Below are 121,896 nucleotides of genomic sequence, written 5' to 3' on the forward strand. Positions count from 1 at the left end.
CCCTTCCTTATTTCTTTTTATGCTGTTCCAAGCTGAGATGAGGAGTTGCTGATCACTGTTTTGTGTAAGTGCCCTTCAACTGAAAATTCGCTTTAGATGCCTGCATTGGGATACATAAAGAAATGTGATCCTTAATAATATATTATCATATTTTTGCAATGTGTTAAGCACTGTACTTTACATGACCATTTAATTTAATGTTCTCCACAACCCTGTGGGGAAAGTACTATTACTATCTTTCCTATTTTACAAATGGGAAAACCAAGTCTCAGAGAGATGAAAAGAGTTGTCCAAGGTTACACAACTGTTAGTGGTAACACTGAGACTGGAATTCATATATGTTGGTCTCCATTGCCTACTCTCTAAGTACCTTTTAACCATAACAATTTTTTTGTTGTTGGGGGTGGGGTACCAGGGATTGAACTCAGTGGCACTTGACCACTGAGCCACATCCCCATCCCTATTTTGTATTTTATTTAGAGACAGGTTCTCAGAGTTGGCTTAGTGCCTCGCTTTTGCTGAGGCTGACTTTGAACTCATGATCCTCCTGCCTCAGCCTCCTGAGCACCTGGGGTTACTTACAGGTGTGTGCCACCTCGCCTGGCACCATAACATATGGAGAGAAAGAAAAAAAAAATACCCAAATCCTGCCTCAGTCAAACTGAAACATTATTCTCTTCTAAATGTTTTTAGCAGCCATGGGAATGCTTACTCCCTTTAAGTGAGCACCTTCTGTGAGGAGTGTGGTTAGCTGACCATTTCCAACAGGAGCATCTTCAGAAGCCACCCATGTTATCATCAAGAGCTTGCTCTCATTGGGACATTCCCATCAATGACTGTGCCTGCAGGGGAGCTAGAACCAGGCCATTCCTGTCCAGTGTGGGGCTCCTTCAATGGGCTATCTGTTTGCTGGGACTCCCCACAGGCATGGCTAAGATGTTCTCAGAACTGCACAAAGCTGAGGTTCTTTGTAGCCAGTTCTCCTTCTTCCCACTCAACCTGCACATGGCTCAGAGCTTCGTCCCACCTACTCCTGCACCCTCCTCCTTTATTCCTTACAACCATCTCCCCTAATTTACATTTTGTCATATGCTTTTTTTGGAGGGGTGGGGAATGGGGTTTGAACTCAGAGGCACTCAGCCACTGAGCCGCATCCCTAGCCCTATTTTGTATTTTATTTAAGACAGGGTTTCACTGGGTTTCTTATCACCTTGCTTTTGCTGAGGCTGGCCATCCTCCTGCCTCTGCCTCCCAAGCTGCTGAGATTACCGGCAAGTGCCACTGCGCACCGCTGTCATATGCTTCTTAAAGGTCTCACTCTACCTTTCCCCAAAGATGTTCTCATCTTTGTGGTTCTCCTATGAATCCTCTTTAAAGTTTCTGTATCTCTTTGTTTTAGGATGGGGATATAATGCTGTAGTCTGACCAGAACTGAGCAGCAATGAAACTAGTTAGGGTATCTTTATATTCATGCATGACCTCTGGTGAAGTCCTCAACAGATCAGTTGAGCATGTACACACTCAGTTGTAAAATATTCATTTGTCAGTTTGACTGTACAGTTAATCTTCACTTATTATACCTGCTCCCTTCCCCTGGACATGAAATGCTGTTTAATAAGTTTATATTTTTATCAATACCTAGCATTCTGCTGCACACAGGTTGAGCCTTTATTATTGTATTTTGCTGAATTTAAAGCTCAATAATTGTAATCCATGCCATTTTAACATGACATTCTGAAGGTAAAAATACACCATTACTAAATGATGACATGCCACCTATTATGAGATGTATTCTGATTTCAGACGTAAATGTGAGAAACAATGGTGTACTAGATAGACTTGTCTCTTCAGATCTCTCTACCCCTCCCCTTCCACAATGCTTTGGACCACTAAGCATTGCATCCATGAGATTCCCTTGTCTCTGGCTTCTGATCACGTCCAGTCCATGAAAAGTGGAAACAAAAGATTGAAGAGTAGTTGGAGAGAGAAGTCAAAGTATTTCTTTTTTCTCTTGGATTCATTCCAGTAGGCCAGGAATTGACAACAGTTGCATTTATGTACCTAAGACTATAGTTTCTGTTAAGCAAACTTTTCCTGCAGCTCCAGCTCGCTCTCCCCGCAGCCCCATCCCCATCTCATTCCCTCTCTCTCTGCTCTGGAAATCACTCCTACCTCACCCCTTTAGACTTAGGGATGAACATAGCTTCCACTTATTGCTAATCCCGGAGTGTCATCATTCCTTGTTAGCCCTTGTATTTGTTTCCTAGAGCTGCCATAACAAAGCATCACATCAGCATGGCTTAAGCTAACACAAATTTACTCTCTCACAGTTCTGGAGGTTAGAAATCTGAAATCAAGGTGCCGACAAGGTCATGCTCATTCGAAATGAAGACCCTAGGGAAAAATCCTTCTGGTCTCTTCTAGTTTCTGGTGGTTGCTGGCAATTCTTTGTATGTTCATAATTTCAGTCTCTGCCTCTGTCTTCACTTGACCTTCCTCCCCCTGCATCTGTCTCTTCTCCTCTTCTTATAAGGACACCAATCAAAATGGATTCAAGGATCACCTTACTCTACTATGACCTCATCTTAACCAATTACATCTACAAAGACCCTGTTTCAATACAAGGTCACACTCTGAAGTTTTTGGAAGGACAGTCCCCTTACTCTACACTTTTATAAATAGTTCCTTCATTAACTTCTTCAGATATCCCTTAATGTGTTATATATTTCCTATACGGACAATGATGATATGATGTATACCTAGGTATTATTAAACACAGTATTTGTTTTTTGTTTTGGTACTGGGGATTAAACTCAGGAGTGTTTTACCATTGAGGCATATTCCCAGTTCTTTTTATTTTGAAATAGGCTCTTGCTAAGTTGCTGAGGGCTTTGCGAAATTGCCAAGGCTGGTCTAAGAACTTGCAATTCTCTAACCTCAGCCTCCCAAGTAACTGGGATTGCAGGTGAACACCACCATACCCAGAATGGCATTGTTTTTGACTAATAGAAACTGCACTAGAATCTAGAATCTTGCACTAGTTATGGTAAAGGGAAATCTCAGAATATAGGAGCTTAAATAAGAAATACAGTTGATTTCCATTATTTGTGATAGGGACATTCTATAGAGTCAGTGTGAACACTCAATTAGCAAATACTGAACCATTGCTCCTAGAGAATATATAGGATTAGGTTTCTGTAAGCCTCTGGTCAAAACATTTTCATCAACCATATGATACATTATTTATGTATGTTTCTGTCTGTAAAGACACTTATTTGATATACACAGTTGATTCATTAACATTGAAACTCCTGGACAATAGCACTATAAACAGTTTCCAAGAGTGCCTGAAAGAAGCTTATCAATACATGTATGGCACATTACAGCCTTCTTAGATTTAGGAAAGCTAGACAGCGTTTCAGCACTATGCTTGGGGGCTATTTTAAACTGCAAAATAACTAACAAAGGGCACAAAAATGCAAAAAAAAAATGGCGTGGATAATATCATGTAAAGGAGATATATTTAGAGTATGAGAACTGAACCAAGCTGGGTTTGGCAGTGCATGTCTGTAATCTGAGCAGTTCGGGCGGCTGAGGCAGGAGGATGGTGAGTTCAAAGCCAGCCTCACCAACTTAGTAAGGTCCTAAACAACTTAGTGAGACCCTATCTCAACATAAAATATAAAAAACAGGGTGGGGATGTGACTCAGTGGTTGAATGCCCCTGAGTTCAATCCCTGGAATCTAAAAAATATTTTTAAAAGAACTGAACCAAGGAGGCACTGTGAAGTCTTGTTGGATCTCAGCTGGAAACAAGCATGTCGAATGACTCAAATTTTTCACCATTCTCTGCCTGCCCATGTCCACAAATGATTGCAGAAGCACGGCAATAATTTTGAAGTTACAAATGAATTGTTAAGGTTGCTAACGAACTGAAATTTACATGCGTACAAAGGTGCTTTTAATTTAAAAATTAGGGAGGCAAGCGATGATGGAAACAGAAGTTGAAATGAGATGATTGCTGACTTTGAAGATGGGAGAAGGCTGTGGTCTAAGGAATGTGCACAGCCTCTAAAAGCTGGAAAGGGCAAGGAAATTGGTTCCCTCTAGAGCTTCCATTGTTTATTTTCATTGAGGTTGGTCTGACTGCCTTTTGCTTCCAGCTTGACCTTTTCAGGGTTTCTTGTTTTCACCTTGAACTTTGTTTTGACTATCAAGATGGGAGGTTTAACCCTAGAATTTTCTTTCAGTCAGCAGAAGGTGGAAAATTAAGACACATCTTTCAGGTAACAGTATACTCAGGCAATGAGATGTGGTGGAAAATTAGCATTTTATGAACCTAATAATATTCCCATACAGATTTGCTTTCTGGGTGGAAAATGTATGACAGACTGTCAGCATACCAAGCACATTGTGACATTTCCCATGAGTGCAAAGTGAATTTATAGTCGAATTGGACCCGTTTCTTAGATACCTTAGCAGTTAAGGTAAAATTGAAAGAAAAAAATCAATGGAAACAATATCCATAAGAAAGGGAAATATACTTATGTGTAATAACAAAGAATTGATTCTTTGTGGCAAAGGGCAGGGTCAGATAAGTTTATTATTGTTATGGGTTGAATTGTGTCCCCTCAAAATTTAATTAGAGTCCTAATCCTCAGTACCTCAGGATGACCCTATATGGAAATAAGGTTGTAGTAGATGTGATTATTTAATATGAGGTCATTCTGGAGTGAGATGAACCTCTAATCCAATAGAACTTGGGTCTTTATAAAAAAGGGAAACTTACTGCTCTACTCAGGAGATTAGAGAAACATTTGGACCCAGGAGTCCAGACCAGTCAGAGCAACATAGTGAGACCACCTGTCTTAATTTAAAAGTGAGAGGGGAATTTGAAGACAGACACAGGGAAAATTTTATAGATAGAAGCCAAAGAATGCCAAACAGATTTATCACAACTGTCAGAAGGAAGCAACCCTTGCAGACACCTCAATCTCAGACTTGTGGTTTCCAGGATTATAAGACAATAAATTTTTGTTGTTTAAGCTACCCAGTTTGTGATTGTTTCAACAGCCCTAGAAACTAATAAAAATATGATTTAAGGAAGTATAAGAATAGAATAAAACCTTGTGGGAGTGCATAGGTGATTTTGATTTTGCAGTTATTTCCTATCTTACTTAATATTATGTTCAAATGAAAAATAATAAGAGGCTTATGTTCAACATGCTCTTTAGAAAGATCTCCAAACTTGGTGATCATGTAAAAAAGTAAATTATGACTTCATTTATGCAAAAAGAATAAACCAACATATATATAAATGTAAATACATACATACAATTAAATAGAGCAAAGTATGAAGATTTGCGTAGCCCCTAAGTTAAGAATCTTAGTCATAGACCACTGAGAAGTGGTCTGAATATCTATTATATCCAAAGGTTTTATAAACAAACTAACTGATGATTTATACCAGGTTGCAGCAGTTATTGGTAACTTCTATGTAGTGGAGGGGGCATGGGGAACAATGAGAAGATACAGAAGGATTTTTACATTTTACTCTTTTATACTCATGTATTTTAAAAAAATGTTTAATGAAAATGTTTTTAAGGGACTTTCTTTCCTCTCTCTCTCTCTCTCTCTCTCTCTCTCACACACACACACACACACACACACACACACACACACCAGGGATTGAACTCAAGGGCACCTAACCACTGAGACACATCCCCGGCCCTTTTTATTTTTTATTTTGAGACAGGGTCTCACTAGGTTGCTTATAGCTGAGGCTGGCTTCAAGCCTACAATCCTCCTGCCTCAACTTCCTGAGCTGCTGGGATTACAGGCATGAACTACAATGCCCAGTTTCATGGGAATTTCAATTATACAATATTATGGGTGGGGGGGCAATATAGCAATATTTTTCAAAATCCTAAATGCGTATATCCTTTAACCCATGAATTGTATGCATCTTGCAGATACACTAGCATGTGTGCACAATAAAATAATTCCTAACCAGCCTTCCCAGATCATCGGACCTACACTCATCTTTCATTTTCCTAATCTCTTACATGTAGAAACGTAATTTCTTTTTTTGTTGTTTTATAATTATAAGTTTTATGGTATAATCTTAAATTCAAATGTATTAAAGATGGGTACTATATCAGGATATTCCTGCCCCTTTCCTTGGTACTAAGCATTATTCATTGTGTATGTGTGTGTTTGTGTGTTGTGATACTGGTGATTGAACACAGGACTTCATGCAAGCTAAGCACACATTCTCCCACTGAGCTACATTCCTAACCCCTTTATTTATCATTTAATTAATTGATTTTTAAATTTACAATTCTCTAAAAGAAGAAGAATTATTATTTGTTGGGTACATTTTATGGATCAAGTATTTGTGGTACTGGGCAATAACTAATGTAGAACATAGTTTATTCTTCATGATAATGCTGCAAGTTGGCTACTATTCTCATTTAACAAGAGAATAGAGTAAAATGGACATATTAACCAACTCTCTCAAAGTAACCTAGAGTAAGTGGTAGGCAGAATTAGTATTCAGACCAGTTCTGTCTGACTCCAATACTGGTGTTTGCCCACCTCACAGGAGCTGCACTAGAAGGAGGCAATTAAGATAAGGCTCTAGCCTTGGATGTAAAGTGTTAAAGGGATACAAAAAAAAAAAAAGAGTAATCAAGATAAATGCTATTTTAATATAATATTTTAAAAAATCAGAATTAATGCAAAGCAATCCACATCAAACAAAATACTAAATTTTCAAATAAAGATAGGATCATTATTACTGGTTTTCCTTTTACTAAGGTAAAATGTAGTTTTAATGTAATTTCCAAAGGTGCCAGTCTTTAATTGAAATTATGAGTCTTTGGATGAAATGTTTTAGTAGGATGAATAAGTTGGTGGTGTATAGGGCAAGCAAAAGAGTGAACCAAGGAAACTTGAAGGTTGAAGAGATTCTGCCTAGCCAAGATGAGTTCAGGCTGGGGATGAAGCTCATTAGTGAAGAGCTTGCCTAGCATGTGTGAGGACTGTGTTTGGTGCCCAACAACAACAACAACAACCATACACACACACACACACACACACGGGGAAAAAACAAAACAAAACAAGGAGTTCAGAAAGGCAAACCGGGTTTGGAGTACATAAATGTACACAGTTCCCCCTGTGCTAAGTAACTTGGAAAATAGAACCAAAACAAAATGATCCAATGTCTGTGATAAGTTCCCTCCCTCCCATAGACTAAGCTGCAAGTCCCTTGTTACTTGATGCCCCTGATGATCCCAGCACTGACAGTAAACCTGGGTGTACCCTGGCAACTCTCCCTTTTTTCTAATGGCACCTGAAGCAGAAAATATTCATGTTTCCCCAGTTCATCTCCTTGTTATTTTAGAGATTTTTTGATCCTGTTGATTACCAACTGCAGGATCCTTCTAGCTAATCTTCCAAATGCTTCTAGATGCTCCAGATGTGGAAGCCTTCTCTATTTCCCTGACCATTCAACTGCCTTCCTCTGAATCTTTGTGACGTCCATGATCTTCTTGGGTTATAGCATGATATTCTAATTTTATTATCTGTATGCAAAACTACATTTAGGATTCTAGAATGATAACAGTGTACTTCAGGAACCTCAGATTTAACCCAGTCCTACTCCCTAAATGCACAGTCTTGAAGACTCTGGGACTTAGCTGTGGTCACTCAGGAAGTTGATGGTAAGATATGTCAATTTTCTTCCCACTGCAAGCAGCTGGCTCCTGTCAGTCCTTCTTTGTTCCCACGACAGAGTCATAGCACATCTCTTCTTAAAGAGCAAAGGAGCACAGGGAGTAGCAGTTGGTGTTCTTAGGCCTACAGAGTTTTCCGAGAGAAAAGTTCATCAGATTGTGAAAGGGCCCACAGGAATTAGCAGTTGGAGAGGTGAATCCCAATTCTAGTCATGGTACTAGGCAATGCAGTTTCATTTTCAATACCCTTTTCTGAGGACACTTGCTTTTTTCTAGGCTTTTTTGAGAAAGCATATGTTGGCCCATATTTTGGGGAAGTGGTCTCTAGGTCCCCAAGTTTCCCTTTTTTGGCCATAATGAATTTTATCTAAAGGTCAATGTTAGTCAGAATGTGACCTCATAAGCTTAACCTGAAAGTATGTTCAATCTGAATGTTTTGAGAATTGTGTGAATACAAGGATGTATAGAATAGGTATAAAATATTTTACATTTCCTGGAGGCAGGTCAAAGAGGGAAAACATCAGGATGAAATTGTTACATTTACTACTCTTTTAAAGGGGGAGGGGTGAAAAGAACTGGCCAGAAAAAAGGTAAAAGCTTCACATTGAGGGGTGACTTAAATGTCTAGGGATCTCAGGCCAGTAATGTAAACTAATAAAGTTGATTACCTAAAGAGAGCCAGTCAACAATCAATTGTTTCCCTGTGAGAAGGTAAATCCAGTGTTGTCAGATCTGATTTTTCAAGACACCAGAAATCTGGATTTTCATATGAAACTGTCTAATTTTTAAAAGTCGACAACTAATCTAAATTGGAAGAAAGAGGGAAGGAAGGAAAGTGAGAAGGAATCTTAAACATGATTCGAGAACTTAATTCAAGTTGTGCTTGGGAGTAGATCAAATACAGCAGAATTTCCATTGCCTTGCTGGTTCTTTAAGTCTAATCAGACAGTTTTTTATTGTGCACCTAACAAGTGCAAAGTCAATCATTATATCACATTAAAACTGAAATGCATTTGCAGTTAATTACATGAAAGAGAATGGTCAAAGTGAGATCTTCACATTTTAACGGTTTTTATTTTATTTATTTTGGGTGCTGGGGTTCGAACCCAGGGCTTTGTGCTTACAAGGCAAGCACTCTACCAACTGAGCTATCTCCCCAGCCCCTTAACTGTTTTTAAAAGAATGATCAATGTAAAGAGACTTGTTGGTTTGCTTTAAAAAGACCTACTAGAGCATTCAACTTCTACATTTCTGAATTTAGATGGTTAATAAGAAAGTTTCAGAGCATTAGGCAATACTCAGTTAAAAAGGAACACTTCTAAAAGAATTGAAAGGCAATCATGGCGAAAATCTTTCCTGGGAGTCAGTTTTGACCTATCCCCATAGAAGTGGTCTGTGATGCCAAGCTACACCAAAGTTCATAACGATTCAGAAAGGGGGGAACATTCTGTCTTATTGTCAGCTAAATAGATAAGAAGACACTGAACAATTCCGCCTGGCTTAGGTTATCCATTGGTCATGATTACATTTTTGTATAAATTGTTAATGTACATTGTATCCTGCTTCTGATAAGGGAGTCACATCACTTTAATCACTATTTCCCTCTTATTCTCAACCTATCTGTACCTCTCCCCAGCCTACGGTTTTTGCATATTTAATGCATGCCTATTTCTGTTTCCACTATTACTCCTTTTAGTCAAAATTGAGACGCTGCAAAATTTTTCAACTTTTCAAAAAACAAACAAAAGAAGTTTTTCTGCTGCTTCAGAGATTCTCCATATTCCTACACTTCAGCCCTAGCTCCCCGCCCTCCCCTCCCCATTCCAGAATCCGGATCCTCCACACCTCTCTCCCGGTACCCCTTGGTCTAAGATGCTCCTAGCTTCCCTGCCCCAACCGCGCTGACATCCTCTTCCCTCACACCTGTCCCCATGTCCCTTCCCAATCCGCAGCCTCAGCCGTTCCAGAAATTCACAAAGAAGTTGCAGAGGGAGTGCCACTTCTCAGCGCAGTAGGTCTCCGTGAGCTCTGCGTTCTGGTCCAGCCCGTCGGAGCCGGGCCCGGTCCCCATGGGCCGCTCCTCCAAGGGACCCGAGGCCGCCTTCCTCTTGCCGGCTCTGGTCTTCCTTTCAGAGGACTTTTCCTTGGGCGGCGAGTTCGGGGAAGGCGCCACCGCAGCGCCTGGGTCGGGCGCGGACTGCCGGGGCGTCCCCCGACTCCTGGCCCTTAGCCTGGGCTCCCGGGGGAAGCCGGTGGCAGTGGGGCCGGCCGGGAGGGACGCTCCGGGCACCAAGCGCAGCTCGGCCCCGAGGCCCTTCTTGCCAGCGCACAGGCGGGGCTGGAGCGGCGCAGGGTCCTGGCAGGGCCGCCGTTTCTTGCGAAGCCCGCCCAGCACCTGCTTCCAGTAGTGCGAGCGGCGAGCCCCGTAGGCGGCGCAGCGCTCCGGCTCCCCTCGGTAGGCACACTGGTGGCGCGCCCCGTCCGGGCCCTGGCAGCGCAGCGCCAATTCGCTTCCCGCCGCGGCCCCTGGGGTAGGCAGCAAGAGCTGCCAGCTGCACGCGTGCTGCTCCGGGCTCATGAAGCGACCAGAAGAGCTGCCCGTGGGGCCAGAGGCGGGTTTCGCCACGTTGCCAGCCACCCCCTTGTCCCTCCGGGCAGCCGCGTGGAGGCAACAGCTCAACAGCAGCAGCGAGAGAGACCCTTGTAGTCTCGAAGGACTCATGGCTCGCGGTGTCCACACTGCACTCTTCTCGGACCCCTGAGTACTTCAGTGGAGGTGAGGCGAGGCGAGGAGCATCCCGGGATCTGTGGACAGAGGCAGAGACCGCTACCGACTGAGCCCGTGCAGCAAGCCCAGGCACATGCACCTGTGAACTCCCTTCCCCAGAATTTCTAAAAATTGATTCCCCCAGTTGCGAGGGGCCCCCCTCTGAAAAGCTTTCCTGGGAGGAAACAGTTTACTGTCTAATCATTTTGAAAACCATTTGTGCCTTGAGATTTTTCTTCCCCATGTAAATATGATAGCAAAATGATGACTGATAATTTCCACCTTCACCCCCTCCGTTTTCCACCCTCCAAAAAATCATCAACAAAATCATTTCAGATTAGTCCTTGGAAACATGATCTTTTACTGCACTTTCAACTTACCGAGTTCTGGGAGAGGTGGCAGAGCCTAATTAGGGTAGAGGGAATGACTGCATAGAAGATGAGTCTGTTTTAACCGGTTCCCTATGAATGAACGTGTTATCAATGAGACAGAAGACGCCTCCCCTGCTATGCTCCTCCCAGTCAGACTTCTCTCACACTGAATTTTCCAAAACACACACACACACACACACACACACACACACACACACACACGTTCTGTATGACAGAGGGGCCCAGTGATGTGAAAAACGTATCTTACATTTTGCTTCCACTTTAAAAAATAACCATGAAATGTTTTCTTTTTTCTAAAGAGATTCATCATTTATAAGAAAATAGTGTATTGGAACCCAAGTGCATGAGAGCATGCAACATGTTAACAAATTAGAGTGGAGTCTTTTTGGAATATCTTACTTGGATGTTTCACTATTTTATCATTAACCTAATGCAGGTGGTGGTTAAAAAAAAAGAAAACTTGAAAATTTTAACAATTTTTTTCCATTTAGTCATCCAAAAAATAAAAGTTAAACTCAAAGATGTTTTAAGCTTTAAATAAAATAAAATGGAAGTCAATATTCTAAACGGAACATTATTTATACCATTACGCTATTTTCATACCATTCTGAGTCCTTTATTTTCACCTATCATTTTAGTGTTTCTTATAACTCAATCTTAACAAATCTTATTACTAATAAAATTATAATATCATAGTTTATTAGCATAATATGGTGTCTATCTGTTTACCCAGGGGTGGGCATTTGGGTTTTTGATTATTTTTAGATATTATGAATCAGTTATAAATGTCTTTCAAAAACTAAAGAGTTTTAAAGAAATTATTTGCATTATAGTTGAAAGGTAATATCAATTCAAAGGGTTTAACATTTAAGAATTAATGTGTTCTTAGAGCCTGGCAAAGTGGTACATGCCTGTACTCCCATTGACTGGTGGAGGACGAGGCTGAGGCAGGAGAAGGGTCAAGTTCAAGGCCAACCAAAGGGCTGGGGATGTGGCTCAATGGCAAAATGCCTCTGGGTTCAATTCCCAGTACTACTACTACTACTACTTTAATAATAATAAAAGGCTATTTATTTATTTATTTTGGTACCAGGAATTGAATCTAGGGGCACTCAACCACTGAGCAACATCCCCACATCCCTGGACCTTTTTATTTTATTTTATTTCTTAAATTTTGAGACAGAATCTCACCAAGTTGCTGAAGAAGGCTTTGAATTTGCAATCCTCCTGCCTCAACCTCACGAGCTGCTGGGATTACAGGTGTGTACCACTCTTCCCAACTAAACAAAGGTATTGTTTTAAACTTCAGTGTATTCCATCATATTTTAAAACATTTTCTCAGTAATAAATATGATTTTTTAAATTTCAAAAGTTTTTATTAAGGACTGGGGATGTAGCTCAGTAGGAGAGCACTTGCCTAAAACACACAAGATTCTGGGTTTTACTGATCCCTGGCACCACAATTTTAAAAAAAGAAAAAAAGACTTGTGCCTCTGAAAGTAATTGTTTTACACGATTTTTTTCTAAAATAGTATTTTTTATTACTGAACTCTCATTGGTATTGTATTTGAACAATTGTAACTTAATTACTACTATAAAAACCAAAATACTTAGCATTGGAAGAATGTATTTAAATATATAGTGGTATACATACTAAATATATAGTAACATATATTGACCCAAGGAAAAAGATGTTCACTACTCTGGTGAGTTGATAAAAATTAAATAACTTACTCAAGTTCACATATCATTGGGTGATAATGTCACAAGACATCTGCCTTTCAGTGGTCAGTGATCTTTACATCACAGCTTTGTATTTCATTACAACTAATTTCAAAGCTAGTTACAGCTTAATTACACCAGTTCAATTTATAATGGAAACCAACTTTTACCTATGAAGTTAAGAAATGGTCACAAATGTTTCATAATTAACAGTGAATTATTAATAATTTTCACAAATGGAAACAAAACCTTTCCTTTGCAGAAAAGCATATTTGTATGGGTAGAGCACTGAAGAGTAGATTTTTTTCCCCTGTAGTTTTGTTATTATCACCTACAGAACATATTTAGAATTGTTTTTCAGCTAGAGAGTGACATCTTGTGGCATTATGCACTAATTACAATGAAAAAGTTTACTATCTAAAGTCATAATTACTGAGATTCCAGAGATCTTGCTTTGTTGTCAGAAACATTGCTTCTGGAGGAAAAACTAAGGGCACACATATGTGCTATCTCATATCAGAAAAGGAAAACTAACTTTAAAAAATTATGGTAAAAGAAACAAAATTCACCAGTTGGGCCATTTTAAAGTGTACCACACTGGGTTTTGCTTGTTTTGTTTCCAGTACTAGGGATTGAACCTAGGGGTGCTTTACTACTGAACCATATCCCAGCCCTTTTTATTTATTTTTATTTTTAATTTAATTTAATTTTTTTTGCAGTGCTGGGGATTGAATCCAGGGCCTTGTGCATGCAAGGCAAGCACTCTACCAACAGAGCTATATCCCCAGCCCACTATTTTTTATTTTGAGACAGGTTTTCACTGAAGTTGTGGAGGCTCCTGCCTCAGCTTTCCAAGTGGCTGAGATTACAGGTGAGTGCCACCACTCCTGGCAACATCCAAACTGTTGTGCTATCATCATCAACATTCATCTCCAAAATCTTTTTCATTTTCCAAAATGGAAAATCTGTATCCATCAAACAATGACTCCCTATTCCTGTCTCCATCCTGTGGAAACCATCATTCTATTTCTTGTTTCTATGAATTTGTCCACTTTAGGTATTCTATAAAAAATAAAACCATATAGTATTTGTCTTTTTGTGACTGACTTATTTCTCCAAGATGATGTCATCCAGATTCATCTATACTGTCACTTGTCACTCGATTTCTTTCCTTTTTAAGATTGAGTCACATTGCATTGTGTTTATATATCACATCTTCTTTATTCATTCATCCACTGATAGACACTTGGATTACTTCTACTTTTGGGCTAGTAGGAAGAATGCTTTTATGACCAGTGGTGTACAAATATCTATTCAAGTTCCTGCTTTCAATTATTTTGGGCGTACGCTCAAATGGAATAGAATTACTGGGTCACATGATAATTTTATTTGTAATTTTTTGAAGAATGGCTCTACTATTTTTCTATACTATATAGATACAGATATAGTATATCTTTGCTAACACTTGTTTATTATTGTGTGTTCCTCTATAATATCCACTCTGTACATGTGAAGTAGTATCTTTGTGGTTTTTTGTTTTGTTTTGTTTGCGGTGCTGGGGACTGAACCCAGAGCCTTGTGCTTGCAAGGCAAACCACTCTACCAACTGAGCTATCTCCCCAGCCCATCTTTGTGATTTTGATGTGCATTTTGCTGACGATTAGTGATGTTGATCATCTTTCCATGTGCTTATTGGCCATTTGTTTATCTTCTTTGAAAAAAATCTATTCGAGTCCTTTGCTCATTTTAAGATTGTGTTGATTTTTTGTTGGTTGAGTGGTTGGAGATCTTTATATATTCTGTATAATTAACCTCCTATCAGATGTATGACTTGCAAATATTTTCTCCCATTTTGTGGATTGCCTTTTCACTATGTTAATAGTATCCTGTGATGCACTAAAGTTTTTAACTTTGTATAGGCCAAGTAAAATTTCTTTTTCAAATATCATGTGAGGTAAGAAAAGATGAAATATATATCTTAATGATTTTAAAAATCTTGTTTGCATCAATGATCCAACAGGCCTGTTTGGATTCCTACCATATACTACCTAATGGTTTATAATGGGGTGAAATTTCTTAATAATTTCAGTGATTGTCTGGTTCTATGAATCTCATAAAAGAAAAATCTTAGCCATAAAAATAGTCTTTGCAAGTTGGGTGCGGTGGCACACACCTGTAATCCCAGGGGTTTGGGAGACAGACAGGAGGATCATGAGTTCAATGCCAGCCTCAGCAAGGGTGAGGTGCTAAGCAACTCAGTGAGAACTTGTCTCTAAAGAAAATACAAAAAATAGGGCTGGGGATGTGGTTCAGTGGTCGAATGCCCCTCTGTTCAATCCCCAGTAGCCCCCCTCCCAAAAAAATAGTCTTTGCAAGGGCTGGGGAGATAGCTCAGCTGGTAGAGTGCTTACCTTGCAAGCACAAGGTCCTGAGTTCGATTCCCGGTACCGCAAAAAAAAAAAAAAAAAAAAAAAAAAAATAGTCTTTGCAGCCCCTTGTGCTCAGATAAGATGAACTGCAGCACCCAACCTAACAAACTTCTATGGTAGATGGAATGGTGAGTGTTCCTGGCTTTCGGTTTCTTAAGACTTCAAGTCATTCTTCCTGAATATAAAATGAGCTTTGCATAGTTTAATAATTGAGTTTTGTTTCATGTATGCTAGCCTAATCTCCCAAATTATATACTGGAAGGTTTTTCAAGACAGGATTATTTTTAAGACTTGTTTGTACCTAATAAAGTGCTCAAGACAAAAAAGTAATTGTTTGAACTTTCATGCACGCTAGTAGGAGTATTAAACAGCACAATCACTTTGGAATATTGTTTGATATTTTCTTATAAAGTTAAAAACACACTTATTCTATGATCCAGGTTTTCTACTCCTAGGTATTTACTGAAAGTTAATAAAAGGATACAATCACAAAAGACAAATACAAGAATGTTCATTGCATATTATTCATAATAGCCCCAAACTGGAAACCATCCAATGATCCATCAACAAGAGAATAAACAAATTATGGTACAATCTGTTTATTCCTCAGCAATGAAAAGGACGTGACTACCACAACATGCAACAATGTGGATTAATCTCATAACTGTAATATTGAATAAATGCAGAGACACAAAGAACCATATTGTATGATTCATGTATATGTTCTGGAATTAACAAAACTAATCCATGGTTGGAAAAAAAATCAGACTGCGACAGCCTCTGGGGAATGAGTGAAGGATATATTGCCCAGGAAGGGATATAAAAAACTTTCTAGGATTTTGGTTACATTCCATATCTTGGTAGAGATTTGGGTTACACTTAGGATTTGTGTATTTTAGCAGGTGCAGTGGCACATCTATAATCTCAGCAACCTGGGAGGTTGAGGCAGGAAGATCACAAATTAGAGCTAACCTCAGCAATTTAGCAAGAAGTTAAGCAACTTAGGGAGATCCTGTCTCAAAATAAAAAATAAAAAAGGGCCGGGGTGTAACTCTGTGGTAAAGTACCCCTGGGTTCAAGCTCCAATACCCCCCCCAAAATTATTATTATTATTATTCTGTATTTTATTGTATGTAAATTTTATCTAAAAATAACATTAAACAATTATTAAACCCAAGTTAATGATAACCATGCTAAGTGTTTAGGGGTGAGATTGACTGATGTTTGAAACTTATTCTGAAATAAAAATATGGATCATGTTAATATACAGAAATTAGTAATGGAAAATTGCATGATAAAGCAAATATGACAAAATACTAATCACAGAATCTAGGTAATTAGTTTGTGTGTGTGTTCACTGCATATTTTTTTCTATTTCCCATTTTTCTGAAATGTTTCATAATTAACACTGGAAGAAACCAAAATGAACAGAGTAAAAATGGTGTATGCACTACTCAGAACTAACCTATATTAATATCTCATCTTATTTGTGTTTCAAGATTTTTTAAGGAAAAAAATTATAGTGCTTGTATCTCTATTACCCTTTTCAAATCCAAATTCCTTCTCTACTATACTGTCATCTAGGGGTCACAAGTGTGTTATAATAAGATTGGGGTGAATTCTTTCAATCCACTTGTAAGAATACTTATTTATGCACACATATATAAAGTTAATATCAAGTATAGTCATTGTAGTTTTATGGATGTTAATTAAAAATTGAAAAAAAACTAAATATCAATTCATATAGAAATAGATAAATTGTGGATTTTCATATAATGAAATAAATCTTGGAAACATAATATTAATTAATTTAAAATAAGTTTATAAAATGATACTCTTGTTTATGAATATACATGTATATACCAAACTGATATAAAAATAAAGACAGGAAGCATATACACAAACTTCGTAACAGTTATTTCTAGGAAAGTAGGGAGGGGGTATGGTATTGAAGAGGAGTAAACACTGACCTCAGTTACATTTTAATTTCTTGAAAATTTATCTGAAGCAAATTTAGTAGAATATTAACATTTAAATATCCTGCATCTTGGTTTTTTGTTTTGTTTTGTTTTGTTAGTTTTTGTACTGGGAATTGAATTGAGAACCTTGCACATGAGTGATCTACCACTTAACTACATCTCCAAACCTTTTTATTTTTTTGAGACAGGGTCTCGCCAAGTTGGTGAGGCTGGCCTCAAACTTTGGATCTTCCTCCTCAGGCTTCCAAGTGGCTGAGATTACAGGTGTGTGCCACCACGCCCAACCCAGAGGCACTTTACCACTGAACCACATCCCCAACCATTTTTATGTTTTATTTTGAGACAGGGTATTGCCAAGTTGAACAGGGCTTCGCTAAATTGCCGAGGTTGGCTTTGAACTCATGATCCTCCTGCTTCAGCCTCCCAAGTGTCTGGGATTACAGGTATGTGCTGCCACACCCAGCTTGCATATTGCTTTTTAAACTCAAGTTATAGTTTTGTGTTTTGTCCACAAATTTATTCATTTCACTACTGTTAGGATCTCATTATGAGGTATATAACATTTAATTTATCCATTCCTCTATGGGTGGGCATTTAGATTATGTCCAGGTTTTCTAAATGGTAAACAGTGCTACACTAACTATTCTCTTTTTTTTTTTTTTTGAGTTTTTTATCTTTTTATTTTTACAGACTGCATTTTGATTCATTGTACACAAATGGACAATTTTTCGTTTCTATGGTTGTGTACAATGTAGATTCATACCATTTGTGTAATCATACATGTACATAGGCTACTGATGTCTATTTCATTCCACTAACTACTCTTTAGAGATCAATATTCTGTACAAGAGTATGTCCCTACTGCAGTTTTCTTTAAACTGGGGTACATATACCCCCTGGGGATACCCAAAATGATTCAAGAGGTGTATGATCTAAATGTTTCTTTTCTTGTGCATGTGGTTTTTGTTTGATTTTGTTTTTGAGGCACTGGGAATGGAAACCTCTATCACTGAGCTGCACCCAACTCGTCTTGGGTGGTTTTTAGACTATATCCCTGTGGCCAATGGTCAGTTTAGTGATGGATGTGACTCAATTCTGCATATATTTAGAAGTTTGCTCTCAGTTTTTGGTAAAGTTCTTCTCTGCTCTTAAGAGATGACAGAAAGTCATGTCTTTCTCCCCTTTCCCTTGTGTGTTCTCCTTTTGCAATATATAAGTTGTACAGTTTGGTGTGTTCAGGTTTACCTATTTTTTTTTTCCTCAGTGGTAAATATTCTGTGCATTAAGAAATCCTCTCCTACTGTGGGGTCAAAATATTCTTCAATATGTCTCCTAATACTTTCAGAGTTCTGCTTTTCATTTTGGGATATTTAATCCATCTGAGATTTATTTTGGCATGTGGGATGAAGTAAGCATTTGATTTGTTCATTTATATGGAGAGCCAGTTGTCCCATATTCTTTATTTAATATATTTTTTTCTTTCACCATTGATTTTGAAAGCTATTTTTTTGGTGGTAAAACTAATAATTAATACTTATTTAGCACTTAGTATTTCCTAAGTGTATCATGTATTGATTCATTTAATCCTTACCACTATATCAATTCATGATTTATTATTTACAATTCTGAGGCTGAAAAGAATCTGAAAACCACATTTAAACAAAAATTTTGTTTGGTGGCAAAACCTGACCTGAACTGGCATGCAGCTGTCTATATTGTCTTTTATGGTGTTGGTATGGTTATTACCAAATTTGCCACAGAACTATACATCTGTTTAATTACAGAGTGTTGCCCTCAAAGTTATTGGGGTGTGGCATCATATGAAATATATTCATTGGATTACTTTTCAAAAGGAAAGAATTCGTAATTCTGAAAATCTTCTGGCAGTGTTTTCAGATAAAGATTGTGAACAAACATTATTATTGCCATTCTATAGCTGAGATAATTAAGATATAGAAGTTAAGTCAATTGCTCAAGGTTATACTGTTAAAAAAAATAATCAGTGCTGAGCTGTAGTCCAGTTGCAGAGCACTTGCCTAGCATGAGTTTGATCCCTAGCACCACCTACACAAAATCGATGGAGTTATAATATTTTGTTAGTGCTTTTCATGGCAATTGTTTGGTTAAGTGTTTTATGTACATTATCTCATTTAATCCCTACCACCCAACCCTATGAATACTATTATTTTCCTCATATCCCAGGAAAAGGAACTGAAGCTTATTGAGATTATATAACTCCCCTGGACAGCTGTTAAATGTGGTTAGAAAGGATTTAGAAATAAACACATCCAAAGTCAATATATTTGATTACTCAAGCATCCTTACAAATCTATACATCTTTCCTCTCTTCAAAGTGCCATCTAGACTATATATCTAATTACCAATTTGACACTAAAGAATGAGATTTTTAAAATGTAAATCAGATCATTTTAATCTCTTACTTGAAATCCTCCTTTCTACTGCCTCTAGCATAAAATCCAAATTCCTTACAATAGGCCCTTTCTACCTCTCCCATCTCATCTTCCAACAAAGCAGACTTCTCAGGCCTTTGTACTAGGTGTGTCCCCTACCCAGAAGCTTTCTCAGATCTTCACACAGCTATCTCTTGTCTGTTAGGCCTCAACATGAATTCCTCAGTTTTCCCAAAGTACTTGAGAATAGGCCTATGTTGCCTTTTCTATTTCAGCATTCTGTTTAACATAGCGCCTAAACATGTTTTTGTGTTTATCTGTTTACTTTCTTTTTCCTTTCATTAGAGTTGTAGTTCAGTCAGGCGCAGTGGTGTAGGCCTGTAATTCCAGCGATTTGGGAGGCTGAGGCAGGAGGATTACAAGACCAAACAGCATTTAGCATTACCCTGTTTCAAAATAAAACTTGAAAAAAAGGCTGGGGATGTGGCTCAGTGGTTAAGTGACCTTGGGCTCAATGCCTGGTACCAAAAAAAAAAGAGAAGAATTGTAGTTCAACCAGAGTGGGCACCTTCTCTGTTTTAAGCTCATCTGAGGCCCCACTTTCTCAAATAGTAGATTTTTAATTCTGGCTGATTAAATGAATGTTGTACACAATCAGTTAATAGTATCTACTTATTAATCTGAGTGATGGGAGTTAAGTTGAGGAGGCCGATGAAACCAATGAGAAAATGTGACCATATAACAGCTTAATCAGATGTTGTCAGATAGTATAAACAGTGCCTAGCAGGGTGTCTCACACAGAGGTGCCAAATAAATATTAGTTGAATAAATGAACAATAAGTATTATCACTAGCTTTGATCTTGGACAAATTACTTAAGCTTTCAGAGTTTAGGTCCCCACCTGTAAAGAGATTAAAACTTACTTTACAGTGCTGGTCCGCAAATCATGACATAATTCAAGCTGAATGCCCAGCAGGTACTTAAGTTAGTTTCTTTCTCCATATGTAACTGCTTTACGGTTTACAAAGTTCTTGCAAGCTTTCCAAGATACATGACCTCATTTTATTTCCACAGCTTACTATAGTGCTTCTCATTAGCCTCATTTTACAGATGAAAAACACTCAAGGATTGAAACATAGCCTCTTCAGGCAATGTTTTATAAGCAGAGGAGTGAAATGATAAGTGTTTTTGAAGATCAATCTGTTAGTGACCTCTAAAATGGGTTTGAAGAAAATGGAGAGATATTACTATGTCTACGCAAAAAAAGTTTAACTTGATAAGGACCTGAGCTAGGTGACAGGATAGTGTATAAAAAGGTATTTTTTTGTTGTTGTTAAAAAAAAAATACTAATAAACTTAAAATGATCGAAGAGCAAACAAGAGAAGCACTTTTTTCAAAAAATGGGCATCTTCGAATCTGGTTAATTGAGAAAATGTACCAACAACAATCAAAACAGAAAAGAATTTAAAAAATCAAACTTGGTAAAATCGTGGGCAAGATCTTCCTTTCCACACCTATGCAGAATTTCTGTAAAATAATGGCACGCGCTTGAGCTGTTTTCAGTGTTGCTGTAGATCTTTTTCTTTTTGAATTTATTCATTTATTCATTCATTCATTCATACGAGGAATTAAAACCAGGGGCGCTTAAACTCTGAGTCACATTCCCAGTCCTTTTTATATTTTGAGGCAGGGTCTCGCTAAGTTGCAGAGGTTGGCATACTAAATTGCTGGAATTAAGGGCATGCGCCACTGCGTCTGGGAAGTTGCAGATCTTTTTTGATTTCATCCTTCCCACTGGTACCGCCACCTGGACCACAGTGCCTCAAGCTTTTTCTTTGTACCAGGTAAGGTGGAGGATCAGGATGGAATGCAATTAGAAACCAAAATCTTGAATTTTCAGAAATTTGGCTACATTGTCCTTTTTCATTCTCTGGAAAATCAGGGCCCCGTATTTCACGTCTCTGCCTAGTTTCAAGACCAGAGGTCTGCTCCAGATCAGCACACGCAGCTTCGTTTTTAAGTGCCGCGGGCAGGCCGGGACTCCGAAGTTCCTTTCACTCCCCAGCAGAGCGCAGCCCCTCGCGGTGAGCTGATGTCACTTCCGGCGCGCTGACGCTCAGTCCGGCGTGCCGACGCCTGCGTCAGCAAAGAGCGGGGCTGGGGGCACCGGGTTTGAAGTCGTGCGGGTCGGAGGACTGCCGCCTCCGCCGCTGTCTCAGATCCCTGCTCCCGGTTGCGGCAGGGACGACCTCCGGTAGGTGGCGAGGCAGATGCCCGAGGGCCCGCTCCGGGACGCCCCGCACCGCACCGGCCGCTCCCCTCGCCTCCGCGGCCTGGGCCTGCGCCGCTCTGCTCTCTGGAAACTAGCGCCTCAGCGGCGCCGCGAGTAGCTCGCGGGGAGCTCCGAACCGCCGGCGCTCGGCCATGGCGGTCTCCAGGTGGGTCTCGCTCCTGACGTGTGAGTGGGAAGAGGGGTCAGGCGAGGCACCGGCTGCTCCTGGCGCCGCAGCTCCTAGAGAGGAGCGGTTCTCATTGTCACTGGACTCCAGCGCCTTCTTCCTTAGACTTCGGAGTTCGCCCCTCGGTCGGAGGGGACTCGGGCTCGGGTTACTCCTAGTAAATCGCTTCTTTTTCTTGTTAAATAGACCCTCCGGCACTTTAGAGCTGGGTTTTTTCCCCTTCTTTTTTCCCCTTCTTTTTTCTTTCCTCACCGTATTTCTTTTCTCTGGTTTCTCTTCCCTCTTTCACTTCTAGGAGGGTAAGTCTTATCTTAGCATTCTAAGTCTGATCCCTAACCTCCATTTCATGGCAAAACTTGGTAGGAACTGTCGAAGGAGGAGAGATTTGAATTTCCTATTATCGAAGAGACCTTCTGATTATGCTAGTTTTAAAAACACTTATAGCGTTAGGCATATGTTCTTTTCTGAGGCATTTTTTCCCTACCTTAAAGTATAAAAATCCTTTTGTTCAGCAGTAAACATTCTGTCGTCAGCGTTGTAATCTTATTATATTAGCCCCATCTTTCAAGAGGTATCAAAAATCTTAAATTATTGTAAAACATTGCCCAATGACTGGAAAGCTTAAGAAAACTAAAGCAAGAACAAGGCATTTGTTCAGGTATAGGAGGAAAGTTTTCTCCTAAATGACAAAATGGTTGAAAAACTAAGAGTTTTTATGATTATTTGTTATGATTATTATTTTAATGATACTGGGAATTGAATCCAAGGGCACTTTATTTTGAGACAGGGTGTGCTAAGTGAGGCCACCATGCCTGCTTTTTTGAGAGATTTGATTTTGGTGGCCCTAAAGGGAGTAAGTATAGTCTCTTGATGAGAGCAGGTAGAAAGAATCATCACGTTCTTTAGAGTTGGGTTCTTTTTCCACATAAGCTGAAGGAAAAAATGATGAAAATAAATAGTTTTCATTCATTTTTCATAATTAATTAAACACATTCTTAGAGCATCTTACATGCTAAAATGTTATTTGTTGTGCAAGGGTAAGAATAACCCCACACCTCTCAGATTCCCTAGACAACTGATGAAATGGTGTATAGGAGAAGCCTGTGGGAGTCAGGTGAAAAGGGTTGCTAAGTACTGGTAGTATGGAGCATCTAAGTTTTATTTCATAGATTAATTAATCCGTTCAATGTGAGAAAATTCTTTTCTCTCTTTTTTGGTACTGGGTATTGAATCCAGGGGCACTTTACCACTGAGCGTCATCCCCAGTCCTTATTAATTTTTGTTTTATGACAGGGTGTCACTAAATTGTTGAGACTCGCCTCAAATTTTGACCCTCTTCCCTCAATCTCCAGAGTTGCTGGGATTAATGTGAAGAAATTCTTGTTTTGTGATGTGGAAAACTGCTCTAATGGAATACAAGTAATATTTTTAGTTTTTTTGCAAGTATAAAAAGGAATTTCTTCTAATATGTTGCCTCCCATATAAATACATAAATATATATATTAGAAACACATTGATTTATAAACTTAAAATGTTTATTAGGTGTTACAGTGTTTAAGGGAATGAATACTTGGTTTCTTAGAGCAGACTGTATATTTTCCACAATATTTGATGTAGCCTTTTAGCGACAAAATGATAGTGTTTTATCAAAAGAGCCTTATCTGCTTTAGTCACACTAATCTATTTTTGTAAGGTTAGGTCACTCAATATTTCTGAATGAATGAGTGGGCTTTGAAGGCTACTCTGCCTTTGGTTCTGGCTCTTGGGTTTCAAAGAGTAGTTTGTTGTTCTTGTTGTTGTCTTTGTTTTTTTGGTGTACTTATTCGCTTTACCAAAATTATTTTTAAAAAACCTGTCATATTTTTATGAGAGAACTACTTCTCTGCTTCGTTTAATAATATAAATTAAAGCAAAGTATTTTTGAAATACTGTGTTTTGGTGGTATTGCCTGTTCTTTTTTAATATGTGGATTCACTTTGAATGACAAACTTTGGTTTCAAGCTGGTCTTCTTCATGCACTAAACATATTTCTGTGCTAACTAAGCTTCCTTTCTTTCCTGTTGATGTATGCTTTTCAAAATATGGACTGTTTTAATACTCTTTTATGTAAAAAAAAGTGGAAGATAGTTCAAGAGATAAAAATCACATGCCAGAATCAAATCTAAAATATTTTTGTTCTGTTTATATCAATGTGTATAACTGAAGATAAACTGCACAATATTTTTAGGACCTTGCAGATATTTCTACAGGAAATAGTAAATTGGTACTGTCATTCCCTGAATTGCCAGGTCAAGAAATCTGGGGATAATCTTTGATTTTTCTCTCCTTCCCTCTATCTGCATCTGGCCAGTTACCAATTCCAGTTTTCCTTTTCTAATTCTCTCATTATCTCTACTCCAAGACATCTGCAAACAATAGAAGCTTCTCTCCTCTACCTGCCTCTTCATGCTATCTTACTGTAGTTTATCCTTCACTTCAGCCATATTATTTGCTAATATGCAAATTTTAACATGGTTATTTTTCTGCTTAAAACTTGTTAGTTTTTTGTTGCCTTAGGACAAAGTCCAGATTCCCAAACAGATATCATTCCTCAGCTCAAGTCTGACTAATTCCAACCATAGTTTTTTGGTCTAAGCCTATGTCACTTTGTTCAGGAAGCCTCTGCATGTTTTGCTTCACCTTTGCTGTCTGCAACACTGTATACTCCTGTCCTTTGTATTATTTAATCATACTTTGTAATTGTTTAATTGTTCTCTCCCTTCCTGACTTAACATAAACTCAGAGAAAAGAATGTGTCTTTGATCTTTGTGTCCCCAGCTTCTAGGAGATGATACCTACATTATTTTTTCCTTTTCTTTTCCTTGGCCCCTCTCTGCCCTTTCTGCTGGGGATCGAACTCAGGTGCACTCTACCAATGAACTAAATTCCCAGCTCTTTTTATTTTTTTGTTCTGAGACAGGGTCTCCCTAAATTGCTCAGACTGGCCTCCAACTTGTGATTCTCCTGCCTCTGCCTCCCGAATAGTTGGAACTGTAGTTGTGTTCCTCCACACCTGAGTCCTCTTTCTTTTTTGAGAAGGAGTCTTGTTATATTGTCTGGGCTGCTTTAACTCTTGGGCTCAAGGGATTCTCCTGACTCAGTCACCTGCAACTGGGATTGCACGCAGGCAGACACTTAGTACCTAGCTTAATATTTTTTAAAGGTTGATTTTGTGGTGTTGAGGATTGAGCCCAGGGATTCCTGAGTACTAGGTAAGTGCTCGACAACTGAACCACACTCCCAACCCTGGATATATTAAAAAACAAAAAACAGTTAGTGATTTTGCTTCTTGCTTTAATACCTTCTATGATTTTACCATAACTTATTCATAGTAGAATATTTCCTGTGTTTTTCAGTGAGTGTTTCCATGTTTAACTAGTTTTCCTCACAAAGAAAAATAATGCAGTATAGCTTTGAATATTGGCCAGGATTATAATTTCTTAAAAAATCATCAGAATAACTTTTTGAAGTTTAGAATACAGTTAAGTTCTGTGATAGCATAGGCTTTTGTAATGTAAACTGTATGTAATGTAACCCTGTATTTTGTCTGATCAAAAATTTTAGTTCCTACTTAATAGTACTGTGGAGGCTTGATGTTACTGTACTTTGAATTGTTAAGAATGTGTCAAATTATGAAATGTATGAACAATTCTTGATCTTTGAATGAGATATATCTTGCAAAAATAACTGTGACTCTAAAATTGTAAATACAATCATAACTGAATTTTCTATAAAATTCCGTGTGATGTCACTGAAAGATGTATGACTCCTTTAGACTCTTAAAAAAGAGATGGCATACTCTGGGGTTTGGTGGTGCATGCCTATAATCCCAGCTACTCAAGAGGAAGGCTGAGAGCAAGAGAATTGCAAGTTAAAGGTCAGCTTTGGCAATTTAGGAAAGCCCTGTCTTAGAATTTAAAGGGTGGAGAGTGGGGGAAGGTAGGGATGTAGTTCAGTGATAGAAAGAGCATTTGCCTACCCTGGGTTTAATCTCCAGTACCACTACCAAGAAGGAAGGAGGGAGGAAGAGAGATTGAGATTGCATACAAGTATAGAGTAGACAACCTTGCCTTTGAAATGTAGATGCTGTTAAGTCATTTAAGTTCATACTCTAACTGTATGACTTGTGCCCACAAAACCAACTTTCGGGGAAAAAATTAGTATATGTTCTAGGCTTTCGCTGTTGTTCACAGACAATTTAAGTCTTAACTCTTAAATCTTTTAATACCTTTGTTTTGTGAGGCTTTCTCCCAGTATTTTCTTTACATGGCATTAAACAGCTAACAGTAAAGGCAACCCTAGAGGGATTGTTAGTTTATTCATTGGTGTTGAATTTTTAACTGTAGGATTCCAAAGCTTAAAGTAGATTTTTTTTCCAAAATATTGCTTTATATCTTTGCCAACTTATGCTGTAATTGTTTGAATTGACTGTTGTACAACAGTTTTGAGCCAGTAGTTTTTCCTTGATCATATAGAGAAAATTTCAAAAATAACAGTTTTTTGCTCAATGATCATGATTTAAAAAATGTCTAAAAAAAATTTTTTTTCTTTTTTTGTACTGGGGATTGAACCCAGAGGTGCTTAACCACTGAACCACTTCCCCCACCCCTTTTTATATTTTATTTAGAGACAGGATCTCATTACGTTACTGAAGCTGACTTTGAACTCTCAACAATCCCCTTGCCTCAGCCTCCAGAGGGGAGTGCACCCAGCTTGACTTGACTGTTTTCTAGCAGTACCTTAGGTTTGTGACATGTATCTGTGCACCTGAAAATGATACAGTTCATAAAGGATTCAGGGGAAAAAAACAACAAAAAGCATGCCAGAAGTCACACCCTCTTACTTAAAGAAACAAGTTGCTACATATGAGCAGAACTTTGGTCAGTTTTGTTAATCCTCACTTTGCATTGCTGATACTTCAGAGAAACATTGTTTCAATAGTCCTATTCTGCCAAGTAAAAGGAAGTTTCTTGATGTGGAGGAAGTTCAGTGAACCCTTTCTAAGGACAGGGGAAATGCTAATGTAGAACAAAACCTCTTCATTTCCTGTAGGAGAGTACACAGGTGTGCTAGTCCTACTTCTCCCTTACTGCTAATATCAGTCCATTATGTGATTGACAGGAGTTAGTATTGTAAGTCATAATTTAACAAATATCTCATTATAAAAAATTAGAGGCAAAAAAGCCCCCCCCCAAAAAAAAGTACCAGGTACATTGTACAAACTTTTCCATTTTATCTTCTGTGGTTAATTCCTTCCTGTTTCTTTATATGAAATACTTGTATGAAGTTTGTTGACTTGTTTTGCAGTGCAATGGATCAGACCCAGAACCTTACACATGCCTAGGCATGTGCTTTGCCACTGAGCTACACCCCCAACCCTGTTTTTGTTTTTAATTTTGGTAACATATAACAAAATTTACTATTTTAGTCATTTTAAAATGTATAATTTGGGGACTGGGTTTGTGACTCAGTGGGAGAGCGCTTGCCTAGCATGTGTGAAGTATTGGGTTTGATTTGTAGCACCACATATAAATAAATGAATTAAATAAAAGTCTATCAACATCTAAAAAATATTCTTAAAATGTATAATTTCATATCATGTTCAAATTACAGATATTTCTGCTAAAGAACCTAGAAGAGAGTTGTTTTATTCCCTCCTGGTCCTGGGTATTGAACCTAGGGCATTATGCATGCCAGGCAAGTGTTCTACCACTGAACTCTATCCCCAGACCTATTTTTATCTTTTAGATAAAGTCTTGCAAAGGCATGTTGGATCAGGAATGAAGTGTATTAAAAAAGTCCCAAAGGAAATAGCATAGCGTGGGTGTCCTTTTTCACCATTCATCATTCATTTAACTAGTATTTACTGAGTGCTTTCTGTGTTTTAGGTACTAGAGGTAAAACAGAGAAGAAAAGTAGTCTGTTCTCATGGAATTTATGTTTTGGGTTGAGGGATGTACCTGGCCCTTCCACCTGACTTTAGTGTGGTTTTGTATCTTTGTAGTAATTAGTGTTCTTCGTAGTATCTTTTTTTTTTTTGGGTGCTAGGGATCGAACCCAGGGCCTTGTGCCTGCAAGGCAAGCACTCTACTGAGTGAGCTATTTCCCCAGCCCCTCTTCGTAGTATCTTAAATCTACTTTCTTGTTTGGAAAACATAATATCACATTATAGTGTGAACTAGTATTCATACCAAATATTTATTCTTTTTCCTTCTTAAGTAACACACAGTCTTTACATCTGTTGTTACCTCTGTCTCTTCCATTTGTCTGAGCTTCAGAGCTTAAAAAACGACTTTCTTTTTCCTGTTAGAAACGTCTTTAAGAGAAATTTTAAGCAAAAGTAGTATTTTGGTAAGTACTGTGTTCCCTCAGTCAGCCCTCCTCATAACTTCCCTTCTCTCTCGACATCTTAGCTTCCTTCAGACCTCGTCCTCACCAAGAAACCTGTCTGCCTTCCAATATAATTCTGATCCTCCCACACTAGTTAACAGCCTTTTCCACTGTGGCCTGGCCTGGTACTTACTCTGTTTGCCTCAGTTGGCTACCCTGGGGTAACAGGTCAGACTACCCTCTTGTCAAATTCTTGTCTGTTCATTCCTTTGTGTTTCCTTTTGTGTGTTGTCTGATTTGCTGTCCTGGAAAGAGGAATGGAGAACTCCCAAAGTCAAGAAAACCAAAGGAGTTTCTTGTGTCCCCATTCCTCTGTTCTGGGAGTCTACCACCAAAGCAAGTTTGGCTACCACCAGAGTGGAAGAGGTAAGGATAAACAGGCCTGGGGTTGAAGGACAGAGTAAGCTGATTTTCTATCCTCAGGACAAATGAATGGTGAGGGAACAGAGATGACATGACATGGCATTGGAATAAAAGGCACTGCAGAATGGAGAGGCAAGAGGAACTGAGGAGCTATGGAGTAGGATCAGCATTAGGTTAGAGAAAAGATGAAGGTCTTTGGGCAGAAGTGTGGTTCTAAATGAAGCTGAGTGACAGAGGCTAAAGGAAAGGTCAGGAAGAATGGAAATTTTGGGCTTTTTGAGCTTTCTGTGACTGGAGCAGGCATGACTGCCTTGTTGAGAATGCTGAAGTACTGCTGTGCTGATATTTTCACTTATTGAAACATTACCTTAGCATCACTTAGTTATTTTTATAACTTGTTTTTATGTAATAGCTATTAAAGATGTTTCTTAAAGGAAGCATAAATTTCCTTAATATGGTACATAAACTTGCTTGCAAGGAACTTGAACATTTCCTTATTTGTAATTAACATAATAAATACTTGAATACTATACAAAGTATTCTGGGGGACAAAAAGAATCATTGAAGGAAGTAGAGCCTAATAAGAAGCGTAAGGCATCCTGTCATGAATCAACATAAGAGATGCTACATATAAAAAGCATACTAAATACCTAAATAACTGTTAAAGATGAAAATTTATGTAAATTTCTGAAAAGAAAACAATGTCTGTTGTATAGTAGTCAAGTAGTGAAGGATTTTAGCTGAATCTTGATGGAAGGGAACTGGTTGACAAATTGAACGAAGAAAAGACATTCTAAGTAGAGAAAGCAGTATAAATAAAACCATGGAAACCAAAATGATCCATATTCAGATAATACTTTTTTGTTTTGGATTACTATCTGGTAGCTAAGGGTGAGCCATTTAAAGCTTTAGAATAAAGTTGTGATTTGAACAAATGGTGCTTTAGGAAGTTAGACTGGCAATGGGATCACATTTAGTGTGAAGTTATGCTTACTAGGCAGTTGGAAGTATGGAATTGGATCTCCCAGATGGGCTAGTGCAGTGATACAAACAAAACTATATAGTTTTAAAAAAGCAACCAAGGATTAAATTTGGAGGAATGCTAAGAATATGAAGACCAAGGAAAGAAGGGTTTGGAGAAGAACAGAGTAATTTGAAAACTTAGGAAGGAAAGTATTTTACAAATGAGGTACTTCCTGGTGTCACATGTCATTGAAGAGTGAAGCAAAATTGAATTTGAGAGAAAACCATTGTATTTGGCATTTAAGAGTTCATTGGTGACATTTAGGTGTAGTATTTCAGTACTATGGAAAGAAACTTGATTTGTAAGGATTAAATTGTGTAAAATGAGAAATGAAAGAAGTGTTTTAAGACACTTGTTCAAGATGTTTGGCAGTAAAAGGAAAGTGTTCTAGAGGGAAGTCTGGCAATTTCTTTTTCTCATTAGAGTTCTCAGCAAAGTGGACTACAGAAGGGTGTGAATTAATGAAGCAGTGATTTGAGATACTAGATAAAGGATAATTGAAAATAGAAGGAGGACAATATTAAGATAAAAGTTGGACAGTAATATCTAAACCTTGAAAAGGAGTGAGACTGTCTTCAATCTAAAGTAGGATAAATATAAAGACTAATTTTTAAAAGTAAGGGGAAAGAACTTGAGATAATTTGTGTTTCATAGTGTATGATCTCCTTTTTAAAAAACAGAGAATGGCTAATTGGTGGGTTGAAGAAAGTTGTAATGACTTAGGAAAGCTTTGAGAATTGGCTTTCTTTTTGCATATGGGTTTATAAATGGGTTAACATTGTGCTTTCCTTAAAGTTTATTTTGCAGCCAGTATTGCTTTTGGTCACCACAAGTGGAAGGTATACCACAGAAAAGGGACTGGGAAGTTTTTGACATTTTGCCACAGGTAGCCTAACAAACTGGCATCAGATAAGTCATAAGTAGGACAAACATAGAGGAAACAAAAACACCCTATAAGGTTGTAAAACTTGAAAATGTGGGTGCATATCTACTTATACACTTGAAAATAAGATTGAGTGAAGTTAGTGGGCGTCCCTTAATCTTCTAAGAAATGGCAGAAGTGGGATTTTTATTGTCTCCTAACTTCTAATCTGGTTGTTTTTTCATTTTATCATTCTTTTTTGTAGGAAAGTCCTCAATCTATCTGAATTATACACATTATTTAAAAAAAGAGTCCAATGTTATGAAGAGTTTATATAGCATATGCAAATTTAAATCTGTAGCATAAACTTGACTTTAGGCTAATTCTTTATACTGAAACTAATTTAAATTTTAAATTTTTGGTAAGTTTGTCTGCCATAGAATGTAGAAAGTTTAAAATGAATATTTTGACCAAGTTGGGTTGCAGTTAATTATATTCAGGATCCAGGAGGAGGTCAATTTAGTTTGATTTGATAGTATGAAACTTTTTTAAAAAGTAGATGTTTATGTTGATGCATACAGAAAGTTGTTAGTAGATGCTTAAAGTTTTCTTTACTGAACTGGGGGCATTAAAAATTATTGCCATGGCAATATGTTACCATTTGGTAGTATTCCTAAGGTATATCTCAACTTCCTCATGAAGATAAGTCAAAGGGCATCCTTAAGGTTATATAATGAATGGGTGATGGAAATCATTTTCTGGTGAAGAGATTTTAGGTCTTAGTCTTAGAACTTTATAAGAACACACTGGGCATGTATTGCCTGTAATCCTCAGAGACTAGGAAGGCTGAGGCAGAAGGATTGCAAGTTCGAGGCCAACCTAGGCTCGAACAGAAGCATGTAGGTGGGAACAGAAGCATGAGACCCTGTCTCAAAATAAAATGCAGAGGACTGGGGATGTAGCTTAGTGGTAGAGTGCCTCTGACTTCAATCCCCAGTAATAAAAAAAAAAAATTAAAAAAAAAAAAAAAAAAAAAAAAGGAACACTGGCGGTCAGAAAACAATCTTTTATCTTGCAGTTCAAGGCAAGTGTTTAAATAGCCTTGAATGAGTAAGGAGAAATACTGTGTTAGAAGTTGGATTACGTCTGTGCATATTATATGTAAAAAGTAAATTACTGTTTGTATGTCTCTCAGAAATTTAACTGTCATATTACCCTTTTTTCTTTGTTGTTAACTTTGTCTAAAATAATTTTAAGTGTGACCTTTGCCTCATAGTGTTTTGTTCTGAAACAGCTGAAAATTTCATAGTACTGTTAGCATTTTTTAATTAGTACTTTATAGTTTCACCTATTATGGTTCATTTTGACATAATCATACAAGCGTGGAGTATAATGCGCTCTATTTCAGTTCCCAGTACTTCCCTTTTTCTTCCCTCCCTCTTCCTCTACTCCACTGGCCTTCCTTCTATTCATTTATGTGTTTTTTAGTGACTGACCCCCACCCCTGCCACAGGAACAAATTTTATTTTCATCTTAAGAATATTTAAATTGGGGAATGAAATCAAGTTTTTAATGTTAGAATCTGATAGGGTTTAAAAACAAAACAAAACTCATGATTGGATCATCAAGGAAAGCCTATCTAATAAAGCTTTAGGTGACCTGTAACTTTGTTGATTAGGTCTGCTGGTCATGGCCCAATCCCTAGGACAGTTGGGGAACCTGGTTCCATCTAAGTACACCCAGCATCTTGGATTAAATTTACAGTTAGTCTCAGCATTTTTCCGTGGGTCAGTAATTCAGTCAGGGTTTCTTCATCAGGAGCTTTGACCACCACTTTGGTGTGGCCAAGTTATTCCTGTTTTCTCCTTTGAATTTGCTTGTAGGTGGGAACAGAAGCATGAGACACTGTGCAGCAACTTTTCCTTTTCCCATCTTTAAGTTATTTCAAACCACAAGAATCATTTTGTACTCTCTCCCAAGATGCATGCTTCAGTTCTGGTCTCTGTGTATGTCTCACTTGTTGAATTTCTTCAGATCATCCCAAAGTGTACCCAGAGGTCCCAGCCAAGGCACATGCCACAAGCAACTCCACCAACCAGACTGAGTGTTCTAGGATGAACCAAGTATTCCATAACCAAGGATTTGGAGAACAACTAAAGTACCTCCCCTTCTCTTGTGCCTTCCCATTCTTCACTTCTAGGGAGTGAACACACTTCTCTTAATTAGTACATTATATATATAATGTAAATATACACACATACACACACACACACACACACACACATACATGAGGGTGAAATTCACTGTGGTATATTCACATATGTACATGGCATATTTTGGTCAGTTTTATTTCACTGTTCTCCTCTTTCCCAATTTTCCTCCATTCCATTCAGTCCCCTTCCTCTCTGCTCTATTGATCTCCCTTCTAATTTCATGGGATTCCCACCTCCACTTTTTCTCCTTATTTTGTCCTAGTGTCTACATATGAGAGGAAATGTTAGCATTCTTGACAGAAAAAGATCTATTTTAGTTTTATTTTTTATCATTTGTTAAGATTTTGTGCCTATTAATGACTTTTTTTAATGCCCTTTTTCTACTGTTTGTCTCCTAATGCCATAAAAATTGTCTTTTTCTCAACCTCTTACAAGCTTAATTTTTGTAATAAAAGGCTTTCAGAAGTTCACTTTAACTTTTTAGTTCTTTGTGAAATAAAAGGAATCCCAGAAGTAATAGGAGTCTCTTTGCAGTTTATCAGTGCTTAATGTTCATGCTTAGCCCTTGCTTGCTTTCTCTTCCTTGTTGATAAAATTTGAAAATGTATAAATAACCCCTCATGTAGGATTGATGGTCACTACAACCTTACCCCTTGTCATCCTCTATTTTGCTTAAAATATCCATTTATTCCAGATTCGAAACCTCCTTCCTTTCATTACGTATAGCATCTGCTTTACCTCACTGAAGGTAATTAGTGTGGTGATAGGTCTAGACCCATATAATGTGTAAACAGTTGGTAATAGTTACTTGTGACTTCACCTCTTGAGGACTTTTTAGGATTTTCTTTTATCTTAAAAAAAAAAAAAAAAAGGTGAGTTTTTCATTTTCACTACCACTTCCTTACTCTGGTCCAAGACATTATGATTTTATCCCTTTTTTCAGAAGTAGCACAACTGAGATTTGAACTAAGACACTGTAGCCCTGGAATTTGTACCATTATGCTATATGATTTTATAAACGTGCAGATATTATTTATCACCCTCTCTTCTGCTAACTCATGCACCTCCTTATGTGTCTGTCTGTATGTGTGTTCTTTGTTTTGGTACTTAGGATTGAATCCAGGGAGGCACATTTTACCATTGAGCTATATCCCCAGCCTTTTAATTTTTTATTTTGACACCGGGATTTGCTAAGTAGCTTAGGTAAGCCTTGCTGAGTTGCTAAGGGTGGCCTTAAACTTGTGATCCTTTTGTGATCCTCAACCTCCCGAGTCACCGGGATTACAGGAGTATTCTACTAGGGCTTGGCTACCTCCATACCTTTAGCCCCAATTTTGACCTGAATTTTAAATCTTTATTCTTTTTTCTCCTTACTGTACTTTCCCTAACACTAGTAGCTTGTCATCTTCTTCCATAATACTTCCTCTATGGCTTCTTCATGTTTCTTTAATGGCATCTTTATTTTCTGAGATGCAAAATCTGTGTCCTTAATATTTTATCCTTAATATTTCAATTAATACACCATGTGTTTTGCTCCTGCATCTTTTCTATCAGTTTCTTTCTAATCTTGCCAGGAATGTAGTTGAGATCTGTGCTTTTAGCCTATAATTCTCTAAAAGGTTCCTTCTAATTCATTCTTCACACTGCTGCCAGATTAATCTTCCTAAAACATAGCTCTAGTCCCCTCACTTTGTTAAGACTTTCGTGGTTGCACTATAAATTCAAAAAGATTTCCACAGTAGGGCTTCAGCTTGTTCTGTAGCCGTATCCTCCATTGTTTTCTTAAGTGCAACAAGCTGTGTTTTTCACTTTCCCTAATACACTCTTCCTTTTCTTAGTGCCTTGTTCTTATTCCCTCTTCCGGATGTGTTTCTTCCCTGAGAGCAGAGATTAGGCATCTCCTGCAGCCCTACATAGGTCTTTGTTCATAGGTCCTCAATGCATTGACTCAAACTTATGAGGAAACACATTTCAGGTTAACCATTATATTTTTGTTATAGGCTTGATCGTCTTTTTATCTTACTGGATACTGGCACTACTCCAGTTACAAGAAAAGCTGCTGCACAGCAACTTGGAGAAGTGGTGAAGCTTCATCCTCATGAACTAAATAATCTGTTATCTAAAGTAAGAACTTTTTTTTTTCCCCTTAGTATAATAACAATTATAGAGACTTGACCATGGACAAGAAAACAAAAGTAAAGATAAACATAATCTTGTGTTAAGTAATAATTTGTGATCTCCAAATTCTGTTAAATATCTTACAGTTCTCCAAATAGTTTTAAAAGTTTTGCCGTTTCTTTTCTTTTTGTTACGACTTAATTTTTTTTTAACTCAAGTTTAATTTTATAAGAGACTTGACAATATGGAACTTTTTGATCGTGTCACAAATTTGAATCTGACCCAATTTGGTAATTAACTAAGTTGTTAATCTAGTTTCTTAGTGGTCTGACTTGTTCTTATAACTAGTAATTATATCATAGTTGGTAGTTTTCAAATGGAAGTACTCATGGGCAATGATTGAAATACATGAGATACTAATTGTCATATTACATTCTTAGTTAATAATAGCAGTTTGAAAGTGGAAACATTCTGCTTTGGTAGACCAGTGTTTTTATACCCCTACTTCATGTTCTTTCCTTAAGTAATAGCTGTATTTTTACTGAACTCTTTGGGCTTGTTTAAGTGTACCTGCATGGTAGTAATTAGCAAATTCCATGTGTTTAATTCCCTGGCATGCAAAGTAAAGCAGGAGTGCTTTGGTGGGGAGGGGAGTAGTGGGAAGTAGATAGAGAATAGGGTGGGGGAACAATTTGATTGCCCAGATATTGGAAGCCTGAAGATACATCTCTTCTAGTCTAACCTCCTCCTTTCATTCTCATTTATCACTCCCTGATACATAGTAGTAGGAGTTGTAAGACCTTTTTCAACATATACAAATCTGCACTGTATGGTCGCTCCCCTAAGGGTTTCTAAAAATGCCCTTTCCAACCTACTCCCCTCCTAGATTAACTTTGTAATCAAGGTGTAGATGGAGAGACAGTGATTTACTATCTGCAGCCTCCACATTATCAGAAGAGAGAAGGCTGCATATTAGGCATCTGTAATGTGAAGAAATAGAATCATACGTATTTCTTCTCCTTATTCCAAGGGGAGAAATGCAGGTCTGACAGACCTAGAACTGGAAACAATAACAGGACTGACCATGCAGAACCGGTAAAGGTTTTTAGCTCTCCAAGTGAGTTCTGTTCTTAATTCAGAAGTCAACAAATTGGCTGCCATCAAATCATTCCAAAAGGGGCAGTTATCTTTAGCAACCTCTTTATATCCTGTTCTCCACCCTCCATGTTTTCCTGTTGTCTTGGTTTTATTTTTTAAGCAGTTTTATTGAAATGTAATTTGCGTATCTTAAATGTATAATTCAGTAGTATTTAATATATTACTATTGTGTGCAACAACTGTCACTACAGTCTAATTTTAAAACATTTTTATCACCACAAAAAGAAACCTCAATCTATTCAACCCAATCAGACCTCATTCTGTGTTATTTCCCTTCCCATACTCGGCTCTAGGAAACCATTGAAATAACTTTGTATGTAGATTTGACTGTTCTGAACATTTTATGTTAAACAAATCATACCTAATGTGTAATCTCTGTGACTTTTTTTTTTTTTTTTTTTAAGAATTTCAGCTTTTTTTTTTTTTTTTTTAACCTTTATTTAGTTTTGTATGTGGTGCTGAGGATCTAACTCAGTACCTCATGTATGCTCCACCACTGAACCACAGTCCCAGACCTGTGACTTGTTTCTTTCGCTTAAAATAGTGTGTTCATATTATAGCATATACCATTACTTTACTCCATTTAATTGTCAAATAATATCCTGTTATATATGAATATACAATATATATTTACAGTATACCACATTTTAACTGTTTATCAGTTAATGAACAGTTGGATTGTTTTCATTTTTTAACTATTATGAAAAATACTGCTGTGGGTTCATGTACAAAATTTTTGTAAGGTGGTATGTGAATTAGTTCATTTTCTGCTGCAATAACAGAATACCACAAAGTAATTTATAAAGATTAGAAGTTTATTTAACTCACATTTCTGAAGGTTGGAAAGTCCCAAGATTGGGCAGCTGCATCTGGTAAAGGCCTTCTGGCTAACTTTTGCAGAGTCCCTAGGTGTTGTAGGGCATCACCTGGCAAAAGGGGCACATCCAAAAGATAGAGCCAAACTGACTTTTATAATAGATCCACTCTCCATGTAATCCATTAATCCATGAATGGAGGACAGAGACCTTATGACTTAATCACCTCTTAAAGATCTTACCTGATCCCACCTCTTAATACCTCACAATGGGGATTAAATTTTAACTTGAGGTTTGGTGAGGACATTGAAACCATAGCAGTATGTTTTCATTCTTTTGGGTATGTACCTGAGAGTAGCATTGCCAGGACACATGATAACTATGTTTAACTTCAAGGAATTGCCAAAATGTTTTCCAAAGTGGTTCCATTTTATATTCCCAACAGTAGTGTATAAAAGCTCAGATTTCTCCACATCCTTATTAATAGTTATTAACTGACTTTTTGACCAAAGTCATTCTAGTGGGTATGAAGTGGTCTGGATTTACATTTCTCTGATGACTAATAATATCAGACATCTTTTCATGTTCATTAGTTCTTTGGAGAAATGTCTATTCATACCTTTTGCCCCCTTCTTTTTCAATGATTGAATTGTTTTATTTTCAATTTATTTTAATTTTAGTGCGGGGAATTGAACCCAGGGCCTCATGCATGCTAGGCAAGTGCTGTACTGCTGAACTACACCCCAACTCAAATTGTTTTAATATTCAAGTAGAAAGAAGAGACTCTATACTCAAAAGATGATAGAAGTGTGTTCAAAATAAATTGACAGAATACCAGTTATTTTTTTCTACAAAGTGCTGAATTATAAAATGAAGAGCAATTCAGTAGTGAACAATGGCTATAAATGGATACTTTATAGGGAAAAAACCCTATAAATTAACAGTATAATTTGAAATAATGCCTAACAATACTTTTTCCTCCTTTTTCTTTTTACTTCTTCTCTTCTTCCTTTTCTTCCTCTTTTTTTTTTTTTTTTTTTTTTTTTCTTCAGTACCAGGGATCGAATCTAGAGCCTCTTGCATACTAGGCAAGTGCACCACTGAGCTACATTCACAGTCCTCTTTGCCCTCCCCTGATTGCCCCCACTATTTTGCCCGACCTTTTTGATAATTAACAAATACAAATCAAAACTTTAATGAAGTATCATATCTATCAAAAATAGCAAAATTGAAAACATTTGATGATGATACCTAGTTCTGACAAGGATATGGGGAAATTTGCTCATTTTTTACTCAATTTTAAATTAAGTTATCTTTTTCCTTCCTCAATTTCTCTCTCTTTCCTTTTTTTTTTTTTTTTTTTTAAGACTTAATTCTGTGTTGCCAGGCTGGTTGCCACCTCCTGGGCTCAAGTGATCCTCCTGCCTCTTAGTAGGACTGGGGATTGAAGTACTCTGCCACGGAGCCACATTTCTAGCCCTATTTATCCTTTTTAAAATGAGTTGTAAGAATTCTTTATACATTCTGGATACAATCCTCATATCACATACATGATTCCCACATGTATTTTCCTGTTCTGTTGGTTCTCTGGTTGTCTTCATTTTCTTGATGGTACCCTATGAAGCACAAAAGTTTTTAATGTTGATTGAATCTATTTTTTTAATCATTGGCGCTTTTGGTATCATACTTAAGAAACTGTTGCCTGACATAAAGTCACAAAGATTTACCCTGTTTTCTAAGAATTGTATAGTTTTATCTCTTCCTTTAGGTCTCTGGTTCATATTTGAGTTAATTTTTAGATATGGTGTGAGGTAGATGTTCAGCATTATTTTTATTTTATTTTATTTTTGATTCTTATTTATACATGACAGTAGAATCCATTTTGATAAAATTATATAAGCATAAGGTATATCTTATTCTAATTAGAATTAATTCTTAAGGGTTGGCATGATGGTGGAGTTCACTTAGGTAATTTCATATGTGTACATAGTAAAATTATGTTCGATTTATTCTGCTGTCTTTCCTACCCCTTTCCCTATTGTTCCCCTTTATCTAATCTACTGAACTTTTCTTCTTTCTCTCTCCCCCTTTATAATAATGGGTTAGCTTCCACATCAGTGAAAACATTCAACCTTTGCTTTTTTGGGATTGGCTTATGTCACTTAGCAAAATATTTTCTAGATACATCCATTTACTGGCAGATTTCGTAAAGCCATTCTTCTTTATGACTGAGTAATATTCCACTGTATATATAATTTATCCATTTATCTATTGATGGGCATTTGTGTTGGTTTCAAACTTAGCTATTGTGAATGTACTTCTATAAATATTGACATGGCTGTGGTGCTGTAGTATGCTGATTTTAAACCTTTTGAATATATTCTGAGAAGTGGGATAACTGGCTCAAATGGTAGTTCTGTTCCTAGTTTTTTGAGGAATCTCCATATTGCTTTATTTGCAGTCCCACCTGCAATGTATGAGCATTCCCTTTTCCCCACATCCTTGCCCACATTTGTTGTTACTTGTATTCTTGATAATTGTATTCTGACTAGAGTGAGGTGGAATCTCAGTATAGTTTTAATTTGCATTTCTCTAATTGCTAGAGATGTTGAACATTTTTTCATGTATTTGTTGATCATTCATATTTCTTCTTTTGAGAAAGGTCTGTTCAGTTCCTTTGCCCATTTATTGATTAGGTTATTTGTTTTACATGTGACTATTTAGTTTTCCCAGTACCATTTGTTGAAAAAGAATCCCCACTGAATTGTCTTGGCACCCTTATTAAAAATTGTTGACTATAAATACAAAAATTATTTCTGAACTCTATTCCACTGGTCTGTTATCTGTCATTTTGCCAGTACCACACTGTCTTGGTTACTGTGAGTTTTGAAATTAAAAGGTATGGGTTTACAATCCTTTCTCAATATTGTTTTGGTGATTTGGAGTTCCTTACATTTCCTTATGAATTATAGAATTAGCTTATGCATTTCTGCAAAAAAACACAGAATAGTAATTGGGTTGGATCTATAGATAAATTTAGGGAATATTTTATCTTAATAATACTAAATCTTCCAATCCATGAACAGGAAGTATCTATTTATTTAGATATTTAATTTCAGAACAAAGTTGTTTTGGGAGTTTTTTTGCGAGGGTTATGGGGGATTGAACTCTGAGACACTCAACCACTGAGCCCATCCCGCAGCCCTATTTTGTATTTTATTTAGAGACAGGGTCTCACTGAATTGCTTAGTACCTCTCTGTTTCTGAGACTGGCTTTGAACTCAAGATTTTCCTGTCTCAGCCTCCTGAGCCTCTGGAATTACAGGTATATGCCACCATGCCCTGCCAGAACAGTTTTTAATGCTTCATAGTTTTCAGTATACAAGTTTCACATTTTCTTTTGCTAAATTTGAGTATTTTCTAGTTTTTGGTGCTATCACAAATAGAATTGTTTTATTAATTTCATTTCAGTAATACATAGAAATACATTTGATTTTTGTATGATAATTTTATATCTTATAACTTTGCTGAATTTAATTCTAGCTTTTTTTTTTTTTTTTTTTTTTGCAATGATGGGAATCAAACCTAGGGACTTGTATGTGCTTGGCAATCTTTTTAACACCGAGCTATATCCTCACCCCCACTTTTACACTTTTAAGAACTGCTTTTTTGAGGGGAGTGAAGGACGTGGGTGGGACAGTGGGGATAGGAAGGATGGTAGAATGAGACAGACACTATTATCTTATATACATGTATGATTGTATTACTGGTGTGACTCAGCACTGTGTACAGCCAGAGGAATGAGAAGTTGTGCTCCATTTGTGTGTATATGTCAAAGTGCATTCTTACTGTCATATATAACCAATTAGAACAAATAAAAAACAAATAAATCTTTTTGTGGGGAGAGGTTTATCATATGTAACTTTGCATTATGTAATAGGACTCAATGAATATTTGTACTTGCCTTTTTTTTTTTTTTTTTTTTTGCGGTACTGGGGATTGAACCCAGGGCCTTGTGCTTGTAAGGCAAACACTCTACCAACTGAGCTATATCCCCAGCCCTGTACTTGCTTTTTATTAATATGGTAATATTTTCAAAATGCATTTAGGATTTCTTTTTTTCTGATTTTTTTTCTTTTTGGTACTCTGAATTGAACCCAGGGGGACTTTATCACTGAAGTACATCCCCAGCAGCCATCCCCCATTTTTAATTTTGAGATAGAATCTCATCAAATTGCTTAGGTCCTCACTAAGTTGCTGAGTCTGGCCTCAAGTTTTTGATCCTCCTTCCTTAACCTCCCAAGTCAATGGGATGGAATTGCAGACCTGTGCCTAGCTTGGTATTCTTTTCTTTAAAGTTTATTTTCCCTTTTTAAGATGGTAGTGATGGACCAGGGTTGTTGCTCAGTGGTAAAGTGCTTTCCTGGCATGTGTGAGGCACTGGGTTCAATTCTCAGCACCACATATAAATAAATAAAATAAAAGATCCATCTACAATAGCTATTTATTTATATATATATTACATATATATATAAATAAAGATGGTAGTGATATTTCCTGTGAATGATAAAAGTTTATAAATGACTTTAAGCATTCCAGGGTGTTTTGCATGTATTTGGAGGGCTGCCCAATTATAAATTAATAACAAGTAAATATGTATTTACTGGTTTTGACTACCTTGAGCATATATTATTTTTTCCATTTGTAACTATTTTATTTTACAATTTTTTAAGGTGTTGATATATTTAAGGAGTGCAAATTGGGATACCCGGATTGCAGCAGGACAAGCAGTTGAGGCTATAGTGAAAAATGTGCCCGAATGGAATCCCGTGCCAAGAACAAAACAAGGTGCTTTTAAGTGGAAAAAGTAGCTTGAAGTAAAAACCTGTAGATTAACTGCAGTAGAATAGTTTATATTTGAATAACTTTTATTTTAATTTAGTTTTCATGCTTTTAGGTGAGATTTTTGTCAGAAAATGATATTAAATGAAGTGGTTTTTACCACTGAACATAAAATAAATATTAAACAATGTTTTTGTACGTTTTTAAAATTGCTAATGCTGCAGTGTGCTCAATTTATAGAGATTATTATTTCCCCTCAAGTAATTCACATTCTAAAAAAAGAAATGAATACAGTGCTAATATTTGAAACAATCAATTTTTTTTTATTGCTGGGAGAATAGTATAGTGTGGTTATTTTTTAAATTTAAGCAGAATTAAGTTACGTGTGGATATTTGGAGGGGCAAATCTTTAGTTTTTTTATGTGCTCTTTAGAGATATTCTGTAGTAGTAAAAAAAAATTAGATTGTAATGACATTTAAAAACAAATCATATGCTTTTGAAAAGTTGAAAAGGTATACATTTTAAGTGAAAATTTGTTTGTTATTTTTATCTTAATTGGAGTTCTTTTTGATTCCCAGAATCAGACAATATAGTATCACTTACGTGGTCGTATGATTGATGTCACAGGACAAAATCACAAATTTAAAGATCTTAATTAGCTTTATTTTCATTTCTGGAATCGGGCCATACCTTATAAGATAGAATAAGTGTTCCTTAAGTGAAATTTTAAAATGTTGCAATTATATCCATTTTCATGTCACCAGAATAACATCACTTTTAGCATACATTTTAACTTGTCTTAAATTTTTGCTTTTATTTTCTGGCACCTTATATTTTGAGTTATTGTATTAATTTGTCTTCTCCCGTTCAATGAAATGTATAACCAGGAGACATTATACTTGTAGAAAAGAGCATTTTCTTTGCTAGCTCATTATCCCTTCTTATTACACACATATACACATCAAGTAATGATATGCTATTTTCTTTGATTCTGTGCTTTGGCTATATGGTCATTAATATTTTAAACCTATTTAGAAACTACTTCAGAAAGTTCAATGGAAGATTCATCTACTACAGACCGATTGAATTTTGACAGATTTGACATATGTAGACTGTTACAACATGGTGCATCACTTTTAGGGTCTGCTGGTGCAGAATTTGAAGTCCAAGATGAAAAATCAGGTATGTTATAGTCCCGTAGAATAAAGTTTGAACTTCGTGTTTTCACACTGACATGTCACTTGCTATATGTTTTCATGGTAATCTAACATGTCATGAAATGTAAAATGACTGAAGTTTGTAGGTAGGTAGAGATGATATTGGTAGGAAAGGGAGCCAGTACACTTTGTTTTAAAAGCTACAATAGAATTATTTTTCTTCCTCTTAAGTGAATGTACCATGTATCATTAGTTGATACATATTAATATTTCTGTACTAATTTTACTAGGCAATGTAGAAATTAGATGTATTACTCAAAAGCCTCAGGATAATAGATTTAAAAATCAGTATTAGTGAAGTGTAGATTATAGTAATGTTTTCACAACTGTGGAAATTTGAGAGGTCATTTGATTATTTTATTTATTTATCAGCAGTGTTGGGGATCAAACCCAGGGCCTTCTGCATGCTAGGGAAGCACTCTACTAGCAAACGCACACCCAGTCCCATGATCGTTATATCTTTATCTTGTGTTTCTGATATTGTTGGATCTACACATGCTTTCATGTAAAGCAAAAACTAAAAATTAAAATTAAAACTTGGATAGATAATTATTCCATTATCCTTAAACTTACAAAGTCTATCTGGATATAAAATAAATGTTTTGGCCATTTAAGATTGTGTCCTTGATGGACAAACCTTGATGTTTTTAGTGGATTTCTGTAAGTAAACAAGTTGCCCTTTGACTGAAAACCAAAACTGAAAAGGACTTTGTTTTCTTGCTAATTAATTATCATTCAAAGCATATATAGTTTTATTAATCTCTAAATGAACTTTAATTTGTTCATGCTAAAAATTGTCAGACCATTTTCTCTTGCTTACTGTGGTTTGTATTTGAAATAGCTAGTTTATTTTTAGAGAGAATTAAGAGAATAATTTGCTTGAGTTTCAGAAAAGCATAGTTTTTCTAATAAGGGAAGTAGAACTATTTTTAAAAACTATTTTGAAACATTTATTGCTAAACAGTTTACTAAGCTTAATAGAATATAGATTTTATATTCTATTTGTAAAAGACACTTTTAAAAGACAGTTTTTTCTTTACCACTTTTCAAAAATGTGTGTTTGGATCTTATAGTTTTATGATTTCATAGATCTGTGGAGAGCAATGCAAAATTGTATTTAAATGAACAGCTCTTTAGGCTACTCTGATATATAACCGGATTTAAAACCTCAGTTTCTTGAGAACTCGGTGTTTTAGTGTTGATAACTTGCAACTTGCTTGAACAGTGCTCATTGAAAACCTGAAGTTAGGTTTTTAATTTAAATGTCTGCTGATCTGTTTTCATTTTCTCATACATGAATGTCTATACATGATAAGTATACCTATTTGTCTAGGTTTGCTTTGCAGTTGTGTAGATTATTTTCCAGTAGGACTTCCTTGAAATGGGAGGACCGGTTTGGTACTCAGTGTGTTTTGAGATTTTGATCCAACAGTTTTTACCTTTGGATGCCTCCCCCGCCCCCCACTTCCTGAGCAGAGCAATCTTTTTTTTTTTTTTTTTTAATTTTGGTAGTGAGGGTGCTTTGCCACTGAACTATATCTCTCGCACTTTTTCATTTTTTATTCAGTGTCTTTTTAATATGCCCACACTGACCTCCAACTTGCAGTCTTGCTTCCTTACCTCCCAAGTGACTGGGATTACAGGCATATGCCACCTCACTAGGCTTGAGTAGAGCGATCTTTAAAATTTTTTTTTCAAATTCCTTTATTGATATAATTCACATTTCATGCAATTTACCCATTTCAGAAAAGCATAGTTCTTCTAATCAGGGAAGTAGAATTCTTTTTAAGACGTTTTTTTTTTGAAACAGTTATTGCTAAACAGTAAGTTTACTAAATATGGTTTAGTGAATTTTATTATATTTACAGACATGTCACTAGTCAGTTAAATTAATTAATTAATTGACTGACTGTGGTACTGGGGCTTGAACCCAGGAGTGCTTTACTATTAAGCTATGTCCTCAGCCCTTTAAATTTTTATTAAAAAATTTTTTTTTTAAATTTGAGACAGTGTCTTGATAAGTTGCTGAGTGTCTCACTGAGTGCTGAGGCTGGCCTGGAACTTGGAATCCTCCCACCTCAGCCTCCCAAGTCTCTGGGATTACTGGGATTACAGGCAGGCACCACTGTACCTGGCACCACAGTGCCAATTTTAGAACATTTTAATTGCCTCAAAAAGAAACCCATATCCTTTAGCTACTACTCTTTTATCCTCCTACTTTCTTTCTCCTCAGAGCCCTAAGAAACCATTTGTCTATGTTTTGTCTAAAGATTTCCTATTCTGGACCTTTCATATAAATGAAATATGATATGTGGTCTTTGGTGACCGGCTTCTTCTATTTAGCATTCATTTAGCAGAATGTTATCCATGTTGTAACATGTATCAGTACAAAATAATTTTTATTACTATTATGAAATGTATTAGTTTTTTTTTTAATTGTGGTAAAGTATGCATAACCTAAAATTTACCATCTTAACCATTTTTAAGTGTACAGTTCAGTAGTGTTATGTCATGTCCTGGTGACCACCATTCTACTTGTCTCTATGAATTTGATTCCTTTTCTTTTTTTTAATGGGTCCCACATATTCTTTGATTCTTTGGGTATCCAAATTGTTCAAGTTTGACTACTCTTATGAGTGAATTGTTATGCAGTATTGCAGTATTTTTCTTTCACTTAGCATCATGTCCTCTAGGTTTATTCATGTTGTAGTGTTAAAATTTCTGTCCTTTAAAGGCTCAGTAATATTTTATGTGTGTATACTTCACATACTGTTTACCCTTTCATCCCATCATTGATTCCACACTTTGGCCATAGTAAATAATGCTGTTGTGAACAGGGTTGAACACATATCTGTTTGAGTAGTTTCTGCTTTCAGTACTTTTGGGTGTACACCTAGAAGTGAATTGCTGAGCAGATCATAATTCTGTTTTTAATCTTTTGAGCAACACTATAAGTTTTCCATAGCAGTTGCATCATTTTATGTTCCCACCAACAGTGTATAAGGATTCCAGTTTCTCCACATCCTTGTCAAAACCTTTTTTTTTGCAGTGCTGGGGATGGAACCCAGGGCCTCATGCATGGCGGGCAACTGCTCTACCACTGATCTACTCCCTGTCAACAGACATTTATTTTATTTATAAATGGTACCGAAAATTGAACCCAGTGCCTCACATGTGGTAGGCAGGCACCCTGAGCTACACCACCAGCCCCCTAGCCTTTAGTTTCCATTTATGTTTTTATTTTTGGTACTGGAGATTGAACTTCAGGCCTCACACAAGCCAGGCAAACACTCTACCACTCAGCTATATCCCTAAGTCCTTTATTTTATTTTGAAATGGTCTTGCTGAGTTGCTAAGACTCCCTCAAACTTGTTATCCTCCTGCACTGACCTTCCAAGTAACTGGATTACAAGCATGTGCCACCATGCCCAATCTAGGACAACTTCTTCTTTTTTTAAAATAGTTTTATTGCATAATATAATTCATCCTTTTCAAGTATACAATTCTACTTTGTAGTTCGTTTCTTTACCAAGGTATCCTTTCACTCATTGTGACAGTATCTTCCTTAAATTGAGTACTGTTGTATTAGCTGCTTAGGAGTCTTATTTTCTAATTCCAACATCAGTGTTGTCTTGAAGTTGGTCTCTATTGTCTTTTTTTTTTTTTTTTTGGAGAATGAGTTATGTTTTCTTGTTTCTTTGTACATTGTTGAATTTTGAATCAGATCCTGTACATTATGAATCAGATCCTGTACATTACGAACACTATGCTATGCAAACTGGATTCTCTTTTATTCCTTTGAAGGTTGTTATTGTTTTTGCCTGCTTGTTTGCTTTAGCAGGCATTTAATTTGACAGAACTCAGAATTTCAAGTTCATTCTCCTTTGTGGTAGACAACAGCTCAGATCTCAGTTTTGGCTTTTAGATTTTGGCTTTAGCTGCACTCTTTGGAGTCTGCCCAGGGTCAGCCAGAGACTTAAGCTGAATTTACCCAGAATTTGGACAGCCTTCTTTCTGCCTCTTTCTTTTTTTTTCCTTCCTAATGACTATTGTGGTCCCTAACTCTTTTTATCTTTCTAGTTCTTCAGGCCAACAAGACTTGAGATTTTTTCTTTGCTTATGGTAATTGAGGATTGAACCTAGGGCCTTGTGCATAGCAGGCAAGTGCTAAGTGTTCTACCACTAAGTTAAGCTATATCCCCAGTCTTTTTTTTTTTTTTTTTTTTTTTTGATGGGTTGTCACTAAGTTGACCAGGCTGGACTCAAAGTTACAATCTTCCTTCCTTGACCTCCTGAATAACCGGGATTATCAGTGTACAGAACCACACCCAGCAACATGGGTGTTTAATCCAAGTTTTAGCTGTTCCGCTTTGCATGGACTGGATCTGTCTTCAGTCTAAAAGCTACAGAAAGGAGAATCCTACCCAGTGCTATTCCCTTCTTCCAGCTGTTGACAACTCTCTTAAGTAAATGCCTACTTTTATTCCATTTTATGTCCCTTCAGGTAGTTTTTAAAAAAACATATTTTGACCAGGATTTGTTATCTGCAGTTATTCCAAGAGGAACTTACTCAGACATTATTAGAAGCAGGCATTATTGCTTTTAAAATTAAAAATTTTTCAACAATGTAGAGAGCCCTCTTTTGTCATTTTGTTGTTTTAAGGATGAATTTTTATTTTTGAAATAACAACAAAGAAGGACTGGGTCTGTAGCCTAGTGGTAGAGCACCACTGGGTTCAATCCCTAGTATTTGGTGAGCTGCTATTAAAATATAGATTTTGTTTTGTAGTCTAGTTAGATCTTTCTCACTATAAAATAAGATTGATTTATTTTCATAAGAATGAATCTTATTATTTCATATGTATACTTGATAATGGATAGTGGGACAATGAAATTATCTCAGGGAAAACTCTTAGAATGATTCGTTAGTTAAAACACTATTTTTCAGTCATGATTAGGCAATGGATTTATGTGATGTTGAAATTATCGTGAATGTGGTTCTTTTGGCAGAAGAGATATAATGGGTTATTTTAATGGAGTCTGATATGCATATAGCACAAATTTTCTTAACTGATTTGGAGGAAATATATTTCTTTTCTGTTTAAAGGTGAAGTAGATCCTAAAGAGAGGATAGCACGCCAGCGAAAACTATTACAGAAGAAACTTGGCCTTAATATGGGAGAAGCAATTGGAATGAGTACTGAAGAACTCTTCAATGATGAAGATTTGGATTATACACCAACTTCAGCAGCCCTTGTAAACAAACAACCTGTAGGTAAAACATGTGGTTGGTTGTTTGCAAGTAACAGAGGGTTTGCTTCATTTTGCTTATGCATTTGTAATTCTTTTTAAATGCTGTGCTTAATTCTATTCATTGTTGAGTGCCACTGGAATTTAGTGTTTTCATAAACAAAATTTATGTTTTTATTTATTTATTTTTTTTTGGTGATACAGGAGATTAAATCCAGGCCTCAGACATGCTAATAAGCAAATGCTTCACCACTGAACTACATCCCTGGCCCTTTTTAAAAATTATATTTGAGATAGGGTCTCGATACGCTGGCCTGGAAATTGCAATATTCGTTCCACAATATCCCAAGTAGTTGGGATCATAGGCATGTGTCACCACTCTCAGCATATAAAGTAAATTTCCACAGACAGATTCTATAAAGAAAGAAACTCAGCCCACCTTAACATTGGACTGTTCAATAAAAGCTGTGGTGTACCTTTTAGGAGCCACAGTTATTGAAAGATCCTAGTTGCTGCATTTGTTCTTTCCTTGGTTTTTTGGTGAAAGAAGTAGTAACTTGGAGGAAGAGTAAAAGAAGAGAAACTATTATAGTCAGATTTGATGATAGTAGAAGTCTTTAGAGCTGTGATTTATTCATTTAATTGAGAAAAATTATCATGAAACACTTTCAAACAATAACAATAACAAAAAAAAATATATAATATGAAGCAGAACGTTTCTTGCCCACGTTCATGGACATACATGTCCTCATACCCCACTGATAACCCTTTTTTTAAAGTTTCTTGTGCATCCTTCCTGGAATTTTCTGTATATATGCAAGTATATTTGTGTCCATGTAAGCTCTGTTTACCTTTTCCCACGTCATAAGACTTAATACATCAGTATAAGGAGATTGATCACTTTTTTTTTTTTTGGTATTGGGGATTTAACTCAGGAGCATTCAGCCACTGAGACACATCTCCAGTCCTATTTTATAGTTTATTTAGAGAGAAGTTCTCACTAAGTTGCTTAGAACCTTGCTTTTGCTGAGGCTGACTTTGAACTCTTGATTGTCATATTGGCATGTGCCACCATGCCCAACTGATCACATTTTTTTTAATAATTTTATTTTGTGGCTATAACATAATTTTACTTTCTTTTTCTCCTTTTTCATTATTTATTCAGTTCCCAATGGGTACAAATGGACTTTTTAACTTTTTTAATGCCATGAACTCTTTGAAGCTCTAGTAAAAGCTGTGGCTCTTTCCTCACAGACGAGTAAAATACTACATTTTAAGGAGTTTAGTATTCTTTCTCTATCGCCCAGTATTCTTTTAGAGCCCATGGGTCCCTTTTAGAATTCCTGCTTATTTTGTCATTCCTTTGTCCTTTCTCTTTTTCTGGTTCAATTTGCCTTATACTAGTTGTTTTCTAAATCATTAGAATTTATAAAGTATAATTTTTATGGCTGGGGCATATGTGATGATGAATTACTTCAGCAATGAAGAAAAAAAATATCAGATAACAGTAGGAAAAAGGAGAGAGTGTAAAGAGGAAGAAATATAACAACAGCCAGGAAGGAATGGAAAGAAATGTAGTAAAAAAAAAGCATAAGACGTTTAAAAAAAAAAAAAAAAAAAAAAAGGCAGGGGGAGATTTAATAAAGATTCAGAAATGTAATACTATAATGGATAATTGAGCATGGTATAAGGATATGTATTGGGAGGTGTATTTTGAGAGAGTGATCTACAGACATTAGAATACTTAGATATGGGATGAACAATGCCAATTTGGTATTTGCGAGATCCATGTTTAGTTGGTGTTATATGTTACACACTTTTAGGAAATGTTACATAATGGTTAATCGTTGCTGTAGAATCTTTACAACTGCATTGCCTTGTGTATGTGCCAATGCTTCCTGAACCAAGACTGCAGCAGAGCCTCCATTCCCAGTTATAGAAGTATAAATTTAAGTTGAGTCATACAGTTTGTCACAGAAGGGATTTTAAGACTTGGGTTTAAATCATTTCTGTCTGACTGCTGCCCTGCCCCCCAATATTGCCTGTGCTCAAACTCCTGGCCTCTAGTGAATCCTTCTGATCCATCTGCCTCTGTTTTCCAAGTAACTGGGATCACAGGCACATACCACTGTCCCTTGTTTATCACACAGTCTTTATTAGTATCTCACATGAATAGAAAAGAGCAAAACAAGTAGGCAGTGAGTGAGTGGCTAATAGGGCTCAGTTGACCATAGGGTGCTGGACCCATTAATCACTTGTAGCTGTAATTATTTTTATTTATTTTTCAACAAATGATTTTTTTTGCACTTTATTTTTTAAAATTTGGGTTTTTGAGATATATATGACAATAGAGTATATTTTGACATATTATATATACATGGAGTATAACTTCCCATTCTTGGTGATATGTTTCTTTTATGGACATTCTTTATTCTCATAACTTTTAAGTGGTAATTTGAATATTTTGAAGTCTCATCTTTTCAAAGCCCTCTTTCTGGGTTAGCATCATTTATTTGTGCCATATATATGTGGCTTAAAAAGAAGTTAAACACAGATGTATCTGTTGGGAATGGAAGAATAAGGAAGGAGGATTAAGAAAACAAAATTATGATACAGCTATACAATAGAATAGCATGGGACTGTCAAGGAATGTGATTGATCTGTGTATACTGGAATTTATAGCATAGTCCTCAGTAAATTAGTCCTCTACTGAGGCTGAGACTATAAGTATTTATTTTAACCTCTGAAGTTCAAACTCAGCATTCTTTTACTCTTTTAGACGCTCCAGGCAGCAGAGTTGATTGACTCAGAATTTCGAGCAGGAATGAGCAATAGACAAAAGAATAAAGCTAAAAGAATGGCCAAACTATTTGCAAAACAGAGATCCAGGGATGCAGTGGAAACTAATGAGAAGAGGTAGTAATCTTTCTGTTTTTTTTTTTACTTAAACCAATAATGCTGTGTAGCTTAAATCTGTGTTTGCTTGATTTATAAAAAACATTTTACTGATTTTTGTTTAGCTGGAAACTACTGTTTGGATCGTTTTGCTTAGTTGTCAGAGTATTTACTGTTAGTAGGGACTAAGACCACTTCCCAAGAAATGTCCTCCCGAATAGCTTTTTTTTTTTTTCTTATTACTTATCAGCTCCAAATGAAGGCTAAAGATTACAAAGGGGAGAGAGTATTCCAGGTTGAGGGAATAAATGTGAATTTCTGAATCATGGAATATTCAAGAAACAGAAGGGCAGTTTGGCTGGGTATGAGTGAATGGAAAGGAGATCAGTAGAGAATGAATTCAGAGAAGTGATCAAAGGATCACAAGTTAAGAATACTGCCTCAGTAAAGTGAAAAGTATTGTCAGGGTATTGTATCATCTGTTCCCTAGACTGAATTTAGGCTAAATAGTGGTAATAATCAAAGTTTGCTTACTTAATCTTGTTGTAGAAAATAACTCTTTAGGTAAAGTCATTCTCTTCATTTTCTTAATGAGTTAATAAAAGTGTTACCTGGGTGTGACTTGGTGGAATAGTGGTTCTCAAAGGGTAGTTCAAAATGGCTTCCTTCAGATGTTCTCTGAGGGTCTTGTTAATGTCCAGTTTCTTGGCCCTTATTCATGTCTTTATAAATCAGAGTCTTCAGTGGTGTTCAGGAAATTTTTAAGTAAATGATGAGTTAATAAACATTGAAAAACTTATAAAATTAGAACTTTATAGGCAGATAGTGGTTGTTGCATATAGTAGTACTTTTATTGTTTTTCCATTCACAGAAAGCTAAAAAGTATTTACAGTAATTGTTTAAAAACTAGGCACAAAATGGGGTTAAATAATAAACATCCCTTGTTAAAAATTTATACTTGGGATTAAGTTATTTGGTTTTTTTTAAGTATTTAAACTTTATTGAAATTAACTACTTTTTAAAGTGAACAACTCATTAGATCATAAACAAGTTGATCTGAGTGTTCTAGAACATTCCAAAATCTAAAACTTTTTGAGCATTAGCTTCAGACTTCAGGAGGATTTGGGATTTTCAGTTTAGGGATGTTCAGCTGATAAAATCTATGCAAATATTCCAAAATCCAAAAGACTAAAATCAGGAACACTTCTTGACCCAAGTATTTTGGATAAGGGATATTTAGGTTACCTTTAGTAACCTAATAAATGTTCCTACTAGGTTTTTTTTTTTTTTTTAATTTTTTTGTTCTAATTAGTTATATATGACAATGCATTTATGCATTTTGATAAATTATACACAAGTGGAGTATAATTTCCCATTTTTCTGATGGTACATACTGTAGGATCACATGGGTCATGCCTACTAGTTTTTTATTCACATACTTTATCCAAAGATTTGAGTGTTGGAAAGATAGACTTATTTTTCAGAATTCACAAATCATTCATCCTACTAATATTTGTTAAATACTTTCTATCTGCCTGGTACTGTTCTAGGCCCAGAGTATCCAGTAGTGAATACAGTAGATTAGAATTCTACCATTGGAGCTTATATTCTAAAGGGAAAGAAACATATGAAATGAGATATGTTGTGTGTATATGTTTGTCATGTTAACGATAAAGGTTAAAGGTGGAGAAAAGGGGGCCGGGGATCGAATCCCCAGCACCTCCCAGGGTGGGGGGAACAAAGGTGGAAAAAAGGATGAAACGAGGAAGAAATGTGGGTACAGAGTTGGAAATTTTAGATTGGATGACCTGGAAGGGCTCCGGAGTGACTTCTGATCAGAAAGAAGTGACAGTGGCTCTGAATTCAGTATCTAGGAAAAGACATTCCAAATACAGGAAAATATAAAAGCAAATACCTAAAAATGGAAGCACACCTACAAATTTAAGGATATAAAATGACCAACCAGTATAGCTAGAGTGGAGAGAATTAAGGGAAGAGGAATAGAGGTTGAGGTTAGGGAGGCTCAACTTTCTTTTATGACCCAGTATTATTCAGTATATTAGTTTTCTCCAGAATACGAAAGCCTAAAGAAGATAGTATTATCTTAGGCCAGAGTACATTGTTGGATTACAGTCATACAGAAAGGAGTGGAGCTGGTTCTGGAGAGAAAGAAAAAGTGATCACTAGATTTGAGATCCAATTTGTTTTGTTTTGTTTTGTTTTTTGTGGTGCTGGGGATTGAACCCAGGGCCTTGTGCTTATGAGGCAAGCACTCTACCAACTGAGCTATATCCCCAGCCCTGAGATCCAATTTGAAAGGAAGCATTCATTGACCCATAGAGTGGTGGGATATATTTTGCTCAAAAAATATTAAGCAGTTACTTTCAGTTAATTGATACATGAGATTTTTAATAAATCATATAAGCAGAATGTGCTAGAACATTTGTTCAAGTGATGGATTCTCTTACATTCATTGTGATTCACATTATCCTTTACCTTCTTTTTGAAATGATGACTTTTATTTTTTAGCAATGATAGCACTGATGGGGAGCCTGAAGAAAAGAGACGGAAAATAGCAAATGTTGTTGTTAATCAGACTGCAAATGATTCCAAAGTCTTGATTGATAACATTCCAGACAGCTCTTCCTTAATCGAAGAGGTACTATTGAAATAGCCTATAGTGTCCACTGAAATTGTTCATAGTTTCTTAAACTAATGTGTCATTTGAGAGTACTGAATGATTTATCAGTTGAGAGAAATTTTATTGGTAGTTTGTATCTTTATTACTAAAAATGTTATTTGTTTTAAAAATTTAGAGTCTAATTACTACTACTAAACCTACAAATAAATGCCTTTATTGAATTACTTATTGTTAGCATAAAACAGATCTTTTAAACTAGTAGTAACTATGTCTTTCTTATTTAGACAAATGAATGGCCTTTGGAAAGCTTTTGTGAAGAACTTTGCAATGACCTTTTTAATCCCTCCTGGGAGGTAAGATATCTTCATTACAGTTTCTCTGGGCACTACTTTTTGTGCTAATGAAGGAAACAGTGTCATGAACAGTATACTTTGTCAAGGGTCTCTAGTCTTCTCTTATGACTGGCCTAGGACTTCTAGGCACATCCTATCATTGACCTCTAAGTAGAAAAATTGAGACTGATTTTTTTTCCTTTCATATCCTTTTAGTCATACTTTGAAGTGAATTGTTCATTTCTTTTCATTCTTTTGACTATAATCTAAAGGCATGCCTTTTTCTCCCAGGCGTTGCTTCCTTTTCTTTGAATGGATAGTTTTGATTAATCAAGAGCAGTAGTTTCAGAAGTTGGGGATATAGCTCAGTGGTATAGAGCCTGTTCTTAGCATGCACAAGACCATGGATTCAATCCTCTGCATGTACACACAAACAAGTAGTGGTTTCAAAACCAGTTTTTCACCTCAGAAAAATTCTTCAAAAAAAAATCTTCAACAGGTTCCAGTATATAAGAGAAATGATAGTGAAACATCTATCTGAATTTGTTGGGTTCGTAGTTTCAGACTATTCTGTCCCCCTTTGGTCCTTGGGTAACTTAAACAAAAAAACAACAACAAAAAATAATTTACTTTGGGCCTTGGAATGTAGCTCAGTAGTAGAGCACCTGCCTAGTATGTATTATCCCAGCACAGCAAAGAAAACAAACAAGCAAACAAAAAGAACATGCTTTGAAAGGTTTTAGCAACCTTTCTGTTCCTTTATGTACTTCTGTTTATTCAAGTCTTAATTAAATGAGATTTTGAGTATGATGTCAATGGCTTGTTTTATTCCCTTCCAGATAACACTGCAGAAAGTTTCCTCACCTTCTTTAAGAAAGGCGATTTATTGGTACTTAACACTGGTTACCTTGGAGCTTTTACCACTGAGCCATACCCTAGTCCTTTTTATTTTATTATTTTTTAAAATTTTGAGATAGCATCTTGCTAAGTTGCTGAGGATCTCTCTGAGTTGGTGAGGCTGACCTAGAACTTAGTATCCTCCTGTCTTAGCCTCCTGAGTCACTGGAATTATAGGCGTGTACCACAGTGCCTGACTGGAGCTTATTTTTGATGCATATAGTTCTAAAATATTGTTGGGACTGAAAAAAATATAATGCTTTCTTTACTCTCCCTCTTTCTTTATTATAGATAGTTTTGAAATGCAGGTAAGAGATAGGAAAGTGACAACCGTGTAGGTTTATATCTTAGAAAGATTTTTGGAATGGGGTTTTTTGTTGTTGTTTGTTTTTGCAGTACTGGGGATTGAACCCAGGGTCACTTTACCACTGAGCTACATCCCTAGTTCTTCCCTTTTATTTATTATTTTGAGACAGAGTCTCACTAAGTTGCTGAGACTGACTGAGAGCTTACAGTTCTATCTCAGCCTCCTGAGTCAGCATATCTATGTTAAAATTGCCATTTTCTTGCTTGAATGTTTAAACATTCCATATAACCAGAAAAGTTGTGAAATTAATATATGTAATTATTTTGGATACTTGAAATAAAACACATTCTTGTAAGGTAGCACTTTAATTTCTTAAATGTGCTATATCCCTTTTTCTTAATTGAAGAAAAGTTAAGCTTGATTTCTTTAAACATTCAATCTCTGACATTTGCTTCTTGATTCTTTTTAGGTTCGACATGGTGCAGGCACTGGACTAAGGGAAATTCTTAAAGCTCATGGAAAGAGTGGTGGTAAAATGGGAGATAGCACTTTAGAAGAGGTAAGTGTATTAAAGCTATGAATATCAACAAGTTTGAGTAATTGGTCTCTTTTTCCAGTAGAGGGAAGTAAGTAACAAAGGTATGTATCACAAAGTAGATGTGAGGGGCATATAAGAGGGAGAATTATGAAGAGGCAAAAAAAAGATAGGAAGAAGTCTATTTATAAACAGAATGAGTTTGGGGAAAGACATATTTGGAAACACTGAGTGGGAAAACATGTAGAAGCAAGAGTATTTGAGCAGGATATAATGAAGTGGAAAGTTTTGCTTAAGATGAATAAGAGGTTAGTGGAAACGTCAGTGAGCAACATGATTGTTGTAGCAAGAGACATTGGTAGTAGGTTAATAGATATGTGACAGGTTTATTTGATACCTGAGCAACCTTAAGTAATTAGTTTCTCTTTGAAGTACAAGTAAGAGAATCCATGAATTTAAGTTTTTTCTTTCAATTTTTTTTAGTTCACAATATCTTTTTATGTATGTATTTTTATGTAGTGCTGATGATTGAATCCAGTGCCTCACATGTATGAGGCAAGTGCTCTACCACTGAGCTACAGCCCCAGTCCCAAATTTGAGATTTTTGATACAATACAATATGTAGGAGTCAAATTAATATCAAAAAGGATGTACTTAATTTTAAAGATGGTAATTAGAGTGATTCTACTCTTTGTTCACTCAGCTAATATAATCCTAATATTTTTCATTTTGGATCTAAGTTATTCCTACAGACCCATTTGTAAAGTATGATCTTTGTTATTAAAAACTGATTATGTTTTGATAGATGATTCAGCAGCATCAAGAGTGGTTGGAAGACTTAGTTATTAGACTCCTTTGTGTTTTTGCATTGGATAGATTTGGAGACTTTGTTTCTGATGAAGTAAGTGTCATTAAAGTGAAGCTTTGCCCCATCAAATTTTAAATTCTACAGAATTAAGTTTTTTGCGAATATAACTTTTCTTTCTCATCTGTAGGTTGTAGCACCAGTGCGCGAAACTTGTGCTCAAACATTAGGTGTGGTTTTAAAACACATGAATGAAACAGGAGTTCATAAGACGGTGGATGTGCTATTAAAATTACTTACACAAGAACAATGGGAAGTTAGGCATGGTGGTCTGCTGGGAATAAAATATGCTTTGGCAGTTCGTCAGGTAAATCCTTCAGTTTTTGAAGCATGTGGGGAGCGGTTTCCCTCCTAGTTTATTTTCATTAACTGTATACAGAATGACTCCTTAATGCTTTGGACCAGCATTTCTTCTCTAGTTTTGTTCATGATGTAAAAGAATTGAAAACTCCCTTCCTGTCCTTAAAGGCAAGCTCATAGCTTTTCGTTTTCTAAGATTTTGTTTTTGTTTTTGACTGCCAACAACATGATATTTCCTTATGATTTTTGCTTGTTAACTCTGTATCTTTATTTCCTTCTCTACTTCCTTCCTTATTTTTCCTGGCTCTAGTTCCTTCTCCACACCTATCACCGTCACAAACAAAAATTGCTTTTCTGTGTTGTGATCTCTAACCTATGTAGAGAACAACAGTATGTCCTGCAAATGGAAATGCCTTACTCGTTTTAGAAAAACTATCCCTATGTCATAGCAAGACCAATTCTCAATGAGTCCCCTAGTGTATGATCAAAGTAATCACCTCTGAGGGCCGGTTCTCCTGGGGAAAATGAGAAGAGATTAGATGGGAATAGTGAGAAGCAGGAAGGTTTCCTCTTCTCTCATACCTACTTTGGTTGTCAGTGACATTGAATAAGAAATGGAGCTAAAGTATCCTGGTGTGTGTGTGTGTGTGTGTGTCCATGTTCACAGAGAGAATTTGTAGTCTTATTTAAATAATATCTTCAGATATTTAAGTCATATCCAGTAATAAAGTACTTGGTAGTATTATAGTCTTTCTCAAATAGAATTATTTATGTTGGCTTCTACTGATGTTATTTTTCTTTTCTGTTTATGTGATTCCTTTTAAATATATGAGTTGGACTTTATGCTCTCATGGCAAATTTAATAGAAATGTTGAAGCACAACAATTGTACTGTAAAAAACTAATCTATTTTTATGTACTATTTTACAGGATGTAATTAATACTTTATTGCCCAAAGTTTTAACTAGAATAATTGAAGGACTCCAAGATCTTGATGATGATGTCAGAGCAGTTGCTGCAGCATCATTAGTGCCTGTAGTCGAAAGCCTCGTCTATCTTCAGACACAAAAAGTAATTTAAATCTTTTAGTGTTGTTTTGTTTTGTTTTTCTTGTACAGCATATTTACATTTTTCCTCCTTCATCCTCAATTTTCTTGTGACAGGTATCCCTCTGGTGCATGTAATCTCGAATATATGTTGTCCTAGGGAAGAATGAATTGTGCCTGTTTACTCCCTCCATGTACATAATATGGACAGAGGAAAGCAGACATTTCTTCTTTATTTTAGTCCTTATTTTTAGAGATAGGAGATTTTTGTTTGTTTTGATTTTAGTTTTTGACTTGATTTTTAATCTGGTTTCAGTGTTTTGAAGTGGTTGTTCCAAGTTGTAGGTGATATTCCATTTTATCAAATCTAGAACACAAAACTTAAAGGTACAACCAGCCTTATATTTTGAGCTCAAAAATTAAATTTTGTCTTTTCATGATGGCTGGTACCATTTTAAATGCACTAAGATCATTTTATATAAAGGGGCATATCTTATATTTCTATACAATATTTTCAGAGTTAATTTTTTATATAAAATACAATATTGGTTATTTTATTTTCTGAATTTTTCTGCCCAAAGTAGAGTTTAATGGCACTAAAAAGAGGGATAGAGAGATGTTAATGGCAAATAATGTCTCCTTTTTCACATTGTTTAAAATTGCCACTGTCCAAGTTAATTGGGATTATATTATATTATTGTCTTATAGTGACCCTTGGGATGTAATTTGGCAGGACTTGTGAATTTTTTGTGTAAAGTTGATAACTTCTCTTGAAAACTGACCTCATAGGTACCCTTCATTATAAATACATTATGGGATGCTCTTCTGGAATTAGATGATCTCACAGCTTCAACAAATAGTATTATGACTCTTCTTTCATCTTTGTTAACTTATCCTCAGGTCCAACAATGCAGGTAATTATTTTTGATTATTGTTTATAAAGTAAAAATCCTTTATATACTCTTTTCAGTTAATTAAACTTAAGAGTACAATTCTAGCACCCGTAAGAGTAATATTTTCTGTATCCCAGCGACACAGGAGACTGAGGCAGGAGCATTTTGAGTTCAAAGCCAGCTTTAGCAATGTTGAGAAGCTAAACAACTCAGTGAGACCTTGTCTCTAAATAAAACACACAATAGGGCTGGGGATGTGGCTCAGTGGCCAAGTGCCCCTAAGTTCAATCCCTGGTGCCCTGCCCAAAAATAAGAGTAATATTTTAAGTTGGGGATGCCAAAGATCACTATTTTCAGGTGGCCCCTATCTCATTATAGCCACCAACACATTTGGAACAAAAAGTTATTTTCAAGGGTGGGCATAGCTAAACTAGTAGAGTGTGTTTTGGGCATGCAGGAGACCCTGAATTCAATCCTCCACACTTCTCCCCATCCCCAATTTCCTTATCCTTGAGTTACTTTAGTTATATAATTCTATAAAATAGTTCACTTCAAAAATGTAAGCACTGCATATTATTTCCAGCTTTGGTCCCAAAATATAGACATTATTTATTAATATTAAGTTTATAGGATTATAATTGAGCATCAACTTTCTGTTTTCAAAAACTTTACCCTTTGTGAACTTTTTCTTTGTAATGTTCATTTCCTCAATTCTTATTCTTACTTTTAGTAATTGCTTATCAGAAAGTAAATACATAATAATGTTATGCCCAAAGGCAGAGATTAAGTGAAGCCAAAAACATACACCAGAAATTTAAAGTTACTGACTTTCCTATCCTGATACTTGATGTGAAGCTCAGTTAATTAGTGTGTTCCTTACCTTTTAAGACAGGCTCCTGAATATTATTGATTCTATTAATAGTATCCTTAGAGATACATAAGAAAAAGTATTATGTAAGTTTTAAAATTTTGTAGTTGAGAATATTAATTATTTTTCTTAGCCAAGTGAGGTGTTCAATGAAAAGTTCATACTATTATAATTTAAGAATGTGTTCTGGCTTATGAGTATTTCCAGTGGAAATCATAAATGTATAAAAAACATGTAGAAGTGTTTCAAATAATATGACTTACTTTTACTTTAACACTAAATTTAGACTAGTAAGACAGCACTCAAGTAGAAAGAGTTAAAATAAGTGCTTATAAAAGCAATAGAGGAGAAGAATTGAAGTGGTGGTAGATATATGGGATTTCCTACTTTTTGTATGCTCCCATTACTAATGAAAACTGTATGAATTAAGTGAGTTTATCCATACTAAAACTCTCCTTAAACGACAAAATGCAGGGGTTTTAAATTATTCTAAATCAAGGGTGGTTAAAGTTCTTCTGTGAAGGCCCAGATAGTGAATATTTTGGGTTTGTGAGTCAAAACAGTCTGTTGAAACTACTTCACTCTGCAGTTACAGCATGAAAACAGCTATATAAAATCCATAAAGGAATGAACTTGCCTATGTTCTAATAAAACTTAAACAAAAAGGTTGGAGTAGCTCTGACATTTGCACCTTAGAGGATGATGTCAGAAAAACTAGATAATGTAAGAAAAGGAAATGATGTCCTGAAAATTCTGGGATATTGATGATGTAAAGTAATGTAGTTTTCAATGCTTTTGTTTGTTTATTTCAAAATTACCTTATTAGAAATTTTGCTTCGTGTGTGATATTTGGCAGATACTTTGCAGCTTATGTAAGAAGGGATTGCAGCATGTCATTTGGAGCATGAACAATTACACTATTAACAATATGTTGTTATAATGCTTTGTGTATTTTAAGTCTCTTATGTCTGTGTGCATGTGTTCGAATTAGAATTTTATAAATGAACTTACTAAATATGTAAAAAAGTGCAAGAAGTAATGTTCATACAAACTTGCAAGTAATAAAAATAATGTTAAAAGATAGGAGTCCTGAGAGGAAACACAAGAGATAGATAAGAAGTTAATCCTGGCATATTGTCTGTTCATGCCTTTCTCTATAGAGGTAAATACTTCAAATGCTACTTATGAATCATCTCGTAATTCTAGGTAACTTTTACAAGTGACTCATGAATGTGGCAAGAATCTTATGGCTCAAGTTAGCCTAGACTCGACTTCTCTTGTTCCCATTTAGAATCTAATCTATGAGAAGAAAAAAATGAGTTTTTCTAACTTAGTAATGCTAAACTAGGATAACAAATTTCAGAGCTACTATTATACCACCTCTTGCTCATTTAATTCGAGGCAGAGATGACCTCCAGGGGGGATGAAAATTAAGTGCATCTGCCCACTGGGGTTAGCCGTGGGGATAGAATAAGGATTGACAAACCTGATTGTATAACTAGACTACATGTCCCATTTTCCTGAGTAAGCATAGTCATAGATGTAGTTATATAGAAAAGGTCTAACTTCATAAAGGTTATTCATGGCATTAGGGCCAATGAAAAGCCTTCTTTCTGGCTACATTTTCTCTGACTCTTGGTGCTGTGATAACAATTTTGAATGAGGATATTAAGTGAATGTTCATATGCAAATAGGATAGAATCATCTTTTATTCATTAAAAAGACACTTGATGTCAATATCACTAGATCCTCATGAGAATGATATGTAGATATTGTATCTACGGAGTTTCAACCGAGAATGAGTAAGATTAATTTGTGTCTTCTTTATTAGTATTCAGCAGTCACTCACAGTTTTAGTTCCACGTGTCTGGCCTTTTTTGCATCACACTATATCATCAGTTCGAAGAGCAGCATTGGAAACTCTGTTTACGTTATTGTCAACACAGGACCAGGTAAGAACTAATAACTGTATATAGCAGTCTTGAAAATTATATAAATTAATTTCATAAAATAAACCTGATCATTAGCTTACCCTTGCTACATCCTCAAAGATCAGAATGCTGGGCCTAGTAGAAGTGGTATGGTAACCATATAAACTTACAAGAATATAGTCATCATGAGAGCAGAAATATTTAAATATTTTGTTCTAGGTTGTATTCTTAGCACTTGGAGTAGTGCTCAACACTAACACATAGAAGGTCCTCAGTCTTTGTTGATTGAACAGTTGATTGACTAGTCCCTTCCTATAGGAGACCTGTTATTCAGCCATTGCTTGCTTTGTAAGGTTGATAATTGGGTGATTGACAGAACCCATCCCATGTTAGAAGGTTGCATTGAAAGCTTTGAAGTATAGCTCTTAAAGACTGACCACTGAATTCACAGGTTATTGCCTTCTTCTAAAGTTTCCAAGGATAATATACTCGAGGAGTCACATATTGGAATGCCTATGGAGATCCTTTAAGTAATATCAATGTGTGAATGTAGTCTATGGTGAGCTGATGAGCCCTGTGCTATTATAAAAGGCTTCACACTCCTGTTTTTAAAATAACCACATGTAGGTAAAACAAAATACCTTAGGGGAAATATCAATGAGGAATCCATTCTTCTAGCATGCTATATAGTACATAGTACTACAGTTTCGGCTAGTCATCTTTAAAAAGCAGTGAATATAACTCAGTTGGTAGAGTGCTAGCACAAGGCCCTGGATTCAATCCCCAGCACTGCAAAAAAAAAAAAAAAAAAGCAAAAAGCAGTGGTTAACTTTTGGGTAATAGATTATTGCATGAATTAAATGTCTTTTATGTCCATTAACCATGTGTTTCCCTGTGAATTAGGAATATTCTATGTAGATTTGCTTTAATCTGCAGCATGATACTGTGTTGAACTGTGAATAAACATCTATAAGTTGAGTTTTGCCTTATTTTGATTTTGTCTAATCAGAATCTTCTATGTAGAAAAACTATTAGGTCTGTTTTATAATTCTCGATTGATCAGGCATGGGTTGATACAACAACTGGCATGGATTGTTCTTAATTTTCATTTCATTTTTGCTGTAGTTTTATGATTTTTTTGCCTAAATGTTTTTGATGTAAGTTGTCTTAAATTTAGAGAGACCTCTCAAAGTCATCAAACCTATTCCTTTCACTTGATCTTTTTATTTAACATATAGATTTTATTTTTAAGAATAATTTTAGATTTACATAAAAACTAAGGGAAAAGTACAGAGTTCCCCATATACTTTTTTATCCCCTCCCACTGCCCATACAATTTCTCTGTTGTTAGCATCTTGTATTAGTGTGGTACATTTGTTAAAATTGATTAGCCAATATTGTTACAGTACATTAGGGTTCACTTTTTATGTTGTAGATTCTGTTTTTTGACAAATACATAATAATAACATATATCCACCTTTACAGTATTATCAGAGTATTTAAACTGCACTAAAAGTCCCCTGTACTCCTCATTCATCCCTTCTTTCCACTCCCTGAATGCTTGGCAACCATTAATAATCTTACTGGCTTAGTTTTGCCTTTCCCAAGATATTATACAGCTGAAACCATATAGTGTGCAGTCTTTTTCATATTGACTTCTTTCACTTAGGAATATAAAATTATTGTTTCTGTCTGTCTTTTTGTGGCTTGATACCTCATTTATTTTTAGCACTGAATAATATCCCATCATATGGACACACCACAGTTCATTTATCAGTTTACACTGAAGAATGTCTTGGTTACTTCAGGTTTTTGGCAATTAGGAATAAAGCTACTATAAATATCATTATGCAGATTTTTTATGTAAGTTTTCAACTCCTGTATGTTTCAGGGAGCACAGTTACTATATCATATGGTAACTATATATTTAATTTTATTAGAAATAACCAAATTATCTTCCAAAGCGACTGTGATTTTGCATTTCTACCAGCAGTGGGTAAGAATTCCTGTTACTTCATACCCTGGCTAGCATGTGTTGTCTTTATTTTGGTTCTTAACCATCCTCATGGATGTGTAGTAGTATTTAGCAGTTTCCTGATGACAGATGATGGTATCCATCTTTATATGCTTATCTGCCTTCTGTCATCTTTGTTGAGATGTCTATTCAGATCTTTTGCCATTTTTTAAATTGGGTTGCTTGTTTTCTTCTTATTGAATTTCAGGAGTTCTTTTTAGCAGGGCATGGTGGTACACACCTGCAATCCCACCTATTTAGGAGACTGAGGCCCAAAAGTTCAAGGCCAACTTGGGCAACTTAGCAAGACCCTGTCTCAAAATTAAAAAAAAAAAAAAAAAAATTGTAATGGCTAGAGGTAGCTTAATGGTAGAGCACCTACCTAACATTTACAAGGCCCTTGGGTTCTATCTCCAATACTGTCAACAAAACAGTTTTTGAGAACTGGGTTGTAGCTTAGTGGTAGAGTACTTGCCTAGCATGTGCAAGATCCTGGGTTCAACTCCAGCACTGCAAATGAATAAATAAAAATTTAAAACCTTTTTGATAGTATCATCAGTGAAATTTCCTATTTTATCTTGCCTTTGCCTTCAGAGTATCTTTTTTTTTTTTTTTACTTTCTAGGTATACATGACAGTAGGGTGTTTTTTGACATGTTATACATACATAGAATGAGTATAATTTGTTCAGTGTATCTTTTCATGGAACGTAATGTTGTCATTGAAACTTAATACTGGTGATTATAAATCATTTTGTACTTTGTCACTGCCCTGAGTTTTCCTCACAGTATCCTTACCACTGAAGTCTGTGGCTGTTCTTAATCTATCATCTTCAGTACATTCTGCTTTTGACCTTCACATATGTCCTTTTATATCCTTTACTACTTTTGTTTGATATTTTTTGTTGTTTTTTCAAATAATAGTATAAAGCCAGCCCTTCAAAAAAGCTTTCACAACTACCTTTTTTTTTTAATTTTGGAAAATTTTTTTTAAGTAAAGAGCAAGGAATTAAATCATTGGTGTTTCATCATACACAGCTGGCATTTGTTATAATTTTTGTCTTGTTTTACATTATGGTAAGAAAATTTAAAAATAAGCTGTGCTTCTGTTTAAATACCCTGTTTTCTAATTTACCTACTTTCTCCCTTTTATATATTTATAGAAAATATCATTTCTGTTCCAGTGCTTAGTTTCAATACAATCATAGTATTTCTTGAGGGAGAGGATTTAAGTCTTTCAACAAAAATTCTAGGACTCGGGATATAACTCAGTTGGTAGTGTGCTTGCCTCCCAAGCACAAGACCCTGGGTTCAATCCCCAACACTGCAAAATGAATGAATGAATGAGTGAGTGAGTGAAAATTCTAGGGACTGTAGCCTCAATTATTTGCAAAGTTGTTAGAAATTTATCATTGACTACTATATTAGAATTAAATTCCTGTCTTTCTTGGTCTTCAAATATCTAACTCTTAACAATTTTAAATCTACTTTTAATCTATTTCCATATTTATATCCAGAAGTCAAGAAAATATCCCAACTCCATCCCTGTATCCCAACTGTAATTATGTTATGTTCACTTGATCAGAATATCTTTGTACATGTCTCATCACTCTCCTTTTGCAACTCCCTGACCCCACCCTCACCTTCCTAAATGTCAGCCCTCTTTCTGCCTGACTCTATGTTCATAGAATAGGTCAAATCTTTAGTGCCACAAAGCTACCAACTTCAATAACTCACTGTGATTTTTCTGTATTTAAAATATTATTTAGATAAAAGCATTATTCAGTGAAAACTTAATTTTTAATCTTGTGATCATAGCAACATGTACTAAGGATCAGAATAAACTATGTCTGGCACTGGGGTTGTGACTCAGTGGTAGAACACTTGCCTAGCATGTTTGAGGCACTGGGTTTAATTCTCAGCACCACATATAAATGTAAAATAAAGGGAAAACATAGAATAAACCATGTCTGATGGTATCCTCACAAATTGTTTGATAGTTACTTATTGACTGATTCATAGTTATGTACAAACTTGTTATGCTATTCCATGATCTCTTAACTGCAATTTTGAAATCCAAAACTTCTTGTAAATTGGGCCAATTTATAAAACTATTCATTTGATTGCAAACTATTCTGAAGAGAGGCTCTTTGTAGTTTTTTTTTCCCCCACTTAATGTGCCTATTCACATATTTTGCTGCAGAAATAATATATTTTATTCAAGTGCTGCCTCAGACCTTATTGGGGGTTTACATTATATACAATACATACAACACCATTATTCTAAAATTTGAAAAATTCTGATGTGTGTGTGTGTGCTTGTGTGTGTGTTTGTGCACGCATGCATGCGTGCACACACCAGAGGTTGAACCCAGGGGCACTTAACCACCGAGCCACATCCCCAACCCCTTTTTTTACTTTTTGTTTTTTTATCTTGTGCCGAGCCTCACTAACTTACTAAGGCTGGCTTTAGTTATCTGTCTGTTATCCTTCTCCCTCAGCCTCCCAGGCTGCTGTTATTACAGGTATGTGCCTCTACACCTTGCAAATTCTGAATTTTAAAACACATCTGGCTCTCGGCAATTTGGATGAGAAATGATAGGCCTCTAGTATTAAAATTTGTGCTTACTTTAGCTTGCTTTCCATTTTCTGAGCTGCTTCCTTGCCTTTTCTCCCATCCTGGTGTTGCTAAATAGTTGACGTTCTTATATAGAAGCAATCATAAATTAAAGATAGTCAACTGGAGCATGATTCATCATTATTTTTACCTCTTCAGTGGTATAACGAAAAGATCCTTTAAACAGAAGAATCTGTGTTCTAACTTTGGCTCTATCATCTGTTAACTTCTTGACCTCAGTCAAGATTATTTAGCCCTCTTTGGTTAAATCCCTCAGCAGCCTTCCTCAGAATTGTATGGATCAAGTGAGATGATGTTTGTGAAAGTGCTTTGAAAATGTTAATGCTATAAAAATAAATAATTAGTAGTTCAGATAGTAAAACACTAACACTTGCTTTTCTGAGAATTCTTATAACTTGATAATCTTATTTATATTCTGGGGTATGGTATATTTACACAAATGTACTATTTGTATATTTATATAATATTTAAAAGTAATAATGATAATCTGAGCTATTATTGGCTTGTTTTATGCTAGGAGTTGTGCTAAGCACTGTATATGAAGTGTCCACTGCTGTTTATTTTGCATTTGAGAAAACTGATGATCAAAGATTAAGAAATTTTCCCAAACCCACATAAGCTACACAGCTCACATTGAGCTGCTTACTTCAGATTCAGATTCAAGTCTGACTTTCACCTTTAACCTACATTTTATATAGGGACAAAATGGATTGAGTGTTGGTTGAATTGTTTTCCCACTTCTGAATGTGGAGTCATTTTAAGTACAAGTAATAAAATGAATCTCACTTCTGAATATTAGTAGCTGTGTTCTGGTTTCAATTTTTTATGTATACAACTATTCTTCTCAATAATTCCAGAGTAATTAGGTGAGGTCAAACTTGACTGTAACTGGGTAAATCACTACCTCATGAAGATTGATGCTTCTGTTTTCTTGAAATTATTCTGATTATCTTTAGTAACTTTTTTGTTTTCCCTGATAAAATTGGAAGACTATAAGGAAGATGTCCATATTTTTAAATTTTGCCCATTATACATATAGGCATGTCCTTTTCTAAAATGTCTTTAAATAAAACCATGATTAATAGTTATGAAATCTTATTTCCATTATATTTCCCTGTGGCATACCATTACATCTGTGAAAATGTTTAATTCCTGTGTCTTTACCAGTGAGTGATGTTAACACATGGAAGTATTGTGAAGCTGGGCTTCTTGGGGAGCACAAAATAGAAACTCTTAAGAAAACCAAACTGGTATCAATTGGTTATGACTTACAATGGAGGTGTGACTTTCTTTACTGTCAGCTTGGTAATCAAATGAAGGAATTTACCATTTGTTTTTCTGTTGTCTTTTTAGCCAGGAAGTGTTGGTACATGGAATAGTGTATCTATGAATGTTTGTGTCTGCCAGTGAACTACTGGCATGATATATCCAGTTAACTAGTTTTGATAAGCACTAACTGTTATAGCCAGAACTTGACTCCATGATGTAGAAAGATATATTCCTAGGTATTAATCTCCTATGGTGCCTTGGTCTACTGACTGGGTCAGCTCTTCTATTCAGTTTACATCACAGTCACTTTGTGAGTCATTCTGAAATTTCAGTTACCAATATGTTAACTTTTTTGTTTAAAGGACAGACTTAGTCATTATATGAAGACATACATGAAACTGAGTTGAAATCAGAGGCATTTAAATCTAGGACATTAGAAAATTTCACCACGTACACGTGTAGAGAAGGAAACAAAAAACCAAAAGAATGGACTTGACTTAAAGTTTGGCATTAGAGAAAGTTAACATAATTAGGTATTAGCCATATTCTATGAAGATATGAAAAGGGAAGAGCAAAGTTGAGATATTTAACTTTTCAGTAAATGTTAATTGAAGAAATTAGAACAAGGCATTATAAATGGTCTTAATGTAGGTTTGACAAATGTATAATGTCATGTATCCACAATTACATCATAAAGAATAGTTTTAGTGCCTTAAAAATCTTTTGTGTTCTACCCATGCCTCTTGTCTTCTCCCTGGCTCTTTTAAGTAATTATAGTATAGAATTGACTAAAATAACAAACCAAAGTTTGTAGTCTGAGAAGAAGTCTACAATTTATATTACATTTTCCTGGTTATAAATGGTGATGGTGGAAAGGAATCTACAGATATAGCTTTGGAATCCACAAACAACTTTTTGAATTGCCAGTGGTGGAGTTGAGGATAGGGGAAGAGTTGGCAAATATAATGGAGAAAATCAAGAAATGAAAGGAGATTATGGAATTGGATACAGTGGCACATGTCTGTAATGTACCAGCTGCTTGGGAGACTGAGGCAGTAGGATCACAAGTTCAAGGCCAGCCTGAGCAACTTAGTGAGACCTGTATCAAAAATAAAAAACAGGGCTGGGGATATAGCTCAGCTGGTAGAGTGCTTGCCTCGCAAGCACAAGGCCCTGAGTTCGATCCCCAGTACCGCAAAAATAAAATAAAATAAAATAAAAAACAACAACAAAAAACCCACAAGAGAGATTATGAAGGACTAATATTAAGTTATTTGTATATCACTTTTACAACTTTTCTACTTCTGTTAAGATTGTCTAATTCTCTCTGGTGAAAAAATAGAAATTTATTTTCTTCTTCCTACTTTCCCTTCAATAAGAAGTAGAATTATGGTTTACCAGCTTAGTGAATGTGCTCCCCCAGTTGATGATTTTTGTAAGGTGTTTTAAACTTCTCTCAAACCATCTTGAGAGCGTATAATCCAGGTCCTATATTTGTCATTAATTTTTCACTGGCTAGAAAATTATAGGTAGCTTTTTAAGGTACACACATATTATCACATATTATCCCTAGAACATGTGTTTCTGAAATTTCAGTTAAAAATAATCAAATTTCTCTTTAAGTCTCTTCCAGAAACTGTTATTTATTGTGTTCAGAAAGTCATGATAAAGTTTGGGTGATAGGTATTGTGAACTAATTTATTTGAATTTTTCTGGTGGTTCTGTTCAAAATGAGCTTATAATTATTTGAATAGCATTGAGAACATGTACAGTTCATTGTACTGAGAATTCTGGGCACACAATAAGGTGTTTGGTTACATACTATTTGGCTACTTACTTAGTGGACTTTTGAAAGGTTGAGAAATTCCTTAGTTTAAGATTCTTTTTTTTTTTTTAATTATTTTTTGCATTTTGATTCATTGTACACAAATGGGGTACATCTTTTCATTTCTGTGGTTGTGCACAATGTAGATTCATACCATTCATGTAACCATGCATGTACATAGGGTAAAGATGTCTGTCTCATTCCACGATTTTTCATATCCCCCCTCTCATTTCCTTCTACGCAATCTGAAGTTCCTCCATCCTTCTCTCATCCCCCCACCCCCTCACCCCCATTATATGTCATCATCTATTTATCAGGGGAAACATTCGGCCTTTGGTTTTTTGGGATTGGCTTATCTCACTTAGCATGGTATTCTCCAACTCCATCCATTTACTTGCAAATGCCATAATTTTATTCTTCTTTTGACTGAATAATATTCCATTGTGTATATATACCACAGTTTCTTTATCCATTCATCTGTTGAAGGGTATCTAGGTTGGTTCCACATCTAGCTATGTGAATTTGAGCTACTATAAACATTGATGTGGCTGTGTTACTGGAGTATGCTGATTTTAAGTCCTTTGGGTATAAACCAAGGAGTGAGATAACTGGGTCAAAAGGTGGTTCCATTTCAAGTTTTCTGAGGAATCTCCCCACTGCTTTGCAGAGTGTGCACCAATTTGCAACTCTGCCAGCAATGTATGAGTATACCTTTTTCTCCACATCTTTGCCAACTTAACATAGGCTTGAGGAACCCCTTGATATTGGAAATAAGATGATATACCAAAATATGTACATATGTGTGTTTTCTTTCTTTCTTTCTTTTTTTTTTTTTTTTTTTTTTTTTTTTTGTGGTGCTGGGAATCGAACCCATGGCCTTGTGCTTGCAAGGCAAGCACTTTACCGACTGAGCTACATCCCCAGCCCCAATATGTGTGTTTTTCTAAGAAAAGAGCAGACACAGCTTTCATCAGATTTTTGAGGGGTTCCTTACCTGAGGTAGATTAAAAACTTAGCCTTAATTTTTTAGTGAACTCAAAAGTACAATTTTCTAGTTTGGTGTTATCTTAAAACTCATTACATGCATTACTGATGAGCACACAGAACTTAAGCTCTGATCAGGTAGCATAGTAGCAATAATCCATTGATATTCCAAATTTTCCTGACAATGCAGTGATGTCTGATATAACCAAGGAGATGCTGCTGGTTACAGCTGATTCTTATGGTGGATAATTTCACTTTATTTGAGTGTTAATGCTAATCAAGCTTTTTTTCCAGCTCCCCAGTGATTGTTTTCTATGTAATTTGTCCAAACCATTGGAATAACAAATATGGTATTTGTTTTCTCTCAATCTTATGAAAATCTATCACCAGTTGAACCTTTTTGATAAAGCCATGTGATCTTTTCATGGTAATACTTATTTGATTTAAACTTCAGGTGAGCTAACCACAAAGTATTAAAATACTATACTATACTTTTTGATTCTGTTTTTGTTTTCAGAATTCTTCATCTTGGCTTATACCTATCCTGCCTGATATGCTTCGGCATATTTTTCAGTTCTGTGTTTTAGAAAGCAGCCAGGAAATTCTGGATCTCATTCACAAGGTACACAATGAATATATCTTTACCCCTCTTTCTATAAATTTTGTAGATTTTTAAAAGTTTCATAATTTCTGTACTATGGATCTAGGATTTTAAGAAATTAAAAGTTATCCAAGAGATTTGTAAAGTCTAGCAGTCTTCATAATTGACAGGAAACTAGGCTTTTATGCAGTATAATAGTTAAGTTCTGATTAGCCATGCTTCTTCCTTCTTTTTTTTTTTTTATTTTAAAACAAACAATACAAACTATTTTAGTCTTTCTTAACATGTAAGACACTACCTCAAAATACTTTTATACCATTTTTTCAAGTATTGCACAATATAGGTACAAAACTAATACTTACGATTAGATTTTCTTATATAATATATAGCAAAGATCTTTAAACCGTTAAGAGAAAACATATTATTTTGAAAAAGCCAGTATTCATATATTTTTAATTCTACCACTAAAGGAATACCCTGTACACAATTTTTAGAATACTTGATATCTTTAAGATGCATACTTTATAATTTCAGTTAAAAAATAAATACAGCCTGAAGCTGCTCCTGTCACAGATCACTATAGTAAAAAGATATAAGTGCAATACCATTTTATAGAAACAATATATATCCTCTGATATTTTACAAACTTCGTGCTAAATTAAATAATACAATTAGAAAAAACCAATAAACCCACTTATTAGTGCTGCTATTTCACTTGAAAAAATCAATCATGTCCTTGCTGTATCTTACTGTAAGAAGCCATATCTGTGTCAGTATAAAATGACTTTGTGCTTGGTTGGCAAATGCTTTCATTTTTGTAACCAAGCTTGAATGTGTCCTTTAAGCTTAAAAAAAAAAAAAATTCTCAAGGAGGTGAAAAAAGTCCCCTTGGGCCTGTGCATTTTAATTTGTATGATACACCTTTTTAAAAGTTAGCCATAACAAGCTGGAATTGCTGGTTAGAATAGTGTGTGTTATTTAAGCTAAAATTCAAGCCATCTACAAAAGACTTCTCATTCTGCCTTCTTATTATGTGACCTTTAAGGCACTGTTTTAAGCACTTTCTGAAAGCCTCAATATAGAAAATTATACAGGGAAGAGTGATGTTCTTCAGCCTCATTTTACAGTTTACAGTATTCTTATAGATGTATGTATTTGGGGAGGATATTGATAGTATAGGAAGTCTTAATTATCATAGTTTAGGCTTGTAGTTTTTCTAACTTAGCAAGGTTAGTCATGTGTTAAAGTCTTGAAAAGAGGAGTCATTTGATATATTTTATAGCTTTTGTTGGGGAAAATGGCACTTCTGTCTTGAGGATTTTGAATTGTCAACCTCTGAGGTAGCTACCTCATTGTTAGCAACTGTGGATTTTTAACAGTGAAGTTATTTCTGCATGCTGGTTCTAGCCAATTTAATCTTAGGCATCAATAAAGATACCTTATTAAGTAAGATCATGAATTGAGACTTACTGTTTTTAATTCACCTAGGATATTATTGCTTTGAAATTTAGTAGTGAAAACTTATCCAGAGCTATTATCTCTTGAAGTGTTTTGTTGATATAATACTGCATTTTATCAAGCCCTGTGATGTATGAAAATAATTGTTGTGCCTTAATGAGATTTTGACAACTTTTATTTTATGGGCATATTTTAAAGTTTTCCATAAAATATCGAAGAAGATTCTGTTTTCCCTTTTTTTTTTAATTGACTTTCCTTTGCATTACTTCTTGTGGTATATAAACCCATCCAAAAACAGCATTTCAAGTAAGCCTCTGTTGAGTTTTAAAATTAATCTCTGTGCCATTCCTACTTTTTAAATTTTGATTCAATATCCCTAAAAATAAATATTAGGTTTTGCTAGCACTGAAAATGTACTGTCATGTCCTCCTTTATTTTTTAGGTTTGGATGGAACTCTTGAGCAAGGCATCAGTTCAGTATGTGGTAGCAGCTGCTTGCCCATGGATGGGTGCTTGGCTTTGCTTAATGATGCAGCCTTCTCACTTACCTATTGATTTAAATATGTTACTAGAAGTAAAAGCTAGAGCCAAGGTAAGTATAGCAAGACATAATGTATTTGTATATTCAACTCAATCTTCTTTTTTCTTTTGGGAGGCACTGGGGATTGAACCCAGGACCTTGCACATGCCAGGCAGGTACTCCACCCCTGAGCAACCCCCAGTCCTCAGCTTACAGTTATTATACAGTAACAATGTAGGAAATTCATATTGTTTTATTATTAACAATAAAAATTAATTTAACATTAGTAAGGAGAAATTGTTTTTTATTAGGACTGTGACAAGGTGAATAGTAATTTTTATCCATTAAAATGTTGTGAAGTGTATTTTACTGGGGTTTTATCAATATTTTTGATGTTGTCCATTAAATTTTAATGTTTCACCTTCATTGTTTTTTGTTTTATTTCTTCTTTCTTTTCTCTAGGAAAAAACAGGTGGTAAGGTACGCCAAGGCCAAAGTCAAAGTAAAGAAGTACTTCAGGAGTATATTGCAGGTGCAGACACCATCATGGAAGACCCAGCCACCAGGGATTTTGTGGTTATGCGGGCCAGAATGATGGCAGCTAAGTGAGTATATACTAGTATTGAGTAATCATAAATTTATAAGTCTGACCTTGAGATAAATCAGCTCTCAAGAAGAGAAAAAAAGAGTCCCTAACTAGATGGAGATCTAGATCTATGAGCACTACCAGCCACGTTTGTCTTTTTAGGTAGATGAACAAAACCTACAACATACAGATCAACTAGAACAAAAACACATTCAATTTAAATGTCACCATATTCAAAGACCTATACAATGTGCCCATAACTGAGTTATGGTAGACTGCTTAACCAAAAAGAAACATTCTAAGCCCTAAATATCAAGTGATTGACATGGGCTCTTACTTTCACAAAAGCTTTCCTGGAAACCTGCACTTTTCTTCCCAGGAAAATTCTATATACAGTCAGAGAGCTCTACCCTGGGTGTGTCACTCTTCTTTGCTTTGAGCTGAGTCTGCAACCTGCCTTATGGGTGTATATCTTTGCTTTGTTACCCTTTAATAAGTCTTTGCTTGTGACTTGCTTTCATGCATCCTAAAATTTTTTCAGCAGGGTAAGTAAAGAACCCACCTGGGCTAAGATGAGTTCTCAAATCCCCCATAAAGGGACTCCCCCAAACTGTTATCCCAGGACAGCCTCAGAAGTCATTTAAACAAGATTCCTCTCATGTGAATAGTAATCCTTCCCTTATCACACTTGTTATAGCCTATGACAAATTTAAAGCAAGTAAATATTTTTAATTTTTTTGCTTTAAAAATAAAATGCATATTTTTTAATGATAAGATAGGAGTGAAATCCACTGGAAGATTTATGGCCTCAGCAGGGGAAATTATTTCAGGTAATTTTCTATAGTAAGTTATTTTTTCTCCCTTTTAGATTGTTAGGAGCACTTTGTTGCTGTATTTGTGATCCAGGTGTAAATATGGTAACTCAAGAAATTAAACCAGCTGAATCCCTTGGCCAGTTACTACTCTTCCATCTCAACTCCAAATCTGCCTTACAAAGAATTAGTGTTGCTTTGGTAATCTGTGAATGGGCTGCTTTACAAAAGGTAAGATTTTGCCCTGAAAGTAATAAAGACAGATTATGTAAACTAATTTCCATTAGCTGTTAGGATAATTTATATTTTACAGTATAAAAGTGAGATTTTTCTCTACTAAGATCCAACAGTTATAGAAAAAGTATTCCAAACTATATTGAATATTATTTCACTCTCATTTACCTTTAACCATAGTTTTTCTTAGCACTTCTACCCATACCTGAGACTACCCATATCTGAGTATGCCCATATTTAATACTTATTTTTGACCCTGCAGTCTATTAAGAAAAGTCCCTATCAAAAACATGGGTATATACAATAGTCTAGAAACTGGGTTATAGTATGCAATTGGTCCATCATTTCTATATATATCTCTTAGTACTGAAACTACAAAAAGTGGCTTTGTGTTTTAGAGCTCTATTTTGAATGGGTAGTAGCAAGGGCAGAATTTTTATTGGAGGAGAAAGAAAATCTCTGCATTTAAACCCAAATCTTCATATAACCAAATAAATCATTCTCTTTTAGCCCCTTTAACCTTTAACTTCTAATAAGATGTATGATTTTATGTAAGACTTGTTTCTGGAAATTTAACTGTCTGCACTTGCTGTGAGAGTTGCTTGTTACTGCCTCTTAGCAGTGTGTCAAAACTGTGTCTAAAAGTAACTGAGCCATGCTCTATTGCAACTGAGACCCCTGCTTTGCCTCTGGAAAGAAGCAAGGCTCATCTGTTTTTAGGCAGGACTCGGTGTGCTGGAGAGGCAGTGATGCTGTGTTTTTGTGCCTCTCAGACTCAGCAGCAAGTGTTGACAGTTCGGTTTCTGGACCCTCACAGAGCTTCTCTGGATTTACTCTGTGAAGCCCAGGCTGATCACCCAGATCCCACAGAACCCCTCATGGCTCACCACTGAGGCCATTCCCCCTCTGGTTGGGGCAGGCAACAACCAGAGAGAGTGGGAAGGGTTAGTTAAATTTGGGGGCAGGTAAGTAGCTTTTAAATTATATATCCATTTTTACAGTATGGCATGTAAAGCTATGGTCTAAACTGTTAAGAAGTCTAATAATGAGTTTAAATAACATTTTTAATGCATGCCAAATGTTCTTTTTTGACTGATTTTTTAAAAGTTTTAAAGTAATATACTTTTAAATCTGTGCTATATTTATATATGTAAACATCAAATAAATTCAGTACAGTAAGGAATGAAGAAAAATAAATTGTAATGGAATTATAATAGTTCCAGTGCATGTTCTATAGTCATTCATATTAAAATTTTAGAGCAGTTTGGATATAATACCTTTCTCTGTGTAACTAATTGTTGTTCTGGGAGAAACAACACAGATTCAAAATCAGTAGAAATTTAGAATTTGGTAGTCTGCAAGTGAAGATTTATGTATCAATAAAATTGTGTTTATATATTTGCCCTGAATATTTGTTGTCTATTATATTTTAGGAATGTAAAGCTGTTACCCTAGCTGTGCAGCCACGTTTACTTGATATCCTTTCAGAACATTTATATTATGATGAAATTGCTGTTCCATTCACACGAATGCAGAATGAATGTAAACAGCTTATATCATCATTAGCTGATGCACATATTGAAGTTGGTAATAGAGTAAACAACAATGTTTTAACAATAGATCAAGCTAATGACCTGGTGAGTAACGAAGTAACTTTCTTTATTTTAGAGCATGAAATAAAGATTAGAAATTTGTCATAGCATGTTTGTCAGAAAAGTACACTATTTTGTTGAATCTTTCTATCGCCTGGTAACCACTAATCCCACCCCTTTAGAAAGTTTATTTCATGTATTGACTTTTCTTGAAGAAGAGAATGGAGAAAGAATTTTTTTTTTTTAACTCTACTTTTTTTTCCTTTTTTTTTAAAGTACTGGGTAGTAACAGTATAGGGCCTCATGCATAGCAAGTACTTTGCCACTGAGATACATCTTCAGCCCTTTAAACTCAGATACAAATTCTGACAAACAAACCAGTGTATCTTTATTAGAAAAAGTTGTTACATTTTGTTGTTTCTTAGTCCCTGATTGAGATGGGCATAATATAGGAAAACCTTGAATAAATTCCTCAGTGTTTCTCCTTCCTGCTCCCAATATAAAAATGGAAATGAAAATTCAAACACATTGAAAAAAGTGAAAAATTATTTGTTAACCTTATATACTCGGCAATTAGATTGTGCAGATGACATTTTGAATATATGCTTTGTCACATATATATTCAAATATCTACCCTTCTTTCCAAACCATCAATCCTTCTTATTTTTAAATGCATTTCTAAGTAAATTTCAGATATTTGTATACTTTAACATATATATGTAATTAACTAAAATTTAATATTTATTTATGGGTTTTGTTCTGTTTTGAGGTAAAATTTACGTATTAAAGTACACAAATCTTAGGTGAACCATTAGATGAATTTTCACAGATACATACACATGTAAAACCCAAACCCTGTCAAGATAGAAATTATTGTCACTACTTCGTAGTCAGTCCCTTCTTCTCCCTGCTCTCAAGTAACCATTCTTTGCCCCAAGGTAAATTAATTTTGCATCTTTTAGAATATCATATAAATGTAATTATACACTGTGCTCTAAAGATTTTGTTGTTGTTTTGTTTTGTGGTACTAAGGATTGACCCCAAAAGGGCTCTACCACTAAACTATAACCCCAACATATTTTTATTTTTTTGAGACAGGGTCTCATCAAGTTGCCCAGGCTAACCTTGAACTTCTACCTCAAACCTTCTGAGTAGCTGGGATTATAGCATGGCTTCAGCATGTTTTAAAAACTCATCCATGTTACGTGTATTAATAATAATTCATTTTGTTATTGCATTTTATGACATTGTGTGAATATTCCAAAACTAGTTTAAGCCATTCTCCTGTTGATAAACATGGACTATTGCCAGTTTGGGGCTATTGTGAGCAGAGCCTCTATAAATCATTTGTATACACATTTTTTGGTACACATATATTTTCATTTTTCTTTGATAAATATATAGAAGTGGAACTGCTGAACCTTTTTTTTTTTTTTTTTTTTGCGGTACTGGGGATCGAACTCAGGGCCTTGTGATTGCAAGGCAGGCACTCTACCAGCTGAGCTATCTCCCCAGCCCCAAGAACTGCTGAATCTTAAGATAGTTGTGTTTTGTATTTTATTTTAGAATACTACATAGAGGATAGGGGTATAGCTCAGTGATAGAGCTCTTACCTGGCATTTGCAAGGTAATCCCCAGACCTGCAAAAAACTAAAATTAAATTTTAAACACTACAGACTTTTCCCCAAAGTGGTTCTATCATTTTACCTCCTAACTATGTGTGAGTTTTGGTTGTTTCCCATCATCACCAACATTTGGTATAATCAGTGCCTTTAACTTTAGCCATTCTGTGGTTGCATGATGGTGTCATTGTGGTTTTAATTTTCATTTTCTTGATGACAGATTTTATTTTATTGGCCATTTCTATATCTTCCTTTCTGAAATGTATTCAGGTTTTTTGTCTACTTTTAGTTAGGTTGATTCTTATTGAGCCATAGGAGTTCTTTACATATCCTGAATACCAATCCCTTGTCAAAGAGATGCTGTCTGAATATTTTCTGGTAGTTTGGCTTGCCTTTCAGTATTCTAACTGGTATCTTTAGAAGAGCAGATGTTCAAATTTGTGGTAAAATCTAATTTATTGATTGTATCTTGTGATTTAAGGAACCTTTTCCTGTCTCCAAGTAGTGAAGGAATTTGCATACATTTTCTTCTTAAGTTTCATAGTGTTAGCTTTTATGTTTGGATTTGTCTTCTGTTGTTGTTGTTACTGGTTCAAGGAATTAAACCCGGGGTGCTTAACCACTTAGCCACATTCCCAGCCCTTTTTTATATTTTATTTAGTGACAAGTTCTTCCTGAGTTGTTTAGGGCCTCACTAAGTTGCTGAGGCTGGCTTTGAACTTGGAATCCTCCTGCCTCAGCTTCCCCAGCCACTGGAATTACAGGTGTGCACCACCACACCTGGCTCTTCCATCATTTTTTTGCAGTGCTGCGGATCAAACTGGTGGCTTCATGCATACTAGCCAAACACTTTGTACCACTGAGCTATAACCCTCATGATCCATCTTGCACTAATGTTTGGGTATAGTTTGAAGTTGAGGTTGTTTTTCTTAATATATCTAGTTTTTCCAGCATCATTATTGAAGAAATTTTCCCTGTTGGATTGCTTTGGCATCTTTGTAAGAAATCAGCTGAAGAATGTGTGTGGGTCTGTATCTGAATCTGCTTGTCCAAACTGTCTTTCCTTAACACCAGTGTCTGAATACTGCAACTTTTTACTTAGTTCAGTCTGTGAGTTTAGTTAGTATAAATGAATTATTCCTGGGTTACAGAATTGAGAAATTGAGCTACTTGTTTGTGTTTGGCCTGGTGAAATAATGTTCATTTCTTATTTCCCTGTCTGGCTGAAAAATAATATAGTTGAAATTTTTTTGTGCTCACTAATGAGAGAAAGCTAAACTTGTTATTTTTATACCCAAGTTGTTCTTTGGTAAAGTTGTTTTCATGCCTAGAGTTAAAATTCCTCAAGAGTTTCTTTATAATTAGATTCCCTTCCTACTATTTCGGGAAACTTTTAAAAGTTTCAAATATCCCTCTTCTTCAAGAAGGACCCTTATTTCCCAGTGAAACTATACTATTCTATTTCTTCAGTTTCGTTAGTCCAGTGGTTTTGACTTAGGATGGGAGTAAGCATAAATATCTGGAAGAAAATATTGAGAGGTGGGTAATTTTAAAAGGTACCTGTAGTAAGAGCCCTTTAAACAATTACTGAATCCTTGTTTTCCTCTTAACTGCCAGATAAGGGCATTTACCTGAGATAGGTATTTCTGTCTTTCTCTCTCCATTCTCTTGATTTAGTTCTTATCATGTGCTATGTTATCTACTCTCAGTCATGTACTATATTATTGACTCTCAATCTTATGTTCTTCTATTAAGCATTTTTATTTGAGTTATCTCACTGCCACTTCAGACTTAACCAAAAGTAGGATTTTTCTGTCAGAAAATTTCATGTTTATCATTTCTGTGTTTCCATTTTCACAGTTCAAAGTCCTTGATACTTTAGGTCTAGATTCTGATTCTTCTCTAAGGCTCCAGGCAATCTCTGGTCCATTTCATCCTTCATGATTTGCTAGACTAGTATTAATTCTTTTATGCCACTCTGATTACATCCCTCCCTTGCTTAAAATAATTTGCTTTTCCTTGCTTTTTAGGTTTTTCTTACTTTAATCGCCTTCTCTAGATTTCCCATCTCTTTTCTCCTCATTACTTTCTCAGACTTCTGCCAAGCCTAGTTAACTTTCTTCTTGCATACATATACCACACAGTGTCTTTTCTGTGCCCAGTCTCACTTCTATGCCTGTGCTCCTGTTCCTTTGAAATTTCCTGTCTTTAGCCCTCTACACTCACCCAGAGTTCTTTTCTTGATAGTTCTCCATTTCCATCTTATACTCAAACTGTGATAAACTGTTTTCAGTTCCTTAGAGGGCACCCTTCCTTTTACTTGTTACCTCACTTCATCTGTACCTCTAACCCCAGACTTAGCCATTTGTAAACCAATCCAAAAAGCCAGGAATGGTGGTATGCACTTGTAATCCCAGCTACAAAGGCAGTGGGGTGCTGAGATGGGAGGAATTCTTGAGCCCTGGAGTTCAGGCAAGCTTGGGAAACAGAGAAACATCTCACCTAAAAATAAGTTAATTAATTAACAATTAATTAGTTTTTAAAAAAGGAAAGACAAGGAAAAGTGTAACTGCCTCTGGCAAGTCTTCACTAATCTATTCTGCTAAGAAGGTGTTTGTTTTCATTTTGCTTATAGTTGTAGATGGACAGACTGCCTTTATTTTGTTTATTTTTATGTGATGCTAAGGATTGAACCCAGTACCTCACACATGCTAGGCAAGTACTCTGCCTCTGAGCTACAGTCCCAAACTTCTGCTAGGAAGTTTTAAGTGACCGTGGTTAAATGATTGAATTAATTGGGGTGATTGTCTTTTCCTTGATTGCCTACAATCATTGGAAGTTGACAAAAGTAAACATAGTGTATTTTGGACAGTGTTTGCAAACTTTTAGCGGTGTATCCTATTTCAAATAATTCTTGTGCAGAACTCAAAACGAAGTGGAAAGTATAAGCTAGAAATGGTATGTGATTTTTTTTGTTGTTCTTTTGTGGTGAGCAGATTGACAGTTAAACTGATATAGTTTGCTAGTCTTTGGCATTTTGTAGTGATAAAATAAGAATAAAAAACAGTATTATTGGTATTGTCCACAATGAAATTGATAATTTTTAAGTATTAAAAATTAGGCTTGGGGCTGGGGATATAGCTCAGTTGATAGAGTGCTTGCCACCTCGCATGCACAAGGTCCTGGTTTCAATCCCCAGCACCAAAAAAAATTTAGGCTTTCTGGGTATGGTGATACATGCTTGTAATTCCAGCAACTCAGGAGGTTGAGGGGAAAAAAGGGGGGCTCTCCATTAAAAAGAAGTTAGATTTAAAATTTTCCAATGTTACAGGCTTTCCTGATCAATAAGGATCTACCTGTGGAAGCTTTTAATAATTGCTGCTACTATCAAGATTTTTTGTTATATGAACCATCACATAGTCTTTATGTACATGAATGTTAAGAGCCACATCATTCATAATAGCCAAAAAGTAGTGAAAAACTCATCAGTAACCCACTGATGAATGAATATAGGATATAGTGAAAATTTATATCACATGAAATGTTATTTGATCAAAAAAGGAAGTATTGATACAATGCTACAACATATATGAACTAAAGGCATCATACTAAATTATTAAAACAAGTCACAAATGACTACATAGCTTATGATTCTGTTTATATGAAATTTACAAAATAGGCCATTTTGGAAAGACAAAGCAGATAAGAAGGCTCCACAGGGCTGGGGAAAAATGAGGAGTGTTTGCTAGTGAGTATGAGTATTCTTTATGGATTTATTAAAATGTTCTAAAATTTTGATTCATAACAGTATACTAAAAATCACTGAATTGTAAACTTCAGATGGGTTACTTTTATGTTACGTGAACTATATTCAGTAAAGTTATCTAAAAAAATGGACTGGACAGTCTTTAATGAGGTTTGTAAAGTTGTCTAGAACAGCAGTCTTCTAGCCTTAGATATGTCTTGGTAATTAAAAAAAAATAATGGCTGCTGCACCTGCCCCGCCCCCCTTCTATTGCCTGAGCATTTCTACCAGAAGGGAAGTCAGAAAACGAACAAAAATAATTCAGTTAGCATTACTTAACCACTTTGTAAATAGCTACCATAAACATTTTTGAATTGGAGAGAATATTTTTTCCCAAAAAATTTGTAAATTTTGATATTAACAGTTTTATATTTGCATATCACTTTCTCATTTCATCAAAGTACACTGTTGGTGTTGTGATTTCCCCCTCAAACAAATTAAATATATTTAAAGGATAAGTAAGTTTATTCATCTCGAAAGAATGTGTCTTTCTTCAGGAATATAATTCTAATGTTAAGTTAGACTATGGTAAACTTGAGTTGGGAGGTTTTAGGTATTTCCTAGTTTACTAAAACAATATTAGATAATATGGAACTCTTATGAAACAGAAAACTTGCTGTCTGCTGTTTAGGAGTTTATAGTTTATTGGGTTGATGTAATTAATGAGTTTTTATTTCTTTTTTTTTTTATTAGGTCACTACTGTTTTTAATGAAGTCACATCAACTTTCGATTTAAATTCTCAAGTATTACAGCAATTAGATAGTAAACGACAGCAGGTCCAAATGACAGTTACAGAGACAAATCAAGAGTGGCAAGTGTTGCAGTTGAGAGTGCATACTTTTGCTGCATGTGCAGTTGTGAGCTTGCAGCAGCTTCCGGAGAAATTAAATCCTATCATAAAACCACTAATGGAGACAATTAAAAAAGAAGAGAATACACTAGTGCAAAACTATGCAGCTCAGTGCATAGCTAAACTTCTTCAGCAATGTACAACAAGGACACCCTGTCCCAATTCAAAGATCATTAAAAACCTCTGTAGCTCACTTTGTGTGGACCCATATCTAACTCCTTGTGTAACATGTCCAGTACCAACACAAAGTGGCCAGGAAAATTCTAAAGGTATATATCTAAACCTTCATATGGCATAGAAAAGGAATTAACTATTTAAATTTGTTTTCATTTATTTATACCTATAATCTAAGCACAAACCCACATCATGTTAGAGCCATTTCCCCCATTTTCCATCTGAGAGAAAAAAGCTTGGTTACAACAAAATTCTTTGTTACTGCAATTTGCTGGTCAATCACAATCCTCTTAAAAACAAATAAGCCAGTCGTAAAAGACCTGATATCTGACTTAAGGTGACTGAAATCTGTTGAGACAGGTATTCACCCTTTCCTTCATCTTGAAAGCCATCATTGTTGACTTAGTAGACTTGAAAACAATAGTATCAAATGTTAATGAAAGTTCTTCCTTTTGTATTTTGTTTTCTAAATTTAGTCTTTCATGAGATTGAACTCTGTTTAGTAAATAATGCTTAATCAGTTTTTCTGTTTTCTTTTGGAGAATTCATGTGGAAAATAACTACTTTCAGTAGGCTGATATCAAAGACCAGTGTTTCTTCACATGACTCAGTCCTACATGACTTATATTTTTGTTAATAAGATTTTAGAAAAAAAAAACAAATTATTGAAAATGTAATAGATTTGCAACTTTGATGCTATATAAATCTTGCAGAAAGTGAACTGGAAGAAGAATGAACATTTTGAATAATAACATAAAAATACAAGGGAGGGTTATCATCTCTTCCCTCTCCTTTATTAATGTATGAGGTAGGAATAGTCTGCAGTGGTCAAGTTTTCCTGAATTTATGGGGACCCTGAACATTCTTTTAGAGAAAACTTTCTTGAGTTATTTTTAGTGTTTCTTGTGCACAGCCATTCTTGCCTGTGATATTTCTCTTTGTTCTTATGATTCTACAACTTTGTGTTATAAAACCTATGCAGGTAGATTATTTTGTTGCCATTCATTGTCTTAAAAAAAAAAATGTCATTAACTTATAAAGAATTGAGACCTTAAATAAAGATTTGTGTCTCCTTTAGAGCAGAAAACATTTGGTTACCTGTATTATGATTAAAAAGCTAACTTTTTTCCTTATCAGGACCCAGCTCAGAAAAAGATGGGATGCACCATACTGTAACGAAGCATAGAGGTATAATTACACTCTATAGGCATCAGAAAGCTGCTTTTGCTATCACAAGTAGGCGAGGTCCTACCCCCAAAGCAGTAAAAGCTCAAATAGCAGATCTTCCTGCAGGAAGTAGTGGGAATATCCTTATTGAACTTGACGAGGTAAGTAGGTTTTTTTCTTTGAATGTTTTGATTTTCAAACAGATATCTAGCTTACACATTGAGAACTAAGTTGTCATGTCAGGTTCCAGATCTGTATTTTTGTACTTATAAAAGGACTAGTATCAATAGCTTTTTTTTTTTTTTTTTTAATTCAAAAACTGTGTTTAATTATATGTACGTGTGGGAGAAAGTGTGACCATTGTTCTTCTCCAAATATGGTTTTCATTTTTAGCATTTGCTTCATGAAGAACCAACAAGCTATCTAGATGAGTGTTTTCCCAAGTGAACATATACCAATTCACTCCTTACCAAGAGCATATGAATGTTTATTTCAACGAGCTGAAGTTTTGAGTTTGATGAGAGAAAATGTCTCAGTCCAATTTTGCAGATCTCTTATTATGGGACTATATCAGATGCAAAGGTGTAGTATTTTATAGGGAAGCAACTAAGATTAGGGCCAATTTTTCCAAGGCAACCCTTTTGGATCTATTAAGCACCCAATATATCAAAGGATGCTTACAAATGGATACATCAGGTGCATTTACAATATTCTCTTGAGAGTTTATTATAAACCAGTCTCATAGGCCACAAGGAAATAAAAGGACTATGTACAGCCTTACGGGAAACAGGCAGGGAGCTGAGGAGGGCCAAGATGAGTCTAGGGCCTTGGTGGGCGCATTCCCGGGGGAGGGGGCCCTGTAAGGGAAACTAGACAATCCGGTGAGACTCCAGGAACAACAGCATAACAAACAAACAGGTGTGTGGTAACGTGGCCCTGGGGGATCGGGCCCACGCCTCTGTGGAGCTACTTCCATAACTCTGTGGCCAAGGGTCAAAGGAGGCATCGCATCCCTGGGGGAGGGGGCCGCATTCCTGGAGGTGGCATGCCCATCGGGGTCCCTCGTCCAGGGGGAATCCCCATTGGGGGACCCATGGGAGGCCTCATACCAGGAGGCGGGCCCATCATGCCTGGAGGGGGTGCCCCTCGGCCCATAGGTGGTGGAGGACCGCCACGGCCTGGTGGATACTGGGTTGGAGCCCCTGCAATACTGGCAGTGGCAGCAGCTGCAGCAGCTGCAACAGTGCCTCTTCCTTGTGGGGTCATCACCTGTTGGGATGGCCCACCAACCCCGCGGACTGGTCCAGCAAGACCTGCAGGAGCCTGGGGCATAGGAACACCAGCTGGGATTCCTCTGCCAGCAGCCCTGCCAATTCCTGGGCCTCCAGCAGCTCCAGCAAGTGGCACTCGAGCAATGCCAGTATCTTTGGGAGGAGGTCCTTCTACTGTCATTGAGACCAGGTTCTCCCCTCGAAGCAGCACCAGACCAAGGACTCGTTTCTCTTCCCTTTCTGCTTGTTTGGAGTTCTTCGGCCCTGAAGAGGGTGAGAGGCTTCTTAAAGCAGTTTCAGACCAGGCTGCATTAGGAGAGCCCTTTAGGCTACAGCTTTACAAATAGGTAATGAGGCCAGAAAATCAAGCTCTCCCCCCTCACACACTTGATTCCTGAACTCATCACAATCACAGAGGATCAAATTCATATGCTTGTCGAAAGCCTTGAAGGTACCAATGAAGATCCGGCCATCTTGCAGGATGCACCTCATCCTGTAGTCAATGTGCTGCAGCATCTTGCTGCTCTTGCGCACAGTCATGGTGGCGGTTCTGATGGCTTTGATTCCCGCCGGATTCGCCTCCACCGAGGCCTAGACGCCCGCCAACAGCCGGATCAATAGCTTTTTTGAATACTCTAGTGACATGGTCCAGCAAAACAGCAAAATTATTAAAGTTTCTCATGTCTTTTATAATTTTTACCAACCTAACTTTTATCTTCCTAGGCAAGAAACCCTCTTGATGGTGGGTACATAAGCTCTTCATAAATACATAATTCACTCCCCTAGTGTTGACTGCAAAGAAGATATTAAACAAGAGTAAAAAGTTTTCTCAGTCCTATTGGTGTCCAGAATTTCTGTTGAAATTCAGACAATAGTTTACAAATGTGAGATTATCACAACCCACCTGACTTTTGGTCAACTTAGAATTTATTAAATGTGTGATATGAGAATAGGAATCTAAACTTCATGTGAATAGCCAGTTATCCCACTATCAAAACTTTTCTTCCTTGATTTATAATGGGCCCTTTGTTATATATCATGCTTTACATTGTGAGGATTTATTTCAGTTTTCCAATCTGTTTTGTAGGGCTTTCTGTTCTTTATTTATTAATAACTTTTTTAAAGACAAATAATAACAAATGACAAGTGTTTGGTTTCGAAAATTTGAGTCACTTTATTAACAATGAAATGAATGTCTAAATAGTTTGATTGCAAGATGTAGGAACTTACCTGGGTTCAGCAGTAAACTATTGGTGCTAAAAGACATGTTTTTGTAAAATATAAACCTATTTTAAATTTCTTTTAAAAATCATCCTCTTAAGTTACTCTCTATCTTGTCAAATACTCTTATGAATGTTGCCAGGCTTAGTGGTACACACTTGTAATCCTAGCAACTTGGGAAACTGAGGCAGAAGAATCGCAAGTTCAAGACCAGCCTCAGCAACTTAGCAAGGCCCTAAAGAACTAGTGAGACTCTGTGTCAAAAAATAAAAAAGGACTGGGGATATATAGCTCAGTAAGCACCCCTGGGTTAAATCCTTGATACAAAAAAATATAAACAAAAAACAAAATCAGTAGTGTGAAATCTTTTTTCACTAGTTATATCTCCATAGTTTCCAACAAAATTTTTACTGTGATTTTGGTATTTTTTCCTCTGTGGGTTACATAGCTTTTCTAATACTTTATAGCATTTTTCTTTTCTTTTTTGCAGTGCTGGGGATCAAACACAGGGCCTTGCACATGCTAGGCAAGTGCTCTACCACTGACTGTATCCCCAACCCAATCTTTCTTCATCTTAAGATAATTAAAAATATGTATGTTTCTTTTGTGGGGGGAGACAGCCTTATATGGACCGTAATGATTGTCAAATAAGACATTATCAATCTTGTGCTTAAACATGTCTTATTATGTCCCTTACATGAATGTAAATAAGGATATGTCATTTCATCTGTCTTCTAACTGCTAAATTTCCTTGGGATAGGGAAAAGAATAAAACAAAACAAAGAAGGGGAAAAAAAAAATATCATTTAGGACTCTTTCTAAAAACAGCACATATTGTTTTATTCCTTATCCCTAACCCTCAAAAATATTTTACTTAGGATACAAAAGTCTCGTTAGGAGTTTTAGTCCTACGTAATTTTAATTATTGGAAAATGTTTACAGTTGTTGTAATTGTGTCTGATAATTGCTTCATTAGTTAATGAAAGCACTGTAAATTCTTTAAATTCTCTTGATAAAATTTTAAATGCATTATACTTTTTTCCTGAAATTATGTTTTCAACTAATATTTAATTTTAGGCCCAAAAGCCTTACCTGGTACAACGGAGAGGAGCTGAATTTGCCTTGACAACTATAGTGAAGCATTTTGGTGGTGAAATGGCAGTGAAGTTGCCACATCTCTGGGATGCTATGGTTGGCCCACTGAAGAATATAATTGATCTAAATAATTTTGGTATGTATATATTTTTATGAGTTCCAATTTTAACATGTATCAATTAAATGTCTTTGTAAAATAAAAAAAATGCCTGTTTATCCCAGATATCTGTAAGTTCCAAAATGGAAGTTGATTGAAAACATTCTAATTTTTTTAATGGCATTGTTTCCTTTTTGCTTTTTGTTCCATTTCTAAAAAGAGATACTCTGAAATGGATCATTATTATTTACTTCTTTATTTGCTTTGAGTGCAGTACCCCAGCACTTAAATTAAGGTCATAGCATTTAAACATAAAACAAAATTAACTCCTGTACTATCTGGGGAGATGCTAAAAATTTATGTGGGCTCTAGATTTTGAAAAATTAATTTGCAAAGTGATACAGACTTAATATATTTGACTAGATGGAAAGTCCCTCCTGGAAAGGGGAGATGGACCTGCTCAAGAATTGGTGAATTCTCTGCAAGTTTTTGAAACAGCAGCAGCTTCAATGGATTCCGAACTTCATCCCTTGGTAACTTAACTAATGCAGGTGTAAAATTTCTTCAAATAGAACAAATGGTCTTATTAAAAAATCTTAAGACTTGAAAAATGCCACTTCATGTCATCCCTCTTAATTACATTTGTTTGTTTATTTGTTTGTTTAATATGGTATGACTTTATTTCTCCTTTGCTGACAGCACAGGAGTGCTTTGTGAGCTGGGTACATGAATGATAGAAAGCTCAATCTGGAAACTTAGAATAAGGGACATTATGGAAAGGGCACTGATGCCTCAGAAACCAGGTATAAACTGGAAGGAAAACCAGTAGCCCTGCTCAGACCATCCCAATAATATAGCTCCAAGAAGGGAAAAACATGGGTAATAAAGCTTGTTTCCAAGATAAATGTAAAGTTAGAAGGAAATCACCTAAAACACAACTGGTCAGTGTCAAAGATAAAACACTGGTTTGTTACTTTACTATTACACTTCTTATGAAAGAATTGGAACAGGAGGAGGAAGAGAATTAGTTGTGTTTTTTCTATAGAATAGTATTGTTTTTTGTATATACCTACATTAGGAAGCTTCTTGCAGTTGTACCATTGTGAAGTTGGCTCCAGTTCTCTATTGTTAGCTAACATAAGATTTATAAAAGTGAATCTAAGAGTAGAGAAGAATAAAGATTTTTGTTCATGTAGTATAAAGTATGTCCTTTTACTTGATAAAATTTTGTTAATAAAATGGGTACCGTTGTGTGTACCTATAGTCTCAGCTTCTCAGAAGACTGAGGCAGAAGGATCACTTGAGCCCAGGATTTTAAGGCCATTTTGGGCAACATAGTGAAACCCTGTCTAAAAAAATTTATCATTAGTAAAGAAAGAATCCCATCTGTATGCCTTTACCCTCATGATTAGTAAACATGCATTCAGCTGATCTATAAGGCTATTGTAACTGCTGAGCAGGTACTTGACTATAATCATTAATCTTCGTTCCCTGCAGCAGACTTTTAATAATAGGATGTTATTGTGTTATAACAATCATAACACTTATGATAAGCCAGGAAGTGGAAAATATCTATCAGAGTATGGTACCTAGAACAAAATTAGGAACACTAAACCCAGTGAATAAAAAGTATGTTCCTAAACCTAAATCACCAAATTTGGAGGAGGCTGGTGATATATGTTATCATATATTCCCAGGCTTAATAAGAGAATCTTGAAAGTGCCTTTTGATGTGTCTCTTGTTGATTTTGAAAGAATGGTGTGTTCCTATATTCCTAAGAGAGGGTATTGAGCAGGGGAGAAATTCTGTACCTTTTCTTACTTTTCTTTTTGAAACAGTTATGATATCTTAGTATGATTTTAGACTAATTTTCTATTGATGTTTTGATAGTAATGTTTTAAGGTATTTGGAGATATTTTTGGATTTAGAGTTACTAAAATATTGAGAACATCTCTGAATATGGGCTATTATAGTTAACATTTTAAATGATAGAGACCCTAATGAATATTCTGATTGCCTTTAACTTTTTTATTTTTAGTTGGTACAGCATTTGTCTCATCTTTATATGTGCCTTCAATACCCCAGCACTGCAGTGAGGCACATGGCTGCTCGTTGTGTAGGTGTCATGAGCAAAATAGCCACCATGGAAACAATGAACATTTTTTTGGAAAAGGTACTTCCATGGCTGGGAGCAATTGATGACAATGTCAAACAAGAGGGTGCAATTGAAGCACTTGCCTGTATCCTTTTTTATTTTGACAAACCCCTTAGATATTTTATTCATTTACTTAAGGATGACCAAAATAAAATTGACTGATTAAGTTATGCATATAAATAGCCTGCTTTGTAGCTATTGATGGACCTTTATTTTATTCATTTATTTATATGTGGTGCTGAGAATCAAACCCAGTGCCCCATAGGCTAGGCAAGTTTTCCACGACTGAGCCACAACCCCAGCCTGAAAACTACTTTTAAAATTTTATTTTGTATCATTTTACATTTCTTACAAATATTTTATAAAAATTTTCACATAGCAAGTTCAAGAATTCCTGTTGGCCAGGCATGGTAGCACACACCTGTAATCCCACCCAGCGGCTCTAGAGTCTGATGCAGGTGAATTGCAAGTTTGAAGCCATCCTGGCAGCTCATTCAAGCCCTAAGCAACTCAGCAAGACCCTGTCTCAAAATAAAATATAAAAAAGGGCTGGGGTTGTGGCTAAGGGGTTTAAGTGCCCCTGGGTTCACTTCCTAATACCCTCCCCCCCCAAAAAAAGATTTACTATTAATTTTAAGATAGCTTTATAATAGGCAAAATCATTTAATGTCCTATCTAATAACCAATTTGTTTATTTGGTTTATAATTAATGTTTTATTCAGGTAGCACCTATGTTGTACACATAAAATATTTCCAAACTTTGTTTCTTGGTTGGAAAATGACCAAAATAATCTTCGATGACTAGAATTATGTAGGTAAGCCCTTTGTTAAGGACATGGCAGCTATTTTTAACTTGAAGTATCTGAAAAATGGTTCTGGAGCAAGAAAGATGGATGAAGATCAGATCAGAGAAACTGTCAAAATGTAGAAGATTATAGGAGCCTGTACTTATTAGGTCCACCGTTATCTGATAGGTGATTGTCAAGATCCTGGAGGGAAATTTAGAATTAATCTTTGACACTGCTTTGTGCTCACCCTTAACTTACAATGTGACTAACTTTATTCTGACATTGAAATTTCTATTTTTAGAAAAACTTTTTAGTAAAACTTCTTCAGTCTTCTTTAGACAAAAAAATAATTTGTTTTTAATCATGAGAAAAATACATAATGATTTCAGAAGTACAGTATGTCAATGATATAATTGCATAGTCCTTGAGGGATAGTCAGTCTGTTATCTCATAGAGCAGATGAGAAAATAAGAAACTGTTTTAGAAGTTACCTTGGTGTAGTCATTGTTATTGAAAACATCTCCCTCAAAATCATTTCAGAATTTCCTTAATCACTTATTCAGGTGTAATGGAACAACTAGATGTTGGTATTGTTCCATATATTGTCCTTTTAGTTGTTCCTGTGTTGGGAAGAATGAGTGATCAGACAGACAGTGTAAGATTCATGGCTACACAATGCTTTGCAACATTAATTAGACTCATGCCACTTGAGGTAAGTTGATGATACTTGGTTTATGGATTTAATGTTTCTGTGACTTCATAATAATTTTACCCTTCTTTAAAACACATCAAGTTTTTAAAAAAGGTATTATTTTGAAAGTATTACAAGTATTAAGATTTCTAATATTTGATACTTTTTTTAAAACAGCATTTTAATTGAAAAATAAATTAGACACTTTCCTAAAAGAATGATAATTTGTTGATGCTTTTCGAGAAATAAAATTGTTCCAAGTTTCTCTGGACTGAAGTTTAGTTGAGAAGTAAATTTCAGAGATAGTAATTAACACTGTAAAAAGCAAATGAAGTTTCTATAGGAGTATGGAGCAACAAGTTTAGAAGGCTTAGTGGAGCATTTTGGAGTACATTCATGGGATATAAATAGTGTGTGTGGTCAGTGTGGATGGTAGAAGTTTCTTGAAGCAAGAAATGAGCCTGGATCCCACTACCAAGCTGCTTTTTAATATTTTGATGGGATTTACATAATTTCGGAAATTAGGCACGTATGTCATCCCCATACTATAGAATGTATTGTACTTCCTTTTTATTGCTGAATAATATTCATTGTATGGACATACATATTTTGTTTATCAGATGATAGATATTTGGATTGTTACTAGTTTTTGGCTATTGTTGAATAATGAGCATGGCATACTCACAAGTCTTTGTGTATGGATGTTTGTTCTTATTTCTTTTGAGTAAAACCTAGGAATCAAATTGCTGAGTCACATAGTTAGTTTAACTTTTTTTTCCCCCTTTGGTACTGGGAATTGAACCCAGAGGTGCTTACCTCTGAGCTACATCCCCATTCTTTTTTTTTTTTTTTTTTAATTAGGATCTTGTTAAATTGCTGAGGCCGGCCTCAAACTTGTGATCCTTCTACTTCAGCATCCCAAGTACCTGGGATTATAGGCATGCACCACAATATCCAGCTTGTTTAACTTTTTAAAGAAACTGGTAAACTACTGCAAAGTGTTGCTGTACCAATTTACATTCCTACCACAAAAGTATGAGTATAAATTGGATAGCTTCTTTGAAAAAAAAGTTGACTATATTTGATAAAGTTGAAGATAATTATCTCAACGATTAGCAAATCTTTTCTACATATATATAGAGAAACTCAACACATGTACCAAGATACATTTTCAAGAATATTTGTTATAATGTTACTTATAGTAGTCTAAAACCAGAAATTCATATTCATGAACAGTAGATATTTAAATTGTATACTCTTATACTGCAACAAAAACAAATAGCAGACACCCACAGTATCAATGAACTATTTTTTACAGTGTAGATGACAGTACGTTTATTGATTGATTGATTGATTGATTTATATATGTGGTACAGAGGATCGAATCCAATACCTTGCACGTGCTAGGCAGGTGCTCTACCACTGAGCCCCAGCCCTATTAATGAACTGTTTTTTTTTTTTTTTTTTTTTTTTTTTAGTTGTCTATGGATACAATACCCTTCTTTTTTTTTTTTTTTTTTTAATATCCTTCTTTATTTATCTTTATGTGGTGCTGAGGATCCAACCAGTGCCTTACATGTGTTAGGCAAGCGATCTACCACAGAGCCACAATCCCAACCCCTATTAATGAACTCATAGCATAAGATTCATTTTTATGAAGTTCAAAAACAGACAAAAGAAATTGAATGCATACATAGACAATAAAGGTATAAAAGAAAGAAATCATGGTAAAAGTCAGTCAAGTGATTACCTCTTAGGGAAATGAAATGGAGGTTATACTAAAGGTGATTTTTCTTGTGCTGATAAAGAGAGGTTGGTTTTATCATTTATTAAGCTAATAGTTTATAAAACTGTTCAATTGTCATATCTCTCTGCATATAGATTTTATTATGACATTAAGAAATAACCAGTGTGACAAAAAAAAAAATTGTGAGACTGCTATATCAAAGACCTTAGAGTCATTTCCAAAATTTCCAAGTATGGCAATATATTCTTATTAACTGTAGTCACCATGCTCTACAATGTATCTGTAGAACTGATTCATCCCATCTGGAACTTTGTACCCTTTAGCCAATATCTCCCTATTTCTCTTCTACTTCCCCTCCCACCAAACCCCTAGGAACCAACTTTCATTTGACTTTTTTAGGTGCCACAAAGTGAGATCATGCAGTGTGTTTTTCTGTGTCTGAATTGTTTTGCTTAGCATAATGTCATTCAGGTTCATCCATGTTGTCATGAATGAGAGGATTTCACTCTGTTTTAAGGCTGAATAATATTCCATTGTATACCAGTTTCTTTATCCATTCACCTATTGATAGACACATAAGTTAATTCCAAATCAACTCTACTATTATGAGCAAAACTGCAATGATTAGTGAAATTTTCTCTTCAACATACTGATTTCCTTGATATACACATAGAAGTGGTATTGCTGGATCATGTCATAGTTCTATAATAGCCATTCTAATGGGTGTGAGGTGGTAACTCAGAGTAGATTTAATTTGATTTATCTAGTGATTATGATTTGAGCATTTTGGCTGTTTATACATCTTTTGAGAAATACCTCTTCAGGTCCTTTGTCTACTTTTGAGTTCTTTTCTTTTTTCTGGTACTGGGGATTGAACTCAGGGGCATTCGACCACTGAGCCAAATCCCCAGCCCTGTTTTTTGTATTTTATTCAGAGACAGGGTCTCACTGAATTGCTTAGTGCCTCATTATTGCTGAGGCTAGCTTTGAACTGTAGATTCTCCTATCTCAGCCTCCCAAGCTGCTGGAATTACAGGCATGCACCACCACACCCTGCCAAATTGAGTTGTTTTCTTCCTGTTCACTTCCTTATATATTTTGGATATTAACCTCTTATCATGTGAATGGTTCACAAATTTTCCCTATTCTGTAGGTTCCTTTGCTGTGCTGAAGGTTTTCTATTTTATGTAGTCCCATTAGTCTGTTTGCTTTTTTATTTATTTATTTTTATTATAAACAAATGGGATTCATGTTGTTTCTGTTTGTACATGGAGTAACAGCATACCATTTGCATAATCATACATTTACATAGGGTAATGAAGTTTCATTCATTCTCTTATTTTTTCCTCCCCCCCACCCCTCCCACCCCTCTTTCCTCTGTATACAATCCCTCCTTCCTCCATTCTTGCCCCCCTCACACCCCCCATTATGTGTCATCACCGCTTATCAGTGAGATCATTCGTCCTTTGGTTTTATGAGATTGGCTTATCTCACTTAGCATGATATTCTCCAATTTCATCCATTTGCCTGCAAATGCCATAATTTTATTATTCTTTATAGCTGAGTAATATTCCATTGTATATATATATACCACAGTTTCTTTATCCATTCATCAATTGAAGGACATCTAGGTTGGTTCCACAGTCTGGCTGTTGTGAATTGAGCAGCTATGAACATTGATGTGGCTGTATCTCTGTAGTATGCTGATTTTAAGTCCTTTGGGTATAGGCCGAGGAGTGGGATAGCTGGGTCAAATGGTGGGTCCATTCCAAGTTTTCTAAGGAATCTCCACACTGCTTTCCAGAGTGGCTGCACTAATTTGCAGCCCCACCAGCAATGTATGAGTGAACCTTTTTCCGCACCTCCTCTCCAACACCTATTGTTGCTTGTATTCTTGATAATCGCCATTCTGATTGGAGTGAGATGGATTCTTAGTGTAGTTTTGATTTGCATTTCTCTTATTACTAAAGATGGTGAACATTTTTTCATATGTTTGTTGATTGCTTGTAGATCTTCTGTGAAGCGTCTGTTTGTATCCTTAGCCCATTTGTTGATTTGGGTTATTTGTATTCGTGTAGAGTTTTTTGAGTTCTTTATATATTCTGGAAATTAGTGCTTAATCTGAAGTATGAGTGGCAAAGATATTCTCCCACTTTGTAGGCTCTCTCTTCGCATTGCTGATAGTTTCCTTTGCTGAGAGAAAGCTATTTAGTTTGAATCTATCCCAGTTATTGATTCTTGCTTTTATTTCTTGTGCTATGGGAGTCCTATTAAGGAAGTATGATCCTAAGCCAACAAGTTGAAGATTTGGACCTACTTTTTCTTTTATAAGATGCAGGGTCCCTGGTCTGATTTCAAGGTCCTTGATCCATTGTGAGTTGATTTTTGTGCAGGGTGAGAGATAGGGGTTTAGTTTCATTCTGTTGCATGTGGATTTCCAGTTTTCCCAGCACCATTTGTTGAACAGGCTGTCTTTTCTCCACTGCATATTTTTGGCACCTTTGTCTAGTATGAGAAAATTGTACTTATTTGGGTTTGTGTCCATGTCCTCTATTCTGTACCATTGATCTACCTGTCTTTTTTGGTGCCAATACCAGGCTGTTTTTGTTACTATTGCTTTGTAGTATAGTTGAAGTTCTGGTATTGTGATACCCCCTGTTTAATTCTTCCTGCTAAGGATTGTTTTAGCTATTCTGGGTTTCTTATTCTTCCAGATGAATTTCACGATTGCTTGCTCTATTTCTCTAAGGTACGTCATTGGGATTTTAATTGGAATTGCATTGAATCTGTATAGCACTTTTGGTAGAATGGCCATTTTGACAATATTAATTCTGCCTGTCGAAGAACATGGGAGATCTTTCCATCTTCTAAGGTCTTCCTCAATTTCTTTCTTCGATGATTTGTAGTTTTCATTGTAGAGATCTTTTCTCTTTGGTTAGATTGATTCCCAAGTATTTTTTTTTTTGAGGCTATTGCAAATGGAGTTGTTTTCCTCATTTCCCTTTCAGCTGTTTCATTGCTTGTGTATAAAAATGCTTTAGATTTATGCGTGTTGATTTTATAGCCTGCTATTTTGCTGAATTCATTGATGAGGTCTAGAAGTTTTCTGTGGGAGATTTTTGGATCCTCTAAATATAGAATCATGTCATCAGCAAATAGTGACAGCTTAAGTTCCTCTTCTCCTATTCATATCCCTTTAATTTCTTTGGTCTGCCTAATTGCTCTGGCTAGAGTTTTGAGGACAATGTTGAATAGAAGTGGTGAAAGAGGACATCCCTGTCTTGTTCCCATTTTTAAAGGGAATGGTTTCAGTTTTTCTCCATTAAGAATGATGTTGGCCATGGGCTTAGCATAAATAACCTTTACAATGTTCAGGTGTGTTCCTACTATCCCTATTTTTTTCTAGTGTTTTGAGCATGAAGGGGTGTTATATTTTGCCAAACGCTTTTTCTGCATCAATTGAAATAACCATATGATTCTTATCCTTAAGTCTATTGACATGATGGATTACGTTTATTGATTTACGGATGTTAAACCATCCTTGCATTCCACGGACGAACCCCACTTGATCGTGGTGCACGATTTTCTTAATATGTTTTTGAATACGGTTTGCCAATATTTTGTTAAGGATCTTTGCATCTATATTCATCAAGGATACTGGTCTAAAATTTTCTTTCCTTGATGTGTCTTTTCCTAGTTTGGGTATGAGGGTGATATTAGCTTCATAGAATGAGTTCAATAGGGTACCCTCCTTTTCTATTTCCTGGAATACTTTGAGAAGTATTGGAATGAGTTGTTCTTTGAAGGTCTTGTAGAACTTGGCTGAGAATCCATGTGGTCCTGGGCTTTTCTTGGATGGTAGATTTTTAATGGCTTCTTCTATTTCATTGCTTGATATTGATCTGTTAAAATTGTGTATGTCCTCCTGGTCCAGTTTGGGAGGAGCACATGTCTCTGGAAATTTGTCAATGTCTTCAGTAGTTTCTATTTTGTTGGAATACAGATTTTCAAAGTAGCTTCTCATTATGTTCTGTATCTCAGTGGTGTCTCTTGTGATATTTCCTTTTTCATCATGAATTTTAGTAATTTGAGTCTTCTCTCTCCTTCTCTTTGTTAGTGTGGCTAAGTGTTTGTCTATTTTGTTTACTTTCTCAAAGAACCAACTTTTTGTTTTGTCAATTTTTTGAATTGTTTCTTTTGTTTCAATTTCATTGATTTCAGCTCTGATTTTAATTATTTCCTGTCTTCTACTACTTTTGCTGTTATTCTGTTCTTCTTTTTCTAGGGCTTCCAGCTGTAGTGTTAGGTCATTTAGTTGTTGACTTTTCATTCTTTTCTGGAATGCGCTCCATGCAATGAATTTTCCTCTTATTACCACTTTCATAGTGTCCCAGAGATTTTGATATGTTGTATTGTCATTCTCATTGACCTCTAAGAATTTTTTTATCTCCTCCCTGATGTTTTTTGTTATCCATGTTTCATTCAATAGCATATTATTTAGTCTCCAGGTGTTGGAGTAATTTCTGTTTTTTATTTTGTCATTGATTTCCATTCTCAGTCCATTATGATCTGATAGAACACAAGGCAGTATCTCTATTTTTTTGCATTTCCTAAGGGCTGCTTTGTGGCGTAACATATGGTCTATTTTTGAGAAGGTTCCATTTGCTGCTGAGAAGAAAGTGAATCCGCTCATTGATGGATGGAATATTCTATATATGTCTATTAAGTCTGGGTTATTGATTGTGTTATTGAGTTCTATGGTTTCTTTGGTTGGTTTTTGTTTGGAAGATCTATCTAGTGGTGACAGCAGTGCATTAAAGTCACCCAAAATTATTGTGTTGTGGTCTATGTGATTCCTGAAATTGAGAAGGATTTGTTTGATATACAGGGATGCACCATTGTTTGGGGCATAAACATTTACTATCGTTATGTCTTCCTGATTTATGGTTCCCTTAAGCAGTATGAAATGTCCTTCTTTATCCTTCTGACTAACTTTGGTTTGGAGTCCACTTTATCTGATATAAGGATGGAAGCCCCCACTTTTTTACTGAGTCCATGTGCATGGTAGGTTTTATCCCATCCTTTCACCTTCAGTCTGTGGATGTCTTTTTCTGAGATGAGTCTCTTGTAGGCAGCATATTGTTGGGTCTTTCTTTTTAATCCATTCTGCCAGTCTATGTCTTTTGATTGATGAGTTTAGGCCATTAACATTCAGGGCTATTATTGAGATATGATTTGTATTCCTAGTCATTTGACTTTTTTTTTTTTTTTTTTTTTTGGCGGTGCTGGGGATTGAACCCAGGGCCTTAAATGCTTACAAGGCAAGCACTCTACCAACTGAGCTATATCCCCAGCCCCATTTGACTTATTTTTGATTTTTAAATTGGCTTGGTTTCTCCTTTGAGTGGTTTTTCTCTAAGGTAGTTCCTCCCTTTGCTGACCTCCATTGTTGTTTTTCATTTCCTCCTCATGGAATATTTTGTTGAGAACATTCTGTAGTGCAGGCTTTCTATTTGTAAATTCTTTTAACTTTTGTTTATCATGGAAGGATTTTATTTCATCTTCAAATCTGAAGGTTAGTTTTGCTGGGTATAGGATTCTTGGTTGGCAACCATGTTCTTTCAGAGCTTGAAATACGTTGTTCCAGGCCCTTCTAGCTTTAGAGTCGGGGTTGAGAAGTCGGCTGCTATCCATATTGTTCTCCCCCTATATGTAATCAGATGCTTTTCTCTCGTGGCCTTCAAAATCTTATCTTTATTTTGAATGTTAGGTATTTTCATTATAATGTGCCTTGGTGTGGATCTGTTGTGATTTTGCGCATTTGGTGTTCTGTAAGCCTCTTGTATTTGATTTTCCATTTCATTCTTCAGGTTTAGGAAATTTTCTGATATTATTTCATTGAATAGGTTGTTCATTCCTTTGGTTTGTGTCTCTGTGCCTTCCTCAATCCCAATAATTCTTAAATTTGGTCTTTTTATGATGTCCCATAGCTCTTGGAGATTCTGTTCACGATTTCTTACCATCTTCTCTGTTTGGGCAACTTTATTTTCAAGATTAAATATTTTGTCTTCATTGTCTGAGGTTCTGTCTTCCAAGTGGTGTAGTCTTTTGGTGATGCTTTCCATTGAGTTTTTTATTTGGTTTATTGTTTCCTTCAATTCAAGGATTTCCATTTGGTTTTTCTTTTTTTTTCTTTTTTTTTTTTTGAGAATCTCTATCTCTTTGTTGAAATGATCTTTTGCTTCCTGCATTTGCTCTCTTATCTCATCCTTTGCTTTGCGAATCATCTTACTCATGTATAATCTGAAGTCCTTTTCTGACATTTCTTCTAACATACTGTCATTGGATTCTATTAATATAGAATCTAGATTTGTTTGGATCATTTTCTTCCCTTGTTTTTTCATGTTGTTCATGTATCTTCCCCTCTAGCAGTGCAGATCTGGGGTAATACAGATTTCCCCCCTATAGGCTTATAGTGGCCCAATAGGTTTCCAAAACCCTTTCTTTAAGGGGAGATCAATATTAGCAGTCCCCAATTAAGACACTATGCAATCCTAGACCAAATAGCCCCTATTGAGGACAATAACAAAATTGTCATAATACGCAGAATGAGTTCAAATATTATCTTCAGTAAAACAAAGAAATTTGCAATAAGGTCTGCAGTTTCAAATGGAGGAGAAAGAGGATGCAGAGGGATGTAGAATGTGGCTATTAATGGGATAAGAAGAGAATATACAGAAGTTCTAGATAATAGAAAGGGTGAGAGTGTAATCAAAAGAAATTGGATGTTAGCATGCAAAAAAGGGAGAAAGAGACTCTGAGGGAACAGGTAAACAAAAGGAAAAGAGAGCAAGAAAAGTAAAGGAATAAAAACTTAAATTTTTTCAATAAGGAGAAAAAAGAAATCTACAGTATAACAGTCATATAGTAAAGAAACCTCCCAGAGTTCAGTAGCCTGATGCCTGAGAGGTACCTGACAGTGAGCTTCAAGCCTCCAGCAGGCGTCTCAGGGTGGGTTTTGTCCCACCTAAAGATGGGAGCTCCAGCTTCCAGGATTATCCAAGATGGCCGCTGTGGCTTCGAAATGTGTTGGCAAATGGAGAACTGCTGCTCAGGGTGTGGCTGTGGTCAGCAGGACGTCCAGGAGGCAGGATGCGGTTGGTCAGGCAGGGGTCTTGGAGGTCAGGTGTGTTTGGTGTGGTTGTGGGATCCTTGAGGCCGGTTGCAATCAGTCGGTCTGGGGTCCCGGTGATAGGGTGCAGTCAGTTGGTCTGGGGGTCCTGGCGGCAGGGAGCATCAGTCGATGTGAGGACCCCAGAGGCAGGGAGTGATCGATCAGGCTGAGGGTCCTGGAGACGGGACTCAGTCAGTCCGGCCAGGGGTCCTACGGGGCCTGGCTGTTGTCTCAAAATGGCGGCAACCATGTGTAATCAAACCTGCAGGTACTGTAACAGTGAACTTCCAGGCAACAGTAGGCAGCTGATGCTCCACTGGAAGTCGCCGATCAGTTTGCTGACTGTTGTTGGACAATCCGGAGGTGAACCCGGTGCATTGGGTGATGGATAGGTGTAAAGCAGGTGATGGACAGGCGAGAGGCAGGCAAATGGCAGATGATAGGCGCCTGACAGTGAGCAATCTGCACTCAAAAAAGGCGTCGATATGCTGGCAGATTGCAGGTGATCACAGCAGACAAATGGGGTAAACACCAGGGGATCGATGAGCAGCAAAAACTGTCTTACCAAGAAACAGATATCCTCTGCTTGAAACCGGAGTTACGGAGCAACAAGGAACGCATCCTCCCTCTAGTCCGCCATCTTGGATCTCCCTAGTCTGTTTGCTTTTGTTTCCTGTGCTTTTGGATTTTATCCAAAAAAAATCATTGTATGGACCAATGTGAAGTCAGTTGCCTATTTTCTTTAGTAGTTTATGTTTCAGGTCTTAAGTTGAAGTCAGCTATGGTTTGGATGTGGTTTATCCCTCCCAAGGGCTTATACACTGGAAGGTTGTCCCTAGTGTGGTGATGTTAAGAGGTGAAGACTAGGGCTGGGGTTGTGGCTCAGTGGTAGAGTTCTCACCTAGCATGCATGAGGCCCTGGGTTTGTTCCTCAGTACCACATAAATAAAGTTATTGTGTCCACCCACAATTAGAACAAAAAAATTAAAAAATTAAAAAATACAAAAAGAAATGTAGACTATTGGGAGGTCCTTAGGTCATTGAGGGTGCCAGAGTGATTGAGGTGGTTTCATGGGACCCTTAGTTCTCAAAGAGAGTAATTATAAGAGCATGCCCAACCCCTGAGTCCTGAATTGCTCTCTGGTTTCCCGTTTCAAGATGTGATCTCTTCCTCTCCCATGTGCTCCCTTGATTGTGGTGCCATCTGCCATGAGGCCTTTAACAGAGATGCGCATATGCTGGTACCATGCCCTTAAATCCCCAAAACTGTGAACTCAATAAACCTTTTTTCAAAAGAAAGTTACTCAGCTTCAGGTAACAAAAACCAGACTAATAGAAAGTGTGGTCCATTGTGACCTGATTTTTGTATATCCAATTTTCCTAGCATCATCTATTGAAGAAATTGTTGTTCCCTCTTGTGTTCTTGGAACCCTTGTCAAAGATCAGTCTATATATTTGTTTTTATGCCAGTACCATGCTGTTTTAATTACTACAGCTTTGTAGATCTCTTATTACTTACTACTTATTATTGTGGTGCTGGGGATCAAATTCAGGGACTTGCACATTCTAAGCAAGTTCTCTACTACTGAGCTGCCTTATTTAATATATACTGCAGGGCTGGGAATATAACAAATCTTTTTGTTAAAGATTGCATTGGCTATTCAGGGGCTTTTGTGGTTCCATATACATTTTAGGAGTGTTTAGAATTGTTTTTCTATTTTCTTAAAAAATGCCATTGAATTTTTGAATAGAGATTACATAAATAGAGGTTGAATTTATTCCTGGAAATTTTGTTTTTGTTTTTGGTGGCACTGGGGACTGAATCCAGGTACATAGTAGGCAAGTACTCTACCGCTGAGTTATACTCCCCCTTTTTAAAATTTTTATTTTGAGATGGTCTGGCTGAGTTGTTCAGGATGACCTTGAACTTGTAATTCTCCTGCCTCAGCCTCTCAAATAGCCTGGATTACAAATGTGCACAACTATGCCTGGCCTAAGTTTTTTTTTTTTTTTTTTTTTTTTTTTTTTTTTTTCTTTCGGTGCTGGGGATTGAACCCAGGGCCTTGTGCTTGCAAGGCAAGCACTCTACCAACTGAGCTATATCCCCAGCCCAGTTTTTTGTTTTAATGCTATTATAAATGGAATTATTTTCTTGATTTCTTTTTTTTTTTTTTTTTCATTGTTATCAGAACCTCTTTATACTCTGAAAATTGAAGTCCCAAAGAGCTTTGGTTTATCATATTTTCTGTAATAGAAATTGAAACTGGGCATTTTTTAAAAATTCATTTAAAAAAACAACCTTTTATATGTTATCATAATTTACTGTATGAAAAATAACTTTCCTAAAACAACAGTGAGAAGGGTGACATTGTTGTATATTTTTGCAGATCTCTTTTATGTCTGTCCTGCTGGTAGATAGCTGCACTCATATTTGCTTAGGCATACAGTCTGTTGAGATATGTTGTTTTGGTTGAGGTAGATGAAGAAAGTCCAGCTATCAGAGAGATAGGTAGTTGGAAAAGGGAGCAATCTTTTGATGGTCTTTTCAAGTAATTGTGGATATATTTTGACCTAAAAATACACCAAAACTTAAAAAGAGAAAATCTTTAAAAATATTCTGGGCAGTGAGAATCTAAAGTTCTATCAATAAATGTTTCGTACCTTCTCACTTAAAATCCATTTGTTTATCACTTCTGAATGAATCTTTTACTCATACATGTTTTATAACATTTGTATGGGTCATTTAGAAAATATTGGTCTCCCACAAGTTGATACATTTCATTATATATTTTTTAAAAAGATGTTCATTAATATCACCAGGATAAAATTAAATATTGGAAAGCATGTTACTTTCTCTGAAAAACTTGAATTTTATCAGTGGCAACAAGTTATTTCAGTTATTTTCAGGTTAATTTCTAAGAAAATGTCAACCAAATACTGCAATCAGAATGCCAATGACTCAACAATCCTCTCACGTAAAGTGTTGTTCCATTAAAAAAAAAAGTATACTAATGTACATTCTGTCTCCATGGCAAAATTTGTTGAAATATAAATTCTTGTGTGTAGATCCAAGTTTAGCAACCATTAATCTTTAAAAGTATGAGATTAGCCAATAATGAAATGTTGGCTATATTCAGGGTGAATGAACACCACAGAGTTTTTGGAGTGCTAAAGACTTTAGTTCACTTTTATAAAGAAAAAAATAAAACAATGGCTAATTCAAGGCACAATTTAAACAATCTCATAAATACTTTTCCTCAATATATAATATTCTGACAAGCAGAAATACTTTATATTTCACATTTTATCTCACAGAATGTTAATAAGATGTATTCAAAGATTGAGGTTTGGTCATTTTTATTCCTTTATCAATTACATTCTTAAGTGAAACTTTTTAAAAATGCTAGTGGATAGTGAGGAATAGTGACTGCTAGTACATCTTGGTGCATTGCAGTGATTCTTCATGAAACATCAGTTTTGCCTATCAAACTTTGTGCAGATGTCACCACAATGAAAATGCAGATATTGACTTTGTTTTATTGTGAAATCATATTGGAGGTCCAGAATTCAGTCCCTAACACTGCAAAAAAATTAATTCAAATTATTCTGAAATAATAAAAATGGTCTTAGGGATCCATAAGGGGTCCTTACCACAGGGATCACATCTGCAGGGATCTATCCAGACCACATTTTGAGATCAAATACCAGAGGGCATCACAACACTAAAATTGAGAAGCTCCAAACAACATTTAATTTAAACTATGTAACTTCTAATTTACCTTTTTATCGAGTAATGCATGGTATGAGAAAATTAAATTGTATCTGTGTTCTTTAAAATACCGCATGTTTTCTTAGTAGTCTGATTCAAGCTATCAAATTATTTAGACTTGTTTAAGTCTTTAAAATCATACTGTTTGAATATTTTTTCTGCGTATTTATGTTTTGGTAAGACTTATTAGATATATTTGAGAAAGAAAAAAACTGTGACTAAATAGTTTTAATACATTTTAAAAAATCATTTTAGGCAGGCATTCCAGACCCTCCAAACATGTCAGAAGAATTAATCCAATTGAAAGCAAAAGAGCGACACTTTTTGGAACAGCTGTTAGATGGGAAAAAGTTAGAAAATTATAAAATTCCAGTACCAATCAATGCTGAACTAAGAAAATATCAGCAGGTAAGTTGTATATTTATGTTGTAAATAGAAATAGTTACATTTCCTTTTCAATATACCTTGAAGAATTTTTTAAATCAACCTCGTAAAATCTGTGTTCAGTGTCTCATACCCATTTATTTATCTTTTGCTTATATAAATATTTTTGGTCTGTGCAAACATGTTTTTTGTAAGAAAAAAAATTTTATGATCCATTCAAATTTATAATTTTTCCTTCTAACTTTACAGGATGGTGTGAACTGGTTAGCATTTCTTAATAAATATAAATTGCATGGAATTCTGTGTGATGACATGGGTTTAGGAAAAACTTTACAGTCCATCTGCATTCTAGCAGGAGATCATTGTCACAGGTAATTTAAAATTTTAGTTTAAACTAAGATTTCTAGATTCTGAGAAATTAAGCAAGCTGGTAAGTTTGTTGTGTTTTGCTTTGTAAAGGGCCCAGGAATACGCAAGATCAAAATTGGCAGAATGTATGCCACTTCCTTCCTTGGTGGTTTGTCCACCAACATTAACAGGTCACTGGGTGGATGAAGTAGGTAAATTTTGCTCCAGAGAGTATCTCAATCCCTTGCACTATACTGGACCTCCCACTGAACGAATAAGGTAAGAGTTACACAACAAAAATATGTTTAATCCTCTTGTAGTTCGAAAGAGTAAAATTTATTTAAAAATGAATTCTATTTAGCTCTTTTAGTGATAAGATCGAAAATCACTCATTTAAGAAAGGTGAGTGTACTTTGGGAAGATATCATCAGTGAAGCTTATCAAAATTCAGGTATTTTAACCATTGTACAATCAGCTGGACTAAGTATTGGAGCTGGGGAGCTATCTGGAACCAAGTTAGTTCTGTATGCTCCTTTGAGAAGTCTTGTTACCATAGTACTCTTCTTGCTGCTTCTGTTATGTTTTCATTCTTTACCTACTTCTGTAAGAATTCCCCTTGCACTGTCCTCCTTCTTCCTTCCCTTTTCTCAAAGATCCTTTTGGTTCACAGTAATTGCTCTAACTACTCCACTGCCATTTCAGCACTAGAGTTCTTATTGCTTTACCCCCTTGCTGTTAATTAATACACCTCTTCATGTTTCTAACTATAAATTTTGAAGATTGGAAGTTCATTTATTTCATTTTATCTTATAAAGCTTGGCTAGTCATAGGTTGCTGATTAAACCATAGCCTTGGCTGCCCTTCTGTATTAACAGCTGACATTAAATAAAGTTATGAAAAATTTTGACCAGGCATTATTATAAGCACTTTTATATTTATGTAAAGTTGTATATTCACTGTATGCGATAACACTTTTTCCATTTAGAGATATAGAGTTTAAGGCCTGGGTCCAAGATCATTCAGCTAAAAAAGGTGGGCAGAGTGAGGATTTGTACCCAGGCAGCTCAGAAGCTTGCACTTTTGAGCAATTTACTCTAAGTTAGAATTCATTGGCAAGTAATAACAATTCATTTCAAACTAGCCTAAGCAAACAGGAAAATTCCTTCAGTATCTTGAGAATCTTAGGGATGAATTCTTGCTTCAGGCACATCTAGATTACTCTTATTTGCTCTTCCTCCCCAGTTTATTATATTGATCTCTGCTGAACTTCAGTCTACTGTTAGTGGAAAGGTGACCATGGGAAGAACTAGTTAGTTAGCTCTTTTAGTGACATTGTCCCAGTTTGGCAACTATAGTAAACAAATCTTCCCTCTCCTGTCAGGAATATATCAATACTAGACATGACTGACTGGCCTTGTTTGGATTATATCTCCAAACCAACCTCTGTGGCCAGAGGATAAAATATTGTGAATTGCTCAAGTTGATTCTGATACACTTCATCTTCTTGTTGATTATGGGAATATGTGATGATAACCCTCAGTATACCACATCCACCCCCAGGACAACTTGGAATGGTTTAAAAAAAAAAAAAAAATACCCCCACAGAAGAGATGTTGGCAAATCAAGTTTAAAATGCCCACCACATTTTGAATCAAGTGTTCATCTCTTTTCTCATCAAACTGAATAGAGTAACAAGACCACATCATAAGGAGAGTAGCATCTCATATGTAGAGACTAAGCTGAAGGATTTAATAGGCATACTGAAGCAGATTGAAATATTTACTATAATGGTAATTGTAGTTTTACTGTTAAATTTACATTTAAAACTTGAAGAACCCTTTTCCTAATTTTTTTCCTTTTTTAAATAAAGGTTACAGCATCAAGTAAAAAGGCATAATCTGATAGTGGCTTCATATGATGTTGTGAGGAATGACATAGATTTTTTTAGGTAAGAATTAAAATATTTTTCTTTAGAGAAACTTAGTATCAAATATGAAGAAACTTCATATTTTCCTTCTTTTGAGATTCTTCATATAGTTCCTAACATACGGTAAAATATTCCAAAATTTTCTATTTATTCTCCCTTAGAAATATTAAATTTAACTACTGTATTCTTGATGAAGGCCATGTCATCAAAAATGGAAAAACAAAATTGTCAAAAGCAGTAAAACAACTGACTGCTAATTATAGGATTATTCTTTCTGGAACCCCAATCCAGGTAATTATTTACTGTTCTTCCTATTTTCTTTCTGAAAAACATTTGACAAGTAGGGAGTAGGCTTGGCAATTGTCAGTGAATTAATGAAAGGATATGTTTAGTTTATAGGGAGGATAATTATTTTCTGGTAATTATGTTGTTTTTGCTGTGTGTGTGTGTGTGTGTGTGTCTGTGTTGGTGTTGCTGGGGATTGAACCCAGGGCCTTGTGCATGTGAGGCAAGCACTCTACCAACTGAGCTTTGTCACCAGCCCCTATGTCGTTTTTATAATGATTCATTTGGAATATAGCAGTATCTGAACAGACCAGGATTTAAAGGTCATATTTAAAATGTAATTTTAGGCTATGTAAATACAAATCTTATGTCCAAGTATGAAAGATGTCAGACTCTACTCCAAACTGACGATTCTCCTTCAGTAGTATAACACTGCAATCTGATTTAATATTGAAAAGCTAGAACCAATTGAGAAAATGAATCATTATATAATGAATGTATGAATACCTGATATCAGGAGGCAGTTAAAGGGAAACAATTGTAAAATTTTATCTTGAAAAAGGAAAGAGATGGGTGAATACACAGGTATCTTCATGTACTTTTGAAAGATTCCATTGTTGGAGTTGGTTGCAAATATTCATATCTAGCCTGGGTAACCAACTCCTCTGATAGGAAAATACCCTTAATTATTTCCAGTCAGTGGGAGAGTGAACACCAAGTGGTCAAAGAGATTCCTCCTGACTCTAAAAATTGGTAGTTCTTTATTACTTTTTTGTTTGAATTTATTTTTGGTGATTATTATAAGGGTTGGGGTTTTGTTCATTAAGTGAACACTACAGATTTTAATAACTATGAGACAAACTTGTCAGAAGTTTTTAAGGTACATTTAAAAGGGAAACAGAAGACTCAATAGGCTTAAATTATCAAATTTTGTTTTTCTTCAATTTAAAGTCTTATAAAAATATCACAGTAGTTTTAAATAATTGTGTTACTTGGTTCAGACATCAGAAGTTTTTTGGATTTTGTCTAGTTAAAGGCCCTCTTTCTTCCCCCTTCTCCATTTAAACAGTTTTACTCTGCTGTCAGGTGGGTTTCTCCACTGAAGAGCCAGAGTGGGATTAGAAGGGTATGCATATGGGAGGGCAGAATAGCTGGTGACCCAGAGCCTGAGCAAGATGACAGGGGCTTTTGGATGGGGGAGTTAAGGGAAAGGGAACAATAGAATTCACATGTGGGAAGGCATCCAAAATGGTAAAAATGCTGATTCCCCACTCCCCACAACCCAGTAAAACTTCAAACAGTAGATTTGGAAAGAACCTATGCTTTTGCTTCATGACTCATAAATACTGGGTGGACTTGACATTATAATTAAACTATTATAGGTTTTCTTTGTTGAAGACATGGTGTTTGTTGGCCACGTTCCTTAAATTTTGCTGTTAATGTGGGTATCAAAGATAAACTAAAAAAAAAATCAAAAATTTTCTGCTGTTCTATTTTACTGGTTCATTGGTGCTAGCAGTAGGGTATAAACACTGTGGACCTAGTCTATTCTGATGGAGAAGACTAGATTTCCCCCAAATAGGATGGAATATTTTCTCCAAAGATACTGATCTGAAAATAGATTTATACCATACACTTAAAAAATGGAACATTAACAAAAGCCCACTATGATGACACAAATGGGAGATAATCACCACATTCTTAAGTGTCAGGAAATGAGCCCAGTACAAAAAATAATCAGTATTCCTTTTTTTCTATTAAGAACAATGTTTTGGAGCTGTGGTCGTTGTTCGATTTCCTCATGCCAGGATTTTTGGGTACTGAACGCCAGTTTGCTGCTCGATATGGTAAACCTATATTAGCAAGTAGAGATGCTCGAAGTTCCAGTCGAGAACAAGAAGCAGGTATGGAAGAGATTTAATTATAGAGCCTATGTTGGTGATTGTAATTAATTCCTAACTTTTAAAAAGTCATTTTCTCTTGTTATTTACAGGTGTTCTTGCGATGGATGCGCTGCATCGCCAAGTCCTGCCGTTTCTTTTGAGAAGAATGAAAGAAGATGTTTTACAGGATCTTCCACCTAAAATTATTCAAGATTATTATTGTACTCTTAGTCCTCTCCAGGTTAGGAATCTGGTGATTGTGCTTTTAGTGCTGTGTTTATTAGCAAAATGTCTTCTTTAAATTACAAAAGTATTGAGCAAAGAGGTTTAGTCTTTGATTTTATCACTCAAATATAGGTTTGACTTCCCTACCTTTAGGAACACTGTTTCAAATAGAATCTGATTCAAATAGAATCTGTCTAATTATATGGATATGAGTTTAGATGTGTGCACTTAGAATTTAGCATTAGAACAAAATCCAGTATCATAGTTGCATTCTTAAATGTCTAGTTAATTGAAGAGGTTGTAAGGTTAAACTGATGAAGAAATATAATAGTCCCTTCTTATCCATGGAGGATACATTCGTTCCAAGACCTCCTATGGATACCTGAAACCACAAATAGTACTAAAACCTACATATACTGTGTTTTATTCATACTATAGATCTGAGCATATGATTTCTTTTTCTTTCCTCATTAAGAGCTTTCACCTTTTTCACTCAAAGATATGAATGCTTTTTGGCATATCCAAATTGCCAGTATTGCTATTCTTGTGCTTTAGGGACATTATTAAGTTAAATAAGTATTTCTGGAACACAGACTTTGTGATGCCTTGGCACTTGATCTGATAATGGAGATGTAACTAAGTGACTAATGGGCAGGTAGTGTTTATGCTCTACAACAGGGTAATTCACATCCCTAGCAGAACAGAGTGAATGGTGCAAGGTTTCATCATACTACCTGGAATAGCACATTTTAAAATGTATGAATTATTTCTGGAATTTTCCATTTAATATTTTTAGACATAGATCATTGAAATAACAGCAAAACCATGGATTGGGGGGCAAATATAAACCAGTATTTGTTAGGGCTAAAAAATCTGCTTATGAATGTTGATGTCATCCTCACAGTAGCATTATGGTTATTGTTAATCCCCATTTTGCAAGTTCAGGAAAGCAATGTTCAGGAAAATTAAGCAACTTACCTGTAGTCATAGAGTTCAAATATATCAGGACTGAGTTTCAAACCTTGGTGAGTGGGACTTCATCGTCTTTGAAGTATTGAACATTTCCCATAAATGTACAGATTAAATTTGTTTTCTGCATAGTTCTGATTTTTATCAGAGGACTTTTGTGAACCTTTTCTTACACTTTTCTAAGAATGTAAATGGAAACTGTCACTTGACAGTAAGATATGGCTTCTAAGTCAGTTATCTGTTTGAATGTTCACTGTACACTCAAGTATGCATCCATCTATTTTTGGTCAAATGAATGGAAGATACATCTAGAAACCTTATTTACCTCCCTTGCCTCTGGTGTATAAACAACCTGTTAGCCATTGTTGATAAATTTGACTTGGTTTAGTGGGCAGGATACTAGTTTGGAAGCTGAGAGCTCCATGATTCTTCTGTACCTCATCTCACTGGTCCTCCATTCCTTCATTTGCAAAACTTGGGCTAATTACATTTGTGCAATTTAAAAAAGATGCTCTATGGAAGAAAAATCTCTGGTGATATACTGGTGGTGATGCTATAACATATGCATATAACACATTTGAAAGCTCCAGAGAGAAGTGACATTTTGGCTTTGTTTAGCATTCTCAGGTTTTAATTGTTTGATTTCTGTTCTTTAGCCCTCTAGATTTTATTCCCTTTTACATTATTTTAGTATGTACAGTGCAGGAGCCCAGACCCCAAAGGTTATACTTTAAACTTGGTAAGAGTTCCCTTTTTAATCTAGTGGTAACACTCTTTTCACATTTCATCTTGAAATCTACTTAATAGGGTCTCAATCATATAACTTTATATTTAAGGAAGAATTTTTTCATTTAGTCGTAAGGGTTCAGGCTCTCTTTTATTAGTATTTATTTTCCTGAACAATAGGAAAACTGAATATAGAACTATTTGACTAGTATTTTTAATGCTTTAGCAACCAAACTTAATGTGCTTTTTCTAAATGTAAATTTAAAGGAATTTACCCAAGATGGAGTAGATAATCTATAATATCAGTAGCGAATTGTAGATAATAATTTTTTTCCTTCATGAGGGTTTATTATATACTTAACTGTTTTCATGGGGGCATTTGTACAGGTTCAGCTCTATGAAGATTTTGCCAAATCTCGTGCCAAGTGTGATGTTGATGAAACAGTTTCTTCAGCTGCACTTTCTGAAGAAACTGAAAAACCAAAGCTTAAAGCTACAGGCCATGTATTCCAGGTATAGTTTATCTAGTCTACTTTTTTTTAAATGTTAAAGACTATTTTTAAATGGGGCAGTTTTTATACAGAACACTAAAATATGAGTTTAAATCTTTTTCAGTATTGCATATAAACCAAAATATGTCAAAAGTACCTATTTATTTAGAAAATAATATTAAATGTACAAAATGTAATATGTTTGCATATTGCATACAAAGAAGGGTTTTAGAATCAAGAATCTTTCCCACCAGATGTGATGGTGCATGCCTGTAATCCCAGAGGCTGGGGAATCTGAGGCAGGAGGATCACGAGTTTAAAACCAGCTTTAGCAACTTAGCGCTAAGCAAATCAGTGAGCCTCTGTCTCTAAATAAAGGGCTGTGGATGTGGCTCAGTGGTTAAGTGCCCCTGAGTTCAATCCCCAGTACCAAAAATAAAAAATTTCCCATTCCAAAACTACCACATGGCAATAACTTTTCTAAGCTCTAGAATTAAAGCAGTAGACAATGGGCTGTGGGTATAGCTCAGTAATAAAGTGCTTACCTAGCACATAGCATGTATGAGGACCTGGATTTGATCCCTAGCACCTTAAAAATGAATAAAATCAGCAGACAAAACAGACTCTCCCTTGTAGAGACAGCAAAATACATACTATTTAAGAGAAAATTTAAAAATAAAGCAGAGAGTGGGACTTCATACAGGAGTTCAGGGTAGCTTATGGTTTTTAATTAGAGGAGTCAGGGACTTCCTGAGAAAGTGACATTGAAGCAGAGATCTGAAGGAGAATTAAGGCATGCAGATAGGTGTGGGGAGATGATTCTAGGCAGAAGATACAGAAGTCTTGAGACAGATCATGTCTCATGTGCTTGACAGACTAGTAAAAGAAAAAGAAGTGGTAAGTGTCAACCCACTTTTTTTCTTTACCTCTTGAACTGTTCCACCATGCAAAATCAATTATTGTGGCATTTTTAAAAACAGGAGAGGGACAAGGTGGTTGTGAAGACTTAATTCCTCTCCCACACAATTTTTATCATGGTGCTCAGCAATGTTGAGCCTTGTCAGTAGAGCTTACCAATACAAAACCCTGTGGTAAAGGTGAGACTCAAATCATAAGCCAAGTAAAAGGCAGAAGAAAAAGAACGTGGTTGAATTAGAGAAGAAACCCTATAGTGTTCTGTTTCTCAGTCACCTAGCTTCACTTTCCTGCCCCCACCACCACACCTACTGAATTAGAATGCTTTCTAGTTAGACTAGGGAGAGGCTTGCAGGTTTATAAGATCCTTAAGAAAATTTATACTCACAAAAGTTTGAGAAATCCTTCTTTAGAAAATGAATATTGGTTCTAAGAAGCATCTGTCTACATTATTGGCACTTAAAGAGCTGATGAGTAAGACATTTTCTTTGCCATGAGAAGCTCATTGTTTAGTTGGGGAGGCAGACATAAACAATACAATGTTTTTAAATTACAAATTGCATTCTTAGAAATACACAAACTGTACAAGAACTATGAGTGAGACATTTGAATGGGTTCTTGAAGAATGAGTAGGGAGTTTCCCAAGGAAAAAAGGCTATATATATAGATGGATTAACTAAGAAAAAATACATAAGTAAACTTTCATGGTATGTGAAATGGACTATATATACTTTTTCCCTCTTAAAGGCATTACAATACTTACGTAAACTGTGCAACCATCCAGCATTAGTCTTAACACCTCAACATCCAGAGTTCAAGAGCACTACTGAAAACTGGCAGTTCAGAATTCTTCTCTTCATGATATTCAACATGCTCCTAAACTCTCAGCTTTGAAACAAGTATGTATATCTTTTAATGGTAAGATATGTTCCTGATGTATAACACTAGGTAGATTTGCTTTTCCCAAAGATTATTGATGCATTCACCATTTATGTATAAATTTGGCTTGTTAATTTTTTTATATAGCTCTTTTTGAAAACTGTATGCTTTTAAGACTTTTTAAGTGTGCATTTTTGTGACATTAATTACATTCATAGTGTTATACAGTCATCACCACCATCAATATTTCCATCATCCAGAAACTCTGTGCCCATCACTTTCCCTTCTCCTAGCACCATGCAGTCTTTAACCCATTGTGTTCCATCATCTCAGATGTGGAAAACCTATCGAAATGTTAAATTGAAGTCTGGGGATATAGCTCAGTGATAGAATGCTTGACTACCATGCATGAGCCCTGGGTCTGATTCCCAGAACTGCAAAAAAAAAAAATATATATATATACACACACACACACACACACACACACACACACACCACTTATGATCACTTTGAAATAAATGTTTTTTGAATTCTTTTGAGAAAAGTAACTGGTATATGAGTAGAACATTTGAAAATATGTATTTTTTTCACATATAATGGATAAAGATTACATAAGCTCTAGATTGTGATTTCCAGCCTATTTTAATGCATCATTGAAATACAGAATTAAAAACTTGGAACTTAGTGGGTTAATCTATTTTGTATATCTGTGAATTTACTTGTTTTAAATATGTCATGTAATTGTAATCATATATTTGTCCTTTTTGACAGGCTTATTTCACTTACTGTAATATTTTAAAGATTTTTACATGTTGTAAGATACATAGGTACTTCATTTTATTTGTGCATTTATGGGTTGATTCATGAGTTGATATTTGGTTGTTTCTGCCTTTTGGCTATTCTGAATAATGCTATAGTGAACATTGGCTTACAACTATCTTGGATGCACTGAATCATTTAGGGTACAGGAAATATAAAAGATTTGTGGCAGTATGCTATTAAATTTAGGGGGACTCTTGTCAGGAATCCAGGATCTAGCAATATGCTTTTGGTTCTCTCCAATGTAGTTGCTCCATTGTGTATTCTTCACTCTTTCTTTTTTTCATAATCTTTTATGAATCATTTTGCCTGGGGCATCTTCTTTGTCATTACTTTCACTAAACACTTATTGAGGCTCCAGTGAGCCTCAGAGAACTAAGGAGAAGTGAGAAATCCTTGTTAGATGTGACCTCGTAAAGAGGTGACCAAGGAACTCTTTAAGTCTGAGCACCTAAAAAACTAGTTCCAGAGGTTTAAGGGTGACAGATTACAGCCCAGAGAACTAATCTCAAAAATACTTGTCACAGTGAGAATTGTTGTCTGCTTGATTGAGCACCTAATTATTTCTTTTTCCAAGTTGCTGTTGGACTGTGGTTTGGGAAATGGCAGCACTTCAGAGAGTGGCACAGAGTCTGTTGTGGCCCAGCACAGGATACTGATCTTCTGTCAGCTTAAAAGTATGCTTGATATAGTAGAACATGACCTGCTGAAACCTCACCTGCCCTCTGTCACTTATTTGAGATTAGATGGCAGCATACCTCCTGGTCAGAGACATTCCATTGTTTCCCGGTAAGTGGCTCCCAAAACTGTTAATATAAATCAAGGTATAGTATATGCATTATTACTTATGTAGAAGTTTGCCTTGTGAGGTATTTTCATTGGTTAAATATCTGCAAATGTTTTCTTATTATATAATTGAACCCAAACAAATCCTTTTTAAATACAAGAATACAGAAATACAATTCAATAAATGAAAAAAGTATATTAAGAAAGAACTCTGAAAAGCATGGAATAAATTTAAGAGAATACTTTCTCCTTTACATTTTTAGGGACTTAGGTGGGAGGAAGCAAAAAAGTGACTTAGCTAAAGTCTCCATTCTGATTCCTCTTGGAAGTTGGCCCATTCAGGAAGCAGAATTGGTGTGGCCTGCTTCAAAAATCTCAGTGATTGCTTTTCTAAAAAATGCATATTCCTGGTTTCTTTCCCAAGTCTGCTGACTTTGGGCATTTTTAACAAGTCTAAAAGATTGTTAGGCACAATACAGTTAGAGACCCATGGGGAGGCTTTGGAGGGAGACCAACCAGGTGTGACACCTGATTCTACTATTTAAACAGTGCTTCCACTCCCTCTAAAATAGAAATAATGGTAATACCCTTACAGAGCTATACTGTATTAACATAACAATAATAAAGTTGAAAGCTCATTGTTGACTCATTTAAGAATGTAATGGTGATTTGGGAGTTGCTATTTTTAAAGTTAATGACATTAGATTTTCTTTTTCCTAGAAACTGTTAGATGTCCTTCATCAATATTTTCTAGGGCTAGTAAAATAGTAGCAACCTCCCACAGGCTCATCTTCTACCCTCCCTGAATGAAGTAACCCATTCCCCACACTTCTGTCTCTGGATTTTATCTTATTTATATTTAGTGTTGTAGTTTTGTAACTTAGTCTTTATCTTTTATAAAATACAATTTAGTCGGCCTTATTATATTGTGTATGAAATTTGTGACAGTATAGAATGGATTGTTTCTACCAAAGATATTATGTATTTTAAAAGAGGATATTTTCATCTCAGGTTATAGAAATAACCTGAGATTCATTTGTTTTCTTTAATTTTTATTAAATCATTTCTGTGATAAGAGCCTTAGTAAGAAATGTACTAATTTTATTTTTTGATATCTATACTTTTAGGTTTAACACTGATCCATCCATAGATGTTCTCTTACTTACAACTCATGTTGGTGGCCTGGGGCTTAACTTGACAGGCGCTGATACAGTAGTATTTGTGGAGCATGACTGGAATCCCATGCGAGATCTACAAGCTATGGACCGGGCCCATCGCATTGGGCAGGTAAAAGTCACCTTTCATATACATGTGTTACCTGGTGCCCTGGGGAAAATACTCACCCACACTGCCCCCTGCCATCAACAAAAAAGACAGGAAGATTTGGTTCAAGCTCTTGCTCTGATGTTAACAAGTGGTGTGATCTTTGATAAGTCACTTGACTCTTTGTAGTACCATTTCCTTATGCATTAAATGAGGTGCTGGACTAAGAAAACCTGGTCACTGTCCCTCCCTAATAGTCTATAACTCTTGCATACATTTTGAACTCGTGGAGCCAGGCCAAAAAAAAAAAAAAAAAAAATCCAGCCTGAATTTGCATATACGAATATGTAACAATTCCCATCATATATACAAATATAATGCACCAATCAAAAAATATGGAAAGAGAAAAACAGAAGTGCTTAGTATAAGCCCCCTGACTTGGTAAACCACAAAACCTATCAGCTTGTACTACAGTTGCTTAATTGTTTTTCTCATTCAGAAACGCGTAGTTAATGTTTACCGATTAATAACCAGAGGAACATTGGAAGAGAAAATAATGGGTTTGCAGAAATTCAAGATGAACATAGCTAATACCGTTATTAGCCAAGAGAATTCTAGTTTGCAGAGTATGGGAACTGATCAACTTCTTGATCTCTTTACTCTTGATAAGGTAGGAAACTTGCACAATTTGTTTTATGTTTAATGTATTCACAGGTTTCCTGGTATTTTGTGGTTGTGAGGATAAAATTATATATATAAGCAGTTAGGATACTTAAAGTAGATTCTCAGTAAATAGTAGCCATTATTGTTACAGTTGATAGAATCAGTGTATCCAATTACAGTTCATAATCAAAAGGGTACACCAACTGGAAATATTAGTCTTAGGATACAAAACTGATAGTATTGCATTTTAAAACCTTCACCCTTCACAAGTTCAGAAAAATCAGCTGCATACTCAGTATAAATTGTGGTTGGAAGTGACCTTTAATGTGGACAGAAGCCACAGTGGGCAAGTCTGCAGCTTGCCCTGGGAGGCACTGTGCATTTTCATAAGCCCTTCTGCACTCTTGCCAGTCATCTCAAAAACATTCTGGGTAGCCACTGAATCAGAGAGCTACATAAACAGACCTGCAATCTGCCTAAAACCAAGCCTGAGACAGAGATAGACAGGCCATATGAAGTCACCCACAGATCCCCAAATATGACACACAATGCCAGGTGTCAGGCACTGACTTTCAGGCTGGTTTGTTATGTAGCCTTTTTTGCAGCTCAAATAAAGGAATTCTTAATATTTTGCAAAAAAATTTTTAAAAAGTGACCTTTTATAATGAAATTAAATTGTAATAACAGAATTGTAGCATCCAAGCCTCAGATATTCTGTATGTTAAACCACATGTGCAGTAGTATGTCTAGTTCTGGGTGCTGCATTTTAATGGTAACAAATTAGTCCCAGATTGTCAGAATGGAGAAAGCTCTTCAATCTTATCCTGGGAGGTAAAGTTGAAAGAATGAGTGATATTTAACCTAAAGATAAATGTATATCTGTCTTCAAATAGTTTTTACTCTGTTTAAAAAAAATTATTCTTATGGGTAACTTTCACAAATGAAACACTAGGCTCAGGATATTCCAGGGAAATGAGCTATTGCCTAAAGGTCACTTTGGAGACAATTGGAAGATTTTGAAAATGGCTATATATTAGAACGTTTTAATACATCACTGTTAAAATCCTTCATCTAATTTTGTTATGTAAGAGAATGTCCTTGTTTTAGGACTATATGTGGATTCCTATCTAAGGATAAAGGGAAGGGGAAAAAAAATGTTGAACAATGTATCTGACTAATACAAACAAGGGGCTACGAGCAGAGGAGAATGACAAAACAAATGTGATGAAATTACTATAAATTCTTGATAATGCTGTTATAATTCTTCCATAATTTCAAAACTTTTTCCCCAATACAAACTATAAATGTTAAAATTATGAGAGCTGTGGGAAAATCGAATGGGCTATCTTTAGAAGTCATGGACTATTACATGAACTGTTCAACTCTAATGAAGTGCAGTGTTAGGAGCAAATGTGATAATTAAAGCAAGGTATAATGTCTGAAGTTAATAATCTTTCATTTTATGTTTCTGCCAATTTTTCTTAAGGATGGCAAAGCAGAAAAAGCTGATACCTCAACTTCTGGTAAAGCAAGTATGAAATCAATTCTTGAAAACCTGAGTGATCTTTGGGATCAAGAGCAATATGATTCAGAATACAGCCTTGAAAATTTTATGCATTCTCTCAAGTAACTATCAAATATTGTAAATGCAATTGCTGCTAGTTCAGTTACATTTCTGCTGATATTCAGCAAAATTTCTAAGTTTATGGTGAACTTTTAACTCAATGTGTAAATAGATCTGAAGAATATCCAGCATAATGCTGGCTCTTGTTTCACTGGGGGGAACAAGTTATTCTCAAATATTTGCACTGTATTAAATTTAAATGTTAATGTGAAATCGTTTAAATTTTACATGCTGAATAGCTGCAGAGCAGAGGAACCAAACCAGGTTTACATGTGCTACTTAGGAGGTGTTCTTACAGGGCACGAGCCTCCTCTTTCTATAGAGTCACTTTGTACAGGATGATATCCATGAGTACTTCCATGTTCATGTACATTTTTCCTTTTAAATGGAACTTGTTTTTATAACTGATTAAAGAATAGGGCTTTTTTGTATAAAAGCCTTAATGAGCCATAATTATAAGAATATAAAAATAAGTACTACAATATTAGTCAATCTTAGAATATGAAAATGTTTAGACAATGAATTGAACCAGGCCCTTGGTGAAAACCTTTATATATTTAACACAGACACATAGTGTTTTTCAAGTCTTTAACATCATTTTGTCAACTTTTAAAATATAATAACTATTCTAAATGCAGGTACTGGTATATTTAAGGCTACCATAACATCCTATTAAGAGGGTGTGTTTGTTTTTTTAATTTATCTAATGGCTAGGATATAGCCAGATTCAAAGAACATATGTACTCAATAGGTTTCAATCATATATATATATAATATATATTTTGTAACTATGAACATATACAGTTTTCCAAAAGTAGATTTTACACTGTTTAGAATTCCAAAACCTATGGTGAAAAGACTGTTTATTGTAGTAATGCATGATCGAAGCATAAAAGGGAGAGATAATTTATATACACAAACATACATGGATACTCATATCTATATGCACAAATGTGTCTATTCTGCACCCAAAAAGGTGCATGGTTTTGGCACTAAAATCATGTAGTTATACTGGGCAGCAATAATAATTGGGCATGAAGCTGATTGTGTTATAAGAGTGAGCTCAATGGTGAGGGTGGGTATATGTATATAGATATGCATGTATGTGTATGTATATAATTTTATAAATTTCACACAAATACATGCCTCTGTATACACATGTATGGGATATATTTGTGTATATACATATATATATATGTACAGGTAATAAACATCCCCAAGGTTTGTGGCTGGCCATACATAGAGGCATCAGTTTAAAAACCATCAGACCTCAGCTGTACAATAACAAGTGTTTTGTTTAAAATTATTAAAGTTTTACTGTTCTGCAGCACTTAGACATGGATATCTACATGGACATCTGTCACATTTCAGTAGCTTTGACAACCATACTGTAACATTAAACCTAGCATTCCACAAGAGAATAAATATAAGATTTAAATTGTAAAATATATGCAATTGTGTGTTATTTGTAGGAAATGATCATTAAAATAATTAGTTGAGACCCACAGATTTTTTTAAAAAGCCGGATACTATCTTCATTATTTGAGATTCATATTTAAAATTAGAAGACCAAAAGGAAACTTATAATTTCATGTAAAATATCCAGTGTACTTAAGTTAAAAATTTTTATTAATGATTTATTTACTGTTTCCATAAACCAGCTATTTAGCACAGCTCATAGCAATTGATAATTTCTAAGAATATGCAGAGAGCAATATCATTAAAGAGATAGTATAAGGGTAAGAAGAATTCATACCATCAGAACCAGAGTTAAAGTTTTCCCTGATTTGAAAGGTCAGATAGAACTAGAAGTGAGATATTTAGGTAGTTTGAATTTTTAAAGGGTCTGAAAGTATGCATGTGTAATTAGCAAAATGTTTCTAGAATAACATTTTTTTTTTGGGGGGGGGGTCCTGGGGATCCCAGGTATGCTCTACCACTGAGCTATAGTCCCAGCCCCTTTTTCTTTTGAGACAGGGTCTTGCTAAGTTGCTAAGGCTAGCCTCAAACTTCTGATCCTCCTGCCTGTCAAGTGGCTGGGATTATAGGTGTGCACTACTGTGCCCAGCCCAGTATAAGTTATACCACTTTTAAAATCAGTTGAGTTATGAAATATTAAATGACATTTTAAAAACAAATCTACTAAGTATTTTTAAATGTCCCAGGCACAGTAGTACATCTTAAGAACAATGGAGGATAGCGCTGTGGGGATATAGCCCAGTGATAGAGTTCTTGCCTAGGAAGGAGGAAGGTCTGGGTTCCATTCCCAGCAGTGGGGCGGGGCGGAGCAGGACAGGGATAACAACAGAGACTCCAGGAAGTCTGAATTTAGTAATGAATGATATTTGCTGTCACTTTTGTGGCTATGAGATAAATGACTTTTAAATTGTGTGAATGTGGGAAATAAAGCAAGCTTGATAGAATGTTGTTGCTATTTTAAGTTGAGTAATGGGTTCATAGATATTCATTGCACTGTTTCCCTATTATTTTGTATGTTTATCATAGAAAACTGCAGTTAAGAATCTGGAGATTCTTATCACTAGTGTTTCCCGTAGGAAAATTTTAAAAATTGGGGTTTGGGCTGTAATTTGTTTCTCATGTATATTTACACATTCATACTGTACATATATTTTATACTACAAACATCAAAGAAATCTTTGTCTTTCAACAGAGCTTATCACAATGGTGACAAAGATGAAACTCTTCGATGTTGGGACTGAATTGCTGTAGTCTTAATCCTTTTGGATGGTTTACATATAAATTTATTCCAAAAATAAATAATCCAGGGAAGCTAGTTGAGAATATAACCACTTAAAAGGCAGAAGTAGAACTACAGGAACACAGAAGTTACAGAAAAGTAATACACTTTCATCACACGGTCTGTTCCAAATGTTTAATCTGAATAGTCTTCTACCTTCTGTGGACCTCCTCAGTTTCCCAGAATACATGCAGATTATTAGAGCAATCTAAAATGAAGTCAATTGCAGGAACATCTGTTATCAAATAACACAACTCAGTGTGAATCAAAATAAAAACTTGAGTTATGTCTATTAATAGAAAATGTTTGCTATTCACACAAAGCACTGTCAATAATCATCTGAGAAAAGTTGCTTCCTGTTTCCAGAAAGCATTCCTATAAATCTCAGATAAATTCATTCAAACCAAATTCTATTGAATATAAGGGAAGTAGGATCCTGGTCCCCCCAGAGATAAGAGATTCAATCTCTATAAAAGCCACAAAGAGAGCTTGCATTCAAATGGTACTAGAACAACTATCCATGAAATGGAGTCATCTGCGAAAAATTAGAATCCTAGGCCTACAAAACAGGTAGGTTTAATGTCTGGATTTATACTAATGTATACTGTAGGGACCATAGCTCAAGAAAATAAAGGCAATTCTGTCATCCTGCATAAGAAAAACAATTTTTTTTTTTTTTTTTTTTTGTATTGGGGATTGAAACTAGGGCCCCTCTATCACTGAGTTGCATCCCAGACCCTTTTATTTTTCATTTTGAGACAGGATCTTGGTAAATTGCTGAGGCTAGCTTTCATACTGCCTCAGCCTTCCAAGTCACTGATTACCAATGTGTGCTTCCACACCAGGCAAATAACAAATATAAAACTTCCCTGTAATGACAGTTTCAGATAGGGCCCTATAGAATGTCCACAGCAGGAAAAGATTCTCAGTTAAATTTAAACTTGCATACACATCATCTACAGGAGGAGGAATCAGGAAATGCAAATAGAATAATTTGAAAGACCATAAAATGATAAGAAAAATGTTTCAAAAACTGGACAAACTTGAATCAGTAAATAGTTATGTAAATTGGACACAGATAAGGAGAGTTTGTGAAC

General features: G+C 35.7%; 3 protein-coding genes, 2 non-coding genes and 1 pseudogene across 5 annotated transcripts; 1 reads left to right on the plus strand and 5 right to left on the minus strand.

Moving 5' to 3' along the window:
* Positions 1-9,573: 9,573 nt before the first annotated feature.
* On the minus strand, positions 9,574-21,749 carry Fgfbp3 (fibroblast growth factor binding protein 3). The gene is made up of 2 exons (XM_047552673.1): positions 20,359-21,749; positions 9,574-10,540 (listed from the first exon to the last, which is right to left on the minus strand). The coding sequence occupies exon 2, from the start codon at positions 10,455-10,457 to the stop codon at positions 9,690-9,692; it is 768 nt and encodes a 255-aa protein (XP_047408629.1). The 5' UTR covers positions 10,458-10,540; positions 20,359-21,749; the 3' UTR covers positions 9,574-9,689.
* Btaf1 (B-TFIID TATA-box binding protein associated factor 1) lies at positions 21,588-119,942 on the plus strand. Its single transcript, XM_047552672.1, is given in 39 exon segments — positions 21,588-21,874; positions 34,787-34,910; positions 41,611-41,725; positions 42,756-42,902; positions 48,045-48,208; positions 50,967-51,103; positions 53,612-53,741; positions 54,008-54,076; positions 55,729-55,818; positions 56,600-56,695; positions 56,790-56,966; positions 57,889-58,029; positions 58,794-58,918; positions 61,597-61,717; positions 70,942-71,046; positions 72,926-73,075; positions 73,466-73,608; positions 74,458-74,632; positions 76,069-76,272; positions 82,348-82,774; positions 83,817-84,007; positions 87,416-87,569; positions 87,954-88,063; positions 89,569-89,770; positions 91,037-91,185; positions 104,110-104,262; positions 104,488-104,609; positions 104,698-104,865; positions 106,457-106,534; positions 106,675-106,804; positions 108,561-108,702; positions 108,792-108,922; positions 110,989-111,114; positions 112,755-112,833; positions 112,836-112,906; positions 114,283-114,494; positions 115,619-115,778; positions 116,254-116,424; positions 117,904-119,942. Coding segments are annotated over 39 exon segments (5,547 nt in total). The 5' UTR covers positions 21,588-21,860; the 3' UTR covers positions 118,048-119,942.
* LOC124984795 (peptidyl-tRNA hydrolase 2, mitochondrial-like) lies at positions 32,213-33,784 on the minus strand (annotated as a pseudogene).
* Trnav-uac (transfer RNA valine (anticodon UAC)) lies at positions 40,862-40,935 on the minus strand. Its single transcript has one exon. It is a non-coding gene; the product is annotated as a tRNA-Val (tRNA).
* Trnam-cau (transfer RNA methionine (anticodon CAU)) lies at positions 53,306-53,379 on the minus strand. Its single transcript has one exon. It is a non-coding gene; the product is annotated as a tRNA-Met (tRNA).
* Positions 84,544-85,685, minus strand: LOC124984710 (small nuclear ribonucleoprotein-associated proteins B and B'-like). The gene is made up of 3 exons (XM_047552674.1): positions 85,501-85,685; positions 84,853-85,381; positions 84,544-84,705 (listed from the first exon to the last, which is right to left on the minus strand). Exons 1-3 carry the CDS (start codon positions 85,655-85,657, stop codon positions 84,666-84,668), a joined length of 726 nt encoding a protein of 241 aa, XP_047408630.1. The 5' UTR covers positions 85,658-85,685; the 3' UTR covers positions 84,544-84,665.
* Positions 119,943-121,896: the final 1,954 nt, after the last annotated feature.

The sequence above is a fragment of the Sciurus carolinensis genome, chromosome 5 (genome assembly GCF_902686445.1).
Source record: "Sciurus carolinensis chromosome 5, mSciCar1.2, whole genome shotgun sequence".
NCBI classification, from domain to species: domain Eukaryota; kingdom Metazoa; phylum Chordata; class Mammalia; order Rodentia; family Sciuridae; genus Sciurus; species Sciurus carolinensis.

Bases quoted from the DNA above. Each gene is read 5' to 3' on its own strand.
- Fgfbp3 (XM_047552673.1), bottom strand. From the start codon at position 10,457: ATGAGTCCTTCGAGACTACAAGGGTCTCTCTCGCTGCTGCTGTTGAGC.
- LOC124984710 (XM_047552674.1), bottom strand. From the start codon at position 85,657: ATGACTGTGCGCAAGAGCAGCAAGATGCTGCAGCACATTGACTACAGG. The intron at 85,382-85,500 runs GTGAGGGGGGAG...CACCCTCTTCAG, and splicing joins TGAGTTCAGGAATCAAGTGT to GGCCGAAGAACTCCAAACAA. The intron at 84,706-84,852 runs ATGCCTCCTTTG...AGTTTCCCTTAC, and splicing joins CCCCCTCCCCCAGGGATGCG to AGGGCCCCCTCCCCCGGGAA.